Source organism: Mytilus trossulus, chromosome 3 (assembly GCF_036588685.1).
Source record: "Mytilus trossulus isolate FHL-02 chromosome 3, PNRI_Mtr1.1.1.hap1, whole genome shotgun sequence".
Classification (NCBI taxonomy): Eukaryota; Metazoa; Mollusca; class Bivalvia; order Mytilida; family Mytilidae; genus Mytilus; species Mytilus trossulus.
This window is the reverse complement of record NC_086375.1, coordinates 35,186,166-35,293,594: the sequence shown is the minus strand read 5'-3', so window position 1 is coordinate 35,293,594 and position 107,429 is coordinate 35,186,166. Positions and strand designations below refer to the sequence as shown.

At 31.2% G+C, this 107,429-nt stretch overlaps 2 protein-coding genes across 2 annotated transcripts; both read right to left on the bottom strand.

Annotated features, from left to right (window-relative positions):
• Positions 1-3,130: 3,130 nt before the first annotated feature.
• Positions 3,131-8,597, bottom strand: LOC134711330 (protein dpy-30 homolog). The gene is made up of 4 exons (XM_063571874.1): positions 8,487-8,597; positions 5,067-5,158; positions 4,338-4,483; positions 3,131-3,301 (listed from the first exon to the last, which is right to left on the bottom strand). Exons 1-4 carry the CDS (start codon positions 8,494-8,496, stop codon positions 3,238-3,240), a joined length of 312 nt encoding a protein of 103 aa, XP_063427944.1. The 5' UTR covers positions 8,497-8,597; the 3' UTR covers positions 3,131-3,237.
• A 9,543-nt stretch (positions 8,598-18,140) lies between these two features.
• Positions 18,141-98,967, bottom strand: LOC134710718 (uncharacterized). The gene is made up of 30 exons (XM_063571109.1): positions 98,771-98,967; positions 98,581-98,650; positions 94,935-95,051; positions 87,367-87,483; positions 85,647-85,679; positions 81,608-81,672; positions 81,039-81,157; positions 79,704-79,773; positions 76,639-76,711; positions 73,631-73,698; positions 67,799-67,905; positions 67,050-67,253; positions 66,166-66,263; positions 63,517-63,594; positions 62,598-62,657; positions 62,052-62,123; positions 61,341-61,400; positions 60,930-61,061; positions 60,361-60,412; positions 58,941-59,078; positions 57,099-57,181; positions 56,789-56,877; positions 47,640-47,693; positions 44,168-44,388; positions 43,139-43,491; positions 38,416-41,903; positions 37,320-37,444; positions 21,895-31,348; positions 20,800-21,212; positions 18,141-20,077 (listed from the first exon to the last, which is right to left on the bottom strand). The coding sequence occupies exons 1-29, from the start codon at positions 98,815-98,817 to the stop codon at positions 20,930-20,932; spliced, it is 15,930 nt and encodes a 5,309-aa protein (XP_063427179.1). The 5' UTR covers positions 98,818-98,967; the 3' UTR covers positions 18,141-20,077; positions 20,800-20,929.
• Between the last annotated feature and the right edge of the window lie 8,462 nt (positions 98,968-107,429).

Sequence of the window (107,429 nt, the reverse complement as noted above, 5' to 3'; positions counted from 1 at the left end):
CAGTTGAAGTGGACAAAATTGATTGACTGTTAGAACTTTATTAATCTTAATAAAAGAAAATGTTTTGAAGCTGCAACACACTACTATGCAGCATTCATCCCAGGCTTTTACAAAATTTTCATTGCAATAATACACACCAGACAAACCATGCCCTATGATAACAGTTATCTCCCCTTTTTAAGTTGGATTTATTAAATATTTAATACTGTTTTGTGTTTACTGTGATACCACCTAATCTTTCAGCAATGTAATAAATCCACAGTTTTACACTTCAATAAACTGTTGTTGTGTAAATTGTGTTTTTGTTATTTTTTTTAGTTTTTAGATTACAAACTGGTGATATACATGCAACTTCTTATTTTTTCTGTCAGACAAGTTGAAGTGGGCAAAGTTGGTTAACTTTTAACCTGTGTTGGTCTTATTTAAAGAAAATGTTTAGACACTGTAACACAATACTTTGCAGCATACATCCTAGGCTTTTACAAAATTGTCATTTCAATAAACCACACGAGACCAGCCATATTCTATGTTAACAGCTGACTCCTCTTTTGAATTTTAAGATTAATTAAATTATTAATGCTGTTTTATTTTAACCTCAGAACTTTTCAGCAATGTCATAAATCCATCGTTTTGCACTTAAAAAAATAGTTGTGTAAAATGTGTTGTCATTTTGTATGGTTTACCATATGAAAAGAGGGACGAAAGATACCAAAGGGACAGTCAAACTCATAAATCTCAAACAAACTGACAACGCCATGGCTTAAAATGAAAAAGACAAACAGAAAAACAATAGTACACATGACACAACATAGAAAACTAAAGAATAAACAACACGATGCCACTGTTGAGATACACTCAACTTCTTGTTTGTTGTGACAGGTTGATGTGGGCAAATTTTGCAGGCAAAAAAGGTTTGCTGTAACATTTTATTGGTCTAAAAAAAGGCAGAGTTTGAAATGTTTTTATACAGCAACCCACTTATATGCAGCATACATTCCAGGAATTAACAAAATTATCATTGCATTTGACTTTGTTCAAATACTTGACTGTGATATAGGCTATAAATGCTGATGTGGTGTGAAGAAATCACTAAACAATCAATCAAATACTTAATGACCCTCTGAAGAACAACAGTTTGAAGATGTATTGAGAAATTTCAACAACCTGTCAACCTGACTTTCAATTTATACTGAATTAAAGTTACTTTCAAGTCGCACAATATTTCAATAACTCAAAAACTAGATTCTGTATCTGAATACATAGAATAAACTTGAGAGCTAAAACTCTTGCAAAGCTAGTAAACTTGTCCCATATCAGGAGCCATGTTTGTTGAAATCAGTGCTATTTTTTGCAGTTCGTTAAGTTGTAAGTTAACTGTGGAGGTCTTTATAGTTGTTTTTAAATGATGACTTCTTAATATTTTATTTTGTTTTGGATGCTGTAATTGACAGTTTCACCAATTGTCTTATTGTTCACAGTGACAGAAATGTGTTTATCAAGGGTGTACCAGAGCTCCAGGGTTCTGTTTACTATATACTTTCCTTTCTTCTATGGTACTTTTCAATGGCATCCTTTAGTTTCTTGCAGATAAAAGGTTCCAAGAGTTACAGGTACTCCTTTATTAAATTATCCATCAGTTTAGAAGGTAAATCCAGAAAAGCGCTTTGGTCGCAGAAATTAATAACGTGTTGTTTTCAATATTTTACATCACTGGGTCGATACCTCTGCTGGTGGACTATCAGTCCCCGAGGGTATCATCAGCTCATTAGTCAGTATTTCAGTATTTACATGATTTAACAAACTTTACAAAAATTTGTCAGTTTATAAATTTATGAATTATTAAGAAACTAAGGTTTCAACTCCCTCAGGCAAAGTTGGCTTTAGATGAATTTGGCTATTTATTTTAGGTATTTTTGACATACAGCTCTTCAACGGTTTCGGTACTTATACATCTTCGGATTTCAAATGGCATCCTTTAGTTTCTTGCAGATAAAAGGTTCCAAGAGTTACAGGTACTCCTTTATTAAATTATCCATCAGTTTAGAAGGTAAATCCAGAAAAGCGCTTCGGACGCCAGAAATTAATAACGTGTTGTTTTCAATATTTTACATCACTGGGTCGTTACCTCTGCTGGTGGACTATCAGTCCCCGAGGGTATCATCAGCTCAGTAGTCAGTATTTCAGTATTTACATGATTTAACAAACTTTACAAAAATTTGTCAGTTTATAAATTTATGAATTATTAAGAAACTAAGGTTTCAACTCCCTCAGGCAAAGTTGGCTTTAGATGAATTTGGCTATTTATTTTAGGTATTTTTGACATACAGCTCTTCAACGGTTTCGGTACTTATACATCTTCGGATTTCAAATATTTGGCTTTGAGCGTTCCTGATGAAGGTAAATCCAGAAAAGCGCTTCGGACGCAAGAAATTAATAACGTGTTGTTTTCAATATTTTAGAGATATAAATGGTACTTTAAAGTATCAAGTAATAACATGCACAGCATCTCTTTATCCAATTTCACGGTTCTAAGTTATGAAGAGGAGTAATAAAGGCTTCACTGTCACTTTATACAGAACAGTTGTACCAAACACAGTGGTCAGAACTATGTTAACCCTGAAACATTCTATGTATGTGTGTATCCACAATCAGGAGCCTATATATTTCAATGGTTGTTATTGATTGTGGTCTAATCAACTTTGTTGACTAAATGGTATGGGTTTTGCTCAATGTTGGAAGGCCTTATGGTGACCTATAGTTTCTTATCTCCATGTCATTTAATTCTCATTAGATAGCTGTTTCATTGGCATTCATACCACATCTCTTTATTTTTCAATGGCTGAGACAAGATCCATTTTTGGACTGGTTAAACTTGAATGAACCTGTTTGAAGGGTTTTACACTATATTTTAGGGTACCTTCATAGCTTGCTGTTCAGTATGAGCCACTGCTCTGTGTTGAAGGTTGCATTTGACCTCTAATGGTTTACTTTAACGAATTGTGACTTGGATGTAGAGTTGTCTCATTGGCACTCATACCACATCTTATTATATAATTACAATGACTTCAATATTTCCAAATAGAAACTAGAATGTTAGGGGGAAATAGCTACATTTGTAACAAGAAAAGAATTTGAATGGTTTTACGTTTAATATGAATTTAAAAACATGATGAAATTTGATATATTCCTGTCTATTGCAGATGAAAGTTTTTTTTACACAAGATGATTCCTAAGTTGTCATTCGAACTGGTTCTTATTCTTCAGTAAATAGGCTGCCAAGAATTCTATAGCATTTGGTGGTCTGAAATGAAATAAAGAAATAATTAATTGTTGAAGATATGAATTAATAAGAAAACAAAATTAGGACTATATTTATAACATCATAATCCAATCACAAGCATATTTTGTGTAAACATGTTTTATTTTTTCTTTCTGTAATAAAAACCAGTTAATTGCTTGACATGGACTCAATACTATTCCAAACAAACTGACAGCTTCAAGCTTTTTAAATACATAATACAGTTTACTAAGCATCACTTGGGAGTTACCACTGAGAACAGCATTTGTTTCATACTATTTCATCAGTACATATGATTTCGAAAAAAACAGTGTACTCATGTGTTATTTTTGTTAATCACTGGTGGTAGTAAATGGTTGGTTGTAACTTAAAGTTACGGTTAGCCAAAAATGGGAGACAACTCTAGAGGTGAGTTTTTAATTTTAGATTTTTGTGCAGTATAAGGTTCACTTCAGTCAGACCACTTCAAACACATCAGTCATTTAAAATTTTAAAAGGTTTGTATTCATTTATAACATATGTTGACTGTTCATTATAGAATCTAATAGTGCACATGTATCTATAACATTTCTTGATTTAACATAGACCAATAACCTGTCTAGACCTGTGTCTCTACGTGATATTTATTTATATACCGAAGTACAACTTACACAACTAAGTAGCCGCTACAAGACAGCACTCTCATCGGCAAAGTGGAAAGGGATTAATATTAGTTGCAATAACTTGTTCCCCAATCCACTAAAAATAAAAATCTTTAAACAACTAACTGATCATTCCTTTTATTTTTGAAGCCAAGAAAACTTGATAAAAATTTTGATGAAAGCTTTCTACCTTCGGTCTTTCAGTTTGACAGAGTGGAATTGTAATTACTAGACCTGCTTTTGCAAGTAAAAAGTAATTGTTTTTTACCATCAACAAAACTATCATATATAATACCAGTGCAGAAATTATATAATAAATCAGTTTCCATTCATTATATATTTTGCCTCCAGATATAGAGGTGTTTGATTAGAAATGTGTCTGACCATACAATATTTACCTTTCTTTTGCCAGTACAGACATTCCATTTAATAATATAGGAACCACTGTTTGGTCTAGATAGGCCCTCGTTGGCAATGACTGCAAGTCAACCCTTGGTCTTTTTGATGGGTTCTCTTGTAATTCTTTTTCACTAGTTATAATTTTCTGTAAAAAGAACAATGAAAAAACTATCAGTTTGACACTCACAAAAACTTGTATGCACTAAATATAATTGTTTAAGAAAAAAGATTTTATGTTTTTTGTTATGAAAGCTTCAAACTCAAGAGTTTATATGAAACATGACTTTAAAAATTACGTACCAAATTACCAAAATATATATAATCTTAAGCAGAAAAAAATTATCAAAATCTTGAATTAAATTTTTATTCTTATGAAGCTAGTGAACAAGGTGGACATTATATTGGTTGTTGTTTGTTGCTGGACATGTGTTACATGTACTTATATTTGTTTTCGTTCATTATTTTGGACTTAAATTAGGCTGTTAGTTTTCTCGTTTGATTTGTTTTACATTTGTCATTTCGGTCCCTTTTATAGCTGACTAAGCAGTATGGGCTTTACTCTTGTTGAGGGCCTTATGGTGACCTATAATTAATTTATTGTTAATTTCTGAGTCATTTCTCTTGTTGAGAGTTGTCTCATTGGCAATCATACCAAATCTTCTCTTTTATAATTACGATAATGACTGATCTGTATTGAAGTGCATATTCCAATGCATGAAGTTATTTACCTGTACATTTTCTGGCACGCCTGAGGGTAAAGGTGTACTACTTTGTTGGTCTATAAGTGCGTCTCCGGCCACTGAACCTGCTGTATTCTGATCTAAAAATAAATAAAAACTTTTACAAAATTGCATTGTGGGGGTATATTTACAGTACATGAAATTAAAATAAATCAGTTTGTAATATTGTTTATTTAGAAAAACTTAAATTCAACAATAAATATTTCCAGTTGAAGCAATTTATCGAAACACTAAATATTTTTTATTTAGAATTATTTAGTCTTATATACCTGTCTGTCTTTATAATAGTAATACCCCTTGTATTCTTCTTTTTTTAAGGGGGAAGTGGGTCAAATATGGTTTCTCAAATCATTTTACATAATCCTGAACTAAATATACTGAAGATGCACCCCTTGGATATCAGCATAAATTGGGGTTTTCATGTTAAACAATTTTTTTTAGTTTTGCATGTATATGTGTATTTTTTTTTAAATCTTTACTCCACTTCAGACTTAAATTCATTGCTCAATATAAAGTTGATTTATGGCATCTTGGTCATCATATGTCAATTTAGAATAAGTTTGATATATATCATAGTCATAACCAGTAAACTCTTCCCTCTTTAAGATTTTGGATGACATTTAAAGTTGCTATTGGAAACAGGAAACCTGTATCCTTGAACTGACAGGGTCATTGTACCAGCTTGAAAATTTTCTCAAACATTTATCTTTACTTTTATTTCACATTATTCAACACTTGTTACAGAATCACAAATTTATTTAAATTGACTCCTACATATACAGTCTAGTTATAATGTAAATGTACAAATAATTTTAATACTTCTTTAATTTATTGTTCTGCGGAAGTAGTTTTCCATTGTGTATATAAAGTTTAAATAAATGGGAAAAAAATCTTTGTGGTTCAGCTTTTTGATGTTTTTACTCGTACATATGATTTGAGAAACAGTGTACTGGTGTAGTTTTTGTGATGTTTATGTGATAATTGTTAGTTTATTTTTTTAAAAGGTTAAGCCAGGATGTAGTCAACTTTTTTTGCCCCATTTATGGACATTATGTTTTCTAGTCTGTGCGTCCATCTCCATCCGTCTGTCCCGCTTCAGGTTAAAGTTTTTTGGAGAGGTAGTTTTTGATGAAGTTGAAGTCCAATCAACTTGAAACTTAGTAAACATGTTCCCTATGATGTGATCTTTCTCATTTCAATGCCAAATTAGAGATTTCCCCCCATTTTTACAGTCCACTGAACATTGAAAATGATAGTGCAGATAGGGCATCCATGTGCTGGGGACACATTCTTGTTTAACTTATGGTTTTGCTTAGGGTTACACTAATGTCATGACAGTGTCTTGACAGAAATGAAAATGCAAAATACTTTTTTTATTATTGGAATGGATTTACTTGAAATTTGAAACCAAGCAAGATGCAAGCATTTTCATTTCTGTCAGGACATTAGTGTAACCCTTTTGAATAGCTATTGCAGTTGGTGTCTTATCCCCCTTTTGTATATCACAGGCACCGTGCCTAACTTCAACCATAACTTGAGCACTTCAATTCACAATTGAATTGATTCCCCCTTTCAATTTCATGTCTTTATAGTAGTTTACATGGCTAAACAACTTGGTCAATTAGCTTTTGATTGTGATTTGTATTGGAAGGGAAACAGATTTTTTTCAGGATCTATGGTTTTGCTTAGGGTTACACTAATGTCATGACAGTGTCTTGACAGAAATGAAAATGCAAAATACTTTTTTTATTATTGGAATGGATTTACTTGAAATTTGAAACCAAGCAAGATGCAAGCATTTTCATTTCTGGTAGGACATTAGTGTAACCCTTTTGAATAGCTATTGCAGTTGGTGTCTTATCCCCCTTTTGTATATCACGGGCACCGTGCCTAACTTCAACCATAACTTGAGCACTTCAATTCACAATTGAATTGATTCCCCCTTTCAATTTCATGTCTTTATAGTAGTTTACATGGCTAAACAACTTGGTCAATTAGCTTTTGATTGTGATTTGTATTGGAAGGGAAACAGATTTTTTTCAGGATCTATGGTTTTGCTTAGGGTTACACTAATGTCATGACAGTGTCTTGACAGAAATGAAAATGCAAAATACTTTTTTTATTATTGGAATGGATTTACTTGAAATTTGAAACCAAGCAAGATGCAAGCATTTTCATTTCTGTCAGGACATTAGTGTAACCCTTTTGAATAGCTATTGCAGTTGGTGTCTTATCCCCCTTTTGTATATCACGGGCACCGTGCCTAACTTCAACCATAACTTGAGCACTTCAATTCACAATTGAATTGATTCCCCCTTTCAATTTCATGTCTTTATAGTAGTTTACATGGCTAAACAACTTGGTCAATTAGCTTTTGATTGTGATTTGTATTGGAAGGGAAACAGATTTTTTTCAGGATCTATGGTTTTGCTTAGGGTTACACTAATGTCATGACAGTGTCTTGACAGAAATGAAAATGCAAAATACTTTTTTTATTATTGGAATGGATTTACTTGAAATTTGAAACCAAGCAAGATGCAAGCATTTTCATTTCTGGTAGGACATTAGTGTAACCCTTTTGAATAGCTATTGCAGTTGGTGTCTTATCCCCCTTTTGTATATCACGGGCACCGTGCCTAACTTCAACCATAACTTGAGCACTTCAATTCACAATTGAATTGATTCCCCCTTTCAATTTCATGTCTTTATAGTAGTTTACATGGCTAAACAACTTGGTCAATTAGCTTTTGATTGTGATTTGTATTGGAAGGGAAACAGATTTTTTTCAGGATCTATGGTTTTGCTTAGGGTTACACTAATGTCATGACAGTGTCTTGACAGAAATGAAAATGCAAAATACTTTTTTTATTATTGGAATGGATTTACTTGAAATTTGAAACCAAGCAAGATGCAAGCATTTTCATTTCTGTCAGGACATTAGTGTAACCCTTTTGAATAGCTATTGCAGTTGGTGTCTTATCCCCCTTTTGTATATCACGGGCACCGTGCCTAACTTCAACCATAACTTAAGCACTTCAATTCACAATTGAATTGATTCCCCCTTTCAATTTCATGTCTTTATAGTAGTTTACATGGCTAAACAACTTGGTCAATTAGCTTTTGATTGTGATTTGTATTGGAAGGGAAACAGATTTTTTTTCAGGATCAGAAAGTTTTGAATGTCACTATTATGAGATTACAAAAGACAAAAGGGGGGTAATAAATAATTTAAGAAAAACAGTAGATCACAACAATCAACAGTGTAATTTTCAGAGATAGGTATATTGATAATTTGTTACTGTTATTGTATCAATATTGCGTGTATTTTATATTATTTTGGTGTGTAAACAACACATGTTTTGTCTTTAAACAGTTAATTTACAACGAAATAGTTTCATTTCAACTAACCGTCTGCCATGTTTGTCTCTATGGGGAAAATAAACTGGTCCGAACGTAATAAATTCAAACAGAACAACACAAGTAATTTTAGGAGACCAGTCGAGAAAAGTGCGCGAAATATCTAATTACCATTTCCTATTTAAATATTCAATGAGTGTAACGTACCATATTTGTGTTATTGTTATGTCCGCGAATACCAATAAAATTAAGAAAATAATTGGAATTCACTATGTTAAACAAATATTTACATCCGTAAGTATTAAATTACATATACTACAGATTACATTCACTAATTTGATGAATTCTGTGCCTACAAAGCCGCTTTTTGAATTCTCAGATCCGGACATCCTGGCATTTACATTTGTCAGGAGGTGATGAAATCCGGAATCCTCTAGATTTTTCATCTATTTGAAGGGGATAACTGATTATTTATATTGCCGATTATTTTTTAACCAGAGGTTATAGTATGTTAAAAATCAAAATGGAGATAGTATATAGTGTCTTTAACAGTATTAAAAGAGTAAAATTACTATATTCAACTGGTTATGATATATATCAATTAAATTAATTTGCAATAAGTCTATGGAAAATCTTTCGTTTAGAAACGCTCACTTGAAGATCATCCTCAAACCATGGAAGTAATATTTTCATGACATGAATACGTTTTCAAAAGACTGAAACTGTTTGAATTTTGTAAAAACTTATCAAATATAGTGTAAGATACTACAAAATCAGGTAAAAGATAATCGTCGATTTGAAACTTTATTTTTGACAGTCATGATAATTTAGGCAAAATAAACCAGAGAAAAGGGATTGAACATTATTTTTTTTTAAAGACATTAAAAAAGGCGTTTAGAATAATGATGATGAGATTCTACACACGGCATGTAAGATCTGTGTGACCATCAACGATCTTAACATGACCAGCCTATCAAAATTACATTCACGGACATATCCATAAAAATCAACTACTGAGTCCAGATATATAAGTACCGCCTTTATGGACATGACTGGTAATCTCTTCGACCTTAATTATATAACTTGGTCAGTAACCTCGAACTCTTGTTTCACGGTTGTTAGTCTTCTTCTGGCCTAAAGCATAAATTTATAGTACAATGTACATTTGTTATACATATTGAATGCATAATATTCAACAATTACGCTCATATCTTAAAGAAACCAGTTTTTTTTTATTATTAATGTACCACACGCGGTGATCTAGGCGGGAATCATGGCGACTAGGCGACTGCAAAACAGTGTCCATGCATTTACTCATGAAACCGTGTAACCAAAGCTTTAAAGCTTTACACCTATCAATTTGTTGTTACTGATGACAAAATGAAGATTAAGTTTGATATTGACGATTTTCGCTTTAACCGTTCAGGAGTTATGATTTTTTTAAATATTAAAGACGGTGTTATCAGTCGTGTTTGTGCTTAAAACTTATAATATGAGCCATTCAACCAAAGCCTTTCAACTTTTAATATGTTGTCATGCCAAGAAATCCTAGATAAAAATTCAGGCGGACTTCCTTCGGCCCTCATTAGAAGATACAGATTAATTTCATTCAACAAATTAATTTATGACTGTGACCTTTATGTACGTGTTGCTTAGAACACGGTTATATACCAAATGGTTAATTTTAATCATCCATGTAATTTGCTCTATGGAATATTTGCAGGATTTCAACGGAGGCAATTTCTTGGCATGTAACAAGGATTTGATATACAAATCTTTGGCCAAGTTGCTAATGATGGTTATGGAGATCAATATTCACGGTTGCCACTTTTACCGTTCCGGTGTTATTGTACATGTGATATTGGATCATATTGAAAATGCCAGCCAGAATTTATAAATTCTAAAAAAAAATCGGTTTGCTGATATCTTGATTTGCGGACAGCATTGATTGATTAACTGACAACTTCTTGTTAATTTTTAACGAGTTTTAAAATATACTTGCATTCAAAATAGAGCTGATGTCCGTAATATGTATCTTGTTTCAAAAGTGAGTTTTATTATTTTTTTTCTCTCCAAAAATCAATTATCATATACACAAAATATCCATATATATATGTATATGTCGTGTACAAGTTGCGATTTTGTACAGGTTATAACATGTACAAAAATGTTGTACATGTTATAACTTGTATAATGCAAAAATACAAAAAAAAAAAATACAATACAAATATCCTTATTTTTCGGTTTTGTACAAGTTAAAACCATTTTTAAGCAATATTTTGTACAGGTTATAACATGTATGAGGTACTTTTGTACATGTTATAACTTGTATTTTTGCATTATACAAGTTATAACATGTACAATATTTTTGTACATGTTATAACCTGTATAAAATCGCAACTTGTACACTACATATATATAAACAGGTACAAATATTATGTTTCTAATTACTGTGAAAGTACTTTAATTCGTGGGTATCAATTTTCGTGGTTTGATCAATATTAACATGTTCGTGGGTTTTTAAATTCGTGGATTTTAGTTTTCTAATAAAAAAATAATTGAAAAACTAAAGCCTTTAGAAACGAAGGTTACAAATAGTCTTGATTGAAGGAAATTGCAAAGTGAACATTGACCCGTGTACATCGTAGTGATAACACTAATTAACCCATGATAAAGTGATCAACAGATTAAAGACCATCAATGGTGTTAATTAGGCCATAAATATGTCACCTAAAGAAAACAGTAACATAAACAAATGCTTTAAACGTACCTTGAATTGTCAAATAATTCTTATCAAAATCAAGCCCAGCATGAAATTATTATTTCCCATATGTACGAGAACTATGGGGATATAAAATGAACACTTTATCATACTGGCATATCAATACCGGAAATCTGACTTTCGTCGATCAAAAATATCTTTTATGAGAATAAAAAGATCAACAGTTGTACAGTTTAGGTTATTAAAGATTAAATGGGTATAATCCTGCATACGGTTGTAGTTCTGTGACTGCTATTAAAGTATTCTCAGATTTGGCGTTATTCAATATTTCTCTAGATCATATCAATAGTCAAACCTACCGATGAGGATCTTTCCATGACTTGATTTGGACAATGGTTGTTTTATTTCGTTGGACACTTAAATTCGTGGATAAAGTCATCCACGAAAACCACGAAAATTGGTACCCCACGAATAAAAGTACTTTCACAGTACTAGTAGTTGTTTCGTTGCAACTTACCGTTAGCATTCTTCTGTATCTGTTTCTTCTTCCTTCCTAAAATATGAATATTTTATTGAATAACATAAGAAGATTTTAATGTAACCAATTGTAAACCTCCATTTGACCTTCAACAATGAGCAAAAACCATACCGTATATATGGTCAGCGATAAAAGATACCAACATGACAAAATGTGAAACAATCAAACGAGAGAACCAACAATCTGGCAATTCTTGAATTATAAAAAATAAATTTTGAAGAAGGAGTAACAGAAAAATATATTTTTAAATGACTTTCTTTCAACCCTTCCATTCCTTCCTTCCAAAGAGCTTTAGCATCTTGACCAATGCTTTTGAATTGTTGACCAATAGTGTTGATATTTTTAACAATCGTCTTGGCGATTTCATTTTTTTCCATTTTGAAACTCTTAATGCAGTACCTTGTCAACAACAACAAATGGAAGTTTTTAACGACCTTGACTGGCTATACAGCCCTTGCACGGTCGGCCCTGGCTTGCGCCTTTTTGGGCATTAAATAATTTATATTTTTACCATGTGGTAATTTAAATAATTTAGAATAATAAGAAAGTTTAATAAAAACAAAAATTTAAAAAGCAAAAATTTGGATAAATAAATGAATAAAAAAAGTAAAAATTTTAAGATTAAGTAAATAATAAAATAATAAAAGAATATAAAAATAAATATAATAAAATAATATAGAAATAATTTTGTATAAAAATAAAAATATTAGGAACAGGAGGAAAGCTTGGCCAAACAAACAGCAGTGAACGGCAGCAACGTTGTCCTGGTACACCAGCAGCCAAGTAAAGAGCGGATAATTTTGATATGCCAAATTGTGTATGTGAATTTATATGCCAAATATTATGTATGAACCACAATAAGCCTAAATTTGTGTATGTGAGTTTTGCAAAAAATTTTAGTGGGATGTTTTGTATGTACTAGAAATAAGAAAAGTGAAATAAAATAAAATAAAATAAATAAAAAACCAAAGGGTGTATGTAAATTTTGACTGCTTTGTGCTAGCCTACCGTAGTTGCAGGACTTTAGAGTGCTAGTACACTGGAACACTTATCCGCAGGAAGACAGTGCCCCACGCTAATTAAAACTGGATTAGCGCAAACCAGATCTTGCGAAGTACCATTTTTTAAGTCTTAGATTTGACTTGCGGCTTAATGACATGAAAAATTTATATAATGACCAAAAGTAGAAACAAAAATAATTTGGGGTGCCGCGAATTTGGAAAAAAAAACAAAGGTTATCGTGCGTTCTTGTTTAGTTAGCATAATTTTAATAGTTTAATTAACTTATCCCTACATTCATTTTATCTAATTTTAAATATGTTAAGTTATTACAAAGGTTTAATTTTTATTATTTTTTTTTATTTTTTTTAAATCATATTTAATTTGGATTTTATATGTCTTAAAGATTTAATTTTTACTGCCGGTTATGGCCTGACTCTATTTCTGAGTCACTTGTCAACAACTGTACATTGATGATGTATTTATACCATGCAACATAGTCCATGCGAGGGGGGTCGGGGGGGGGAGGGGTCGTGGTAATTCTTATTTATAGTTTACGCCCATTGAGAGTGATGGCTTTTTTCATTGGTTCATTTAGTTTATTGTATATGTGTGAACAAAACCAACAGACATAATATGTTAAAATGAATAAAATAGTGAAACATGCAACAGTCACTATTGTGTTATAATCTTAAGCACTATAAAAACAATTTGTTCAATCATTTCTATGCTAAAAAAACCCAGTAAAATCTCACTCTATCAACAATACAGATGCAGTGATTAATTTGTTTTTATAGTGTGTTGCTTTTAAATGTTAATTATAAAATATGAAAAATCATGACAAATAATAATATTTTCATATTTAATTCTTGAAAAGGCTTATTATCTGGCAAAATTTTAGACAGCAGTTTTGTTATCAATAAAGAAGGTTTTTGGGTTTAGGTGAATGTGACATTTGGTGTTAGCAGTCTTCAATAGTACAGAGAATATTGTTTAAAAAGAAAATTCACAAAAATTCAAAACGGAAAGCCCAAATCATATGGCAAAATCAAAGGATAAAACATATCAAACGAATGGACAAATAATGCATCATTGTGTATATATATATTTCATATATCAGAGAAAGGAAGAAAAAAAAAATAATTAAAAAGTGCATTAATCTAACGATTTGAAAAACCTTTTTATACTTTGATAAAATGGGAGAGATCCGTTTGCGCCAAAATGCGTTCTTTTGCGCCACACACTTATTTCTCCAATGCTACGTTTGCGCCACATGTTATAAAATTACAAGGTATCATTTGCACCATAAACAAAGCATACAATTGCGCCGATCAGAAGAACAAATGTTTCCCCTACTCCTTTATTCGGACTTGGAACCGGTAGTTTACACGGCAAAAGTTTCCTTTTCTGAAACATATCTTCTTCTTACTGCTGCTGCATGGGTTCTTCCCAATTCAGTTTGAAATGTATGTAGTAGCTTGTAACTTCACTTTATTGTCTAAAAACACAAACATTGAAGGATAAAATGCATAAAACAGTTCTTGATATAATCCTCATAATAATAAAGCCCATACGTATGTTGGGAACAAAGCACTGTGTCATCAACACAGCCTAAACATTATCAGCAAAAATTTCTATTTCCTTCTCTATTGACACAACTTTATTAATTATTCAGCAAAGCAATAAGTTTTATTCTCTCTATATACATTGACTATCTAATGCATTTTAAGTCACACCTCTTCAGATGCTCATCTTCATATGATACTTTTTAAGCCAAAAAAAAAAGAATAAATATATATATTAATCGTTAATATTTATAATAGGTATGTGTACAGGTAATTGGCGCAAATGAGTTCAAAATATTGGCGCAAGTGATACGTTTAGAGAGAAAAAAAATTGGCGCAAATGATACCCCTGAAAAACAGTCATTAGTGCAAAAGGACTGCTGCCTTCTTGCTTATTTAGCAAAACAAACAACAGTTACCTTGTTTATCCAAGACCGTTTTACTTCATAAAATAATGTGGGACAATCAGAACTTTTCATGTGAGACAATCTATATATCTTTATTCTCGTAAACCAGAGTACAATGGTATAGAGATGTATACAAATACATCAACATAGTATAAATTTTAAATACAAATGTAAAGTAGAGACATAAATTGATTACCCCGGAGATTTTATGCATTTCATAATAATTCTTTTAAGCTTGCACGGATTGTTTAGTTAAGATGCTATTCATTAGACCTTGAAATTCTAAAGTATTTGGTCGGTTTATAAAATGATGCTTCAGTAGCAATTGTCTACTATCGTCTATTGCTCGAGCATTCTAAAATATAATGGAACTCGTCGCCACATGATATCACCGGAATTGCACAAAGTACAAATACGATTTTCTCTCTGAATATTTTACAAGATACCAATTTTGAAAGAAATGTTTGTGCTCAAAGTTCTAAATCTACAAAAAGAAGCATTTCCCCCCTAAAATATCAAAGTAGGTTTCGAAATTTATACTATTTTTAAATAATTCATGATTTAGAGCTTTTGGAGAATTCTGTACACTAGCATATCATGTCTGTCTGAACTGGTCAGTTAATCTTAACCAGTTTTTGCTTATAAAATATGCCTTCATGAAAAAAAGAACTCTAACATTTTAAAAAGCGAACAATCGGGAATAAACCATTTCTTTATTTATAAATCAGTGAATATGTCATAAAAGACAACTTCAAACTTGTACCCTAAATTATGGTTGCTTAAAACTGACAAAAATGGACAATTATTCTTTTTCATTAGACGTTTGCGCTTTTTCGATAGGACCAAGGACCTATTACTAACATACGTCCTTGATAGTACATATGTGCTTTTTTATCAGGTGCTTTCAGTATTATTATGGTTTAAAGTTTAAAAGATCATTTAATACCAATAACACAAAAAGTTGCGTGATTTATTTATATATATGTATAAAAGACTTAATTTTTCGCCATCAGGCTTGGGTCAGATGAAAACGATGACGCAGCAAAAGGGCGAATGGAAAGACAACCACGACTCTTTCTAAAAGACATCACAAACAGTAGGTGCTTTGAAAAACATTTTCTGTCCTCACAAATTAAAACAAGCTTATATATAAGATACACCATTATGGCACAGTTCTAAGGAATATCCGTACAATAGAGTATAGTTGATTTGAATCCACTAAATATATTAATGGCTGCTTGTGGAATTTATGAAAATTTGGAATGTTCCATCCATAAAAACTTCGTTTTCCGATTCTTACTTCGTCGTTCATTCAGAAGAACTTTCAAAGATAATTATATAGTTGACCTATTGCTGATAGTTTCCAAGAAAAGACGCATATAAGTCAAGGCAATTATCAAACATGAAGATTATGAAAAGAACATTATTGGAATGTTGATAAAGTTCAATCCGTTTGTTTGTTTTAACCTTTTAAAGCAAGACAATCATAAGAATCTGAGATGTTCCTTATTATTTAGAATAAAACAATTGACGTGAGGGCAATGCTCTGAGCCACCGGTATAAGTCTACAGATAGCTTGAAAGCAATCGTATCCCAAAAACAAAAACTTAACACTGAGCAATGAACCGTGAAAATGAGTTAAAGGTTGAATCAATCTTGTGAGACTGACATATAAAATATTTGCAAACACGAAATATAGTAGACCTATTGCATATATTCTATTAGAAAAAAGACCACAACTCAAAAGCTTAATTTTGAACACTGGAGTTCAAGGTCAGATGACACCTGTCAGTTGGACATGTACACCTCACCATCATTACACGTAGAGCTATTGCATACAGTATAAGAAAATCAGACCAAATTACAAAAAAATAACAACATTAAGTAAAACACTGAACCATGAAAATGAGGTCAAGGTTAGACGACACCTGACAGTTGCACATTTACACCTTTACAATCCCCCATACACCAAAAATACAAAATCTATTGCTTATAGTATCTGAGATATAGACTTGACTACCAAAACTTAAACTTGTTCACTGATCCATGAAATGAGGTTCAGGTCAAGTGATAACTTTCTGACAGGCATGAGGACCTTGTAAGGTATGCACACACCAAACATAGTTATCCTATTACCCATAATAAGAGAAATTAACATTACAAAAATCCGAACTTTTTTTAAGTAGTCACTGAACCATGAAAATGGGGTCAAGGACATTGGTCATGTAACAGACTGAAATGTCATAACATAAGGAATCTATATACAAAGTATGAAGTATCCAGGTCTTCCACCTTCTAAAACAAAAAGCTTTTAAAAAGCTGGATAATGCTTTCGCCATAATATTACTATCCCCATGCCTTTTATAGCTTGCTACAGATAGTGTTTTTTTTCTCATTGTTGAAACATGAAAGGTCCTTTAGTTTCCTGTGGAGATTTCTCATTGACAATGGTACAACACCTTCTTTTAAATAACAGATAACCTGTAAACACCAAGATATGTCTCGCCTATTAATTATTTTGTTAATGCAAATGTTGAAATTAAAATAGCAACACTTTAATTAACATGCAAGTTATGCAAATATTTAAGGAACCATGACTGAAGGTATATGCCATAGGGCTAAACAATCTCCATGGAATCAGATGTTCCAACTGCATACCGAATACCATAGGCTTTTTCATAAGTTATTCCCTTTAACAAACCTAAACACAAATATTAACTTTAAAAAAGAAAATGTGGTATGTATGATTGCCAATTAGACAACTCTCCCCTAGAGACCAAAATGACACAGCAATTAACAACTATAGGTCACCCTGCAGCCTTCAACAATGAGCATAGTCAGCTATAAAAGGCCCCAAAATGACAATGCAAAACAATTCAAACGAGAAAACTAAAGGCTGTATTTATATAAGTTGTAAACTATGTAAAGTTTCAATGTCAATGAACCATGAGGGGTTGGGGTTGTATCATATATTATCTCAATGGAATTGAAACTTGCAAATACCAACACACTGACCTAAGCACAAAGTAATACATAAAAACTAAGCAAAAGTTTTGAAGTCAATAGACCATGACTGAGGGAGCAGGTTCAAAAATTCTCCAAGGTAATAAGATGTGTCAATTCTTATACAACTGCACACCAAATATAATTTGCCTAACTTGTTTGGTTACCCATCAACTGACCTAATCACAAACTAATACATGTAAACTATGCAAATTTTCAAAGTCAATAGACCATGAATAAGGGTTGGGGATGCATAATCTCTAAGGTAATGAGATGTGCCATTGTAATACAACTACATATATCAAATATCATTGACCTACCACTAGTGGTTTACCATAAACTAGACCTTATCACAAACGAATACATTGTTGATGCTGACATAGCATTGATTTTTCTAGCTTATTGACTCTGTCAAGACGAGACAAAAATTACCATGTAGGCCATGATGATCTAATATGAAAAAAAACCATGTTCTTTTAAATATTTTATTGTCATCGTCAGACTAACTTATATAAATATATGTATTACTTGGTGCAACAAGTGAAAATATTCTTAACTTGTGAAAATTCAATAATATACCAAGGAATGCCCACACCTTCTTCAACACCCTATGTCAGCTGTATATGAACTGATATTTTTTAGCATAAAATAAATCACCATTTTATAATATTCTATAAATCATGAACAATAAATTTCTTACATATCACAGGTTAATTGAATATAATTTTGTGTTTTTAATTTGTTTCATTCTCTCAAAATTGAAACATGTATAACAATTCTGTTTACTCAGAGATGTTTTTTATTGAGTCTTGCAATAAATACGATTGGAATGTAATAATTAAATATAAAGCTGGAACAAAATATTTTTAAATATAAAAGTAATAAATTTTAAATTATGAAAATATAAAAAAAATAATTCCAACCTTTTTATTTGGGTGATGATGTTTTATACAGGGAATGATTGAAGTAAAGATGTAAAAAATCTGTAAAATATAATATTTGGACGGCATTCTCTATAGTCAACCATGGGAAAATGACATGAATAAAATGAAGGGGGTGATAATATATACTGCAGAGTATTCAATTTATATATCTACACGAATCCCTGAATATAATATTCTTTTTTTTTATTTGAATTAAAACAATGGTATCTAAAATATCTACCCACCAAACACACCATTGGTAAAACTGGCAAGTTCATCAATTATTTTTTTACAATTCATCCAATCAAAATTCAAGCCTACATGTTATAATGATCATAAGACCACTCTTGTTTACCCTATAGAAGGCCAATAAGCCATGTCCATGAAGTACCTAATAATTCTACACATGGAAAACAGAAAAACCTAATGTATTTTCTTCTTGTGAAGAGAGTTCAAGAGACCATATTATTTCAATATGAATAAAAATTAATTCACATTTTCATAAAAAAAAATATACTGATAACAGTTTCCATAATAAAAAAAAAGGTGTTCTTTCATACACTGTAAAAACATTTATTAAAACAAGTTGACAAAGTATGTAAATTTAAGAAAGGACTAAAATCTTTTCGACAGATATCTATTTAGATTAAATAAATATAAAAATTACAAATTGAAAATTCTGTTTCAATATGTATCATACATATATTGAAGGATGGGTACCAGAAAGACAAGGTTACACTGTAAGTTGTCATAGTAACAATGTTTTATGTAAAGCAAAAAATAACTCTCAAACTGTCAGTATAAACAAAATTTGGAATGTTGAACAATTTTTCATTACACATATTAAAATAACAATAAATAAATATTTAAAAAATTCAACAATGCATAGATTTCTTATTCTATCACATGTATTACTTTGATAAAAATACAACTTGTTTAACATGATTATAACCATATTTAAGATATAAACTTGGATTTTAGCTTTTATATCATATACTTTAAATCTTTAAATATGTTCTTAAACTATATATCACATTGTAATGAAATATATTCTCAGACTAGAAAATAATGAATTAATCACAGAAAGTTAAGAAAATTCTTCACAAAATATATTTTAAATGATGCGAGACAAATTTTAATGACTAGGAATTTTACATTTGTTTAAAACAGGACGGTTTTGTTTTATAAAATAAAAAGGCTTGAAGTATTTCAAATGAAGAATTAATTATCCTACTGAATATCAACAAAATATGATATTTGTAAAAAAAATAATCTGTTATTTGTAAAGGAATGTGTGTACAGTTTTGTAAATGCCTCCTAGTTTCAGAAGGCTGGTATAAAATGACAAATGGGAATGAATACAAAAATGTGTAATGTGTTTAAAAATAAATATTAATGTGACGATCTTTTCTTTCCATCCATGCATCAACAGAATAAATATATAACTCATACATCCATCCAGTCTTCTTTCTTCTTACAACCACTCTGAAATTCAAAATCAAATACTCATTAAGACTGAATAAAAGCTAACCATTAATAAAATATAACAACAATTTATCTGGTAGGATCTATAACTGCTAACCTTATTTTTAAGAATATAATTTTTTTTGGATAAAAAATAGATTTTACTAGAATAAGAAACAACAAATTAAGAAATTAAGAAATTCTGACTTTACATGTTTAGAAAACAAATATTCTGTCGATTCATGTTAGAACAGTGTATGGGTTATAGGAAATTACACGCTAAACTTTTGTAAGTTATTCCCTTAATCATAATTTATAAATCTAAAATTTCCTTATTTGATACATGATGTGTCATTTCATCGTTAGAAATTATAAAAGCAATATCATCTTTAAACATCACCATTAATGTTATAATTATTTTGTATGTGTCTCTTTTGAAAAAAGTCTTTTGTGTCTCTGTAAGTAACATTGTCTGAAACTTTTGACTTTTTAAGTATTGGAATTTTAAATGTTTGAAGATAACAAACTGTACACATTAGAAAGACATATTATGGTGATTTTGTTACATTTATCTGTTATTCCAATACTTTTTGCAATCAAAGCAGTACTCCAGTTTTCTTCCCCGTTGAATGTACTTTGTTTGCCATTAAATCTTATAAATAAGTGTTTACAAACTATCTAAATGCTCTACTTTGGTAACAAAAATCAAACAAATATAAGATACACAAAGTCTATAAACTTACCACACTTTCAAACATATATCTCCACAATTATATCGAAAACAGGTCACAAATTCTCACTAATAATATCATCTAACATACTAAATCTTTGGCACCAAATATATCACAGAATAATAATACTGTTCCTGAGTCATCATGTTCGTGGCAATCTCCTATGTCTGAGAATTCGTGTTTTAATGTCTGATGAACTAATAGGACGAGTATGCAAAACTTCTTGTTCATATCGTGGAGACAAATAGTTACTATGGACGGAATCAGAATCAAGTGATCTACACGAGGACGACCTTGACATTGTAATATTCGATCGTTCATCATAAAGTTCATAGCTGCCACTTAAATTAGTAGTGTTCAATGAATCACAAGCAGAGTTTGTATAACTAGAATATGGTCTGTATGTACTTGAGCTTGTTCCATTCCTATAATTCAAAAATAAAAAAAAATAAAAAAAATCAGTATATTTTCAATCTAGCTTATACATTTACTGTCATAATAACATTCAACATAGTATATCAGTGTAAAATAGTATATAAATATTCATAAGTATTATTCGTAAACCAATTGTTCATGCCACTCACAAGTTCAAAATTATTTTTTTATCAAGATTAAGATTGTTATTAGGCATTGAAATCGGTATTGCACTGGTAATGTAAGCTGTTTTACATGATTTTCCCATTTATTTATATTTCAAGATACTTTTTAGCAACTTTTTAATCACTTATATTTTACATGTCTGACTCTTTTATAGCAACCATACAGTATGAGTTTTTCTCATTGCTGATGATCATACAGCTGCCTAGCTATAATTGCTTACATCCACTTTATTCAAACTTGGAAAGTTGTATCATTGGCAATAATGCCACATCTCCTTATTTTTATATATAACCAAGCAAAATTTTGACTGTTCCAATTGATATTGGTTTGCAGATAAATTCCAAAAGGCTAAAAGCTTCAGAATTTTTTTTTCTTAGCATGCTATCATTATTATGATTTTAGCTTTTTCTGTCAGAATTGCTTGCTTTTAATTGCTATGAGCATCTTCATATTAAGACAACTTATCCCAATGAAGCCTACACAGATTCATAATAAGTCATACTATACCTGTGTGTATTAAGAGTTTCCTCAGCTCTTGATATCTCCACTTGGTTTCGTTCTCTAGCCTCTTGTATCTCCCTCAGCAGTTCTTGAGTCTCATTTACACTGTAGACACTCTCTGACAATGCTTCTTGTTCATACGAATGATGAGGACTAATAACATCAGTTCTTAGATTGTACTGTGGCGACACAGATCTATTAAGCTGTGGTGAACTGGATCTGTTATACTGTGGAGACATTGATCTACTGTAATCTGGAGATGAAAATCTGTTATAAAGAGGTGGTGATGGTCTGCTGTATGACCCTGACCTTCGTGACGGACTCTCAGTAGTATAGGTCATTGACCCTGACCTTCTTGACGGACTATCAGTCGTATAGGTCTGTTGACGCAGTGACGAGTAATAGTTAGCATCAGCTGAATAGCTCCGTTGACTGGTGGAGGAGTAAGTATCAGTGGAATATCTTCTTTGGCTTGTGGTATAGGATCCAATACCATTTTCTACAGGTTCCGTGACAGATATAGATATACGTGGAGAAGCATTTAGTGTTTCACTTGAATAAGCTGAGTAGCTTCTTGGACTTGCCAGAGGGGTATGATCTCCATCATATCTTTGACCAACATAAGGAGAACAGGACCTACTAATTCTGTGCCGTACATCCTCTTGTTCAGTTGCCTTGACAACTTGTTTGCGTAGTTTGATTAAATAAGCAGCATGTTCTGAAGGTGACATTGTATGAATGTTAATTCTATCACGATTCCTAGGACTGGCACTATTGAACTTTCTATCGATTTCATCAAATGCAGGGCTTATTCTGTTAATTGATTTGACAGTATTAAAATTTTGTTGCTCCATTTTCCTCTCTGCTTGAAAAGCTTCAATTTCTGTCTGTCTCATCATTCTATGTAGGTCACGGTTTCTTCCAACAGGCCTACCTCTACCTTTTCCAGATTTAATGTCCATTCTTTCCTTACATACTTTAATATCATATTTGGATTTGCGTAGATCTTCCATGTATTTAGTGAGGTATTCTTTAGTGACAACATGAGTATTGTGTTCTTCTTCAATATCAATGACATCTTGAATGTTATTCCATGTCTCTTCCAGCGAGCCAAGCAACAAGTCAGTTTGTCCAATACAGTAGTTCAATTTTGCTTCCAGTAATTCTACAGTAAGACTTGCAGGTAGATAGTTCAATGCCAACATTTCTATGATCTCCACTCGTTCTTTGTGCAATCGATCCAGTTCACTTTTGATCTGGTTACTGTTCGGATCCTTCTTTTGGCTTCTTTGAGGTGGTTCATAAGCGGGTACAATTTCATTGTCTGTTTGTGTAAAGTCATCTGAGATGTCCACAGAAACTTCAGTTCCAATGCTACAAGTTTTTCCTTTTTTATTGGTATAAGTATCAACTGACAGAGATCTGGGAAGTGATGTTACTGGTTTCTTGTCTGATTTTACAATTGCTGGTACCTTATTTAATGAACGAACTGTTGGTATCTTCTCTGATGAGACAGGTGGTAATGATGTTATTACAGCTGGTTTTCTGTCTGATGTTACTTTTGTTGCACTCTCTTTGACAACAGTTTCCGAATTATTTCTTGGTGTATATGTTATCACAGCTGGTTTTCTGTCAGATGTCACTTTTGTTACATTCTCTTTGACAACAGTTTCTGTATTATTTCTGGGTGAGTATGTTACCACAGCTGGTTTTCTGTCTGATGTTACTTTTGTTACTCTCTCTTTGACAACAGTTTCTGAATCATTTCTGGGTCTATCTCCTTGATAATCAATTGTGTAGGTTGGCATGAACTTGATGTCAGTTTTGTCAATTTTCATAATAGGCTCATCAGTTTCAATGTTTGTCTGCACTTTATATTCTCTAAAATTCGGCCTTGTGACAGGTTCAGTCCTGGATTTCAATGGAGTTTCCTCCCTTCTTTTATTTGATGGTTCATCATTATCACTCATAACATCATCAATTAAGTCATTCTTTGATTTGTCGTCTTTTTCAACATTCTGTTCTTTCAGTTCTTTCTCTATCCTAACATAATCTTTCCACATGGACTCAAGTTTTTGAAGTTTACTTTCAGTATCATCATTTTCTGATCTATCTTGTTTTGTTTCTGTGACGTATTCTGTCACTACTTTCTTTTCTGGCACATCCTGGGGTTCATTGTCCTCTGATAGAATACTGTATTCTCTTGTTTCTATTGAATTCATATCAAATGTTACTTGTTTGTTTTCATTATTTCTTTTCTGTAAATCCTCATCATTTAAAGTTTCTAGTTCTTTCGTCATTTCAAATTCAGTTTCGATCACTTTCTTAGTCTTGCTTTTTAGAGCATCAGTTCGTTGTTTTCTTTCAGAAGCAGCTTTCCTGATAGCTTCCATTGTTTTCTCATGTTCTTCCTTTAGAGCATCCATTTCAGCCTGACTAGCCTCAATATCTGGTACATAAAATTCTGTCTCCATTACATGCTCCCGTTCAGTCAGTATAGTTTGAACTTGAGTATTGTCACGTTTTGAATGATGATGTTCCGATACTTGTTCGAAGACTTCATCTCTTCCTTCCTTCTCGTCGTCACTTTCTTCATCTCCTTTGTCATCTAATTGTTTTCTCTTTATAGTTTTAGTTTCAAAAGAGTGGTGTTCTGATTGTCCAGTTTCTGAGGTACGCTGGGAAGAATCACTTTGAGATGAGTTAGACTGCTGTGAGGAAGTAGAAGGTTGCTCATTAGTATTCTGACGAATGCCAGCTTGTGTTGGCCTGATGTAATCTTTTGACAATGTATATCTAGTATCGTCTTTCCTGGGAGATACCATATCTTCAACAATATTCTCATTATCAACATATCTTTCAGTAGGAGCTTTACGTTCAAATTTAAATGTTTCTGATAAAGATGGTTGATGTAGTTTACTTTCTTTCGGAACTGTTGATTTCAAAACCTCATCGGTAACATTTTCTCGAGAAGATTCACGATCTATAATAATTTCCTCATTCAAGTGATGTCTTTTAAATGTTCTAGGCTCAATTTTATGTGACTGTAGATCTCTCTGTCTAGTTTCATTCTGAAGTCTACTATTTTCTTCCTTGACCTTCCATTCTGTAGGTTCTGTTTCCGTTATTGTGACAAATTCCTCAGTTATAACTTCTCTTGGAGATTCTATATTCTCCTCATCAACTGCCCTTTGATTTGTTTTTGTTGGCCTCGCTTTCCATGATAGGGTGTCTCTTGTTCTGTCCCTTTGTGAAATATAAGAGGAATATGTGTCTTGCTTTCTTTCATGTGTTGATGGTTCATTTGTTGAGACAGCGTCTTGCTTTCTGTCCCATCTTGATGATTCAGTAGTGGATTCAATGACTGGTTTTCTCTCCCATTTTGATGTTTCTGTAGTGGATACAGTGTCAGGTTTTCTGTCCCATCTTGAAGATTCAGTAGTGGATTCAATGACTGGTTTTCTCTCCCATTTTGATGTTTCTGTAGTGAATACAGTGTCAGGTTTTCTGTCCCATCTTGAAGATTCAGTAGTGGATTCATTGACTGATTTTTTGTCCCATCTTGAAGATTCAGTTGTTGATACAGTGTCTGGTTTTCTGTCCCATCTTGATGGTTCCGTAGTGGATACATTGTCTAGCTTACTGTCCAATTTAGATGATTCAGTTGTGGATACAGTGTCAGATTTTCTGTCCCATTTTGATGGTTCTGGATCAGATATTATGACCACTTCCTCTGTGATCCATTCTTGGGGAGATTCAACTGTTTCCCCCTCAATGTGTTCCTCTGTTGTTTTTCTTGGCTCTATTTTCAGTGAGGTAAGATTGTCCCTTCCACGTGATGTATATGATGAAGTGTTGGTTTGTTCACTGACCTCCCATGGCATTACAGTCGTTTCTATTACAATTTCCTCACTCTTTGTTTCTTCTGGAGATTCAACAGATTCCTTTTCCATATGTTGTGTTGTCTTAGGGTCTGTTTTGAGTGGAGTTGTCTCCCATGGCATATACTCGGTTATTGTCACAATTTCCTCAGTTACTGTCTCCTGAGGAGATTCAAGGTCAGCAGACTGTGAATCCGATTTCTGAGATTCTATTTTTAGTGAGAGAGTGTCTCTGTGTGTTTTCTCTGAGGATGTACCTACTTCACTAACTGAAGGCTGGGTATCTACTATTATTATTTCTTCTACAGTAATTATTTCTTCTGGTGACTCAGGTCTTTCTCCCTTATTTTCTTCTTGAAGATATTGTGGTTTGTCAGATTTTGTTTTTGTTTCTGATAAACGTAAATCTTTTAGTCTTTTTTCCTCCTGATAAGATCTGTAAGTAGGGCTAATACTTTGCTCATTCTCCTGTTTTCTCGAAGCAGAAAAATCATAACGGTTAGTACTGTCACGATTGTACCTATTTCTGTATGATGAGGCACTGTTTTGCTGTACCGATGAATTAGATGATTTTGATTCTTCAGATTTCACATCCTGTTCTTCTTTGAAGTCTGTATGTTTTGGCGAGGTTTTATAACTGTATCCACTATATCTGGGATGTATCCGTACTCCACGATCAATCTCAGTATTGTCATTTTTGACAGTAGTATGATTTTCAACAGTATCATGTTTTCTAGCATCAACAACACTTTCTGAAGGATGACTAGTATTTGTAGCAATTGTTTCTGTTTCATTTTTCTTACGATTTTTCTCTAAACGATGCCATTCTGAACTTTCCACATTTTGTACATAGCATTTGTTAACAAAGTCATAAAACATGACACAATTCTCAGTATATACTTCCTCAGAGCTTTCTTCTCCATCACTGGTCACATGTTTTTCTGAAGTTGTCATGTGTTGAGGTTTAGCTTCTGTTGTACTTGTTCCTTCTGATGAATTTGAAACAGTTCCTGTCTGCATATTAGTTCTATCCACAGAGAACAAGGAACCAGTTGCTGATGCAGTTTCTGGTTGTTGGTTATTCCATTCATAGTTCAGGGAGGCAGTGGTTGTTGTGATAGGTTGTGAGCTTGCCATACTCCACACAAAGTCAGTTTGCACAGATATTTCACTACTTTCTGTCTTTCTAACTTCTGGTTCATCAGTTTGTACAGAAATTTCTGACTTATCCAAATCATTTGTTTCTGTGAAAGAATGTGTCAGATTATATTCAGTCTGTGTAGATTCTACCATTTTTGTTTCCAACCTTTTATCTGTATCTACATCAGTATTATTTAAGTTCTCCAGTGATCCAGTTGTTTGTGTTGAAAGAGATGATGTTTCTGCAGTGGCAAAATTTTCCACAGAACTAGCCTGACTGATGTCAGCTCCTGGTAATCTCTGATTTATATTCCTAAGCAATGGTATTGTCTCTAACATGAGAGAAGACAAATTGTACCAGTTTTCTGAATCTTCTGAGGGATTAAACTGTGTCATCCTGCCTTGTAGAGTGACCATACTCTGAGATCTTAATGGCGAGTCTAAACCTGGCAATACTTGTACTATTTTGCCATCAGGTGATATAAACACTGATGCATCTGTCTGAGTTTCAGAATCGGCCAAAGCTGCCTGGGTACCAACAGATACAAATCTGGACGGTGATATCAGCTGTCTACTTCTTTCGGGAGTTTCACCTTGAGCACCTGAGATGTCTTCAACATTGCCATTATGATCAAGTTGTGACTGCTGGGTTTGAAGTGGAAAGAGAGAGGAGTACAGAGCATCTTGATTGATAGCATGAGAAGATTGTTTATCATCCTCTGTATCGTCTACAACACTTGGTGCTGGTGTTGGAGGCATGTCTGGACTGCCAGTTCCAGCATCCTCTCCTTCAAGGTCAGGCTCAATATCACTGATATATTCTTTATCTTCCTTCTGTTCAAGTTCTATGCTGTTACTTTCTGAGTGTTGTACATTTGGAGGAAAGATGCCTTCATTATCACTTGAAGTTGTAATTTTTTCTGGCTTTTCCATATCCAGTAAACTTGTTGATCTTGATCTATGCATTTTTCTCTGATTTGAAATTTTACGTGGCAAGTTATCTGATGACACAGATCTGGTTGGGATGGGTAGTATAGATTCATCAATTCCAAATTTATGTCGGAGAGGCTCCTCGTCCTCTTCTTGCCTGGAAGTAACTCTTTTATTCTCGTAATAAGCTGTCTCTATTGGATTAACATCATAAGTGACTATTTCCTCTACAACCTCAGTTGTAAGTGGACTTGTTTCCCCTGAATTTAGAGGATCACTTTGATTATCTCCCATGCTGTCAAAATTCTCAGATATATCCTGACTATCAAGGTATTGTTCCTCTGATATTTCCTGACTTTCCAGACCAGTTTCCTCAGATATTTCTTGACTATCAATACCAGTTTCCTCAGAAAACTCTGGACTATCCAAATCATTCTGTGATAAAATATGTTCCATATTAGTTATCATTTCTTCTTGACTATCCATGCTCCCATCAGAATCTTTATGATCACTATCTCTATATGAAAGAGTTTCTGCATTACCATGGTTTTGCGACAGAATATTATCGTTAGATTCGTGAACTTTATATCCTTCCTGTTTGGATGTATAATGTTTCAATTGCTCCATACTTTCTCTTGTATGTGACTGTCCCATAAATACGAAAACAATACTGTCATTTGAGCTACTAGAATGAAGAGATGCAGCTTCCTCATACTGGTCCATACAGTTCTCAGACACAGATCTACGGAAGTCAGAAACTTCTACATCTTTGCAAATATTTGATAGTGATGAACATTTTTCCAAATTCTGATTTTTAGAGTCCATCATTTCTAAAAGTTCTGCAGAATTTCTTCTTTCTGGCATACTATTAATTCCCATTTCTATGCTGGACCTTGAGTCTTCCTGATGTCCATCAGTATTGTCATTTTCATTACTGAAATATTCACTCTCCATTTCACCACCACTTCCAGAATTAAGACCTGATGCAAACTGTTCATACATGTCGTCTGCAACGACTTCACCAGGTGATAATGATCGATCACTTGATTCTTTTTCCACAAACATTTTATTTTCAATACATGCTGGTGAGTGATGTTCTTGTCCACCAATAGTATCGCTATCACTTATTGCCCCATTATTTTGATTTTGCACATTTGACAAATATTCTGTTGTCTGTGACATGAGTTCCTCCATGTCTTCATCATCAAAAACATTCCCAGAATCCTTCTGTGGGATTTTCTGAACACTTTTATTGTCTATGTCTACAAGTTTTGGCAAGTATGACTGAGCACCAGATGACGGTTCGAAAGATGTTTCAGTTTCAGTGGTTCTTACTTCAACTAAATCGGGACCAATATTTCCAACACCTAATAACTTTTCTGAAAGCTGACTTCCTCTTGGTGATACCGAAACAGAATCTCCATCTGTAAAATCAGAACTGATGGCAGAATCGTCTTTACTTTTACGACTATATTTTAAATCCTCTATTTTTTTCTGAAGTTCATTTTTCAATGTTTCTCTAATAACTTGTTCCCTTTCTTTTAGCTGTTCAGTGTTTACAGACACAGTTTTTTGCATTTTTATTTCTTCTTTATGTTTTTCATTGATTAAGGCTTTTGATGAATCTGAAATATCTGGTATTTGAATGTTTTCACATGATAAGTCATTTATTTCATCACCCTCCCTAGGTGATTGTTGTGGAGTTTTATATTCAGATGACATAGAGCTTGTTCTACTCATTTCTGCAGTAACATAGACATCTTCTGATGATCTAGATGTATCACGACTTGTATTGATCGATTCTACAGGTAACTTTTGCTCTTCAGAGGTAAATGTTCGTGGTGTCATATCTAATGTTTGTTCAAGATTTTGAGATTCATTTTCACCCTCATGAAAAGATGCACTTTCTGTTTGATCACTTTCCAATTTTGTTATGTTTCCACGGGGAGTATTTTCCTGAGATCCAGTAAAGTATTTCCCGTAACTAGCTAACGAGTCGATATCGTCAGAATCATAAGCAGCTGAAACGCCTCTCCTTCTATCATATATCATTGTCCCATAGTCTGATGTAGTATCTGATTCTCGCGGAGAAAACATACCCTCTTCTTTTCCTATCAATCTATCATTGTCAATAGGATCAATAGGATAGTTTTGGACAGTTGTTTCCACAAAATGTTGCTCATCTTCCTCAACATTTAACCGCTCAGATCTTAATTCCAAATTTGAATCAGATCGATCAGAGGACAATTCACTTGATGCACGAAATGTTCTTTCCGAAATAATATTTCCAGAAGGAGGTTCATCAGTTGCTTGATTTAATTGGAATTGCTGCCGTGTGATAGTTTCATATCTAGTTTCAGAAATATTCGATGTTCTATCCGTAATGTTAATGTTTATACTTTCGGGAATATTTTCTGTTTCACGGCCAGGTGAATGAAGTCCATACGTTTTATACTCAGTTTTTTCAACATTATAATGAATATTTGTTTCCTCAGGTTTCAATGTCACTTCATATTTAACAGGAATTTGTCTTCCTGATGGTGGCTCTTGTAATACCATATAACCTGATTCGAAAAAATGATCTGATGTAGAAGGTGTTGCTGGGGAACATGATTCTGTTTCTACGATAACAGCATCACCATCAGATTCTGATCCAGATTCCATATCAACATTAGTTTCGAAATTTGGCGGTACGTCAGTTATATCTGCTGACCAAGTATCTGGAGTAGTATGCGAAAGATCAGAAAGTTTGCATTGTTTTGTTTTCACCATTTTCTTTCCACCTGGTGATTTGTCCTTTCCTCCATCAGCTTGACCTTTTGGGGATTTTATACATTTATCAACAGAGTTCCAAACACTGATCGGTGATGCTGACAGAGAATGCCGCAAACCACTTTCTGTCTGTGTTGACATGGGTGATCTCATTGGCAGAGACATAAAAGGACTGTCCGTCTGCTGACTAGCATCTCTTGTCTCAGAGGTTGACCTTGAGGATTGACCTCCAGATGATACAGAACTCCTCCAAGAAATTTGCCTTGCATCCTCTAACTGATCTTGTCCATTGTATTCACAAGACTGTTCCTCACTTTGACTAAGATTTCTAAGTTGTAAACTAGGAATATAGTTTCCATTAACATGACGATTTTTCTGTCGGGCGCCATATTGTTCCTGTTCAGAATCACCTGCAGAGTATCCATTTGGAATATTCCGATCCATGTCAATATCTTCTAATCCATCATTTTGTGTTATCGAATCAGTTAACTCATCAATACAACTATTTAAAGTCTTGGCAATGTCTATAGGTATTTCTTCCTTGTTTTTCTTTCCATCCCTGGACTTCCTGGATGGAGATTCATCTGAGTAGACGCTGTCATTCTCAGAAGTAATATATTCATCAGAACTTAATCCTTTTGATTTTTTGCCAGAACGATCTGCTGACTTGGTATTTGGACGTCTCCTCCGTCTTGAGGCTGAATCAGGTCTTGAAGATGACGATTTACTTTGACTTTCTGCAAAAAAATAAACATAACATTATTCAATGCCTCCACATGAAAACATGAAATCATTAAAATTTACATCAATCTTCAGGCTTATTTTTTCAACACCTTCCAATAGCGATCAATATCTTTGGTAAATATACCTTCCAAGGACTTCACATGTAATATACTACTTAAAAGAATCAATATAAATTTTGCAGGGACAAAATCACAGGTTATAATTCTGTTCAGTAGACCAAAACATTGTTTAAAAATGTGAATAATATCGCCTTTAAATTGAAATATATCTCTCCTCTCTCTGCCAAGAAATACACCTACATGTATTTTTATGTATACTGCTTCCAATTTATAAATATAATTAAATTCTCGCATCAATAATTGCACTCTTGTCACAAACAATTTAATTCATATTCATGTTTTAAAATCGTGAATTTGTAAGCAGTTTATGTCACAAGTACGTAGATATAAAATGTTTTCCCCATATTTATTTAAACTCATCTATATGGTTGATATCAAATTTATCAACCTAAAAACGTTATTTCAATATCAGCAAACAATACAAGCTTTGTGGTAATGATTGAAATGTAAATATCGCTATTTAATTTTCTAAACTTAAAAGGTCCGTGACCAAACTAGACCATCAGGTCGTTCTATTGAACAATAATCCCTATTTACAAATAATTTAATGGAATTTATTCAAAAAGATCTCTTACATGAAAATTAAATGGCATAAATAATCTTTATAAATATTGAGTAATTTTACAAATTAAACTTAAAGCGATACATATCAATTCAAACTATGTAAAAGGGTGGTATGTGTTGGTTTTATGGTCACTGGGTTAAGGCTAACCAAAAACATAAAGAAATTTTATATAAAAATAACATGTTTTAGATTCTCTAGGTTGATTTCGGGTAAAAAAAACCTTAAGATTACAACTACAGAAGAAATTAATTTTCCCTGCTATAAACAAGTATCTTAAATCACAGAACAATACAGTAGACACTAATTTGGTTATTGAAATATGTCTTCTGTTGGGTGGCCCTTTCAACACAATGCAAGACACTTAGATAATCTGATATAAAATATGTCTTGAAAGAAACCAATTTAATAATAAAAGAGAGAAATCAAGGCTAAAATAAAATAATCATCTGATCTGCAAAGCTTATATCCATTAAGCCATCTCCCTAAAGGCATATTCGAGCCAAAACTTGCAATAAATTGTTTGTTTTGCACCTATAATTGTCAGTATTTATCAATAAATAGTTGAAGGTAATTTGATCAAATCATATCATCTATTATTGATGTGTTAAAAGACCGTCTGCTGATAACTATATGACTGACAGAAGAATGTCACAGTACATGTCAAGGCACAGTACAAAGGGATCTACAGTGGATTACAATTGACATACCTTTGTCAATGTTTACATTTATAGATCACACGTTCATCAAAGACATTATTAAAAACTTCTTGATTTCTTTTTATGTTTAAATTCATATGTGATTACTTGATAACTTATAAGGAACCATTTTCATATAATGATTATAATGGTTGCTTTTTCTGGTGTTTTAACTTCAAGAGCAATCAGACCTGAAGACATTTTACATACAGAGGTCAAACTTATCAAGGTCATCATCCACCAATTTAAGCAAAACTGTGATTTAGCCTAATACTGTTCTTAACTTTAGTTTTCAAATTCATTATATACTATGAAAGCTCTTATAGTGTAATAGAGTGCAAGAGTTTCGGAAAACAATGCATACAATTATGTCTATTTTTCTGAATTTGAAAGATAAGTAGAACCAATACATATAAATGCATATTTTCCAATTACTTGCTTACTAATAAAAACTCAAAACCCAAGCTTCAATAACATTTAAAATGAGAATTAAAATCCAAGAAAAAAGATTCTTGAACTGTATACATACATATTTATATACTAAAACTTTTCAAAGTTATAAATTCTTGCCAACAAATCCTGATCAATGAGACATGAAAATCTTAATCCTCTAACACCAGTATATATAGAGTTATAAAATTTGAGTTTAATCCAATTTGAAAATGTTGAAATATTTTTCAAAAGAGTTAATCCAGTACACAACTTTAAACAACCTTGTAGGGTTTTTTTTCTAAAAAAAATACACTTTTAAATTAGGAATATTCAGTTAGAAGTTGCAAATAAACAAACTTAGGAAAAAAATGTCACAATGTTGATTTCAACAATGTTTGAAAAACCAAAATATCTGCCTGTCGCAAAACTAATAAAAATTTTCAATGGTCAAAGTGGTTTGATTTTGAAAATCATTTTTGAAGCAGTATTATTTAGAAAACACAGAAGATAACATTTAATGCATCTTTTCACATATCAATAAACATGTATGTATGTTGCCTTTTATAAAAACTTTAGAATCCAAAAGATGGAAAATAGGGGTTGATTTCTTTTATTTCACAAATGTACACAGTGCATCAAGAAAACTACAATGGATTGATAGTCCTATAGTCCTATACACAGCTACCTCAAAATTCCTCCTCCTAATAGTCCTGCAGACTATATTGTTTATTAATGGCAGTTCTATAGGACTTTTTCAAGTTGCAATGGTCTTTTTTATCGTCACATACAAATCTAATGTGTCAAACCCTGAGCCTGGATAAGAATCATTCAATGGGGGATCTTTTGGTTAGCATTTTGTATTGTTTACCTCAGGGAATGACCCTCTTTTAAAATATCAAACTTCAATGAAAAATTTAAAGCTTCCCAACTAACAGTCCTTTAAATACATTGTAGCTGATGCTCTCAACTCAAGTGCATAAATAATAGATTTTTTACTTTATGGTCGGCAAATCTTATAGAAATCATTAAGACAATCAATGGACGATTATATTCCATGGATATGACCGCATTCATTCTCAACATCGACAAAATATAAAAGTTTGTCATCCTATATCAAAACATGCCCCCTGAAATAGTGATCTTTTAAGATTGTACTTTTCTTAGATAAATATTTTTTCAAGGGAATAAATATTTATATTTTGCGTCTACATTTTCATATAACAATGTTATTTTAGAGAAAGTTTAAAGGATTTTCTGTAACACATATTTAAAAAATATGCTGACAGCGCTTACAAATCTCTTTAACATAAACCAAAATAACCCCCGAAGAAGTGGATTGAGGTCAGTTTTAAAGCAAAGTTACATTCTGCCAAGTTTCATGATATCTTCACAATAAATAATATACTGAGTCAAGTTTATATAAGATCCTTTTTAGTTCCTAAATTTTGGGTCACTGCCATATTAAGGTATATAACGAAATGTGGTTGTTAAAACCTAATGTTTTTATGATTAACATACTTTATCTCTAGATAATTTTGTCAAGACGCTTGTGTTGCTATAAAAATCTTTGTATTTTGGAATGAAACCAATAATTCTAAGGTGTTTCCTTATAAATGTATATGGGTTTTGTTCATTCAATACTAAGCATATATACAGTCATATTTTATAAAGAAAAAAAACTAAGTATGCATAAGAACTTCCATTCATAAGCATTATCTAACAGAGCATAAAAATTAGCTTTGTTGTAATTCTTAGGCAATAGATTTGAATAATTTGTTCCATTCAAAATTTCAACATTATTTTGTGTCAAGTTATGTAACAAATACCCTTAATGAACCACTTGATTTAAGAGAAAGGAAATAACAAGAATTTAAATGCTTTTTTTTTATATTTGCCAAACTACAAGTGAATACAAATGAATATTAAAATGGTAAAAGGAGATTAAGGGTATATGTCAATCAGACAGCAACTTAACAACACAAAAAATAAATGACATCTAATGAAGTTTCGAATATGATGCTCTTCAGAAGCTTTTGAGTCCTCAGTAAAAGTTGAAATAAATTTGTTCAGTAACATATATATGACATTGGAAATGAATTGGAAAATGCAGGAATGTGGAGGTCATCTGTATGACCTTTTGAACTGTGAATACAGGATATAAGAAAGATGAATTCCTTCTTTCCCAATGGAACACACAGAGTTATTCATAATTTGAGAACTTCATTTCTTGAAGCCGGTTAAGAACTGTCAATTGTTTTAGCCATTGCTTGATCCAGGTAAATTAGGTAGCATATAGGGACAACCCGTGGTATTATCATTTCAAATTGAAGCCCATGATTAATTTATTTATTAATTGTACTAAAAATCCAAATTTTCTTTACCAATGCTTATCCTAATTTTTATTCTGAATTTAAAAGTAATTTCCCAGTTATTAAGGGCAAAATGCAGCCCGATTTCTGCACATGCTTTTATAAGTTAGTTTATGGAGTTGTCATATTTGATATGCAGTACATGACTACATGTGCAAGCCTTTTGAAGATCTGACATCAATAAAACATTCAGAGGACTTATAGAAAGAGATATTTACATAATCTTTGTGCAGGTAAACCATAATTCTTGTACATTTAAATTTCAAACTTAAAAACTAATAATCCCACTCATTTTTCAATACGTTAGCAAACATATAGCTTTAATGAAATTAAACATGTAACCTATTCACTGTTTAAATAGGTTCAGGAATTTTGTATTTTTCTGATGACATATTCAAAACTACAAAAACTTTGTAAATGTTTAACATGCATATGTTTTTCATCAAAACATTACTAGTATGTGACTATGTAAAATTAACCAACTGCATCCAAAACTTTTATCGAATCGACAAAGCAGGTAGCATGTCATAAAATATACTTTATATAATTTACCTGACCTTTTATGCAGTAAACATCTTTATATCCCACAGGTTCAAATGTAACAAAAATAAAACACTATTTTGTTCCCATATGTCAATAGACTTCTGTACGATCAGACCCAATATAAATTCTGTAAGTGTTTTTCTGATCAATTGTTGGCAATCGACCAATGTAGATTTAATGCCCGGACATTGAATGATTTAATTGTATCGTAACAAAATAGAACCTCTTCATAACTTTAAAAGTTGGTTTTCTTGATGGTAAACAAAATACCTTACATATATAATTATTTAATGAAAGTATACAAAATTATAATAAGTGTGAAAAATGTTGACTCGGTCAGGGTATTTTTACGATCAAATTTGACTTCCAGCCAATATCCTGTCAAATTAATAAAGAATATTAACCATATCATGTTTTCAATCAATTAATTAACACAAATTTAAATAAGATAATATGAATCAAATCAAATTGGACCATTAAATTAAAAAATTCCAATGTTTCTATATTAATTATTAAAAGAAAGCACAACAAAACTTTGATTGACCTTCTCTGCATCTTAGTTTCAAAGGATAGAGTTTTTAAGCAATTCAGCTAGGATACTCAAGTTAAAGAAAAAGGAAAAAAGTTAAAAAAAAATTATTTCAATATAAGCCAAGTTTGTTAATAATATCTGTTCAATATCTTACTTTTATACTTTCAAACAAAATTAGCTACATGAGAAATAGCTTTTAAAGCTTGACTGGAAGTCTTTGTAAATAAATAAGTATTCTTTTTATGAAATAAAATTTTGTACAATTTTTAAACCCTGATAAAATTTCAATCTTTGAAATAAAAATTGGATGATGAATAAACACTTCAAAGATTTTCTCAATGAAAAAATATCTTCTTATAAACATTGGTATATAATATATACAATGTACAGAAACTAAAGACTTGTAGTTGCTGAGAAAAATGTGGCAATGTGTTATAGACAGACAGACAGTGACCTTCAGCTGTTAATTTTGGGGCCTTTTATAGCTGACAATGCTGTATGGGCTTTGCTCATTTTTGAAGGCCATACAGTGACCTATAGCTGTCTCTTATGAAGAGTTGTCTCATTGGCAATCATACCCCATCTTTTTTTTTATATAGACACACAGACAAAGGTAAACCACTATTATTCCTCTCCTTTGAAGTTAGCACATGATCATGAGAAAGACACATTCAACAAATCTGTAGGAGTTTCTATTCTGACAACTTACCAGGAGAATCACTGGACATTAAATCTTCTGATTCTGTACATATGCCACTTCCTCTTTTCTGCATGGCACGTTTTCTGGTGGCTTTCCTAGCAGACGACAGTGAGCTTCCATTTGTATTGGTATACCTGGAAAATAAGGATAAATTGCAAGTCATCACATTCTGATAATCAATTTAATTTAATTTCATAATCATATAATTGACTTGCTTTATTGATACTCGACTTAAAATTCAAGTCAAATATAGATGTTTTGATGCTGAATGATAATATCAAGGTAGAAATGAGCCTAGATCAACAAATGATAAAGCACCTGAATTAATTCTAACACATTGCTGTTGATCAATTAATACTAATAAATTGTTTTTTCATTGGTGTGAAAATCGATAAACAAGTCAATTAACATACATAATAATCAGATATAATACCTTGACGTTTTATGTTTGCTATTTAGTATAGGTAATCTCCTAAATCTAAGAGCGAAACTCCATGACATATTATTTATCTTGTCGAAGAAACGTGCACCATTGAAACAAACTAACCAAACATGTTAAAAATCTGATAAATTCAAGGGAAATTTAATTTACATAACAACGTACATGTAGTTGATAAGTTATTGAACCATGTAACACTCAAAAGTTTATGTCTACCCAGAATAATTGGGTATATACTTAACACAAAAATTGCATGAAAGCATAAGGTTCTATGATTCAACAAAACTGTGATGATTTGGCAAATAAACAAGAAAAGGTTTGTGACAAGAAATTTTAACATGTGCTTCTCAGAAACCTTTTATGTAAAAATAAATCTTGTAATTGTTATATATCTAGTAAAAATGAAATATTCTAATACAAATCAGATGAATTCCAAATATTTTCTATGAATTGATTGATTGTATTAATCATGTCTAATTAAATTTCCCAGAAAATCCAGTATCAAAGAGTTGGGTCTTCAACGCAGCGAGAGAATACTGCACCCAGAGGCAGTCTGCTTATAACTGTCATGGTCAACCTGTGACAAATATGAATGTCATTAGTTTAAATGACCTGATTCAAAGTAAAACAAAACTAATGTAAATTTAACTTATATGTGCAACTTACTTTGGAGATTTATTATCCAGAGCTTCCTGTAGAACGAGTAGTTCCTCCTGGACTTCCTGTAACGAATCATCACTGGCAATATCATCACCACAACCAACAGTAACCAAGTCTGGTGAGGTTGATACTCCTAATGTTCTTGTCTCAGGTCTAGACTTTCTAGGTTTTACTTTAATCGATTCATTAGGATTAATAGAATTGTCTTCAGAACATTTTGGCAGAACTTTTTCATATTCATTTTGAGATTCAGCACCAACACTATTTACCTCTTCATTTAGAGTTGTTGTGTCAGAAGTGTCCATATCAACTTCCTCAGAAACAGTTGCATCTTGTAATTGTAAGTTCACTTGCTCTTTGTTATTTTGATCATGAAGTTCTTCTTGTTCCAATGGAAGCTCACTTGTTTCACTTTTGCAAGGTTTTGATTTGTCCAAGATTTTACTTTTGATCATTTTACTGGTGTTATTTTTAGCATTTGCAGCTTGGTGCATTGCACATGTACAATTAGAAAAAAAGCTGTTTGAATTATCAGGAGTAACAGACTCAGAAGCACTTTGACATTCAATGGTTGTGTTGCTGATATCATTTATGTCTGTTTGTTTACTGTCAGTGATATTACATACTTTACATTGTTCAATGCCAATATCTGTTTCATCAATAAATTTGCCTCCTTGTTTATCTTGTTCACTATTAAGGCAATCATGTTCACTTTGTAAATCAAATTTGCCTTCTTGTTCATTTTGCTCAATTTGTTCACTATCAAGGTCTTCGTTTATACTCTGAGCACTGACACAACAAAGTTCAAGGTTACTGTCATAGTCTTTTGTTGTTTCCTGTTCAAGACTACTGGTTCCCTGTTGTTCCTCATTTTTGATCTCACTGGTATCCATTCCACTGATCTGAACTGATTTTGCTGACATAACCAGCTTCACTTTACCCTGATCACCTTGAACAGATTCAATTGGATGATAAACGATGGGACTTTCTTCAATTTTGTCCATTTCTGCAGTTAGTACAATTTGAGTTTCACTTCTAACACTCATTTCATTTGATACAGTTTGTAAATTTTGTAAATCTTTGGAATCCTCACAAATTCCTTTTTCGGTATGTTGTACCTTGTCTTGAAGAATATCAGAAACACTTTCCTCAGCATCACCATCAGTTTTGACAACAGTGGCTTGATTTTCCTGTCCTAATACAAACACCTGTGACAAATATTTATCATCTTCAAGTGTTTGATCGCCATCATAACTTAATTCAGAACTGAAATCTTTAGATTCTGACAAATCAGGCGATGCTGGGACAGATTCTTCTTTAATACTGTATAACAAACTGCCAGGGAAGTCCATAGGATATTGAATGTAGATCTGCGCTCGTTCTTCCAACATGTCGTCATCATCATCATCAGCAACCTCATCGTAATCGGACAACTCTTGTACCATCTCTTCATCTTGTAAAACATTTTCTAAATCGGGTTCAATATCAGAAAAATATTCAATGACACCATTTCCATGGTTATCTTTACTGTATTCATTCGACTCGCCATTATTTTCACTTCCTTCTCCACCCGACCCATTCAACGAATCACTCATGGGTTCCTCCTGATCCCCACTTGGTCTAGATCCATCTAACGAATCTTCATCATCATCTAATGAATCAGAATAATATTCCTTGTCATCAAGACATTCCTGATCAGATCTAGACACATTCGAATCTATATTATCAATATCCTCATTTTCGTTAGCAAGTATTTCTCCTGTTTGAGCCTTCCTACTCCAGCTTTGTCCATTGTCTTGTTCAATAATTTCATCACAACTTTCTTCCGTTTCAAACTCACTATCATTTCCATGGAATTCATTGTCAATTTTATCTGTTTCTTCTGAGTTTTCATTATCCTCGCCATAGTCCAAATCTAAAAGCTTTTCTTCACTCAAGCTAGAAATAGCATTAACTAGCCATTGATAGTTATTTTGACCACTTTTTCTTTGTTTCGAGGGTACAGTTGAGGTAGGCTGTGATTTATGCTCTCTCTTACTTCCTATTCGAATCATGTTTTCACTATTTCCTTGTTTTACACATTCTGCATTTTGAGTATAATACAAATCATTTTCCTGAATATCTGACCTATCTTCTCCAGAAGAAAGTGTGTTTTGGCTATTGTCATGTGACTTAGGAATAAACGGCTCTCCTTCACAGTATGACACATCTATAATTGGCATAAGATCAACTGTGAAGTTGGCCGACCTGTTCACAACCTCATCAATATTTGTATTGTTATCATTTACTTTAACCTCTTTTTCATGTTTTGCATCAGGTTTTATGATGATATAAGATTCCTGAGATGTAATGTCCGACTGACATTCCATAAAACCAGCATGGTCTTCCATAGCAACATAAAATTCTTGTTGACCTTCAATGTCCTCCGTAGTTACTACACTCTCTCCACCTTCACAAACAGACATAGAAACCTGACATTCTTGTCCCTGAGCACTGATGACCCCTCTGCTATGGAATGTTATATTATCAGTATCATCTGACACAATGACGGAAGGTATATCAACACTGTTTCTATTTGACACACTTTCATCCTGACTTACACTATGTCTATAATTAGAATTATCAACACCTCCTGATTTTTCCATTTCTTGTGAATATTTTTCAAAGGCATCTGCCAATTCTTCTCCGGCTGGCTCAGAATGTCTCCTAAAGTCATCATCAAAGACATTACTTCTGTTGCCTTTATTTCTCCTCCTAACAACTTGGGAGATATCGGGAGTAGAATGCATAATTTGGTCATCGCCTTCCTCTCCAACAGCTTCTGGTACACTTGCTAACGAGGTACTACTTTTAACATGTCGTTTTGAAGCATTTCCTGATAAAGTTTGATTTTCACATGACTGTGATGCATCATGAGCACCATCAGTCTTCGACGGAGAGGTTCTCCTTCTCTTTTCAGGAGTCGCATTCTTAATAGTTCCATTATTTTCATGTAATCTATGAGGGGAACTATTGTCTGATCGTAAACCTTTCCTTCCTCTTGTTTTGTGATCTGCAGCTGGCGATGAACTCTTTTTAGTTTTGGGTTCATATTTAAATTTTGGTGTTGACTTTTGATATAGTCTATCAGTTACACTTTTCGCCCCTGTCGAAATTTTCTTTTTAGCACCTGAATTTAATTTACTTTTATTGTCTGAGCTACTACTGGTTAAATCAGATTCAGTACTCTCAGAATCAACAGACATCATGGAAGACAACGAAAACTGATGAGAAATGGCGGGCAAATCACCAGCGCTTCCTCTGTTTAATGCTAACATACTAGACGTCTTTTGACCAAATTCTGTTTCTACTGGTAAGTTAGTAAGAACCTCCACACTACATGCAGTCCTTAGTGGACGTGGTTTATCTGATTTTACATTTAATAGATCCTGTTTCTCCTCTATGTACAGTTCTAACTGTTCCTCTCTTTCTTGTATCTCATCCAATTCTGATTCCTGAAAAAGAAAGATAGTTTTTGATAAAAAAAAAATCGAAAAAATAAAATTTTTAATCAGTAATAAAACATTCATACTGTAGATTCATTATTTTTTAACCGATACCAATTTGAGTTGATTTCGTAGGTACAGATGAAGCACTATTATAACAACTTTTTTTTTATAGTTTATCTCCAGATTTGGCCAAACCAAGATATTAAAAAGCCATAATACTAACAAAAACTAACAGCTGTATATATATATGTTATTTACTAATGTTAACTAGGCAGTGATAAGGTAACGGTACTTGATGTTTTTAAACTTAAACAAATTTACAGATTTCAATAAAATATGATAAATTAAAAAAAAAAAAAAAAAAACTAAAGTGAAAGGTACTTCTATCCACAAAAATTAGTAATCACAAAAACAAATGAATCCACAGTACTCCTCAGTAATCGTAAATTGTACTTCTACTATTCAAAGTATGTAAATCCAAATCAACACTTTTAATGTTAAACTTTTGAAATTTTGTCTCAATTATACAAGAATTCTTTCCAAATAATTGTAAATAATCACATTCTGCTTCATATCTAAATCCATGCACATGCTCAATTACATGTTTATTTAAGTCTGCTATAAAATTATAAATGCACTCTATAATTGACCATGATTGATTTTATAAGTTTTAAAACAATGTTTGTTATTGTCTTCAACAATCAATATTTATGATCTGGTGCAGACACAACATATATAAATACAATACAAATTAACCCATAATAAATAAAGCACTACATGCAAATACAGACAATTCTATCAAATTTAAATTATATCTACCAATTTCAATCAATTAAAGGTTCACCTTATCCAGTGTACTACAGTACTGCATTCAACCTGTGTGAAGTTCTTATTTATAAGAATTTTAAAAATCTTTTTATATCAAATTTCAACCAAACCTTATTTCCCAAATAAAAGTGTTTTTGGACAATGGTGAGTGGTTATTCTATATATCTATTTGACTGTTTGCCAAATTTGTTGTTTGAGAAAAATTGTGTTAGGAGTGCTAAAAGAGTCATTTTGGCACCCTTTATAGCTTGCTGTTCTGTGTGAGCCAAGACTCCATGTTGAAGACCTGATTGATAACTTTTTATACATTATGACATGGATGGAAAGTTGTCTCATTGGCACTCATCCACATCTTCTTAAATACAATTCAACATTTTTAACCTCTCAATGTAGTAAACATCAAATATACTAACTGTATTGTTTATTTCTGTATACTGTTTAGCATCTCTCTGTCGATATTGTTCCTCTATTTCTTTAATTTTAACCAACTGGTTTTCAATCTGATTTTTAGACAATTCAAACTCATCTTCTAAATCATCAGTCTTTTTACGAAGAGACTTTTCAGTTTCTTGATGAGAAAAAGTCCTCACTATTTCCTTCTGAACAATAGTTTTAAGCTGGCCTTCAACCGAAAGTTTCTTTCTTCTAATAATATCAATATAAACTTCACTAGGGTCTATGTCTTCTGGGAAAACAGAATCATCGTCAGTACTTTTGGAATTACTTGATCTAATTTTGGATAACTCACTCTGTAGTTCCTGGTAAACTGTAAAATAAAAGATATTTTTGTGCAACACTTATTTAAACACTTCAATATAGGACTACATATATATATTGTTTAGCAAAAGTCCTACCCAATTAGTGTCTAAAAAGTTCAATCTTAAAGCATAGTTTAAAATTGATTTATTTATGACTATAGAAAATCAACTTGAAAGAGAATGAATAATTTTTGAAAATGCTAATGAAAAAAATTTGTTATACAGGAGCTAGTTTGGGCCTCATTTTTACAAAAAAACATACTGAATGTATTTTTTTCAATTTGAGAATTGAGAAAAGATGGATTCATCTAAGGTTATTTTTCTCTTACATGAAACTTTCTCCTAAAAGCCATTTTATTTTTGTTTCTTTTTCATACATTGATGAATCAATTTCTTTGCATCAAAGAATCAATTTATTGGTGATTGCTTCTTACAATTTGAATTTTTAACAAAGATCAATTATATTGTTACACAACACTGCTTTTTTAAGCTGGCTTGGGTAGTTGGAAAACAATGATTATGAACGTTCCATATCTGTACTTTTAAAAAGATCTGCTGTTTCCTGTTTTATATACTTGTAAATAAGATTAGAAGTCCCAGAAGGCTAGCTCTTGAAATTCTACATTGAAATTCAGAGCAAAAACATTAATTTAGCCTCAAGAGTGAAGTTTTTCAAATACTTACAAGCTTCTCTTTCTTTCTCCAGACACTCTCTAGAATACTTTAGCTCCTGGTCAGCTTTTTGTCTTTGTATGAATGTCTCCTCCTTTAATTTGGTTAATCTTTTCCTTTCTTCCTCTATTTCATGTAAATGAAGATTATGAGTGTTCCACAATTCCTCCTCCTTCAATTGTCTTTGTTCCTCAGCTTGTAAATGTTCATGTTTTAATCTTTCCAACTCTTCCCTAAAATAAAACATTCAATTTTGAAAACAAAGAAATTGTACAAACAAAAACAAATTTCATTACAGTTCATTAGCCAGTAAGGTTGACCTGACATTACATTTTCTAAATATCTCATGGCTCCTTCAAAGTGTTTGTAAACTCTTATGCATGCAAAAATGTGAATAAATTTGACCTCTATTTATCGTTCTGGATTCTTAACTAAAGAAATAACCTACATTTATGATTACCTTTTCATGCTGATAATGAAGTTTTGATAGATTTTTACAAACTATACAAAAATGATTACAAAGTGCTGAGCATATGGATATGAATTTCTGTAAAAATCTTCAAAACGTATGATAAAAACTAAATTTCATAGGTCTAAAATTGGCCATACATCAAATATATTTTTGTAGCTGAGCAACTAAGATATTTTTTGTAAAAAATATTTGAAAAAAAAAGACATTCTTGCCCACAACTATTGAATAAACATGTTTAAATGTTTGCATATTTTTTACCAGCTTGATTTCATTAATTTCTGGAAAATGTGGACAAGACACACTTATTTTTTTTATCTTCAAGGGAATTAACTCATTTAAAAGTGCTTCAGTTTAAGTTTTATAAAAAAACAAACACTTTAATTAAACAAGATATACATCAATCATTCTTACACGACCCTTTGTTTATTTTCCATTAATAGCAAAGGATTTACAATTAATGTACAAACAATATTTGGGTGGGACTTTCTTTTGTAAAGAATGACTAGTATAAGATTAACGTCTCTATCTGATATTTCAATCTGTCTCCAGATTAAAGGTCCCGACATATAAAATGTAACAGTGACCATTTCTTTTATCTTGACTTTAAATAGAAAGTAATTGACCATTTTAACTGACTTTCTTATCACTCAAGATAAATATGACCCCTAATATTTGTATTGTTACATCTTAATATGTCTCGTAAATAAAAAAGGAATTTCAAATTTTGACAGTTATAACACCTCAAAGAATTGTAAAATTCTACAACTGACTAGGATGTCAAATTTAAGACAATAAATTTTGAACAAGTTTCCCACATAGTCAACCTGTCAAATGAACTTTGATGTTTTTATACAGTAAGTAAAATAAGTCAAACTTTTGAAGCACATACAAGTTTATAAATCTTACAAACAATAAATTTGATAATGTAAGCGGGGACCAACAAACATCATAAGACCCACATTGTAGGTTATATGGTCCGCTACTGACCCCCTACGAATCCATAGAGGTTAATAAAATCCATGCAAAGGGGTTGAGGCCTAATTTACACCTGGTGCGATAATATATAATATCTTACAATGTCTATAAATCAAAAACATTATTTTTCTTATTTTATCCCCCTTCCCAATTCATAACATATCAACTTTATGAACTTAGTTAAATGTGCACTTTTGATTTTTTGCCAGACAAGCATTTTTAGTTCAGTAAAATGTGTTCTTTAACTTTTACATATAACTTTCATACGGTGATACCTGATAAATGTATATAGGTATATCTTAAAACCAAAAGTAAAATTTGCCCCTTATCTTTAAAACATGCTAGGACTTACCCTTCGCCAAGGAAACATGGCCATGCAGAAGAATATCCGAAAACAATCAGTTTGGATAATGAATTATACATTTTTTTCCCTGGAGTACATTTTTACATAGCGTGACCGGTAAGATGATATAAATAAGGTTTAAAGTCAACACCTATTCCCAACTGCAGGTATATAAGTATATAATCCAGGTATGTCTTAAAACCTTTACAGATCACTAGGTACCCTCTTATCATCTGGCAAAGGGTATCCTTTAACAGTTATACATTTCTCAAGTGTATTTTTATTATAAATTAACAACCTTCTGAAAGTTAACTTGTTGAGATTTAAATTGACTGCTTAAGGTAATAAGCTTATTGTTCATAAAGATTGGATGGTTCCATGAAATAATATGACTTATCTGTTATATCCTTTATACAATAGGACAATGCTACTTAATTGGGGGTATTGATTTAATTATAGAATTTTATAAATAATTTAACAAGTTTCCATAGAAATCTTTGTATCTCGATATGTTTATTATTAATAAGAACAAAAGGTAAAAAAGATTTTTTATTCATAACCATAAGCTTCCCTGCCAGCATGACATTAAATTTAATAGTTATAACTTCCTAATCTCATGGAGAAAATCCTAAAGTTAGTTTGAAATCTCATAAAAGAAAAAGGATTAATTCCTAAAGTTAGTTTAAAATCATTTATCATATTTATAAGAATTTTGAAAGACTTTTAATAAACTGTTTTATCTTACCGTAATAAGCTAGAACCATCATTATATAAAGACATTATAGACTAAACTTATAATCTATCATTTGACATTTCTTCATATTGAAAACGTAATTCCAAGCATGAGATGACAACATTCTTTTTTAAATATTTTAATTTTTACATAATTTCCATATCACTGAATGTCATAAAAAGTTTTTACTTTAAAATTCAATTAAATATTTAAATCTTAAAACTGTCAAATAGGACATAAACTTAAAAGGTTAATGGGAAATGTTTATAAACAAATCATGTTGTAAAAAATATGTAACATTCACTTTCTATAGTAATGATTATGAATGGAGGTAAAAAAAATAATAGAGTGCCATTTACAGCAAATAAAGGGTCATAATAATCAAAGGCCCACTAAAGTCCCAGTACCTCAAATTAAGTTAGGGTTACGTTAAAAATATATTTTAGTTTAGTAGAGGCAAAAAAAAGTGTACATGGTGTACGACTATAGCAGTATAGGTATTATCAACTGAGGACTACATAGTCTCAGGGCAAGATACCTTCTTGGTTACGGCAAGATTAAGGGTAAGAATTGAATTATGGCAATAACTGGGATAATTAAATACCAAGGATAGTAATTGTGTGACCCTATGGTCCTATAAACATTAATCTTATTTTAGAAGTGTTTGAAAATCCCCCCAAAAATATATAAGCTTGTACTCTCCTTGGAAAAATATTAGACACAAAGTAACAGCATTATTTTGCAACAACTTCAAGGTACCAGTCAAAAAGAGTCAAAGAAAAGACGCAATAGGAAGCAGCAATACCAATCAAGCACAAAATTATACCAGTAATAGCAATTGCATACCAATAAAACAAATGGACAGAAACTTGCCAATATTAAAATTAATTGAACCAGCAACAATAATGTCACAATGTTAGTATTAATTATTCATCAAATTGAAAATGGAAATCATACTTACTTTGCTCGTTCTATTTTCTCCGTTTCGGACTGGTACTGATTCTCCAATTGTAAACTGAAAGATAAAACACCTGTATTTACACCTGTCAAGGTAGATTGTCAAGGTAGCTATTCTAATTATCTGTTCAATATAAAAAAAATCAATCAATATTGTTCAATTCTTATTCATATTTCGCCTTCGGTCTCAAGTAATGAATTAGCTTAACTTCTCTTTGAGGGGTGAAGCTTACATATAATATCTCTGTTTAAAGAAACAAAGTATACCTGGCCAGTGACCTTGACCCTAGTATATAAGCACCTGTTCCATAATAACTTGTCATTATTTTTCTTGAGGGTGAAGTGGACACTTCACGTGAGTTCTTTTTAGTTATTTTATTTTTATCTTAAATTTGGGAGAAAGTTATTAAAGTTACATTAACTTGTCTACGAAGTACGATAAGTTCTAATGTTATTTTGTTATTTACAAATAATAATTCCTCAATTGTCTACGATGTATGACAAGTGTTGATGGAAATGAATTTAAAAATTTCTAGTCTACGATGTATGACAAGTGTTCATGGAAATTAATTAAATATTTTATTGTCTACGATGTATGACAATTTTATATATTCATTAAGTTTTTGTATTAGTATGATGTACGGCACATGTACATGTGTTACTTAATTCATACTCCTGTTTGTTAAACAGGTAGATATTTAAAAGTATTTCTATTCACATGAAGGTCGTGAGTACTCTTCACAATTTACACGTGTTTTACCTGCACAGGTACACATTTTGTATTACAATGGCTGAATTTAGTTATGCAAATGTATTGTTTTTGCAAGATGTTTAGAATGATGTTTACACTTACTAGGGTGATGGTTATGTTTTTCATTACCTCTGGAATGTTTTAGAAATTAATTATGATATATTTAATAGGAAATCAAGAGGTATTTTGAATAAATCCTCTTCTTAACAGTTATAAAACCTAGTAGTTTTATAATAGGTCATAATGGCATGGCAATTGGAAATAATTGACAAAGCAACAGAACCTGTAAAAAGTAAGTTTTAAAATCTAGTGCTACTTGTATAACTTCAAATTCTACTTGATTTGTGAATGTTTCTCACGAAAGTGCTGTTGAGATTTAAGATAGGCATGTATATTGATACATTTACTCATTATTATTAATGTAGTAAAGAACCTGTATGAATCATGAGTTTTGAGACAGTTTCACTGCCTTCAACTCTAGCAGAGTTTGTAGAGAAACCTGCTGCTTTATTTGAATTTTGCCATTAGAGGCTTACTTTTATGAAGATTTAGTTCAAATTTTTGATCTGATCTACTGAAATGATACGGTGTATGTACCTCTTTTTGGAGTTTGTGCCATGGCTGATGATAGTCCAGCCGGAGTTGATTTTGATACGTCTTTTTATCCTGCATTAAGGTTTTCAGAAGCCTTTAAGGCTTCTTTTAGTGAGATTAATGGTCCATTATCTCATCCTGTTTGTTGATCAGTTTAATCATGATTTTGATAAAATCAGGAAAATATAAAGTTCATAGAGGAAATAGTACTATCACACTGAGAACTGTGACAATCCTAGTGTGTCGGGGATAAATTAAAATCGAAATGGCACTGCCTAGACAGGCCCACTCTATGGTTTCAAAGATGCAGGGAACCTGGAGAGATATTTTCTTAAGGGGTTGATCATTACCCCTTTTGTCGAGTTGGCTATTTCTTGTTGTAAGAATGAGCCATTGGATCTTGATAATACAAGGATTTTATTGTAAAATTCTATTTGTTTGTTTGACCATGGGTTTCTGGTTAAACCCATAGGAGATGCTCAGAAATATTTAGATGATAAACTTTTTTGTAATTCTGTTGTGATAGTTGCTTTATCACATTTCTAGTTATGATTGCAAAAAGCAAACTTGTGTTTATACAAAGATTCTATAGCAAATTATAGATTCCTTGGAAGAGGTTCCAGGTCTAGCAATTAATTTACTCCCAGCTGTTATGGGAAAGGCAATATCAGTTTTTTAACTGCGGATGCTCTGTTGGTCAACTAGTGTACTATACTAGTAGGCAATTCCCTTCATTGAGAGAGAGAGGTTTCCAAAAGGGAACAGAGAATTTCGAAGAGGTCACTTTTCTCAACCAGTTGCTATATATACAGTAGATAACTTAAATATTATGATTTGGAAAATGTTTCTAATGATCTATTGATATTAGATATATTAAGAAATGGTTATAAAATTGTTTTTAATGATGTACCACAAGGTTTATCATTTTTGAATTAAATACATTTCACCTTTCATAAGGATGAAAATTTTTTTTTTTTTTTTTTTTTTTTTTTTTTTTTCATAAGTCCAAAAATTGATAGCTAAGGAGGCTATTTAAGAGGTTGATCAATCAATGGAAAATCAGTTTATTTCCTATATTTTCTTAGTTCCTAAGAAAGATTGGTCTTCAAGGCTTGTATCTATTTGAAAAATTCAACCAAACTTAGTTTGTGGCTAATCAGCATTTGGAGCAGGACCATTTATCTTTTGTTTAGATGTAATTCTTTTTAGAATAATTATCTATATATATATAGAGAGAGAGAGAGCTAACATCTATAGATCTCACAGATGCATATTTAGGTATCATTTATGATTATATCACAATTTCCTGATTCTTGTGGAAAAGACATTGATATGATATTTATGTTTTTTGTTTTGGATTGGCTTCTGCATCAAGAGTTTTTACTAAGGTTTTAAAACCTGTCTTATGTATTTATGAAATAATGTCACTTGAAGTATATACATGCTATAGTTTATACATTGATGATTCTTTTATTATGGATCAGAGTTTAGATGATTGTATTGTGAATACAGAAGAAGTGGTGCAAATGCTTGATAAGCTGTGCTTCGGAATAAAATTTGAGAAGTTGGTACTCATTCCTTGGAAGCACATTGTTTTCCTTTGTCTGAGCTATTTAAGTTTTTTCTGACAGATGAGAAATGGTAAAATTATCTCCCTTGGGAAATTTTTCTTAAATAGAATTGTGTAACTGTATTTTAGATGATTTACATCATATATTGGTCTTGTGACGAATGCTTTTAATGCAGTATCTTTGGGAATGTTACATTGCAGAAACATGGCAAGAAATAATGTTGAAACACAGTATAGTTGTTACAGTGTTTATTATCATCATTAGGAATGATAGGTGAAATTTTTTAACAATTTAAAATCAGAATTTAAAAATTTGATTTATAGACCCATCCAAATAAGTTTTTGGATTGAACCAGATTCCTCTGACATAAGAAGGATTTGGGATCCAAATTTGAAGAAAATGTTTCTGTTGGTAGAATTATTGGAGCTTCTTTAAGAGTATGCACTCATTTAATATAGATTTCATAGTATTAATTGTTGGCTATATTTTTCTTTTGGAGAAAAAGTTTTAGTCACAGATAGTTATACAATCAGAAAATACTATTTCAGTAGCTTTTATTATGCAAATTAGGAAGTATAACCTCTTTGTCACTTAACATACTTACTACAAATATTTCATTATTTGGACTTGGTGTTCAAGAAAGAACATTTTTATCACAGCTCTTTTTATTCCTGGTAAGAAAATTTGATGCTTATCATATGTCTAAAAAATTTACAGATTCAAAAGGATGGCAATTGAAAGAAGATGTATTGGTTTTGTTGTTATTACATTTTCATTTTCAAATCTGTAGATAATTACTTTATTGTCTTTTGACCAACAAGCTCCTTTCAGAGATGTTTGTATTTTTCATGATCAGAATTAAGACCTTATATTTTCCCATCTTTTTCATTGTTGGGGATAATTATAAAGAAAATTATTAGTGATAAAGTTCAGAAGGCTCTTTTGGTTATCCTTTTTGGCTTGCTCAGAGTTGGGTTTCTTTGCTAAAATCAATTTTAATTTATTTGCCAGTTAAACTGCTAAGCATAAAAATTAGTAACAATGTTGTATACTGAAGATAATGTCTTTCCGTCAGGAAGAGACTTAATTTAACTGTATATTGTAAAAAATATAAGTGAACCAACACCTGAAGAGTTGATTGTGCAGTAGGGTAAAAACGTGTGTATTATACTCAGAAATCACTTTAATATAAACAGGGGATTTCAGAATCATTTGTAAAATATATTTACACTTCATCTTGGAGACCTTGCATCTATAATCAAGCATTATCAATATTTTTTGAGAAATTTCATTATTTGGTGTGATCAATTCCTTATCACCATCTAAAAAGGATGTTATTGATTATTGATTTTTTTGTAAAACTCAAGTTTTTCATATTCAGCATGTTTAATGTGAATTTTCCTTGTTCTATGTTGAAACAGACTTTATCCTTTAAGAACAAGATGTTACTTAATTTGTTTGTTTACTACATGTATTTGTGTAAGGTTGCTGAAACCTGAATCTGCAATTGAAGAGTTAGATACTCTTTCACTTGGGAGATGAATTTAGTGCTATCTTTTTTAGGTTCTTAATATTCATTGGAGTATTTAACATTGAAGACTGTCTTTTATAATTGTGTTTTTATTTGCCTTGACTACATCTGCCTTAAAGTACTATCTTTATCAGCTGAAGATTTACATTCTATGTCTTTCATTCAGAGACATGGCACTTTATTTTTTCATATACATGAGTTTTTGAAAAATACTAGATCTGTTAGTTAGTTTACCTTATGAGGTGATCAAAGGTTTTGATAAACCAAAACTTTGTGTTGTTAAGACAATGATTTATCATGTTTTGTGTACAAAATAAGTGAGAGAATTCATCTAAGTCTTTTCGTAAAGTTTAGATAGTTAGAGAGAGTTCATATTTTATCCGAGGTTTTAAGGTTAACTCATTTAGAGGAACCTCTTCTTAAGTGCATTTAGCTTCAGGATGTTCTATTAAGGACATTATGGCAACAGTTTTGTCTGGAAATATGGTAAAACTTTTTCAAGTTCTATAACAGGAAAGTAAATAATATCAGTACTAAAACACTTTTCTTCAGTTGTAGTTACTGGATGATCTTGTGATTTTTATCCTTTATTAAATGTTGGCATTTATATAAAAAATGTTTTTAGTTTGTGTCTACACTTTAAACAAGCTAATTCATTACTTGAGACCGAAGGCGAAATATGAATAAGAATGTTCCTTCATCCAAGCATATCTTGGATGTGCAGGATGAAGGTCATTCTTAGAATATGAGCCTGAGGCTCGAAAGTAATTAATTCCCACCCTAGGGATTATCAGTCAGACCCACCCTTTTCCACTGGGTTTTATATTTGGTCGACACAAACTTGCTTTAAATTATGACAAGTTATTATGGAACAGGTGCTTATATACTAGGGTCAAGGTCACTGGCCAGGTATACTTTGTTTCTTTAAACAGAGATATTATATGTAAGCTTCACCCCTCAAAGAGAAGTTAAGCTAATTCATTACTTTCGAGCCTCAGGCTCATATTCTAAGAATGACCTTCATCCTGCACATCCAAGATATGCTTGGATGAAGGAACATTATTACTAACAGTAGGAGCCCATCAAATCCCAGTAGTTAGCAAAACCAATACAGTCCATTAAATATGTAAGGATTGTTCAACAAGGGTAATTATAAACAATCATTGTTTACATGGATAAAAAAAGTGGCAAAAAAACAAGATTAAGTAAGCTTCCTGATTTGTTTGAAAATCTTAAATATTAACAAATTTGATTTAAAAAAAAAAAAAAAAAAATGTGTTTTTTTTGGGCAAAAGTAAATAATTAAGCCAAAAATGCAAGAAAAAAGTACAAAAAGAGAAAAATGGTTCATATTTGCTTGTATTATTAATCAGTTTCTTAATTCCTGTGATTTTCTAGTATGATGAAGAAAACATTGACCAACTTCGGGCAAACCGTTTAAAAGAAAAATTATAAAATTGTTCAATAACAAATACCACATTTGCCCCAAAAATTATTGAGAAAAAAAAATGTCTGATGTAAGACAATTTGGCTGACTCAGTTCTTAAATCACTTGACTTTCTCAACTTCATGTCATAGCACTTTTCCTGTTTTCCTGATATCTAACAATAAGTTGAAAGAGGCTTGGGTCAGAGGGGTCCTGATCCCAAAATCCTGACTTAAAAATATGAAATCCAGAGGTCCCGAATTAAAAAAAAAACTGACATCCCAAAATTTTAAAAAAGAAACCCCTGATCCTGAAAGGTTCAATCCCAAAATCCCTAGCTTAAAACACCCGATCCCAACAGCCCCAAAAAGTTCCTGCCCCTCTTGAAAACCAGTACAGTAATTGTACAACTATATAAGTCAAGATTTCAATATACAAAAAACTTAAAACAAAGAGTTGCACAGTGCACTCATAAAAACATAGCAAAAATGCACACTCACAAAAACATAACAATAGTGCACACTTTAATGGATAACAAAAGCCATTGGTTGTTCTTGAATTTAAGCATCAGCAACAGTAAATGAAAACATAATATCAAAATAGATATTAGGCTAACAATTATGAACTATATCTTTTGCACTTGAAGCAAGGGAAGTAACTCAAAAACATAAAAAAAAAAAATGTTTAAACATGCACTAAAATAATCCAAGACACTAGCACATTTGTCTTTTCATGCTATATCAAAACTGTTTAAAAATATTAAATAACTAAAAATATTGCAAGCAAAGCTCACAAGATGACATTCTACCGCCCAACATAAAGCAATGGTAAAGCTTATACATTGTATGATTTTCTTTGGAAAACGCCAAATAAAACTCAGATAAAAATACACAATTGCATTATATAGTTCAGATTTGGAGAAGGTTCAAATATTATGATCTTGGAGGAGTTGATGATACAAAAAATGTGTACATCCCCAGATAAGGCAGTGGCACAGACTATGAAACACACAAACTGATTGAATATTTTTTTAGAGGAGCACCATATTGTGTAGATTTCAATTAATTCTGATTAGGAATTTATGAGATGCTTATAAACATGTCTCTTGTAGTGTGCACATATGACAAAAGTCCATATCATGCCAAAGTGAACGAAAAAATTCAATGGGATGAAGAATTGAAATGGGAGGTGCAAATTTACATAGTGTGTGTAAGATTCTGTAAAAGTTTCAGGAAATTCTGTCAACTAGTTCTAGTTCAGGAGCAAATGATGATAGAAAAGGTGTAAAGAAACAAAGAGAAGAAATGGAAATACCAAGACAGACAGCCCACATCCCTCTATACTGGGCCTGCCATACAGCAGGAGATTTGATAGGATGTTGGTGTAATGACAATTTTAAAATAATTACATAAGATATAAATTACATTCAGGTTCTGACAATCTGATGGGTCTACAAAAAATCTTACTCTTTAAACAAATATATTTTTGTTTATAATTAACCTTGTGCACATATTAAATATGTAGTCTAATTGGCATGTAAATGTGTATATACCTGCAACCTGCAATATAAACTTTCAGTTTGCTAAACTTAACCAAAAGCATACAAATAATGCTGATCATTAACAATATATAGTATAGATGAAATCTTCTTGTATTCATAAGGGCCATTCTTGAAAAAAAATGTAAAGGAGTTTTGAACAATACATCGGTGGTAGAATTCAGAAAACTTTTCAAAAACACAAATACACTGAATGATTTGTGTTAAGAAAACTTCTCTGAATCCTATCGGTGGCAGCTCTTAGGATTAAAGCTTTCCTACCCCCTTCCCTTACATTTTGTCTTAAATAGCCATAAATAAATCAATAAATAAAGATTTATATCTAATAAAAACAATACACATTAAATCATTCATTAATTCATTGTCTTTTAAAAATACTACATTTTATAACTATAATTCAGACAAAATCTTCTTGATAAATATTGCAGTCAACCTAAAATGCATGCATTCTTCATATAATGATAAACAGTTAGAATTACCTTCTACCAATAATATTTTTGGGCAATTGATGACTTAAATTAGTACCTAGGGTACCAAAGTTTATGAATATTACATGCATCTGATTTCAAATAAGCCATAAAACCATCTGATTAGTTCAACAGTCTGATTTAATGTAGTTTAAGGACACATCATGATAGTCACAAGGATTGGTTAAGCTTTTTTCATGCACATGCTTAAAACTAAACAAAAAAATGCTAACACCAAGGGTTATAACTAAAAGAAGCAAAACCCAGAAAGAGGCCAGATAAAAGAGTTGTCTGTCCTTACTTACCAGAATTCGGTGGAAGCATACAAACTATACAGAAAACAAAGTGCATGTTAAAATTCCCACAAAACATGCAAAAAAACCTTAAATTTAATACAAATGATGTCAAATTCAACTTCAATTTTTCATTACTTTGAATCATGGCAATAAACTTGTCACAAATTTAATTTAAATTGAAAAAAGTGGTTTCTAATTTTAACATTTTCAATTGTGTAATTTGTATGAAAAATAACAGTTTTTAATTATTTTTGATCATAATGAAAAAGCTATCTTGTATCTGAAAAATATTAGTCAAAGATGACCTTTTTCAAAATGTAAAGCTAAAAGTTTCAACTAAAAAGAAAAATCTGACATCATAAGTTGTATTTTAAAATGCTGAAATAAGGATGGCTGAAATAGGCCTGGAAATAGGATTTATCTTTTGTAAATATAAATCATGCTTAAGGTTTGAGGGTTTTCCCATGCAATTTTTATAATAAAAACAAGACATTTGAGAAAAAAATCATTATTATACTTTGAATTTGTGTTCTTTATTTCATATGATGCTTGGACATTATCATTAAAAAAACATAATCCATAACATTGTTTATTAATCTGGTCTCTCTGTGCCCATTAAACAAGGATGACATCTGTTACTTTATGTTTCAAAATACACATTTGTAGTATGGAATGATTGAACACTTGTTTTGTGTTATTCTTTATTTTATCACCAATCACACTTTAGCAGATGATTTAGTTACCACTCCACTTTTAATTAAAGTCACATGTTAGTGCATATGGGAAAATGCCATGAACCATTCTTAATGACAATTCATATGTTAAACACAGTGATCAATGTTTCAGAAAATAACCAAAACTTTCTAAAATTGGCAAAGTTCAATACATGATATTTGCCAAGGAGGATTTATGTCCCTTTTATAGTGTATATTACAAGTGATGTTTTATTGACAGCTTACCAGTGAGTTCTGCTAGCTGTTACAGCCCTGTGTTGGTCAGTTTCCATGAAAGATGGACTTGTTGGCTCATCTAATAAACATTCTTGAGACTAAAAAATAAAATAAAATGCAGTTATTTCTAGTATTTTGTGTTTTAGATGATATTTCATGTTATGTTTTGCAAAAAAATCAGTATTCAGGCATATATAAAGTTTGTACTTTGTCAAAATGTGTTTGATCACAAAATCCATGAAACCTGGTACCCCAGGAGTAATAATAAAGTCAAGACAAATAGTAAAATATGACTCAAATATAAGTATAAAATACTTACAGCTCTTCTTTCCCTGAGTACAGCTGCCTCTGCTGGATTGTTAAACCTAAACATCTGACTCTTACCAAGTATCACACTGTCACCTGTAAAATAACAACAATTTCTACTGTTAATGGGAATCATATACCAACCCAATGGTACAAAAAAAACAAAAAATAAAAAACAAACCAAGAATGTGTCCATAGTACATGAATGCTCCACTTTCATTTTCTATGTTCAATGGACCATAAAATTAGGGTTGAAACTCTTATTTCGCATAAAAATTAGAATGCTCATATCATTGGGAACAAGTGTACCAAGTTTAAATTTGATTCGATTTCAACTTCATCAAAAACTACCTTGACAAAAACATAAACCAAAAACTTCAACATAAAACAGGATGAACAAACAGATGCAAAGACCAATCAAGATAATGACATCTAGAAGCCAACATAAACAGATGAGACTGGCATTAAGTGTGGTACACTTAATGTCAGATTGTGTTATGTGAACAAAAGAACTGTATAGATTAAATCAAAAGACAATACTCTAACATTCATAACAGAAAAGGAACTGCTCTCAAGTCGATTAAAGATCCTATCTTTAATTCTTATTCCAGAATTAATTAAACAAGAGAGAAAACAAGAGAAACTGTGAGCTACTGCTCACTGATGATACCCCCGCTGCAAGTGGATAATATTAAAAGTGTAAAAATATGTAAGTGTTCGGTAAACAGGAAGTTGTCAAGTGATCAATCTGAAAACACATCACACGGTATAGCTGACTTATATAAATCCTGAAACCAAATTTCAGAAATCCTTGTATTGTAGTTCCTGAGAAAAATGTGACGAAAATTTTCAACTTGGCTATCATGTGTAAAATCATACAAGTGTTCGGTAAACAGGAAGCTGTCAAGTGATCAATCTGAAAACGCATCACACGGTATAGCTGACTCAGATAAACCCTGAAAGCAAATTTCAGAAATCCTTGTATTGTAGTTCCTGAGAAAAATGTGACTAAAATTTTCAACAAGGCTATCAAGTGTAAAATCATACAAGTGTTCGTTAAACAGGAAGTTGTCAAGTGATCAATCTGAAAACACATCACATGGTATAGCTGACTTAGATAAACCGTGAATCCAAATTTCAGAAATCCTTGTATTGTAGTTCCTGAGAAAAATGTGACGAAAATTTTCAACTTGGCTATCATGTGTAAAATCATACAAGTGTTCGGTAAACAGAAAGTTGTCAAGTGATCAATCTGAAAACGCATCACACGGTATAGCTGACTTAGATAAACCCTGAAACCAAATTTCAGAAATCCTTGTATTGTAGTTCCTGAGAAAAATGTGACGAAAATTTTCAACTTGGCTATCATGTGTAAAATCATACAAGTGTTCGGTAAACAGGAAGTCGATGAATGATGAATCTGAAAACGCATCACACGGTATGGCTGACATATATAAATTTTGACACCAAATTACAGAAAGGGTGGATTTGTAGTTTCTGAGAAAAATGTGAAGAAAGTTTCATGGGACGGACTGACTGACGGACGGACTGACAGACAGAGGTAAAACAGTATACCTCCCCTTTTTTAAAACGGGGGTATAATAATCAAAACAATGAATAATTTGAATAAAAAAAAAATCACATATAAGGATTAAGCATCAAAATAGAAAAAGCCTAAAAATAAAACTTACTGACCAAAAGATAATAAATACTGCAATGATATATCCATTTAACCAAACACACACTTTTCAATAACTAAGGTTCATATAAGGTCTTAATCCCTTCAAATTGGACAAAACCAAGAAACTAAATTTTGCAAAATGTATTTCAGTTTCTTAGGTAAAGACTATTTTACCTTGTTTAAGAAGAACTGGTGCCTTACAATCCAGTCCATTAACTGTACAGTGAGAGCCTCTGTTTGGATACAATGTTACACTGCCATCTACATTCTTAATTAAGCAATGTTCTCTCTGAATCCCGGGACCATTCAGAACTGAAAAACAAATTGAAATATATTTTTTGTGACAGTCCTTTATCTTTCTGTTTGCTTTTAACACTATAATACTTTAAATGTTATTTGTTTTTAACAATAAAATATTTAAACTTCTACAACTATCATAAAATGTTTCTGACAAATATCAAATAATGGCATGAGATAAAAGGAAAAGAAAATTAAATTCAAATAAAATTCAAAAATTAAATCAAACAAGAAATTTAAAATCAGTATAAGGTTCAATTTTAGATAAATAATTGATCAATTGTATAATGTAACACGATATAAAATAATGGAAATTACACGAAATCAATTCACTGCTCTCTAGCAATCACTTAGTAAGGTAAGACCTGTTTCATTTGAACATACTACATTATAAACAGGAGATGGTTATATTATAAATATATTAGAAGAACATAAGCTGTATCATGCCAACAACTGGTTTAAGAATAAATGTGTTTATTTCTGATGCAAAGACCCTATGAGTGAATCAATATTTAATTCAAAATATATCATCATTAATGACCTGACAGCAACTGTATTATAACTATATCCCTTTTGAATAAGTCTGTTTAAAGGTGTATGAAGACATTTTTGTGCTTTGTATAGAATATTACAATAAAAGATTGAACATACATGATAACCAGGCAACAGTTATAGCACATAACAACTAAACATGTAAGGGCTGTTTCTGAATTATTTATAGGGGAGAGGGTTAGGGTTCAGGAAAAACACTTTTATGACAATTTGATAGGTTGAAAGAGAGCGTGAACAATTATTGAAAATAATCAATTAAAATTTTATGCATGACTGATTGACTAAATACATGCTTTCAAACAACCTATCCTCCAAAAAAGTATTTATGTAGCAGCCCTGACACCATATGCATTCTATAATTGTATATGGCCATAGTTGAAAACATGAAGATTTAGATAATAGTTTTATCACATTTATAGATAAGCTGCTGTTTTAGCTGCTTTAATTCTGATTTATCTTTCCAAGTTTATATCATCAACACTTTTTACATACACATTATATAATCATCTATTTTTGAGGGGTGGGACGAAGGCCATTGGTGGCTTTTTCATGATGAAAATTTCAGAGCTACATAGGCCGTCATCTGTAGTTTAAACACTCTTTTTTAACAAGACTTAAACACAAATTATACTTGACAATTTCTCTCTTTCTTGAATTATCATGCTATTAGTACTGAAAATATTTGCAATGTATGGGTCTGTAGTTTTACTTTTACTACATGTTTTTATTTGTAATGTTAACTTACCTATATCCTGCTCTCTCTTAGCATCTTCTTTTCCTACCAAAGTCTTTCCTTCCTAAAGATAACAATAAAGAGCATTGTATAGGCAGGAGGTATGTGAACATATATCATAAACATTTTAAACTGTGGATTGCGACTGATAAATTGTTGCTGTTTAACACCACTTTCAACACATGTGGCTAGATCATGATGGTAAGTTTATGAAGGTAGATGAAACAAGTGTTATTGGAGAGAATAACAAACTTTATAAGCAAACTTGCTAATCCTAGTCAACTGATTCAACTTGCAAATGTCAGGTTTAAACTCTGTGTGGATAGAGTTGTGAAATTATGGAATTATGACATTATATTTTGAAAAAAAACATCAACATTATTCTCACTCCATATAGCTGAAAATTTGTAAGTATCCTTATTTAAATACCAATGGAATATTTTCAAATATGACCATATGTAGAACCGTGATCTAATAATCCATAAAAATAAGTGCTCCATGAAAAAATAGGAATCCACAGCAATAATAATTTATGAGAATTTCACATCTTTTAAGATCAAATGTTGTATTAGTGGTCCTACCTTTAGATGGTATATAATAACTCCTGTACTAAGGATATCACTGTCCATTCCAATCAAGTGTGGCATTTGTGAATCTATCAACACTCCCATGGAACTGGCTTTATTCAGTCCTCTTATACTCAGGTCAGATTCCTATAAAAACAAACACTTTAAAACATTTTTTTATCATCCAATAAATTACTTCAGGCTATTGAAAATCATCAAATTCTACATTATAATTTTTGAAGTAATTTCTTTTCCTTCATCGGCTCATACTATTCTGTAGAAATTTCAAGATAATCATGAAAGTAACAAGATCGCCTTTTCCATTTTTATATCAACATGACCAATGCTGTAAGAAGACACTGCAGTAGAAAGGCTATCATAATATCATATTGAATGAAATAAGATTGTTAATTATAATCAAATTACCTTGATGATTTCATGTGCCTCCATCCATTTATCCATCCAGGTTTGTGTCAATTTGTTTGCCTAAAAATATCATCTCAAATGTATATAAATACTAAATTTGAAAGTCTTGAACTAGTGTTGTTAAGATTTTTGGGTTGAGTGACCGGTTCTCTAAGGTATATGTTTTTTTTTATAAATTAGTGCTATTTCATTGAGAGACACCAGCACTTAAATAATTAATCATTTATATATTACTACATGTACTACAAGGCGTTAAATCAAGTGTTGGAAATGGCAGGATCTTTACTATTGTCAATGTTTTCAAGAGAAATATAAAGTACATCTTGATACATCCACCAGGTACCTATTATTCAATCATTTGTAATAAAATGAATATTTTTGGCCTTTTATCTATGGAATTTTTGAAAAAGGTTTCATGTTGGTTAACCAATTTAGAAAATATACAAATACAAAAAGTCTGACCTTTTGAAAAGGTTTCTTAAATATTGGTTGGAAAATCAAGAAGTCAAAATCAAAAGTCAAGAATATATTGATACTGAAAAATTCATTATATCTTTCAATCTAATTATCAATTATCATTTTGGTGACATTCTGATAATTATCATAAATGAGAATACCTGATAATTTTCAGTCATTGACTTTTAACTGTTAAGCTGGTTGTTTTCTATATTTATGATTTTTATCAATCTTGATGATCAGAAAAAAACTTACTCTGTCTTCTTGAAGCTGCAATTGTTGTTCAAGAGCTTGACCCGAATCTTGAATAGGAAGCATGCTTTCTCCCTAAAAATTATTGGTTAAAATAACTGAATTATCTCCCTTGGACTATGATATACAAACAAATGCAATTCAATAATAGAATGGATTTATATTATCAAATAATTTTATATGGATGTCATGAAACAAATCGTCCATAAATAAATACAAAACAAAAAGGGAAAAAAGTAAAATATTCTTAAAAAGCATGAAATTAATTAAGATAAAAACTCAAGATTCTTAAATTCATACATACATCGTTTACATATAATTCTATGCAGCAAATATATCGAAAATATGCATATTGATGATGTTTTAATAAAAATAATATATATAAAAGTTCAATAAGAATATCTGTTATTTCAATTATGGGCCCTTGATGGGTAGCATGACTTCATACACCAAAAACAATACAATATGATGTTTGTAAAAACAACAACATTGAAATGAAATATTAAGCTTTTGCAAGTGCATCCTCAAAAAATTAAGTGAATTTGTTACCTCTCTGTGCAATTTTTGAAATGGAACAACATACATGACATCGCTGGTAGGATAAAACCCCTGTAATACAAAAATCTACATCTAGCCAAGACATGCATAAGCTCTATGATTAATCTAGCTTGTGTTAAGTCTACTGATCTACAATTTAGTATCTTTGCAAACATTTTGACTATTACATCTTTTACAAGGCTCACATCACTGAATTTTTTCTGTAGCATCCAATGGCAAGCTTCAATCCCTGAATTACTATCAAATTGCTTTATCAAGTAAAGAATGGTTGTATGTGGTCAATATCTATGTTAAATTATTCACAGCATTCATTATTGTCATATCCAAGTCAAATATAATATAGTTAGTCATTATACAAACATTTGTAAAATAATTTAGGATTTGTGCAAACGAAGCTGGTCCTGCAAATGAAGTCATCTATCTCATATTTTTTTTGCTAAGTAATTTAAAAAATATTTGCAACTTTTATTTCAAATACCGTAGTTTACCTTGCAATATATATATAGACAGACAATCAAGATACTATAGCATATTAAACAATGATCTACTAGCTTAGACAATAAAGCAGACAAGACATTCTAAATGCAGACAAGACATCCTAAATATTGTGACACCTTATATATTTTTGCAAGCAAAACATTTCCTTAAGCTCTATATCATCATTCAATTTCATTCCAGCTAATCTTACATGAAAATTTCAGGATATTTGTCTTTTTGTCACAGTTTCAGAACTTTTTTTCTAATTTTGCCTACATTTTTAACGGAATCTGAAGAAAATCAAATACTTACCAAATATGCATACACTTAAGCAGGGGAAATATGGACAATTAGATTTATCAAAGTGCCTTAGATCTGAAATTGTGGATTATAGAGTAGAAAAACACCAACAAACCTAGGGGAGACAACTTACCATTTGTGAAGTTGACAGCATATTTTTGAGTCTGTCAATCTCTGATCTCAGTTCTCTTATCAATGTCACACTGGCATCCTGCAATACAGTAAGACTAAGTTATTATCTATCTAAACAATTGTCATATGAAACTGTCAAGGTGTCCATGTAGGTGTAAAAGTTCAAGAGGGTTAATTGAATTTATCTTAACATTATCTTTAAAAGATAATTCTGCATGGACATTGACTGCCCCTTTTTTAAATAATATAAGAAGTTAAGAACCCATGAGTGTCAACCACAAATTAGAAATGGATAAACAAATTATTTTACATGGTCATGTTAACTGTGCAAAGAAAAGCCTACATAAAAATGGTGTTAGAGGAGTTAGACATTGACGAAAGTTCCGTGGTCATCATCATAAAGACAAATTTCAATCATTCTAAAATACAGAAGCTGATTTATATGTTATAAAAGTTAAAGCCACTGGACAGGCAAATTGATTGTAAAAGTCACAAGCATAGGTTAGTGCAGTATACCACATGCACCTTCTCTGTGAGTACCATAGGTTTATACAAATGTTATATCAATATAACGTAAACTCAAAGAAAGTCAATTATAATTGGAATACATTTTAACCAGTAAAATGTAAAGAAATCTAGAAAAAAATAAAAGTTCTGAACTTCTGATTATAAACTGACCCCTTGCATGTGGTATTAATTTAATATAGATAACTGCGAAAAACATTAATCAACACTGAGAAAAAGACAGGATTTCCTTTTAAACTGATAACTGAATGAGAACTCTTCATCAGATCAAATATTATTTTTAGTGGGAGGGTGAAAGCATACATGTCTAAGTTGAAATTATTCAAGGTTTAGAAGATCATCTTATATATATTTTTTAAGTATTAAAACACACAGGAATGTTTGCACTCCACATCTAAGTTAGAACCTCGTATTACTTCAATCAAACTTGGCATGTTGATCTTAGTAATATCATTATCACTTATATAAATTCCACTCCATTATATTAAAGGTGTGAAAAGAAAACCCATCAAAATATTTCATATTGGACTTCCCTACAGGAGAAACTGTTTAAGCAAGGATTAAAATGCGTAAAATGTCTTAATTTAGATCATATCTCTATTCTGAGGATATTAAAAGGTATCTATGCAATTAGCATTTCATTATAAGTGAGAATGGTCTATTTATACACCACACCTTCTGTACTGTCAAAATGACATCTCGTCAAAAATTAAAGTGCATCACGGGGAGAAATCTTAAACATGGGATAGTAATTTGACGACCTGAATTGTTCGAACAAAGATTTATCTTGTATTATTTGATTTTCATTCAATGGGACAAATCTATATCATACACTATTTGAATTTCATTCACCAACTTCATAAAGACATGTTTTGTTATTTACAAATGAGATTCGATAAACAACTTTTTCTTTCAAAAGAATAAAAGATTATATTAGTAATTTAAATGTCTGTGGCGTATATAATAAGTAATAAAAGATGATTATGATAGGGACAAGGGTGTCGTCAGTTTCTACAATTGCGTACCAACTGTAAATCTGCATTTATTCTTTAATGAATGCATGTCACAACAACAATTACTAGATAACCATTCATTACATAAGATGCAGTGTCTACTTGGTATATACTTTTCATATTTTTCATAAGATCCAATTCAAGTGGCAACCATTTTGATTACTGAGGATGTGTTTATTTAGCTTTATGGGGGTTGACTGCAAGTTATATTTTTTTCCCCCCATCATTTCAAACTTTTTTTTATTAGATATGATTCAAGTGGCAACCATTTTTGATTACTGAGGATGTGTTTATTTAGCTTTAAGGGGGGTTGACTACCAGTTACATTTTTTTCCCTCTTATTGCAGACATTTTAATCAACCACCTAATCAATTTTAATATCTAAATATTTAATCATCATTATTTCATTTCTATATAAAGGAAAAGAAATAATTCTTTCAGGGGATGTTTTTGCAGCAAAATGGTAGACACTTACATTAATATTTTTATCTATTAGATTAAGGGAGTAGAAATGTGATTCAGAAAATATTTAACATCTTTATCATGTATATATAAGACATTCTAACCTTATAATTATATCTGTACATTAACATATATTGAAGAAGAACTGTTATCTAGAAAAGAGTGAAGAGATAAACCATGTTCAGGACAGTGGATTGTGAAAAGATACCTGTCGAAAGAAGGTAAAATTCCCTGAGCCAATATGGAGAGGAAATTTCATCTCATGACTGATATTTTTCCCATTTGTCCTTTCTAAACATGACATATCTCTATTTAATTATGTTGAATATCAATAGAGATGGGTAAGATACTTGTAAATATTGAAAATTTAATTTTATTATTCTGTCGCCTGGCATACATGACTATCATAATGTTAGCAATTAAAAGCAACAAAAGTGTACAATAATCATATGGGTCTCTGTGAAAGGGACATTTTGGCAAACACCCTTTCAAAACTAGTAATAAAAAGAGAGATACCCTTGTGCAAATACAGGATATCTGTTTAAAATGAAATGAACCTCACATTTATGTTAAAAAAAATATGAGAGAAATACACAATCTATCATCCAATCAAAATCTAAGACACTTTTTTTGTCTTTTCAGCAATGTACCTCATTAATCTTTGGTTTATTCACAATATTTTTGGCTCTCTGTGCATATCTGAGGGTACTGATGGTTTCATTGTAACAAATACTGGCTGGGGAGATAGCTGGAAAAAAAGACAATAATTAAACAATAGTCAGACAGACATAAAACACTTCAAATCAATAAAATATGAGACAAAAAGTCATTTAAAGTGCTAAATAGTAATGTATGACGAACAAAGAATATTATGTACAATTGGTGTATTCATTAAATTTTTAAAAGTTCCCTGCATGTGGTATATAAGACCACACTGAAAAGATAAATAAATCAAAATGCTCAATTATATATTATTTAGGGACATAATATATAAATGTTGAACAAGACCAGCCCCTTCCTTATAAACTCATAATCTAATTCTAATTGGATATTTATAACAATCATACACTTTTACTAAAATGTCAGACAATTGATGAAGAAAATATTACAAAGAAAATAGGAATATAAATAAAGTTGTAATGTAAAATTGATTGAATGAACTCAATTAATGTTTTCTTTCAACTTTTGACTTAACATTCTTAAGTTCAACTTTTATTTCATAGCCCATGTATCATACATATTTAAGGTACCAGAATTTACTGTTTAACACAAAATCTTTTACAGTATTTAGTCTATACTACAAGAAAGTAACATGAACATTCCTCTAGACTTCTAAAGATTTATGTGAGAGGGTAGTGCCATCTCAAAATTTAACCATCTGTTCACGCACTAACCTAATTGAGGGACCTCGTTTATTTTGTTTTTAAGTGTTATTTGGTTGCTTTCAAACATTCCATCATATTCTTGTCACTATTTTGCTCTTTGTTTTTTTAAGGGACATAAAAAATACTTGCAAAGCACTATAATAACTTACTGGCAATCATAATTGTTTTTGAGTTTCCACCCAGACTGTCTTTCAGTAACCATGTCAACACAGAGTCTCTGTATGGTATGTATGGTAGACGCATACGTTTAGGACTACAGAAGGGGCTGGCCCTCCCTTCACCACCACCACTGCTGGCAAAACTCTGAGTGGACCCTAGACTGTCAGTACTCCATGATAATATGGATTTCTCAGCTGTTAAGTATAGAAAGTTATTTCTTAGGACAAAAAGAGATGTTATTGTTTTGTAGGTCTAGAGCTACCATTAAAAGAAAACATATGTTTGTTCTCTCTATATTTTGTATTTTCCTCAAGTCTCTTCAAAAGTTACTTCTAGTCTAGTTTTACAAGACGTCTTTCTTGGAAATAGGCATAGTTCATGACCTTTTATTGGTTCCTTGCACAAAGGCTGGTTTTGAAATTTGAGGTATAAAATATGTTCAAATAGGTAACCTATTAAATTATGGAAAATTAGAATTAAAAGTACACTATTTTCGCCAAAATTCCTGACTTGTCTAAGTAAATATCAAGCATATCAAATTGAGACATTTTAGACCTCAAGTGACTTGAATTTGTCTACATTATGTAAGATTTCTTTTAACATACTCTGTTTAAACACAAAATCAAATAATTTACAATTCATTTCTGTAAATTTAGTGCACCATCATAAGGATTTGATGAATTATCAATAACATTTTCTAAGGACATGCAATACATTAAAACATGTTGTTTTATCATACCTAGGGTTTTGATAACATTTCCTAACGTGACCAGAGATTTGTTTATGTTTGACCCTTCTTTGAGTCTGCCTTTGTAGTTCAAACTCCAGTTTGGATCTGCTCTCTCACTGAAAATAGAACAGAATGACCAAATTAGTTACAAATGATATAAAGTAAGCATATTTCAGCCTATAAATATTTGTTAATTTATTAAAAAAAAGCATGAATTTCATACTTTGAATGAACATTTGCTTAGCATTTCTCTATAAAAACAAATGCAACAGAAAAGAGAATGGAAACTGAGACTGTGAAACAACTCAAACCAAAGAGCAGGAAACAGCCTAAGGCCACCAGGGGGTCTTCATACCCTTAAGAAAATCCCACATCTAGAGATGGGCTTCAACTGACCATTAATATATCACACTGATATCATTTTGTATCTTTCATTTATGACTTTTTTTTGTGGATAATTATGTGTTTTATTTTAGAATGATCCACAATATAGTGGGAAGGGGTAATTGTCATTGAGAAATAATTCAGAATAGAGAAAACCCAAAAGTGATACCATGTCATTCAATTGTAAGTTTTGGAAGCCAAATCCCATCCAGCAGTCTCCAAAAACAAAAACACCAACAAATGTTTACCAGGCAGAACAAATAAAACTGCTGGAAACATGTACTATATACTACATGTACTACTTGATGCCAGAATTTCTTAACCTGAAACTTTTTTTCTCTTAGATAAAAATAATATTCCTATTTCTATACTGTGATATTGATCAACTCCAGATAAAACCAACAAAACCTGCTGGATCCTATGCCAGAAATGGACCTTGAACTTTGTGCCAATATTCTAGATATGAAGAAATTTAATAGGAATAACAACATTCCCAAAGCAATATCAAACACCTTTTAAACAAACAAAAATAAATAAAATGAAAACTATCTTATATATAAAGAAGTTAAAAGTTAAATTAAACTACATAAAAGAAAGAAAAGATTTACACTCGAATAAAGATTAAAGTGACCATTTGAGTATTCCTCTTTATTTATAAGTAAAGAGAAATTAACACTTTTTCATCAATAAATTAAATGAATCAACAATTTATGTAAGTTAGATACAAACATCGCTTGAAGTATTTATTTGTTATTTCAATTGAAGGTAATATCGAGTAATATTTAAATTCCATGTTGCCGAGCTAAAAGTCAGCGGAGGAACAAATATTTACTTATATAAATCTACAATTCATCACAAAGTTATGCAATCTGAAATCAACAACCTCTTTCGATCAAACGATTTTTAATACATGCATCGTTTTCCTTTGAACAACAACCCCTTATACAAAAATCCTTTTTGATACAATCAATTTCTGAATAATCGTAACAAGATAAAATACTATGACAATGACATTGTTATACAAACAGAGGTCTGTAAAAACATTAAGCTGAACACGAGTTTGTAATACATATTTAAAAGTGCATTTTATAACGGGTTTAATATTTAACATTCTTAATGTGTGATGAAAACATAACTTTAAATTCATAATATTTTTCAACATTCCTTTGTTATACTACTGAGCTGGCAAATAAGAGGAGTGTTAAAAGAGTTATACCCTGCAACAGGCTTATGCACTGTTCCACAGTCCTGAATCTTGCCTCAGACCTGTGCTGTCTTTCAGTAGTTTATGTCTAATAAGAATTGAGTGTGCCTTTCTTCAGACTTTATTTACAACTTGTCATAGGATGAGGAAGAGCTTATACTGTAAACCAACTTTTGCGAATATGTAAACCTTGGATCTTTTCTTTTTGACCTTCATCAAGGTAATCAGAAAGTCGCCAAATTAAATTGCTGGGAAGTGGTCAAGAAAGGGTAAAACACGAAATAAAGTATCCGCGAAAATAAGTTGGTTTACAGTTATATATATGGAGTAAGCACTGATACATCGTTGTCATATGTATATTTTTCTTTACCTATTACCTCTTTTTAATCATGGTCAAAGAAGTAAAATTATTCTCTTTAAAGAACCTTTGTGAGCACACTCACATACCCTAAGCCCCTACATTGTCAGTGGACAACTTTGTTCCATGGGATATCAAAATATAAAGTACATATAAAGAGCCAATAAAATTGTCATTCTATTAACCTTTAAAGCTCTGTAACTTTCTGCACTGAACTTATAAATTCAAATGTGAAGGACATTACTATTTAGATTTTACAGGGCAATTAAACTATATTTCATGTACTGATCGTAGGGTGAACTGAACTTCCGCTTGGTAACATTAGGGCAGAGAGATCTTTCAGACTTAATTTCTGAATTTCACAATGAACTAGCTTTTTATTGCTACTATAAACATAAAATACAATGTACAAGAAGACATTAAGAGACGTAACATGATTATACTGTTAAAATGACATGCAACTTCACTACTACTTAACACATTTTAAAAAGCATTGTAAACTATTACATTTGTTTTATCCAAATATAGTACAGCAATTTTGTATATCAACAGGGTTTACAGTTCCTGAACTATTTACTTATGAAGACTATAAATTTTCAAGATTTATATCAAAATTAAATTTTTTACAGCCAAGAGCACATGTACTGCAGTCTATAAACCACTGTATCATGGAACAATTAAAATGAATAAAGCTCGGTCCAGCATGGTCCATGGTAAAATGTTATAAATCTTTATAAATACAGACATTGAACATGATGTTTAAGCATTTTTGAAGATTAACAATGATTAGTTGAAGAAGTTTTGATTTTGTTAAGTCATTACACTGTGACTCATATTTTTCTTCTAGACTCATCAATGGTTCAATTTTTGCATTCTCATAATTACATGTTTAATCCTGCTTATTCTGAATGCGCCTGTCCCATGTTTGGAGCCTGAAATTCAGTGGTTGTGGTTTGTTGCTATGTTACATTTTTGTTTTATTTTGTACATAAAATTAGGCTGTAAGTTTACTCGTTAGAATTGTTCTATATTTGTCTTTTTTGTGCCTTTTTTAGCTGACTATGTGGTATGGATTTTACTCATTATTACAGGCCATACAGTGACCTATAGGTGTGAATTTCTGTGTCATTTGGTCTCTCTAGTTTAAACATAAAATAAAAATTACAAAAATTATGATGGCACCATTAAAAATAAACTTATATTTGTAATAATCTGCCTTTCCAGTTAAAAGTCATCAAAATCATATTACATTTCATCCTCTCATTTAATTTCATATAAATCACATATATTTATTTTGGTATTATCTAAAGAATGAATTGGACTGTTAAATACTATTTTTGATTATGAGGGTTATTAAAGAGACATTCATTACAATGTTGTAATACGTGATATAATACCGAATACAGGCTATAGAAGTATTTGAAATGTTATCAAAACACGTTAATTTGATTTGGGTACTTATCAAAAGCAAGTTAAAATATAAATGAATTCAACTATCAAATAATCTGATCGTCTAAGATGGTATTTAGTCTACCAAAATATGTAAGAGGGTTTTTCTATTTGTATTACAATCCAAACATTTAAAAAGGAAAGGATACGAGGGGTGTTGAATGAGACTGTTATACCATGAGATGAAGGAACATAAACTGATTATCATCCAAACAAAATGAATAAAATGAGATTTGAGGGATACAACTTATTTTTAAAAAATTGAATCTTAATTCATCCCTCCTCCTAAAAATCATTGCTGTTTTCGTTATAACTACATAACCATACAACTTGATACAAGTATTAATTTTCACTCTAACCTGTATGAATGTACATTGGGACATAAAACTTAACTCAGTACTGAGTTCAAAACATTAAATCAAGTATTTTGATTGGTTGATTTTTCAGTCCGAGTACGATATTTGTACTGAAATTTTTTTGACCGCAAGGCCAGGTCAGCTGGAAAGTCTCCTTTACAATATACTGCACTGTTTGACTAAACTGTCCTAAAGCAATTCTTAAACTTTTTTGAAATCAAAGAATATCAAACTGATAAATAATTTGATTGAAAAATTATCCTAACATATGCTCCTTATATCATAAGTCATTAATTCACAATAAAATCTTCCCTCTGCAATATCCCTTCACAAATTTTTATTTGAACTTTATTTGAAAGCAAATTTTGCTTTTTATGGTTTTGACCTTAAGTCATCCCCACATCCCACTAATCCCTATATAGTATTCCATGATAATTCTTGTCTTATGTAAAATCCTCATTGTAAATGCATATAACACATGGGATAATGTGATTGGTCTAATCATCTGTGAAATTTAAATTGCTCAGGTAGAAATGAATTTGTTAAAAAGAATGCTTGGTTTATGAGATTGCTTTAAAAAGACTGAGCTATCATCAACTATTTGAACTTGATGTATTGCCTTTTAAAATATGCATCCCTCACAACTTCACAAAGGGCAATACACTCAAGAACACCTAAAATGTAATAAATGATAGCCTTTATACCAATCCTTTTTAGATATAGATTCCCATTATGTTGTTCCTTATTAAAAGATTTCTGTTTGATTACATGATTTTTGTTTTGTTTTGTTGCTTTGTTGTTTATTTTTTAATTATATGGAGGATGTCTACCTGGAAACATTGTGCAAATTTTACAGGCCAAACAATCACAACATAATTTTTTTTTACTTATTAAATTCAATGATACTTTTCAGGGGAAAATCTAGGATTTTTGAAAAGGGAGCCAAATCCCAGAAAGCTGTAGTAGGCCAAAACATTATTAAACAATTTTGTGCAGTTTCAATATGATATATTACTATAAATTTATTACAAGTAATATCAAACAAGCACCTAAAGTGAGTAACTTCTATTTTATCTTAAGGTTGTCCTATTTATCAGATCGAAATGGACTTACTTCCTAGTTCTCTGTGTTTGTTATTACAATACACTTGATTCATATTAAACATTTTTCACTAATAATAAGCTAAAATATTTTACCAGTTGATCAATTCTAAGAGATGAATTCAACTTGATGAAACATTTTAGCAAATTGGAATTTTTGCCATTATGCATAGTGAAAAACGTAAAGAGACTCTTTTATGTCTGTGTGTTTTGTCATCGGTTCAGAAGAAAATTGGTCAAAGAAAAGCCACAAAAATGAAGAGCATTTTTTCTTTAGAAAAATTAGCAAGCACAAAACTTATGCATTATCATCATTCAAATTTAACAAATATGTAGTTTAATCAAATTCACTTTAATCAATTAAATTTAGCATAAATATTCATATCAATAGATTATCCATAAAAGTAAATCAAAACCAACATTAAAATTGCATGGCAATATAATGCGTGTAATTCAAGAATCGAAATCTGAAGCTTACAAATACAATAAAATACTACAATGCACTGTACTCCTTTCCTTTTAGTGTCCATAAATCTAAATATATTTACTATCCATAGGTAGTTTTAATTTGCCTTTCAACATATTAAGTATCAAGCATCTGTTTCTTTTTTATGCAGTCAGCATTATACTAGGAATAAACAGACAGCAATTAATGATGCTAGAACCCAGTATTACCACAACTGTGCATATTCATGCCAGATTGATGCCAACCTGTCTCTGCTCTAACTCTAAAATTCCATGTGCTTGTCCTAGAAACAGGAATTTCTAGTACATGCATTAACATTTTTGTTTAACACAGCCAGTGATTGAACCAACACCCAACTACACCAGAAGAGTGAATTCTACAATATCACTGTTGGTATTTTTTTTATTTTACATCTATATAGGACTGCTAGAAATTAACAGATCTGATGCTAAGGCAAAATATTTGTATAACAGAACAGATCTGATGCTATAATCTTCTAGTTAGGAAATGTTTATAATAGTTACCTTCCAGCCAAGTCCACTAAATGTATCTTGCTAACAATTTCATGAGGTAGATCATCATCTAACTTGGCCTGTGGAGAAAAAGAATATACATTCAATATAAACTAAACCATTGTTTTTTTTTAAAACTGCAAATGACTTATTCATAAGAAATTGAAAAGCATTTTAGATCCATCAAAATAATGCAACCATAAAACTGCTTTTTTCTTTTTATTTTCAGTGTTGCATTGCTGGCTTGTTGGTTTACTAACACCATGTACATGACACCATTTATTGGTGTTTTTTTCAAGGATTTTCTCTTAATTACCTATTGTTTCCAAAATAACACTTTTTGTAACTCATAAACTGTTTAGGTTTTTTACATTCTTGCTTTCAAATTTAAAGTTTGAACATTCCTGGTCAAAGGGGAATCATGATAGGTGTTTGGATCCATGAAATTATTAAATGAAGTGTTATTTCTATTTGCATGAAAATAAGGAGATGATATAACAGCACAAAAGAGACAAAAAACCCAATGACACAAAAATCACAAACCAAAAAACAGCAATAGCAGATTTCTAGATTAGGTTTGATTAAGGTGGTACCCAACACCCTCACGAAAAATAGTTTTTATTGGGCATATAGCAGTTTGACTAAAACCAATTTTGATGACTTTAAGCTTAAAATATCCTAAACAAGTGATCATCATTTAAGCTTTCAGCTGACTTTTACAGAGTTATCTCCCTGTAGTGTTATGAACCACCTTAACAGGTTATTATTTTAACAAGGGACTAAAACTGATCATTTGATCTATATAACAAGTATTTAAGTTTGATTCTATGGTCTATAAAAGTCATAGTCTAATTTAAAGACTTTACACATTGAACATTAGAACTATTAATGATCTGTACCTCTGGGCTAAAGAACAGATCTTATATCATAACAGTTTACAATGGACATTACGATTATCAGACCTACAGTAATCATTAGGACATAAACACGAGGGATATAAAACTGACCGAAGTCAATCAAATACTGCTCATCTCAACTAGACCTTGTTTTTATAGCCCGTCAAATATTTAAACTATCTACAATTTAATATACAGGGGACGATAAAAACGAAAGAATTTAATAAGTAGTAGTGTATTAAGTTAAATACATCCAGCAACACTGCCCTAAGCTAAACTGTAATCTTTCTCTCCTTAATGAATCATATCAGATTAATTTCAATTTTAGTCTAAAATCCCTTCCAAGCGAGTCCTTCATTGTAGACACATTAATACTATTGTATTTCATAAGTATTTGATAATCTCTTATTTTTCATTCAATATTAGATTAATTTTACCCTTTATTACCAATGACCTACTTTTGACCTTAAATATGAAGTGTCAAAAGATGACATAACAAATTTAATCAGACGGAATAAAGATTTTAGTAACGTCAAGCGTTTTATAATTATAAAATTAATTATTAGGCATACTTCAAACTATTTCAATTATGTTTTTAAATAAGCTTCTTCACTCCTTTAAGCATGTTTTTCTTTATTCCTTGAGAAAAAAATCAAGGATTGATTAAATGGTTTCAAATGCTTATATACAACTAAAATTCTTAAGTAAAGGCAATCCAATTCACTAGTAAACAAATTTCACTTCAAAGCTGTTTAAAAAAAATACATTTCTAAATAACAAAATATACCTTGAAAGGGACTATTTTTTTCACTACATTTTATGCTTCCAAAAGCGTAATGATTTAAGAACATAATCAAAACTCTTTCACATTTTATGTAGAATTGGGTACCATATTATATATCTTAAATTTATTCTTTAATTTCATTTTTTATCATCAATTAAAATGTAGGATATGATTTAGCTGGAAAAATCAGTTAGGATCCCAAATTAACAGCTTGAAACCATTTTATCATACTTTTAGTTATCAAATACAACAACAAACAGAATAACGCATGATTGCAATGAATTCAACCTGTTGTTTGCAACTTTTCTTCAAAACAGGAATTTCCTGAAATTGAAACCATTATTCATCCTAAGGTAACTGAGAATCCAGTCAGGAGCCTCTAGTTCAGTGGCTGTCGTTTGTTGCTTTTTAGGAGCCCCTTATTCAGTGGCTGTCGTTTGTTGCTTTCTAGGAGCCCCTTATTCAGTGGCTGTCGTTTGTTGCTTTTTAGGAGCCCCTTATTCAGTGGCTGTCGTTTGTTGCTTTTTAGGAGCCCCTTATTCAGTGGCTGTCGTTTGTTGCTTTTTAGGAGCCCCTTATTCAGTGGCTGTCGTTTGTTGCTTTTTAGGAGCCCCTTATTCAGTGGCTGTCGTTTGTTGCTTTCTAGGAGCCCCTTATTCAGTGGCTGTCGTTTGTTGCATTATAGGAGCCTCTAATTCAGTGGCTGTTGTTTGTTGCTTTTTAGGAGACTCTAATTCAGTGGCTGTCGTTTGTTGCTTTTAAGGAGCCTCTAATTCAGTGGCTGTTGTTTGTTGCATTATAGGAGCCTCTAATTCAGTGGCTGTTGTTTGTTGCTTTTTAGGAGACTCTAATTCAGTGGCTGTCGTTTGTTGCTTTTAAGGAGCCTCTAATTCAGTGGCTGTCGTTTGTTGCTTTTTTCATATCTGTTTTCATTTGTCATCTTGTACATATATCAGACCATTTGATTTTTCATTTCAATTGTTTTACACATTATCATGTCTGAGCCTTTTAACACTTGCTATGCACCAACGGTTTTGCTCATTGTTAAGGGCCTTACGTTCATCTATAGTTAACATTTATATCATTTTGTCTCTGGTGGATGGCTATCTCATTGCCAATAAATCCACATCATACAGGGGCAACCAAGGGATAATATCAAATCTATCTCAATACAAATACATGTATGCACACAAAGTTTTGCATCTAACCAATTAAATTGGAACAAAGGGAAGTTATTGTCTAGCAAGGAAAAAGAGATGGGCAAAAAGTATCAAATTCTAATTATATTAGGACATTTCTTTATATAATCAATCTTATAAGCAATAAAATTTATTTCTCACCTGAATAAAATTAATTGTAACAATAGCATGACTTCTACTGCTGTGGTCATGCATATACGTGGATGCTGTAGTTCTGTAAAAACAACATTTTAAACTCATGTAAAATCATACAGAGATAGACTTAACATTTTTAAATTATCTTTTCATATGCATACCTCCTTACAATATGTTTTTTATTACCATTCCAACCATGTCAAAATGAAGATGGAAGCAACATCTATTAAACAGTAAATTGGGGGCAAAAGGGGGGTCATATTGACCAGATCTAGAGTATATAATAAATAAGATCTAGAAAAATATAAAAGTGAAATTTCATTGATATATATAATAATGGCTGTTTAAAATAAGAGAGAAACATCATAATCAAAAATTCACAAAAATTCACAAAAATAAAGGTCATAAAATAATTGTCTCACAGAGATTGACATTTTAGCCTTTCGTTTTTTGAAACATGTTGGTCAAGTCTTATTCTTAGCCCACTTTTGTTTTAGAGAAATCCCAGTCAAGTAAACTAAGGTCATAATTAGTTAGCTAATTTATTGTATGCTTTGGTCCTAACAATTAAGTGATTTTTTTACTGTGACTTTCTAGTCACTTTACCAAAAAATTGACCAGGTAGGAACTGGTTTTTAAAGCAAAGTTCTATCAAAATTTAAATTTCCAATATTTTGCCAGTATATGTATATCCTGATATTTAACACCACCCTGGTCTAGTATTGACCAGTTTTTTAATATTAAACCTTGCTTCAACTTTTAATTTTCAGCTAAGATAACAATCATACCATTTGTCCTTATATTCATATTCATACAAATTGCACTAAGAATTCATTGTGAAGCCACATTTCTTAAATAGAAGGACTGAATAACTGTTAGTTTTTGTTGAAAATGCAAAAAAAAAGTTTTGGCATGAAATCACCTCTGATAAAACATTTGTACAAATGGTGATATAAACTATATTTAATAATATTCCTTTCAACGATTTGTTTACAGAAAGTAAATAAATATGTAGGCCTAGAAGAGTTTGTAACGATAAATCTTTGTACAACAAACTTAATATACCTCCGAACATAAAACTTCTCAATATTTTATTTAAAAACATAACATATATTAAACTAACAGTCATCTCAAATCTACTTTCATTATTGAATTGTATTGGCGTTATTATCTGTATAAATATTTCTACACGGTCAAGTCTTGTTTGAACATCCCACCATGGGTCACACAACATTCTATTGTTCCTATTTAAATACTTCAAAAATATTTCCATTCAATTTAAACAATTTCAGTTGAACCCTTTATCAATTAAGTTTAATTAAAGGTTTTAACAAATTTATGAATATTTAAATGGTGTAGTCATTTCTATAAATTATTATAATAATTTTAGTACACCCTTTTGAACTTTTAATTACTAATAGTATGACACCACAGTTTTGGCATTTAGTACACTATAAGAACAATCTATATTTTTTGTTCCATGACACTGCATGGTTCAGTAAAGGAGCCAATTTACATGTAAGATAGCCTACAAAAAAAAATATAGATGTCACGTAATGGTGACCTATATGAGTAAAATATCCAATCAAATGCAATACATGTACTATTTTGGACTACATTTGTAATCTTCAATGTCTCAAGTAGAATGACAGGGATTAAAATTAAGTTTTTGACAATGAACTAAGTTTTTACAATTGGACGGAGCTACGGAATGGAATGTCCTCCATGGCAGTTACAATTCTAGTTGAAACTGTATTCAACTTTGTTGATATTAACATGTTTTTGTTTTAAATATATATATATGGATGCATCATTGATACTGGACATTAAATGCCAATCAATCATATAAGTAAAGTAAAAATGAAGGCTTATAAATAAACCAGAGAACAAATTTTGTCATCATTCCCTTCTAAGTTATATGGTTCGCTACTGACTCCCTACAGATCTGTATAGGGTTAGAAAAACCCATAGGAGGTAAGACCAAAGGCCAGATCTATGGATTTTACTCACCCTCTATGGTCTGTAGGGGGTCAGTAGTGAACCATAAATCAAATTTATCACACACAGGACTTTTTCTACAGCCTTTAGTAGGCATTAAACCAATCATAACCTGCAGTGTGATATTTTCACATATTACCCATCTAATTCATTCGGCAATTCTTATATCATGACTCTGAGATGTGAGCTGACACTATCAGTGACGTAACAATATCATGATACTAAGGCCTAAATTAAAATATAGTTTGTTTGCCCTTTTCCGACCCTATGTATTGAAACAGGGTAGGTAGGTAGGTAAAATATTTAATTTTTCTTTCCCAAAAAATAACTTAGCTCGGTACATTTTTTGTCATGAGTAGGCAGGTAGGTATTATATTTTATTTTATAGATACAAAATCTGCAGGACGTCATTTTTGTCTGTATTGCGTTTGTTTAAGTATGCTTTTGCTAATAAGTTTCTGGGACTATAAGTATAAAGTCCCACAAAGTTTTGAAAAAAACTAACATGTAGATTTTACTGCCAAATATTCTCCACTTTACAGACCTTTGGTTCATGTCAGTTATAAATAATATATCAATGCTGGTCGAAGGCATCGTTAACATAATCATCCTGATCTACGGATCACCAAAGGCCATGCATTTCTACATAGGATACAACGTCCGTTTACAAAATATGTTGTACACACGTTGATAATTTTGTATTGGACGAACTTTTTTTTGAATGAACCCTACTCTTCAAGTATAAAAACACAGAGTAACATTCGTCATATCATGATTTCAAAGCTTTCAACATAGATTTCAAACAAATGCTTTGGAACTCCAAATGCAAGTGTTCATGTCAAACGCTCACGTGATACCAAACAGAATAGTCCTTATACGGGAAAGATAAAACCCAAGGATTCCTTTAAAAAAGTTTTGAGCGGGAAATACAAATATAAGATTTTTGTAAAAACGGAAAAATAAAATAAAATAAAAACTTGCTGATAAATACAAATAAAAGATTTTCAGGCGGAACGAATTGATAGGGTTGGTCGGTAAAGGGCAAACAAACAATATTTTAATTTCAGCCTAACCTGCTTTCATTTCCTTTATCTAATAATGTCTGTATCTGTTCATTGTCTTTAACAAAATGTGAAGATAAATCTGAAATGGCAAAACAATTGATTCTATTAAAATAAGAAATAAGAAGAAAAAAAAATTACATACAAATACACAGTTACGTGTCTATAGTACATGGATGCCCCACTTGCAATATCATTTTCTATGTTCAATCAAAACTCTAATTTGGCATAAAAATTAGAAAGATCATATCATAGGGAACATGTGTACATGTTCTAAGTTTCGAGTTGTTTGGACTTCAACTTCATCAAAACTTTTAACCTGAAGCAGGATAGACGACAAACCATAAAACCTAATGCCCCTAGGTCAGGTGGGGCATAAACATGTATAAGTACATGCTTAAGAAGCAGAAGGAAAAGCAAATACTAGTTTATTAGTTACTACGATTCTGTAATCCTGTCTATACCAATAAAAAAGGCCTTGTAAAAATATCAACAAGCATTTTAAGTCCAAGTTCATTGGTTCAAATTATACTAAAAATATCATTTGCTGTGAAATTGGATACAATAATTAAATTTGTCTGCCAAGAAGGAAATAAATTATCACATAACTTTGTACCTCAACAATAGAAACATTTGATGTCACAGACGTGAAGTTACAAGGTCAATTGGAACAAAATTGAGGAGCGTCACAGTAAATTCCAAGACTTTAAAGTGGTGTGTTTAAAAGAAATCTATACAAATGTTCATGATGTCAGGAGTTTTGGGATTTCTCGAAGATAATGCATCTAATGATTCATAACATTTTGTGTAATAATTAAAATGCTATCTGTAGATCGAGGAAATGTTTTACCAGGATGCTAGAGTTCAGGCATACAGAAAGCGAAAACAAAAAATTATTTACCCTGCTTCCAATCAAAGCGATTATGTCAATTGGTAAAAATTTACAGCCAGAAAATTCCCAGAACTTGAAATTGATATATTTTGGAGTACTCGTCACATATTATCAGGAGTTCTAAAGAGTCTTTGGAAATAGAATCTAATTGACAAATTTGTATAGTCCATATAGGATCATCAAAATCTGACCTGTAGACTTAGATAGAAATTTAGCAGGACATAATGCATGTATTGGTTGTAATATTTGAATATTCTGCTTCAAATCCACTGCTTGTTATGATTTTTATATTGTCATCTTATATAATGTCTATACAAAATAATTTTGTGTTGTTGGATTGCTTTTTCTTTGATGAATAATACCGCAAATTTCCTTTTATCTTATTTCCAAATAGCATATATGAAGAAATCTTTTTCAATACATATAATTCTGAAAACCTTGTATCCTCCTCATACCTTGTACATATGGACCTTCTTTTGGATGCTCTCTGACTTTGAGGGTATATTTTTCATTGCGCTGTGATAGTGAGGGTCGTAACAAATCTCTGACTCTTTCATTATAAATTTCCAAATAGCTGAAAAATAAAAGTATATATGAGACAGAGCATTTGCAGGGGCCATATGACAAAAGTGCTTTTTTTCAAAGTTCTTATAATTTTTTCAACATTTTACAACAGGTTGCAGTCATAAAGGCTCTACAGTACATGTTAACTTGTGCTTAAGAATTTTTCATAGCATAGACTGTATAGGTATATTTGACTGTGAAAGAAAGTTAGGACATTTACCGGTACATGTATAGCTACCAGCTGAATACTTTTTCTTAGAACTGCAGAAAGTACTAACAAGTATGTAACAATTTGGTTCTAGCATGTCAGATACATATGTCTGAAAATTTTCTTAGTTGCTTTATTTCTCTTTTTAAATCGTGCATTCTCATTTCTCAATACTTTTTTTTATTTTTTAGATCACTGCTTGAAATTTAAACAAGTAAACAGTGCTACTGTCTTTTAATATGGTCTACATACCTAATATTTATTCGAAAGGTGGTACGATCTGAGGCTTCAAAGTCATCTACATGGCTAAATAAACCCTGAAATACAGAAAAAAACATATATGTGTTGTGATTATAAGTTAAAATTATTGAGCAAAACTTATTATATTCACTGGTAACAATTGTGCTCAACATATGTATAACTTCCTGGAACATGGTTACTTCTCATAAAAGAGGAATTTGGTGCCTGACGCTGATTTTTGATTAAATGATTGTGCCTCTGGCTATATCATTAGCACAGTTTTGGGAAGTGGAGGAAGCATGAGTATCTGATGAGTATATGTAAGGAAATCTTGCAATCCAGGTCAACAGCACCTTGGTAGAGGCCAGATTTTTTTAATAGTGATTCTAGGAGATTCAGAGCTGAATATATTGTATTTGAATCTTCAGCCTATTGTTACAACCCATATGTTGACTTCTAGATGTTTTTCAGGGTTTCTGGCTTTGTGATGAGATTGTACATTCATCTCCTTTTATTCAAAGTTGAGTATATTGTCACTGAACTAGATAGTACCAGCAAAATAAAGCTCATTATTATTTGAAATGACAAGCGAAAAAATTCAATTACACAGCGAAAATCCACACATATTGAAGACAACTTATGAGTAATGCATAAGATGCATAAAAAGATAAACATTTTGTTTTAAGTATGATAAATATTCTTTTAAGAGGGAAAGGCTTAGAAAGCCAATAAATTCTAATAATTTAGTACTTGGGAATGAGTTGATAAAAACAGAGAATTGCACTTTAAATTTACGTTCTTGACAAGTTTTTCCTTTTCAAATGTATCGAATTCACAAAGTCTTTAGGTGATAACCATTTGTGGCAAATAATTATGATTTTCAATGCTAGGGTATAGTGATAAGGCAATCGTGCAGAAAGTACATAAGTAAACATTAAATGCCGATTTCCCAATGATAAAATGACATTACTTTCAAAGCTAATCTACAATTATAGAATTGACAACAATAGTAAAGAAACTTGAAACTGATAGGTGTTTTATGCTGATTAATAGAAATATCTACACCTATTGAAAGAAAAACTTTTTCAACGAGCTAATTAAATTTATTTTTAAATCTATTGACGGTATTAACACTGCCAAATAAGCTGATAAAATTTAACTCATTGAGCTTTATCTACAGACGGTTGCCCTTTTATACTATAGCACAACATTCAAACTGAAATTACGTCAATATTACACTATTTAACAACGTGCAGCTATGTAAAACAGTTAATAAATTACATTTTAATATTAACACACGTAGTTTAATTGTTTTATTAACCTAATTGCTGAAATGTTCCAAATTTTCAGTGCGTGATATTTCAAATTTAGTCTATGTTAATTGAGTACATGTATATATATCAACATAAAGGAGCCAATAAATCTATATATTGCAATTACATTCCCAAGTGGATATATTTTTTGAAAATATATTGTTATAATCAACCAAACATAACAGAACTTTTTGCCTGAGCCAGGCAATATTTTTAAAATCATCTGAATAAATATGTAACTGTTTATTCGTTACAGAGGCCAATCCAACAATTTCTAAAGTGGTGGGGGGTGTTCACATCCAAGATAAGAGGGGGATGTTTCCAACCATATGTCCCCATTCAAAAACATAAATTGTCAAAAAAAGGGGGTGGGGGGTACCAACCCTTAGAACACTACACACTTAAAAATAATTTGATTTGCCCAAACCCTACCCAAGGTTGAGACAGTGGGTAGGTAGGTAGGCTTTTTTTTTTTTTTTTTTTTTTTAAAGAAATTGTAGTATCAGATGTCTATTAGTCTTCATGCCTATTTGATTAAAAAAAATCTTCTTCAAATTAGGACAATAAAAGAATTTGAGTAGGCAGCTTTTTTCTGGGTAGGTAGCGTTTGGGCAAACAAACCTATTATTTATTTTGGCCCTACCCCCCTGGATCCACCACTGGGTAACTTCCTCTTTCATGTTTTGCAGACAAACTATACATACAGCATAAATTAAAATATTGTGAAGACGATTTAACAATTCTTTTTACAAAAAGGAGATAAAGTTTTATAGATTTTGATAATTTCTGAAAATAAGTTTACCAAAAACTTGGGGAAGCTAGTCGATTCAATTTTAAATGACATTTAAGATATGTGTTTGGCAGTGACTACACAGTTAAAGAGAAAACTCCTAGAAGACTGAACAACTATGCAAATAAACAAATTACTCAACACGAAAACATTTTGAGAATTTAAATTTAAAACACTTGTATAACTGCTATTATAAGATTAATGTCTGAATTCAAGTAATATTTGGCATGAAGACTTCAAATCCAGGATACTATTAAAAAATTATACATAGTTAATAATCTCCAAACTATATAAAGCTAACATGAGAGTCACAAAACGTGCTTATTATACTGTTAAACTGTCATAAACTGAAAATTTAGAGACCACCGATATAGATGTAAATGTATGAACAATTTTATGGGATATAAAAAATTAATTTTATGCCTTTTTAGTTGGCAAGTTTATCCTCTGTAATGAACCAAATTCTGCTACATGCATGTGAATTCTTTTAATTTTCATGGTTAATGAAGAATTTCATACCAGTACTTACTTCTTCAACATTTGCCTTAATTCCCTAAAGCAATTCCCAAAAGAGGAAAGTGATTTTTTTTTGTTTTATGCTTGACACTTAATAAAACTACAAAATGTAGTATATTGCACACAGGCTCAAAACTGTATTGAAAATCAAAGTAAAACTTTAGAGAACTAATTAAACTATATTAGGGGTCTCACTAGTGAGACTCTTCTTGTAAAACCTATTGAACATATTGTACCACAGAAATAAACTTGTACTGAAATCAAATGGACATAATAATTCACAAAGATAACGTCAAATACCCTTTCCTGGCAAGCCATGATACTACAGTGTAATCTGTGTTACCCAACACACTGGGGGACCAGAAAAAATGTCATATAAAGCAGGGTGTCGGAATACTCAGATTTTTTCTGCAATTTTTTGTGCATATTTTGTGACCATGAAAATGTTTCAGTTAAAGCAGGATCTTGAAATACTCAGGTGTCAGATAAGGCGGGTTACACTACTATTCAAGTTCAAAAATTTATATTTGCATAGAAAAAAAAAAATGAAATAACCAGCACTAAATCTTAATTTTTTGGTAGGAAAGGCAATAAAACTCAGAACTTTTATCTTTCCCTCCAACAAAAGTCTTTTTGAAACTTTTTTTCACCATTTTTGACGGGAATTCTTTTTTTACTTCAATAACATCCGATGTTAACCTTTACCTAAAACTGACCCAAGCCCTTATTGGTTAACAACCTACAAATAATACAAACCCATAAAACAAACAAATTCTTCACTACATTGTTTACTTTAACACTGTATTTGAACTGGAATTTATTTATATCTATTTTTAAATACATTTTTCAAAAAGTCTATTTGAATAAGTTAACAATTGATAATTTTGAATTCCAAAATTTAAAAAGACAAACCTTTGACGATTTTTATCTGGCTTCAAAAATTATATTACTTTATGAATTTGTGACCAAACTTCCCAATTTGTAACCTTTCTTTGCGTTTAAGATAGTGTAAAAAATATATTTCTTTATAAATGTTGCGATAAAGAATGACATAAGTAAACCAACTTCCAGATTGGTCACCTTTCTTTGTGTTTTAGGATAGTGTAAAAATTATATTTTTTTATAAATTTTGTGATAAAAGGTGCTTTCATCATAAGTGAACAAACTTCCCAATTTGTCACCTTTCTTTGTGTTAAAGATAGTGTGATCAACCTATGTTATAAGATGTCCTCAACACTAACTTGTCAATGGAGTGGATGGGATATGAAGCTGAGATATCAACTCAATCTGTTTATTTGTCACTGTTCAATTGCATGAGTTAAGATATATCTAATATTGTACTTTGAAAAACATGAAAAGACACTTCTAGTATTAGCTAGAGAGATGAAAGGCTGTGAAGTCAAAATAACAATCATGATGTCATAATACTTACTTCACAAATTCTTGGAATTAGACCTGGGTCTTCCTGTTAAAGAAAAAGAAATGAAATTTAAATCTAAGGGCATATGAATCACCATAAATTTTAATTTCATAAACTCTGCATATATATTCATGGTCATTTCAGGGCCTTTTATAGCTGACTGTGCGGTATTGGCTTTGCTCATTATTGAAGGCCGTACGGTGACCTATAGTTGTTAATGTCTGTGTCATTTTGGTCTCTTGTGAAGAGTTGTCTCATTGGCAAGCATACCACATCTTCTTTTTATATATGGTATAAATATCCTTTGGTGATGGTGGATAGATGTCTTGGTATCATTATTTTGGTATGAAGAAATTGTAGTAAAATTAAACGTAACAGTAAACCTAATAAATCAAAGCCTTTAAACTAAAAATTCAAATCTCATGAGCACTCAAATAATTTCATTTTTGAATTCTAGTCATGGAACAACTCTTCCAAGGGTAGCTCTTGCCAGCTGTCACGGAATAGAAGTTCCTTCATAACATAAGTTTCAAAAGGAAAGAATATTCTGGAACATTATTTCCACAGGAATAAATATTACAGTATATGTTCCTAACGGAATAAATGGTATAGAATATTTGTTCCAACAGGTATAGGTATTATGACAATGTTTATAATAAAATTTCCATTGGAACTTCTGTTAGGTGGAACAAATATACGTTGACAACTGATACTGTGGATTCATTATTATTGGTTGGATACCAATTTTCTTGAATTTCATGGGTATAGGTGAAACACTAAATAAATGTTCAATGAATGACCAATTTCCAACAGGTTTGTATGCAAACTCAAGCAAAATCATAAAGTTAATTATCAAAGTAATATGTAAAAAGTAAAAACACAAAAATACTGAACTCCGAGGAAAATTCAAAAAGGAAAATCAAAAATCAAAAGGCAAAATCAAAAATCAAAAGGCAAAATCAAAAGTCCAAACACATCAAACGAATGGATAGCAACTGTCATATTCCTGACTTGGAACAGGGATTTTCTAAATGTAGAAAATGGTAGATTGAACCTGGTTTTATAGCTAGCTAAACCTCTCACTTGTATGACAGTCGCATCAAATTCCATTACATTGTCAACGATGCATGAACAAAACAAACATACTCAAAGAGTAAAAATGTCAAAAATAGGGGTACAACAGTCAATATTGTGTTATCATCTTAATATCACTATAAAAACAACAAATGTAACGAAGAAGCACAAAAAGGCATACATCAAATTTAACATTCTCATTTTGCTTTTCTTATACGGCTGAATTTATCTATGTAAAGTCTACCCATAAATGACAGAAGGTTTTTATTACTGGTGTAAAATTTTGCGTTTGAAATTCGCACAGGTAGACATAAAAATAATTTTGTCGTATGACGGCATACATAAATGCAGACTCGTAGATATAACAAAAAACAGACTTAACAGTAAAAGTAATAATAATAAATAAAATAATGGTGTGGTTCAAAGTATGACGGGATACATAAGTACAGTTTCACGTCAAATGTATATCATAAAAAACAGACTAAACCGAAAAAGTAGTATTATTGAATAAAATAGTAAGTTTTCCTTAATCAACGAAAATTGGTACCCACGAAAATTGGTACCCACGAAAATAAGTGAGTCCACTGTAATACCCAATAACCTTAAATTTATCCTTAAACCCCCATTGATTACACCTTCACAATAAACTGTAACTTACCCTTATACCAGTCATAGTATAGGTTTTCCCCGTGCTTGTCTGACCATAGGCCAACACACAGGCATTATACCCTTCAAAGGCTGCCTGTAGTACCTCAGTACCAAGGTCTTGAAATACCTGAAAAATAAATATTTCTTTTAGAAACTAAATAAAATGCAGAAATAACCCATTGTCAATGATTGTATGATCTATTTTGATTTCATTACTGCAATGAATTTTGATGAACTTTCCAAAAGGAACACAAGCAAAGTTACAAATACAATGAATGTGCGTTTGTAAAAAAAATGTCAGCATTGCTGTAATAATACAAAGTAGCAAACAAACAAGACAAGACAACCAAAAATAAAAAATCTTATTGAATTATATGATAAACAATTGAATAATGGTAAATTATAAAATAGATTTAAATCAAGGAATTACTTGAATCTGGAATAATTTTGAATCCTGGAAAATTGATAAGAAATGTATAATGAAAACTAATCTAAGTAAGGAGGGTTAGGGATGCATGCATGGCTAAAGACGGCACCAGGCTAACCCTATTTGGTTGGGTTCATTTTCATAAAAAAAAAATCTATTATTCCAGATTCAAATAGTTCCTTGTTTTAATCATTTGCAGCTGTATGAAGGTTTCTGTTTATGATTTATAGATTGCTGCTAAATGTGCAGCGACAAATACATGTACCATGCTTTATAATATACTTAATCGCTGATTGGATTTCACATGAAAGGTTGTTGACAATATATTGATGGTATGACATAAATTACGATGTAAATGAGATTCCGCTACAACATATATCACACCTTTAACAAATACTTTGTGGTCAAAACTGATTCTTCCTTGTAACATGTATAAGCTAACATTTCTATTCTACTAGAGTATACATAAAGTTATTCTTTCATAATTGTCATAAATTTGGTTCAGTTTAATGATTCTTTATAGGATTAAGTATTTATCTTACTATGGCCCAATTTTTTACTATTACATATATTTATGACTCTGACGATACATAACATGAATAACAGATATGCATAGTCTGCATTTCTTTTAATGAATAAAGCGATAACAGGGTGAAGCTGTGAATTGACTTTATGCAAATTAAAGATACAATCGGAGGACACTGTGTTTTGTTTGTTTTTTCCATGATATTGAATATAATACATACTCCTGCAAATATTTATAACACAGAAAGAAAAAAATACAAACATGACATTTTTATCTGCAAAATACATATTGAAATAAGATCCATGAAGTGTTTATATAAGGATTTATTTATCATTTTTAAAATACAACTTAAGATCAAAGGGACAAGAAAAATTCATTTTTAACTACACGTCCCACCCCTTATATAAAGTAAAGTTCCGGACCTGTCCTAATAACAATCGTTACGAGGCAGATTTTTTCAATATTTGGTACATTTGTTTGGTCTGTCATCAATAAATCTATTTTGTCCAAACACTTAATAAAGCGAACAAGCAATATCAGTGAAAATATTCATATGACCCTTTAATGTTTACATATAGTTTATTCATCTTATTATATGACTATTTCACCGTAGATATTTTATACAAAAGACCGTTCTTAACCCTACAATCAGAAATTTTTAGAGCAAGCATAAAAATTCTATTTTGAAAGAATAAGATGAAAAATGATTTATATTAAATTTAAATTCAACGATTTTGTTATTCATTCAGAATAACTTTTTTCAAGGAGAACAGATTATTCAGGCAACCTATAGTTATTGATGAAAACCAATACTGGAGTTTCTGTGGCTTTAATGAATGTTAATAAGTAAAAAAAGTTGTTTTTTTGGTAAACAGAAAAGCATGATGAAAATCTAGAACATTGACCTAATATTAAATTTTCAGATCAAGTTTTAGTCCTAAGATATGGTATAAAATACGTTTGTTTTTCCAGTTTTTTTTACAGGTTTATTCTTTTCTAAATAGTTATGAAAAAATGATATATATATATCTAAAAGTTGTCTCAAATGAAATACAAAATGTGACTACTGAACTGACTTAACATGTGATGTGATCATGTTAACACTACAAAAAGTGACAGACTGACTTTAAATGTGATGTGGTGGTTTACACTACATAAAGTGATTTGACACAGTGGTGAAATTCAGATGACGTATATAGACAAAAAAAATCAAAACCCAGAGAAATCTCACAAATTCCATAAAATTTCTATTACAGCACTTTAAAAATCATTCTCTTCAAACTAATCGTATCTATTTTTTTTTTAAATTCAGCTGAGCCTGTTGATTTAAAAGTTTATTATGGAGACTGAAACAATCAAGACCTGAATTTTCAAAATGAACAAACAATAGAATGAACTTTTGACAAACTGAGTCAAGAATGACTAGAGATCATATAGTTAGGTGTCTAACATGGTAAAAGTACCAAAGTTAAAGTTTTTAATCTGTATGAAAAACTTGATGAAGTTACAATAAAAATAAGATTTCAGATATCGAAATGCCTTCTTACAGTCAGTCTAAATGTGGTAAAAAGACTGCAAGGATTTGATACAGTGAATGACTATGATTAGATGACTCAAACTTTTACAGTACATGATGAAATTATTAAAACAGTTTTTCATGGTAAAAAGACTATCAAGATTGTTAAGTGACTGTTAAAACCATATGAAAAACTAAGACTTTAGATGGAATATCAACTGTACAGATTTGACTCAAGACAGTACAAGAACTGCAATGAGCATGATGAATAAAAGTGACTACACTATCATTTTTTTTTTGCATAGTTACATGTATGTGACCGTCAACATTGGAGACTCTGCATGATGATGTAATTATCTACATTTTGACTGTACACAGTGAATCAATTATCAACATTTTGACTGTACACAGTGAAGTGATTACTACGATTAATTTTACACAGTGAAGTGACTGTCATGGTCTGACTTACCACTAAAGATGAGGCATGCTGCTTCTAGAAAAATTCAAATTGTGATAAACTAAAAGCATGAACTAAAGAACTACATTGTAGATATGTAAAACACACTATCATAATGCACAAGCAATTTGAACAAGCTGCTGTTTAAAATTGTCTCTAATCTCACTCCAATAAAATATATTATGGTGACCCCCGATGTTTATTTTGGTTGTGGTTGTTGTTTGATGATTATGTTGGTTAACTTGTTTAGGTGGGTTTATGTCTCATTAATGTTTATTCCACATCAATTTTAATTTATATATATGTAGAATTTCATTTCTTTAAGACACTATTTTTCAATATTTTTTACTAAGTGATCTAGCCTTTAATGATTTAATAACTTTCTTTTAAAAATTCTACTAAAAACTTGATCTTTTGGTGAAACTCATCGATGTCAAAAAAATTGATATACATTTTTTTCCTTAAAACTACTTGATATGATTTGTAAAAGAGATTTTCAAACAAATATTTCACTAAATTTTATTGTGATCCTTGTAATAATATTTGTGTGGGAATCTTTTTAGAAAAGTACAACTATATACACGTATTTCACTTTGAACAGGGGTGAACCACTGCCAAATCAGGATATATTTAATCTAAACTAAAGATTTGTTATTATAAAATGTCTGTATACACTGATAATTAAACAAAACAATTAGCCTACACTGTTGTTTATCATAGTTATAGTGACAAGAGATTTGATTTATCGCTTTCCCATTATTGTCTTGTACAAATATAACTCTCCCATGAAGTCAATGTATTATTAACACGGGTCTTAACATTGTCCTGAAGGAACGGTCATTTCATTTCAGAAAGGTCATTTCATTTCAAAGTGGACACAATACGTACCTGTGGGCTTGTTTTAACTCAGTGTCAAAATTATCAATATTGTTAATATTAAATTGTGATTATATCAGTTTAAATTTTAAATTTGATTCCAGAATTTCATGAGCTAAAAGCTGATATCATAAAAGTGTAAACAATTCTTAAGGTCAATTCTTTTTAATTTTATGATAAACTTAATTAAAATTTTAAGTGATGAAACCATTAATGTAGCTGTTAGTTTTTTGCATTTGTCATTTCAGGGTTTCTGAACTTTCATATAGCTTGCTATGTGTTATGTGTTTTGCTTAATGTTGGAGGTCATATCAATATTAAATTTTGATTATCAATATTATTAATATTAAATTGTGATTATCAATAAATTTTATTCCCTGAATTTCATGAGCTAAAAGCTTAAATCATTAAAAGTGTAAATCAATTATTAAGGTCAATTCTATTTAATTTTATGATAAACTTAATTAAAATCTGAAGTGCTAAACCATAAATATAGCTGTTAGTTTTCTTGTTTGATTTTTCTACATTTGTCATTTTGGGCTTTTATATCTTGCTATATATATGTGGTATGGGTTTTCCTCAATTTGAATGTTGAAGGTTCAAGGCTATACAGTGACCTATAGTTGTTAACTTGTGCTTCATTTTGTCCATGTTGGGGAAATGGTAGCCTAATTTGTTATAAAAATGCTCAAAAATGTTTCTACTTAATATTGAATAGAGTATTATTTTAAATGGTCCTTATATTAAATTTTAAAAATTTCAATTCTCCAAAATAATCTGGAAACAAAACATTCAGCACTTGGACAGTGTGCTGAAGTGGATATTTCCAAATTTGATCACTAGAATTAGATAAAATAAGATAAAATGTATCCCTTTAATCTCCTCAAATACTGAAAATAAGGTCAAGAATATTGACCAATATAATAATTGATGAAAACTAACAGCTGACAATAATGGTGTTTACAAACATTGAGATTGTAAGTTTATTTGGTTAAAATTTTAATACATGTACAAATATATATATAACACTATTAGTTTATATTGACCAACAGCATGCTAATTCATAATATAGAACAATGTTTTGGGTATTGTTTTTTTTTTCAATTTCCAATAAAATATTGTTTGACTCTTGATTTACTACCTATATCCAAATGAAAATTTATTAAAATTCATATAGTGTATAACAAATGCAAACAATTTTTTTCTAAAAACTAGGAATGTGGTATGGGCTTAGCTCATTCTTGAAGGCAGTACAGTGACCTATAGTTGTTAATTTCTTTGTCATCTGTTTTTTTGTGAAGAGTTGTCTCATTGGCAATCATGCCACATCTTCTTTTTTTAATCTCTAAAGTGTAACCCCTGAGTTTTCAAATAGAATAACTAGAATTTCTGTCTGCCTGATTATTTAACAATGTTTAACTTTTGCATGAATTATGTAATACAGAGTCATTTTACCCAAGTTAAGAAAATCCTGCAAACAAAGTTATCTCCAACCCCTGAAATTGTATGAATGCAGACTGTAGTTCTAAATCTAACTAATCAATCAACTTTTAAAAAAGGACCGTAAGTTCTTCATAAAATTGAAAAGTATCATATTTTTTAACTGATAGTACATGTTCCGTTAATACATGTTTTTTGAAAAACTAACTTTAAATGTATTGTTTGACAAAAATCACGTAGAAACTTTATCTGATTGTACTCGGATAGTCTACCCCTTTATAACTACACCCAGAACAAAACTTTCTTTTGAAATGAACATCTACTGTTTCTCTTTCTTTTGATTTGTTATTGAATACACAATACATTGTTTGTTCTGGTGTATTAAAATTACTCTGAAGTTCCTTTTAACTACAGGGTCTCTTGCTTTAATCATTTTTTAAAGAATGACTTTTTAACAAAATGCACCTTGTATTTTCTCACAATTTAAAATTTTACAATAAACATTTGTTCACTCCCATATGCATTTCAACTGCATATTATTCAATTATTAATGTTGAAAGAATGATTTAAAAAAAAAAAAAAATCAGCACATGAAAAAAATTATATATCTCTAAATTTTGTAAGATTAAAGAATTTTAATAAACTTTTTTTCCTTTAAAAAGTCTGTTTGTTTAAGATTTTAAATATTTGGTTAAAAAATAAAATGAAATGAAATTAGTCTTTGAAGGAGAATAAAAGTGTCATTTTATTTAGTATTTTGGAGAGCTTTACCACTGTCAAGAACATGCATATCAAATGTTCATCCTATATGAACATGACTTAGTCAAAAAATCCAGGAGTTCTAATTGATTTATGTTCTAAGAATCTTCCTAAAATGTTCATGGTGCACAACGTTTAAGCAAGATGAGCTGCAAGCTAGGATCCATGTATACATGTACACATGATTTTAATGCGATGGTTCATCTTAACGCAGACTGAGTGCTAAAATAAATCATAGTGTCAATCCAATATTTCAAACTTTTGAAAATGATGATGTTGATATATATGTACATCACAAACATAATAAAATACTCTTAAAATCAAATCAAATTTAATTTTAAATCTTGTGGAAGAGATTTCCTTCAAAAACAAATGTCCAAAACAATTCCCATGTCACAATTTAAAAACATTTTAAAAACAGACGCACTCTGACGAGAGTGTTTATTTTGTTAGCTTTCTCTTCTATTCCTTTTGTTAGCTTTAGGATTAAAAAAAAAGTTGAAAACAGAGAGATGTCAATAACAGGTATTGACGACCCGGAGATACAGGTAATTAGGGTCATGTCAACCATCTTATCTGTGACATACAATTTGTCACTCGTGTTGACCTCGGCTACTATATCAAACTTAAAAAATATAATTGATACTCAAGTTATACACTGTGATAAATATTTAACTAATTGATTTATTGGGAATTATAATGTTGTGCCGAAAGCTTGACTCAACAAGTATTTTTTTTTCAAATAAGTTGTATACAAAATACCGTTGAACTTAAGAAGTATAAGGGAATTATAAGTAATATTTGACATGCACCCTTATTTAAGTTTCATTTCAATACATAACATGGTGTTTTTCTTCGACACACAATAGAAGTAATAGACACCTTTTGAGCTAATAACCTTAATTAAAGAAAAGAACGAGGTATTTAAATATGTGTCAATAACACATTAATTTAATGATTAGATCTTTCTATCCTAATCCTATACTTGTATTCAAATTGTTCTAAAAGGTTTAGGTTTTCACAGAACTTTAACATTTCAATTAGTATTTTTCAGATCTCAATAAATATGTTAAAAGCATATTCATTGAACAAAAGATATATATTTCTTAAATTTAAGTTTAACACCTATACTAAATCCTGAAAAAAAATGTATTTCTTTACAAAATGTTTATAGAAATTAATTACTTGTCAAAATTTGATCAACCTCCAAGCCATTTGAAAAATAAATAACAAATCTTGGTTATAAAATACATGGTCAATTTTGAAATTCTGGGTATGACCATTTGATAAACTCAATGGGGAAGAATAAGTATCTTTTGTTGTATTTAAAGTATTTATCATCAGCTATTTTCAGGGATATTTGTTTGTTTTTAAGTTCAATACCACAAGATTTTTAATTTTGAAAATAATAATATACAAATACATATTTTCAACCTCACTTCGGCAAAATATTTTGGTCACTCATGATTTCTCCAGCCTAGATATTTCCGGATAAGATTATTATCCCTTTCAAAGATTAGAATTAATCATCATCTAACTCATGTCTCTCCCCTTACTTGACCAAGACTTAAACTCACCAGTTGCTGAGGAGCATACTGAGGAGAATGTGGCTCTCCAGTCGAATCATAACAATAATCAAATGTAAAAGTTTTTATCCTTTCTCTACTATCTCCATATTCAGCATTACTGTCTACCTACAATCATAAAATAATAATAAATGTAATAAGTAGACATTATTTAATGACTTAGTATAAAATAACCTTCATCTTTGCTCTACTTTTGATAGTATACTATAGTTTGTTCTTATGTTGTACTGTTTACCACTGTCCCAGGTTAGGGGAGGGTTGGGATCCCGCTTACATGTTTCACCCAGCCACATTATCTATGTTCGTGCCTGTCCCAAGTCAGGACCCTGTAATTCAGTGGTTGTCGTTTGTATATATGTGTTACATATTTGTTTTTAAATCATTTTTTTAAAATAAATAAGGCAATTAGTTTTCTCGTTTGAATTGTTTTACATTGTGATATCAGTGCCTTTTACAGTTGACTATGCTGAATAGGCTTTGCTCATTGTTAAAGGCCATACAGTGACCTATAGCTCTTAATTTCTGTGTCATTTTGGTCTCTTGTGGAGAGTTGTCTCATTTGGCAATCATACCACATCTTCTTTTAAATATACATGTATATGTTATGTGATGGCATTATTATAATAATGCAAATATTTGCTAGTTGGGAGTTGAATGATTGCTGTATACCAGGGTGATATATACAAGTTGTGAATTGTGATGATAAAATAGTATCTCTTAAACACATCCAGTTATAGAATTCTGAGTATTCAAAAAAGCAACTGTACATCCTGTTAAAAACTAATGGAAAGGATTACTGTAAGTAACATTGAAAGGTGCATTCAAGTGAGCCTTTTTAAAGAAGAATTATGTCCAGGACATCCCAATGTATAAATTTAACCCTGAAGTGATTTTTGACAGGAAATATTTGAAATGACATAGAAGATAACATCACTGATGTTTGGACAAGGACTTAAATCTTGTGACATATCAATAAGAATCTACCACTAAATCAACAACCAATAGATTTTTGGTGTAAACCCAATTCATCCCAGTGTAAATCTAGTCTTGGTCATTTTAATTTCATTCTTACCCTAGAATATATCACGTACATGCACTCATTGTTCTGGAGAGTAGACTTTTTTTTTTTAAATATGAATTCTGTAAAAGGGGGGTTTCATTTTTGATGTCACAAAATTTTCTTGTACATGTATTGTGCATGTACATGTAGGTTTTACTCAAGTTTTATTGCCTTTCCTTTTCAAGTTTCTAATTTTTCTTGTATACAAAAATTCATTCCTAAATCAAGATTTATACTGTTGAAACTTTTTAAGCAATGTCAGTGATGGTAGTTGACAGTTTGACATCCAGTGGAAAACCAACTGTATATTATATTCAGGAAGAATATGAGCCCCTTTTAGTACAAGTTAAACAGCCTGAGATAGATTTTATTAAATTTTCTTGATCTTACAGTGATCTCCTTTATCTCTTCAGATGAAAACAGCAATAAAAGCAGTTTCTTCTGATATATTTATCATTTTTCATGTTTAAAGAGGTTTTTGTCTCATTAACAATCCAATATTGTAAATCTTTTATTTAGTGTGACCATTTATTATTACAAATCCTTGACCATGTCGACCTATAGTTTTAGTGTGATTGAAAAAAAATTACGTTGGCAAATCACCACTGAAAATGTTAATGCAAGTTTTTTTTATAATGTGAACCTTTTACGCATTGATTAAAACTTTGCAATAATTTCTGAATTTACAATTATCCTCTATCTCTTGATCACTATTTGCTACCTTTGTCATTCTTGCAAAATCATGCTATAGATCAACAGTCAGTAGCATCAAACATATATTGATATTTACAGTTATGTCATAGTTCAATTAAAAAGGTAGAACATACTGAAATAGAAAACAATTACTATGTTTTCCTTTTAAAATTTGCATATATATTACAAAAACAGAAAAAGTAAATACTCGATCATTTTAAATACTAGAGTGTCTAATCATGCTAATTTTCAGTTTCAATACCTAGGACATTTCAAAGGGAATATTAGCATAAATTATACATTTAAAACTTCACAACTGTCAAGAATTGTAACATACACAATTTTCAAATATATGGGCATGTAGAATATTTCAATAACATATTCTTCATTTATAAATACAAAACAAAATGATCATGATGATAGCGGGATTTTAAAATTTGCTAGACTGTGACACTTTTTGTTTAGAACATTCAATATTGTATCAATGAAGAAAAAAATCTTTATTTTTATATTTTACGGTATTACAAAAAACTGGTTCCACTCGATGGTTTTAAAAATCTGCCGTTATTGAATAAATTCCAAAAGGTGTAAACTGTAATAATATGGATCACAGGATTACCTGTGTTGGTTGTACAAAATAAGGCATGCTCTTTAACATAGTTTAAGCATGTAATAATAAAAATATTTATGATATTACAAAAACCTATTGTCTTGTAGGCGGCAGTTAATATGTGATAAACCTTGATTATGGAGTTACGCCAAAACTGCCCTTTTATTTCAATGCCGTTTGGGTTTTAAGGTCATTTTCAAGATATGAGTGTACATGACTATGGGGATAACTAGTACTAAAAACTTTCCAGCTAGAGGAAATCTGATTTGAAAAATGTATTTTTCATACTATTGATTTTTTGGTTACACTTTCAAAATTCACTTACTCGAAATATATAATTTATGATCTAAGGATTGTACTGTTACAAGCTTATGTATTATGGATATAAATCTAGTATTGGCAACAATCCCAGCAATGACTTTTAATTTTTGAATTTATCATACATGTACATATGTAGTACAATAACATGATGGATGTACTTTTCTGTCAGTCAAATTGTACTATCCTTAATCATGTTAATTAAATTCAACAATTATAAAACTTTAGCCTACATCTACTGCCAAAATTTGGAAATACTTTTTGCAATACACAAGCTTCCATCATTTCAAAATTAGTTAAATTAAATCTTTAAGTACAATGCAGAGGCGGATTTAGGGGGGAGGGGCCCGGCCCCCCCCCCCTTTTTGGGAAAAAATTTGGTTGCTTATATAGGGAATAATTGAAGCGTGACTGGAGCGGGCCCCCTCTTAGGTCAGTCAGTGGGCCCCCACTTATGAAAAATCCTGGATCCGCCACTGCAATGTACATGCATGTGTATGATGTATCATATGACACAAACATGTTTTAAATCAATATTGTCATCACTGCAAGCATCAATTAACCAATAGAAAAGTTAATAAACCGCTGTTGCTCTAGAATGAAAATTTAAACAGTATAGAAATACAATACATTGTGTGTCAAGGTAAAATCCTTCGATGTAACATCCTTTACACATGTTGTTGTATTTTCAGTTCATATGTATACACGACATGAGTTATATTTCATTGACTTAATAAACAAAATGTAAATGCCCGGGACCCAAACCCTTTGCTTATTTTATTTTTTAAAGAAGCATTTGTTCCCTCAAGTTCAAGATCTACCTATGTTGTTTGTAGAAATATTTTCTAGTGTGCTATATTTCAAAACTTCGATTGCCTTATTAAAATGAAAAATATTTTTTGGGGGGGTATTTTTGTCACAGAATGTTATAAAACTTCCAAACTTGATTGTCTTACCTTTATATTCGTCACACTAATAGCATCCCCATTTGTTTCCACGATACTTTTGCCATTTTGATCTAATTCTCTGAAAATATAAAACACACAATTTTATGTTACATCCTTAATAAGTAAATGACAGCTGTGTCTGCATTGATTAACGGGTATAAAAAACTTAACTTCTCTGAAAACTTTGCTAACTTTTTACCTTTTATTTATCGGACGAACTCGCACCGCTACTTTAACATTCGACATCGTATCATTTTTTATCCATTGTCTATTTTAGTCCTCCAAATAAATAAATACATTATAAAGAACGATTCCAAACTGTTAGAAAACTTTAATATCACATTCACAGCTCCAACAATATTTCCAGATCAACTTTGTTGATCACGGTCATTTGACTATTGGTTCGTGATCATTGAAGCGTTTGACTCAAAGGTAAAAACCTATAAACACCAAGGTGCGCTCGTTAGTAGTATTAAATGCCCATATCAAGAAAATATTGATATACCTGTAAACGTTAACTTTTAAAGATTATATAAATTAATTACAAATTAATTATAGAAACTTGAATATGAAAATGAAAGATAATAAATCATAACAATAAGTATGTGTTAATTTTTTTCACATATTTTTTTTTACCTTGACCTCACTCTTAGTGTTCGATTAATTGATTGTGCGTAGCCGTCTATCAATTCATCTACATGATCTTGCTCCTTCTTTTGATAAATAATTCTGCATCAACTTTAACGATAAATACCTCTTGCATTTGGATGTGTCTTCTTTTCTAAGGATTAAATGACATTATGTACGTTAGGTCAGTGTTTTTGATCGTCTTGTCTTATGTGATCTTATGTCAAAAGGCTATGAAGTCAGATAAGTATTTGCCTGTCAAAGTGGGCCTTTTGGTTCTGTTATTTACAAAAAATGTATGAATTGTTGTGTATTTTGAATTATAGTTAAAAAAAAAAGAAGGTTTATTTGAGTATTGTAATTTCAGAAAATGCAGAAAATGCAACAGATAAAGAATTATCCAGTTCCCTCTTAGTAAATCTTTACTAATTATTGATATTATGTTGATAGTCCTAAATATAAAACTTTATTACAACTGTCACATAAACTTAGTTAACCAAGACAAGAGTGCACACACTGAAATGTCTAACCTTCTTTACTAAACCTTGATACTATCTTGATAGACCTTAATATAAAGCTTTATTACAACTGTCACATAAACTCAACATTAACCAAGAAAAGGAAACATTGATCAATCAACCATGAAAATGAGGTCAAGGTCAGATGAACCATGCCAGGCAGACATGTAGAGCTTACAATTCTTCAATACAACAAATATAGTTGACTTATTGCTTATAAATAAAGAAAAACAGACCAAAACACACAAACACTTAAAACTTAGCAATGGACCGTGAAAATGAGGTCAAAGTCAAATAAAACCAACCAACAAAATATGACCTAATGCATAAAGTATTAGAAAAATAGACCAAAACTAAAAAAACTTAACTTTGACCACTGAACCATAAAAAATGAGGTCAAGGTCAGATGACACCTGTCAGCTAGACATGTTCACCTTACAATCATTCCATACACCAATTATAGTAGACCTATTGCATATATTATAAGAAAAACAGACCAAAACACAAAAACTTAACCATAACCCCTGAACCATGAAAATGAGGTCAAGGTCAGATGACACCTGTCAGCTAGACATGTACACCTTACAATCATTCCATACACCAATTATAGTAGACCTATTGCATATAGTATAAGAAAAACAGACCAAAACACAAAAACTTAACCATGACCACTGAACCGTGGAAATGAGGTCAAGGTCAGCTGACACCTGCCAGTTGGACATGTACACCTTACAGTCCTTCCATACACCAAATATACTAGACCTATTGCTTATAGTATCTGAGATATGGACTTGACCACGAAAACTTAACCTTGTTCACTGATCCATGAAATGAGGTCGAGGTCAAGTGAAAACTGTCTGACAGGCATGAGGACCTTGCAAGGTACGCACATACCAAATATAGTTATCCAATTACTTATAATAAGAGAGAATTTAACATTACAAAAAATCTTAACTTTTTTTTCAAGTAGTCACTGAACCATGAAAATGAGGTCAAGGACATTGGACATGTGACTGACGGAAGGTTCCTAACATGAGGCATCTATATACAAAGTATGAAGCATCCAGGTCTTCTACCTTCTAAAATATAAAGCTTTTAAGAAGTGAGATAACACCGACGCCACCGGATCACTATCCCTATGTCGAGATTTCTGCAACAAAAGTTGCAGGCTCGACAAACACTAAACATTGACCAATGAGCAATGAAAATGAGGTCAGATGAACCCTGCCAGGTAGGCATGTACAGCTAACAATTCTTTCATACAACAAATATAGTTGAGTTTTTGCTTATAGTTTAAGAAAAAACAGACCAAAACACTGAACATTGAACTGTGAAAATGAGGTGAAGGTCAAATAAAACATGCATGACTGACAAATAGATCATAAAATATTTCCATACACCAAACAAAGTTGACCTATTGCAATTAATATGAAAAAAAAGACCAAACCTTGAAAACTAAACTTTGACTACTGAACCATGAAAATGAGGTCAAGGTCAGATGACACCTGTCAGCTAGACATGTTTAACTTTCAAACATTCCATACACCAAATATAGAAGACCTAGTGCATTATAGAAAATAAGACCAAAACACAAAAACTTAACTATAACCACTGAAACATGAAAATGAGTTCAAGGTCAAATGACACCTGCCAGATGGACATGCACACTTTACTGTCCTTCCATACATCGAATATACTAGACCTATCGCTTAAAGTATCTGAGATATGGACTTTACCACCAAAACTAAACCTTGTTCACTGATCCATGAAATGAGGACAAGGTGAAGTGAAAACTGTCTGACGGGCATGAGGACCTTGCAAGGTACACACATACCAAATAAAGTTATCATATTATTTATAATAAGAGAGAATTTAACATTTCAAAAAATATTAACTTTTTTTCAAGTAGTCACTGAACCATGAATATGAGGTCAAGGACATTGGACATGTGACTGACGGAAACTTCGTAACATGAGGCATCCAAATACAAAGTATGAAGCATCCAGATCTTCCACCTTAAATATAAAGCTTTTAAGTAAGAAGTTAGCCAACACCGCCACCACCGCTGCATCACTATCCCTATGTCCAGCTTTCTGCAACAAAAGTTGCAGGCTCGACAAAAATCAAAAGATATGTGTTTCCACTTTTGAATAGATATAAGAAGATGTGGTATGAATTTCAATGAGACAACTCTCCATTGAAGTCACAATTTGAAAAAGTAAACTATTAAACAACATATTGGAAAGAACCAGCAAGGGTCTACAAATACAATTCAGGTACCTGTCAAAAATCACATCAGTAGGAACATTGGTATCCATCTTCACAACCCCAAACTATCATACTGCCTACAGTCTGGGACTATTATAATGTTAGTATAATAATCCCAGCTACAGTCAATTTTTCAAAAAAATCTTTGTAAAAAAGTCTAAAAGGATTTATAAATATGGTTATAAAAAAGTCAAACATGGCCTACAAAACAATACAGCAGCTCATTAGGTATACAAATATGCCTCAGTATTATAACATGGTGATTAAAAAATTGAAGTAATAATATCCTTCTGAAGGGATTAGTTATGACAGTTTAGATATATAAATGCTTACCATATAAAAGTTGTATTCTTTTACACTTAAAAAAAAAAAGCCTAGGAGAAACTTCAACAATATATAAATAATAAAGTAATTTTATCAGTAATACTCTGAGATAAAGAAAAAAGCAGATGTAGAAATCTAAGATCTTAAAATAAAGGTCTTCAATTATTTTTCCTAAAGCCTCGGTCACACCTTACCGGATAGCTCTAACGGACGCCTAATGGATTAAAAAAGTTATCCGTTGACAAATTTTTTATCCGTTGGGAGGTCGTTGGTGTACTAACGGACATGTAACGAACGCCTAACGGACACACAACCGACCTTGAACTTACGTGAAACGGATACGTAACGGACAGAATGGGCGTCGAACGTACATCCAACGGACGAGTACCGGATAAAACGGACACCTAACGGAAGCGTAACGGATAAAACGGATGAACAAAATAATCTGAAAATTAAAGGCAATAACCCATCTAAAAATTACAGGCAATAAACCATGAGAAATTTCAATTGGCATTTGTCCGTTTTACATCCAGTAGGCATCCGTTTTATCCGTTATCCTTCCGTTAATGTACGTTTCACATCCGTTTTATCCGTTAGGCGTCCGTTAGGCGTCCGTTGGGCGTCCGGTAGACGTCCGTTGGTGAATTGGTCTACCGGATCTCCAACGGATGCATAACGGACACGTAACGGATACAAAACAGACGAGTACCGTACAAAACGGACGGCTACCGGACGCCTAACGAACGTTTAACGGACATTTTATCCGTTGGACGTCCGTTCAAAGTTTTGAACATGCTCAAAATTTTCCACCGGACAGAACGGACGTCAACGGATAAAACGGACGCTTAACAGACATGCAACGGATATGGACGGACGCCTAACGGATAAGAACATACGTCTAACGGACATGAACGGATTGAAAAAAAGTTATCCGTTAGACGTCCGTTCGAGCTATCCGGTAAGGTGTGACCGAGGCTTAAGAGAAGGAGGGAAATATATATAATTCATTAGTTAGTCAAGGGGAGATAACAAGAAAAATATGTAAGTCAATATTTTTTAAATCCCTTGCATAATGCAGGGACAATCCTCTATATATGTGCAAATAAAGATGCCCTTCATTACTGATTGCTTAAGCTACTGTGATAAAAAATTGAGCAACCAAAAATGTAAATTGTATCAAATGCAATCATGACCAAAAGAATAGATGCCTGAAAGTTGTCTGTTTCCATAAGTGTGTCAAATATGAAATCATCATGCTTTTTGTCCCCTGTTTTTTTTTTTTTATAACACCCCAAGATATTGCGGCACCTGCTGTGTACAAACCCTATAATAAGTTTAATTCTGTCGATCACAGTGCTGGAAAAGGGACAGAATTTTGGTCACGACAATTAGAACAAATCTGCCATCATTTGTAAACATTTGAAAATTGATTTCAGCTACACCTTGTAGAACTCGGTGGTAACATGTTCACCTTGAGTACGCAAGGTATTGGTTGCCAACACCAGCCAGGTCAAATAAAAGACTATAGGAGTAGGAGTAATGAGTTGTGGTATTGGAGTCAAAATGATGTGTCTGGGTATGGTAACAGATCTTCATCCTGTGGACTGTTATCTTGTGAACGTGCATGTCTATTACAAAGCAGAGTTAAGGTGGTACCCAACACTTTCCCTGAAATTAATTTGGCTTGTTCAATTTTCATTAAATTTTGTCAAAATATTTATTTTGAGACTTTAATAAAAATGTAAAAAAATTTAAAAATTTGAACCAACCGTTTTGTCAGAAAAGTTACACTGGTTATATAGCAATTTGACAAATACAGTACAATTTTGATCATTGAGAAGCTTAGTATTCCTTTTACAACACAACGTAATTAAAATGTTGAGCTGACTTTACAGAGTTATCTGCCTGTAGTGTTAGGTACCACCTTAATATTCATATAACATTAACATGTTCTCATCCTGAATGTGCATAGTAATTTGCCACTAGACTTTAAGCAGCCATTCATCCTCATCACTATATGCATATGCTGCTGGAATGATGCTATATAAATCACAAATGAAAGAAGATTAATGTGTCAGCTTGAACTTGGCCTATGTTTATTAGTTCCTTACTATGTGTTCCAAATTCCAATTGATATCGAAGAAGAGTAATCAGTGGGTAGAAGCCTAAAATATGATCTACAATATAATATGTAATGAATCAAGGTGATAAGAGGAACCTGAAATTGTGCTTATTTTGCACACACCCAAGGGACATTACTCTGGAATAACCAATGCAAAAACTGTCATAATGTATGTTTCGTGTTTCTTGTTATTTTTTTATATGTATAGATAAGACTGTAGGTTTTCCCGTTTGAATGGTTTTCACTTGTCATTTTTGGGGTCCTTTATAGCTTGCTGTTTGGTGTGAGCCAAGGCTTCGTGTTGAGGAAGACTGTACTTTGACCTATAATGGTTTACTTTTACAAATTGTGACTTGGATAGAGAATTGTCTCATTGGCACTGAGTCATGCCACATCTTCTTATATCTATTGGTAAGGACAATCATAGAAAAGAATTAAACACAATATTATTTTGACTTTATATGTTTAATTTTTGTGCATGTATTTCTACAACATAGTGAAGTAACAAGTTTAAAGAGAGATATAAAAATTATCACAAGGTAAACAGACAACAGATAAAGAGATATTAACCATCTACCCTAACATTTTAACTGATCCTAAGTTTAACAGACAAACAGACAACAATATGTATTAGTACCTAATTTTTATCAAGGCATTTTCAAGATATAAGATATACATATATAATACAAAAATCAATTTGCCTAATAATAGTTGGATTAAATAAAATAAAAGAATGAATAGATTGAGTGAGATCGAAGTAAAATATTCAGTTATATATAGGAAAGATCCTTACAAAATATTCACAATGAAAATTTCAGACAACTTTTCAGACTGTTCCATTAAAACATACATGGATGATACTTTGAAAATGGGTTAACCATCTAAAATTGCAATTTTAACCCTCTTGAAATTTCAGAAGGACTTCCCTTGGTCTGAAGAATATTTTAATGGAACAGCCCTAAGTCCAAACAGCATTGATTTTCTGCATTAAAAATTTCAAGAGAATGTGTTATTAATTGGTTAATGACTAACAGTGAATTATATAAACATTCTCATTCATAAGTCAACCGATCTTTCTCGGTCTGTATATGAATATCAAATTTGAATTTTCAATAATACTATTTTTCATTTACAGTCATATCTAAGTACAGTCCAAATAAAGCTAAGTAAAATGAAATTTAAATGTTCAGATCATTGATTGTATACATGGATAGAACACAATTTTACAATACATTAAAAACATATTCTTCACAGGAAGAATTAAAATGTAAACAACCATTTTTTTTATTCTATGTTAATTATGGAATTACATTTTCATAATTAATGCTGGGATGTGAGATTCTAACAGACACACACTTACACACCCTCAAATAACGAGGGGATAAAATACATATTGCTGATTATATCCTGTGCATTTGTGTAGATCAATGTATTGCACCATTACAACCATAAGTTCTTGAATAAAGTTCTGAGTATGATTTAGTAAATATGAATGTTTAAGTAGATATAGGAAGATGTGGTATGAGTGCCGATGAGACAACTCTACATTGAAGTAACAATGTATAAAAGTAAAACATTATAAGTACATAAATAACTAGCACTGTGAATAAGCTTTGGCTAAATTTAACTTGTTGGTCCTAATTTATGTGAATATCGAAGTGTGTTACATGAGTATGAACAAAAAAGTTCTATGTTATAAACAAGAAGTTGAATTTAATAACATTTAAAATAAACAAAATCTTTCACCAATCATATATTTTTAACGCCTATTCAGGTCAGAATGACCATCAACTATGCTTGATTTTTAGAATTACTTTTCCTTTTAAGCTGACCTAATAATAATTCCCCTGAAGTGATTAAAGACTTCATGTGGCTTGAAAAAAAATAAGTTTCCCATTTTAAATTCAAGCAAATTTTGTTTTAGTGGTAGGGGGAGATTTACACTTAAATCAATTCATTCTACCAAGCATTTGGCTTTTGTACCCTTTAAAATGTTATCCCTTATGGAATGCTCATGATTTAATACAAACAGCAACAGCAAATAATGCCACTTTGTCAGAGTAAAGATTGCATCTAGCATTGTAATATCAATTTATGCAAGGCAGTTTCATTTATTTCATGCATGCTATTCAATTTCACAACCCTTAAAATAATTATAAAGAATAACAAGACAACTGGAATGTTTATAAAGATTAAACAATATACAACTTACATAACATTTATACCTAATAGTGTAATTCACATGTTTTAAATCAATTTTCTAGCAAATTGTCAGTTTTATTTCAATTTTATTAAAAGCTATTTAAAAATATTGAAACCAAATTTTGTTTCTAGTGAAACTCATATTAATCTAATGAACATCATAGAAACAAGCTGTTTCACATGAAATGACGACTATGGTATCAACTATATCTCAAATAGCTTTGAATGAAATAAAAATAAAATTACTCCCTTGCAAGAAAACTAATTAATACATAAATAATTAACACAGCACTATCACACATGCATCTAACACCAGTTGTTCTCAACTATTACTATACAAAAAAATATAACAATAAAGAGAAACATATATAAAGTCTAAAAACAATTGAACACTTATCTAAAGGAACTTTGGTTTTCGTCTTTGTGGGTTAACATCTACTCGAAAGAAAGACACTGATCATATTTTTTTATTTGATTTTGTTCGTTAATTGTAAGTAGTTTTATTATATCACAGGTGTAAAATCACATATCATTGAGTTAAGTCATTTATTTTCTACTCTAGTAATTCATTTAAAGCTTTAATAACTTACATATGATGACCATATATAATTTTTTACAATAAGTCATCAGAGTTGGCCTCAATCGTCTCCAAAAATAAATTGCCATAATAAATCATAATGTTTTTTTAAAAGTAAATTATTAAGCTTCAATACACAAAAAAACATAAAATAAGGAAATGACACATAAAATCTAGGTCAGAATGACTTACTTGAAGGAGATTTCTGTCCTTTAGGACA

Bases quoted from the DNA above. Each gene is read 5' to 3' on its own strand.
- LOC134711330 (XM_063571874.1), bottom strand. The intron at 4,484-5,066 runs GTAAATAACTTC...TTCTTTTTACAG, and splicing joins GCGTGCCAGAAAATGTACAG to AAAATTATAACTAGTGAAAA. The intron at 3,302-4,337 runs GTAAATATTGTA...ATTTCATTTCAG, and splicing joins TCTGTACTGGCAAAAGAAAG to ACCACCAAATGCTATAGAAT.
- LOC134710718 (XM_063571109.1), bottom strand. From the start codon at position 98,817: ATGTCGAATGTTAAAGTAGCGGTGCGAGTTCGTCCGATAAATAAAAG. The intron at 62,124-62,597 runs GTAACAAATTCA...AATAATTTTTAG, and splicing joins TTCAAAAATTGCACAGAGAG to GGAGAAAGCATGCTTCCTAT. The intron at 61,062-61,340 runs GTAATTTGATTA...TTGTTTTTATAG, and splicing joins AGGCACATGAAATCATCAAG to GAATCTGACCTGAGTATAAG.